Raw genomic sequence first — 144,179 nt, 5'->3', positions numbered from 1 at the left:
CATTACATGTTAACAAGTATGATAATTGAGTTAACAAGTTAAATTAGCATGTATAAAAGTAAATATTTTAACAACTAAATACAGAGAAGTGACATGAAAAATTAAGAAGGTTATTTCAGTCATTTTGTCTTAAATTTTAATTTCAGTCCAAACCCAAGTTCTTACAATGAATTTTCAAATTTTTGGGTGACATTTATGATAATGTCACATCCGTAATCTTTTAATGAAATTCTTCCTACAAAATAAAGCTGCTTGTGTTGAACAGTTTTTGTACTTTTCCCCCCCTTATGCTTCGACTTCGATTCTTCGCTAAATTATTCTCAATATTATGGCCATTGTGTAATTATTATTGTTGTGATCCTTCTTCAGGTAAGGAGGGGAAAAAAAAAAAATCAAGGGAGCTCCTGGCCGGTGTGAAAATCTTTGGAAAAGATCAGGTTAGTATCTGAAATTTTGCAGCATGAGTGCGTCACAATTTTTTTTAATAATCCATCTACGAAGTTTCTGTGTCGACATCGGATTTTTTTTTTTGGAATATTAACTGAAAATTGCAATAAATAATTAAAACACACCACAAATAGGGTTACAAAATTCGTAAGCACAAATTGCAAACCTTCTTTTACCATCCACCCACTTCAAACGATTAGGCGGGCATCAATCGATTAAGCCAATCCGTGAGCACATACATTTGTTTGCTTTCCTTTACACACAATAAAATGAGATATCTTCCAATCCCTTAGAAAAAATAGACGGGCAATTTCAACAGGGACAGAACCAGAAATTTTTTTAAAGGAGACCCAGATAATAAAACATATATAATAATTAAAAAAAATAAATTTATATATATCACTGAATAACACAAATATTTTAACATATATTTTTATATTCAATTTTATAAATATATAAAATATATATATATATATATTAAGCTTTACTTATCGATATAAAAATTATTAATTATCATATATATGATTAACTTTTTAGCAAAATTTCCCTCTCAATAAAATTATCATTAAATTGATAAAAAAATACATCTTTTCTATGAGCATTGAGTGGTTTAAATGTATAATTGGGATTTAAAGTTCTTTTCAATCTAAAAGCTCTATTATTTACTTGTTAAATTACTATTTAATTATGTCAATTGATAATTGTTGTAAACAAATATGTCAACACAATAATGATGTTTAATTGCCACAAAATATTTATGTCAGTTATATCTCTTTGTTGTAATGCTTGATAAAGTTTGTTAGTAATAATTATTATAGTTTCTTTCATCAATAAAAAATAAAAGTAATCAAACGACATCAATCTTTTAAGAGCATGTATGTAACAGTCTAAAATTTCATACTGATTTTTCACAGAGTGTATGATTTATTTAATCTAACTAAAGTTATTAAATACTTACAATGGTAGAAAAAGGACTATCATGATAACAAAGAGTGAAACTTACATTTCTAAAATACTACCATGGTAAATAAAGGATTACCATAGTAGAAAAGACTTAAGATATTATTTTAAAACCATATATTAAATTATTATAATAGACAAGGGTTAAATTTTAAAAGTAATAAATTTTCAGTTCCTGAGACAACTCTTTTTAAAAAGTATTTGAGCTCAAATGATAGTTAAAAAGATAATTAAAGGAGGTATGGAAGCATGGCAAAATAAAAAAATCACCATCATATATCAAATGAGAGCAATTCTGCCATGGCGTATATGTCATCAATTGTAGTTATAACTTGCACTGCAATATGCCAACTATCACAACACTGAGACAACTTCCAAACCAACTCCAAATCATTATAAAATCATTAAACCTAAGTTTAGAAGCTTAAATTAGCTCCCTATAGACCTAAAGAACATAATTGGTTAAAACCTAAGGAGAGATGAAAACAATGCCTAACTCAACCCAAACTCACTATAAATTGACATTGAGGGGAGGCATAATGGAAAGGAAGCTTACCCAATGTGTACTCTTAGCATAGAATGCCTCCAAATAGGTCTAAAAGTAAAGCCCTAGCAGAGACTAAATGAGCTAGCTCTGATTTTCCTTCTTTCCTCTCCATCTATTTTGTCTCTTACATGCTCGATATAACAAAATTTAAGCCCATTAGGTTTAAGGGAATTTTGGGCCTTACGCTTGAGCTTAGTTGACCTAAACTCCATTCTAGTCCATTTTTGAGGTTGTTCAAAGGTCCAATAAGCTCATTGGTGGTCTGGAAACACTATTAATATAATAATTACCTAAATTTTACCATTTTGTCCTTGTTAACATTTCAAATTTGAATTTTAAAATTTGATGATTTACAATTTTTCCTTTCTTTTAGGAATTTTATCCTCAAAATTTGAAATCAAGTACGAACGCATACTTATGAGAACAAGTGCGAATACAATTGTTACATCTTGTTCTTAATCTGCCACGTGACATCACCAAGAGTCATGCACTTTCAAAAGACTTTTACTAAACAAATGCTTTTATTTCTCAATTGTCAATCTTTCATATCTATAGTTAGTTCTAGTTCAGCTCTATAAGTCAAATTTTCTTGAAGTTCCACATCTTCTGGCTCAATGATATGAGAGGGATCTAGATAATACTTTTTGAGGTGACGCACATGAAAGACATAGTGAATTTTGGATAAATGAGGTAGTAATGCAACCCGATAGGCAACGGGTCCTAACTTTTCTAAAATCTCAAACGGACCAATAAATTTAGGAGTCAATTTCTTAGCCTTAATTAATATCTCTATTTCAGTCAGATAACTTTCAAAAACCCATGGTCACCCACCAAGAATTCCAATAGCCTCCTATACCTATCTGTGCAGCTGTTCTGTCGACTTTGAGCTATCAATAACTTTTTCCTAATCATTTCAATTTTTTGAGTGGTTTGATCTACTAAGTATGGCCCCAACAAGCTTCTTTTGCTCAGTTTTGTCCAACACAGAGGTGATTGACATTTCCTCTTGTACAAGTCCTCATAAGGAGCCATTTCAATGTTAGAGTGGTAGCTATTATTGTAAGCAAATTTAGCCAATGATAGATAAGTGTCCCAACCACTTCTTAACTCTAAAGCACAGGCTCTCAACATATTGTCCTCTGATATTTGGATAGTTTTCTCAGTCTACTTATTTGTTTATGGGTGATAGGTAGTGCAAAATCTCAGCTTAGTTCCCATTGCTTTCTACTCTAAAAGTTTGATGTGAACCTTGAATCATGATCCTAGACAATATCTTTTAACACCCCTATGAAGTCTCATAATTTCATTCACATAAGCCTTAGCATACTATTTGAGAGAGTAAGTCGCTTTCATTGCTAAAAAGTGTGTGAACTTTGTTAGTCGATCCATATATTACCATATAGCATCATAACTTGACTAAGTTATAGGTAGACTAGTGATGAAATCTATCAAGATGTTGTTCTACTTCCACTTAAGTATCTCTAACAGATGTAACATACCTCCTGGCTTCTAGTACTCAATCTTGATCTTTTGGTAGGTCAGGCATTGAGCTATATACTTTGTCACATCCTTTTTCAGTCTAGCCATCACCTCATCTATTTCATATCTTGATACATCTTGGTGGCTTTAGGGTGGATTGTATACTAGCTACAATGCGCCTAATCTATAATTGTCTTCCTCATCTCTTCCTACTTTAGTATATAGATTTGATCTTGATATATCATCATAACCATCATCTTTAAACTTGAATTCTATTGTTCGTCTCTCTTCTATGTCCTCTTAACTCTTAAGGAGAAAATCATCCTCCAATTGAGCTGTTTGTAGTTCTCTCTAAAACTTATTTATCACCACCATAAAATGCACATTACACAACATCAGTAGTGCTTTTCTCTAGGTATTTAAGAATGTTTTAAGTAAACAATGCTCTTGAATCATCATATGTGCAACATGAATTGTATTCTGGCTTAAAGCATCAGCCACCATGTTTGCTTTGCCTAGATGATGTTTTATCTTAATGTTGTAGTACTTGAGAAACTCCATTGATCTATGTTGCCTCATATTTAGCTCATTGCAATCCACCAAGTATTTTAAACTCTTGTAGTTGCTAAATACTTCAAACACAACATCATACAAGTAATGTCATATCTTCTAGGCAAAAACTGCCGTTACCAACTCTAAGTCATGAGTAAGATATTTCTCCACGTGCGGTTGCAACTATCTTAAAGCATAAGTTACAATCTATTCATCTTGCATTGAAACACATCCTAAGCCCTTCAATGAGGCATCCATGTAGACAACATATGGTGGACACAGATTAGGAATAACCACCACTGGTGCTATAGTCAACCTCTTCTTCAACTCCTAAAATACTGCTACACACTTGTTGGTCCACACATGCATTTGATCCTTCTAAGTCAATTTAGTTAGTGGGGATGCAATTTAAGAAAATCCTTATATGAAGCATCAATAATATCCAGTTAATTCTAAAAAACTCTTGATTTTCATTACTGAGATAGGCGATTCTTACTTTAAAATGACATCTACTTTGTGTGGATCTACTGCTGTTCCATCAACTGACATAACGTGTCTAAGTAATCTTACTTCCCTCAACCTGAACTTATATTTGTTGAGTTTGGCATACAACTTGTTTGATACACCCTAAATTTTTGAAGTGTGATTGATTAGAATATAAGAAAAATCATATTTCATAAACCTAAACCCTTAACATGTCTAACATATTAATTCCAATTTTTGTCATACAATTATCATTTATATTAAGCAATTATTAATAGGAACAAAATACTTAAACTAGCTGTAGAAATTTCGGCAAAGTCTTTGTTGTAAGTTAGACTTCGCAAAATCTCTACAACTTGCCAAAAGGCACATCCAAGATGCATTCAGAGTTCTACTCCAATACAATATATACGAACCAAAATAATTTAACTAAGGATCCTAACTATATAATTCGTGGAGTGATTCTAGAAAAAAAACAGAATGTTTAAATATTTACATTAATCCATAATATAATTGAAACAACACAATACTTCTTATCTCAAGGGGTCCCACAAGATCTACTGAAGAGCAAGTGCACTTTTATTATCTAAATATCAAAATTCTTTCAGTAAATAACATCCCTAAATAATAAATAAATAAATAACGATAATCATAAACACAAAACAGGAAATAAATGACTAATCTAATAATTGATGGTATTATAAACTAACAGTAGAATTTATCTTTGATAATCAAGTAATAAAATATAAAAGAGAAAATTGATAATCATAACCAACAAATTAAAAATATATCTTTTGTATAAAACAAATCATAAAAATACAGTTCTTGAGAGCGAAAAACAACTTAGAAAAACTTGTTTTCTGTTAGGACCTAAACAGAATGAATAACAAGTATAGACAAACAGTCCACAAGAGTAAATAACATCTGGCGTGGCTAAAGGCAATGAAAACTAGTGCAAGCATAAAGTTCATGAATAACAAGCGTGGATTATATCCAGGAAATTACGTCCTCCATTCCACATGTGTTGACCAACACACGGGACCATCACCTCCAAGACACCTTGCTAGCTAGGTGTACCGTGGCGTGTTAAGGGCTAATGAAATTGTCGTTAACAATCAATGTTTTGTATTTAGTCCTATAAAACATTTTCGGCATGCGTGGAACCAAAAAAATCCTTATAGTTCAAATTATCCTTTAATTTATAAAGTACAAATAATCTTTTCATCAGTAATTTATCCGATCCATGCATGTATAATACTTTTAAGAAAAATAAAATACATTGAAAATAACTGCATAAATAAATTCAAAGAATAAATAAGATATCTACATCCATTGTATCAACTTAATCAATAAGGTACAGTAGGAAAAATTGTTTAGAATAAATGATAAATAAAATAAAATAAATAAAAATACCATTACTTCTATTTATTAGGGAACGTTATTTACTTACCTGGCTTATCTCTCAGTTCTAAAATTCTCTTCTTATAGCTTCAATTAAGTTTTCTCTTCTTTTAATGATCCAATCAAATATAATAAAATTTCAATGAATTTCAATAAACTCTTTCCCAAAATCATCACCATTTCTATATCTCAAAGTATCTCTATTTACTTTCAGCCACAAATAATTACCCAATAATTTCAAACACCAATATTTGAATAACTATATTTCATTTATAACTTACTCGTAAAAACTTTAGTTATTCAAATCTTTTCTCACATATTTCATTCATAGTCAAGTATTCAATGAACTCTTAAAAATCAAGTTCAATTTCTTTTAACAAACATTTTGTCAAACACCTTACATGTATTAATTCTTAAGCTTAAATCAAACATCTTTTCTTCAAATTTCATTTTCCCAAGCCTTTCTAAAGTCTATATTTGAAATAATCCAACCTTCTAATTACAAGCATTCAGCATAAGAAATTTTAAACCCAAAGAATATTAAATTTATTCACCTTCAACAAACACATAATACTAAAATATCAATTTAAACCAAATTTCTCTTCACTACTCATACAAATACAACAACATAAGGGAGATTAAATTGCCAATAATTAAACATTCACATCATAAATGCTGAATGAGAGGGAAGAGGCTTGAAGCTTCCTCACCTTAAAGCACAAATGATGAAGATGAGAGAAGGAGGAGTCGAAGTTTATCACTGAACAAGGGAAGAGTTTCTAACACGACATAATGACAGCAGAAGAACAAAACAACACCAAGAAGCAGAAGGAACTACTGTAGCAGCTCAACTTAAATGATTTAGGTCATGCACATCAACTTACACACCAGCATCAACTTAGAACAAAGAGGAAGCATAGGATACTTCCAATGATAGAAAAAAACTAGTGATAGAAATGAACTGGTGAAGGTGAGAAACAAACCTACAGTGTAAAGAAGGACAAGTAGATGGTGAGAAGAAAAGAGACTTGATCGAAGAAGGAGAAGGATTGAAGGAACGAAAATGAAATTCATATCCTTTACTTTGTAGAATATATGACCAAAGAAGGAAAGAGAATTCTAGACAAAGAACAATGGGAAAAATCACAAAACAACTCCTAATGTAATAATAAAAGATATAAGAAAACTTTAATAATTCCAATATAAAAATATAATAAAATAAAATTGACATTTAGCTTGAGTAAGATTCAAATTGTAGACCTCCATATAAGTAACTAATATAAATTTTGCTAGACCTCTACTCTTCACGTGTTATAAGTAAAATAATTAAATAAAATATCAATAAGGAAGGAAAAACATTCAATTTAAATTTTTAGGTCATTACATTGCCATCCTAAGATCTATAGGACTGTACAAAGATGTTTTACGTGTTCTTCCTCATCTCTGGCGTATATTAGGATGTCATTTATGAACACTACCAAGAACTTATCTAGGTAAGGAAAGAAGATCCGATTCATATAGTCCATAAATATTGCCAAAACATTTGTCAAACCAAACGACATCAAGATAAACTCATAATGACCATATCTGGTGCAAAAAGCAGTTTTTGGTACATCCTCAACTCTAACTTGCAACTAATGATAGCCCGATGTAAATCAGTTTTAGAGAATGCCGAAGTCCTAACTAATTAATCCAGTAAATCATCAATCTTAGTTAATGGGTATTTGTACATCACAGTTACCCTATTCAACTTCCTATAATCAGTTTAAAGCCTAATATTGTCATCCTTCTTTTTAATAAAAAATATGCACAATCCTCATAGAGATACACTCGGACAGATGAAGCCCTTATCCAATAGTTCCTTTACTTGCTTTTTGAGTTCTGTCAATTTAAATGGCAACATTTAGTAAGGAGCCTTAAAGATTGGTTCAATTTTAGGTGCCAGATCAATTGTAAATTTCACCTCTCTTTTAGGTCGTAATCTAGACACTTCCTCTGAGAATACCTTAAGGAATTCATTATTTACCCCAATCCTATCAATACCTCCATCATAAGCAGCATGAACAGAGAAGAATACCATTTAGGCTAACAACCGTACTAAATGTATTTCTTTGCTTGCATTACAGATAAGAATCTTGATTGATTAGGATTCACTATAAGTGTCGTGTACAAAGACAATTCAAGTCACAGGAAAGCAAATCAAATCTATCGTAGTTAATCAATTTTCCAAATTCAAGTCAATGCCTAAACATGCACGATCGGTCTTAATAGAAACTCCTGTTGGCATAGACATATTTATCATATGAGGTAATTTATAAGCAAACAATTTCAGTTTCAAGGTACAATCATTTGATATGCAAAAATGGGTAGCACTTGAGTTAAACAAGGCATCGATATCACATCCACAAAGAGAAATTTTACGTTAAATTAGATTTGGAGACGCATCAGCCTCCTTTTGTCAAAACAAATACCCTCCTAAAAATAGTATATATTTGCTCTGATGTACTCATTCTGCCTTACTCACAATGTCTAGCAATTTATCCTGTTTTGCCACATTTGACATATAACCAACACTTACCCATGTGATATCTGTTATATTTCATACATTGAGGAGTTCTGGTAGTATTAAGAGTAGGAACAGGCACTGTAGAAGCTTGATTAGATGGCTGTGAACCCCCAGTATTATTCTTCGGTCCATTACTCTTCTGGAAAGATCCTCAGGATTGCAATCCCTTTTAAAATATTCTCTACTTCCTAAAATTCCCAAAGCCACCAAAGCTAAAGTTAGATCTCTTACTAATTTTACTAAGAGGGCTAAATGACTGAAAAAACCTTCCTTGACTATCTCTTCTTTTCTTTGTCTTTGCTTCTCTTCTTTTTCTCGTTGTAATCCTCAACTTGTTGCACATCTCATTAAAAGACATGATCTCAAATGAAGTCAATTGTTGCTGATATTTTGGCCTCATTTTTTTCTAACAGTCTTTCTACCGTGCACTTAGAATTGTCCTTCTCCAAGAGGTAATTTGAGTCTTCATCTAACTTCCCTTGTGTAAACTCGTGAAACTTTGCTTTTGTAACCTTTCCTAATATCCACTCAATATTAGGAAGGATTAACTTAATCACCACACTAAAATCATTAAATGATAATCAATTTCTTTGTTTGAAAAGCTTGGGCCAAGAATGCGTAAAAAAAAAAAAATCAAATGCATTTATATCATTCATTGCATGCATTTAAAATAAGGAGATAAGGTCATATTAGGGGCAATGCGCTACGACATATAATACACGTGCCGCTACATGTGATACAGAGCCATACACTCAAACCTTCTCTAAGTCATACACCATAGCACACATGCTTGATTTTGTAGCTGTCATTTGACATCTCAAATGAAGAATTTTCAGCGTGCATCATTTTCACATATGATGTTCGATTGGAGTATTAAAGCACCCACATGAAACTCATCTCATAAGCTAGCTAATGAGATAGGTTTAGATATGATCTAATAGTCCAATTAAAATTTAGACACTCGGGTGCAAAAAGTCACTTTTTCTGAAAATTTTGCACACCTAATGCTCAAATCGATCTTTTAATCTCATTATATCATTCTAGATCTAAAAGGACTTAATATATCTAATTGACCATATTTCTTCACATACATATACATATATCAAAATTTGGCCACTCAACAGCCTATTCCACAAAACACAACTTTTCATAACTTAGCACAAATTGACTCGCTTGGCTATTTTCACTACAAAATCACCATAAAATCTCCACTATATGCATTCACAACATGTATACAATTAAATCTTAGCCTTTTTTAATCATTTTACTAAAAAACTCCACATATGGGCTAAGATTCACGAATTCACTATAATATTTTGACAATTCACAATTTCAAACATGCTTGCAAATCTTATGATAACTTATATATATACAATATTCATATCAAGCTAGTTCATTACACAAAACTTAGAGGTTCTCATAGCCACAACATTACTATGCTGATCCAGACTCTTTTCCCTTACCCTGATCACTGCCTTGTCTTGTAAAATATAACCATGGGGTGAGATAAAAATTTCAATAATAAAATAACTCGCTATTGTCAACTATCACATGCAACTATATGAAAGCATAGCATAATATATAATTAAACATAACATATATCATATGTTTCACTTCAAATCACTTAAATATAACATTTCACCACTTTCACCACTTTTCATTGCTTTTAAACTATGATCACCACATTTCACCGCTTGACTAACCTATAGCATGATCACTACAAATCGAACCTCTAAATTACCCTGATTTGAAACTATAAACTTGTCTTAGACCAATATACAATCTCATTGGCCCTAATCTCACCTTCAGTGGTAGAATCACCAACAAAAGGTGCTCTATCTCACTTTCGGACTATGTTTTTCCCTAATACATATAATGGGGTGTTGTTGACTCCAACACTGCATCACATTCATATTAAGGAGTCCGAATTTCTAACATCACACCTTAATAGGAACTAAGGAGATAATCTCCAATACCACACCTCGAAAAAACACTAAGGAGATACAATTCTCCAACATAGGCCATATGGGCTTTCACTACACTTCATACAGGTGAACTCTCACCCCTATGATCATGCTTTCCGAACCAATCATAGGTTCCACATTCATACATGTATCCACAACATATATACATATATATAGTATGAAATGACATGTTTTAACCCATCTATTTAATCAAAAGCCATTTTCATGCAACATTCACAAAATACCAGAAACCATGCTTAGCTTAAAAACAATTTCATGTACTAGATAGTATATTCACACAGAGTTATAATAAATAGTCAAACAACCGAAGTTATTCAGTTACCCCGACCCTTCTGTCACTAGAAAGATTACCTGTTATACTTTCTCAATTACTACTCGTCTCTACACACCTCGCTTTTCTACTTACACATGCGATATGCCAATCTACACAAAATTGACATTATCAATCAATTGGTTCAAATTGACTAAAAGTACATAATTACTAACTATGGCTATAATTAACCATCTATTCCTTTTCATTTATCCATTTTAAGCTAGTTACCACCTGATTACCACTTTATATCACTTTAAATGATCTTATTTCGGCAAAACAAGATTTTCACCCTAATTTTCCTTTAAATTAAGGCCAAATTGAGGCTACGATTCAAAACTTTATTGTTCATCTCTAAACTAGTAGCAAAGTTCTAATTTAACTCCCAAGAATCTTTTATTACTATCAAGTAAAAAGCAAACCCTTAAAATTTCCCTTATTCCATTTCTTTATAACTCATACCAAGAGAAATTATGGTAGAATGGAAAGTGGGGGTTATATATAGCTTACCTGATAAGTTATTGATCAGAAGCACCTTCCAATGCTTTGAAAATGCTTTCCTTAGCTAACCCTTTCCTCCTTTCTTCTCCCTTTCATGTCTTTTTTGATTTTTCCCTTCTGAAACTCATGAAATTTCATGAATTAAGATATCTTTTTTTAGTCTATGTGCCGTGGCGCATGGCACAGTGAGAAGAATTCACACCATGTGCACTTGCTTCAGTTTGAAATGTAATCCTTTCACCCGTATCTATTCATTTAAAAGATACAAATCAAAAACTAATCATCTAAATCTCTAATCCTTTATCAATTACCATTTTACCCTTGATTAACAACTAATCACAAGATTAGAAAATCAAGATGTTACAGCTTCTTCTTCCACTCTGAAAGCCACCAAGAAATAGAAGTTAAAGAATCTTAACTTGAACTCATCCCAAGTCCAATGGGCTCCACCTGTTAGCCTTACTGATTTCCACCAGTGCTTGGCTTCCTTCACAAGTAACATTAAAGCCAATGTAACTTTCTGTTCTACTGAGCAAGGAATTACTTTAAAGATAGTTTCAATGTGTTCAATCCATTCTTTTACTTCGCCTTCTTTCATGCTCCCATTGAAGGTGGGTGGCTAGGAGAAACTCTTCCATACCCAGTCAATAGAAGTTTAAGGGCTAATACCACCCAAAGCCCAAATTGATTGGGTATACTTTCTTCATAGGCTTCATCTTCCTCAAGCATTTCTTCTTCATTCTCAACAGTCCTACTATCACCTTTTACTCTCTTCCCTTACTGTATAATGAATTTCTCTCATCAATTCTCTCATCTCAATCAACAAAGCCTCGTTACCTTATAGCTCATTCCTAGGATGCTCTAAGTTCTGTCCAACAAGAATGTGGTTCTCTGGTGGTATCTCATTATTCTAGGTATCACATCCGTGTTTGATGGATTACTAATAGTAGCAGTCCTAACAGATTGTCTTCTTGTCATATTCCCTCCTCCTAAGGATAAAAGCAACCACAAAGCAGATAAGGGTAGAAATTAGACAACTATGCAAAGGGAAGATAAATTGCAACAACTATATATTGCCAGCTTCTATACATGAATGCAACAAATATAATACAAGTACAAAACTCAATGTATGCTAGTCTCTAAACTTGTGAAATTGATATCAAATTGTAATGCCCTCTTCAACATTTCCAAAACACAGCACATGACACTATTATGATGATTAAGAGATTAAGCAAATCCTATATTAGATTACCATAACAAATAAGGGTTAAATTTCAAAAGTAATAAATTTTGGGATCCCAAGAAAATTCTTTTTAGAAAATGTTTAAGCTCAAATAATAGTTAAAAATATAATTAAAGGAGGTACAAAAGTATGGCAAAGGAAAACCACCATCATACATCAAACAAGAGAAAATTGGATAAGGTCCAACATGCGCTATAACCGCAACGCACGTGTCATTCGTTGAGGCAGATGGCACAAAGTGGGGATTCCTCTTGCTGTGACTTATGCGTGGCTCGCCTCTACTATCATAACAGCACTCCGAGACCAACTTCTAGAGCACACTAATTTGCCATCCAACATCCAATTCGGGCAATTCAAGTGTCTACACATAGCTAATTACACTTCCTAATAATTGGCACTAGTTTTACAATGAAATACCATCACTTTAAAAATAGAATACATGAGTGCAAAAAGACACTTTTTCCTTTCAAAACATGCCTAAAGGTGTCCATAACTTTAAATCAAATGCCAATAGATTAGGAACCACTTGAACCCCCTTATTCAGACCATAATGCACCTAATAAAGTAGACATATTCACATACACACAATTTAAACACGAATTGGCCATCAAAACCATGAATTAACATTCATCCAAGGGGTAAATGCATATTCACAATAACTTATCTATGGCCAACCATAATCATGCAATCAACAAAATAATGACACCTGCAATTAGTATTTTAGCCTCTTACAACAATCTCTATTACATTACAATATCTTGTTGAAATATACTAAAACATCATAATTTCATGCAAGTGACCACAAAAAATGATACATGTCCTAAGTTAGAATAAATATATATTCAGTTACACAAACCCAAAAGAATAGAGAGCTATACAATCTAGCACTCCAAGTTCTTGATGGTTTCCTCCTTCTCTTTGCCCCTATCAAAGTCTTCACTTATAAAATATAACCATAAGGGTGAGAACAATATCTCAATAAATGAAAAGTATCATATAATAACCACATCTTACATTTCCTAGTTGTTAAGCACACTATTAGCAAAATAAAATAATAAAATTTATAAAGTCAATAATATAATATTTATTCTAATTAGAGAATAAATTTGAATACTTACTAGCATATACACCCACTTAACTACTATTCTTTTTTGCTAACTTCCAATACATCTTTAAGGATATATTAATCAAGTATATACACGTAAGAAAATATTAATTATATTTTAATAATTTCACAAAATAATAATTCAAAAAACTTACAATTCAATCAATACCTTCATATTTTTGCTTACTTTCCATTGTAAAGAACAAAACCAGTATATTTTCTCATGCAAGCAAATAATTCATGCTCTTATTTCAGACATACTATATGTCTGAAATAAGACCAAATAACGATCATCATGATTGCCATATTTTTTTAAACTTAAAATTATAATTTATATTTTAAATTTACGTAAATAACTTATTTAGTTATATATTTATATAATATAATATTAAACATATATTCTATAAATTTTTAATAAATAAAAATTTTCAATTTATCTAAAATTAATATACAATATTGAGATTACTATAAAATTTCCTAATTTTATTTTAAAAAGAAATTGGAATTTGTTACATACATATTTTTGTTTTATCAATCATTTTGGAGACAATTATTTTTTTAACTATCACCATTAATTACTCTCCTTTTCCACTTATTTACATATCCATCATCCAATCTAGAGTAAAATACACTAACCACCATTCGATAATATCTTAATTACACAAACCTCTCATTTATTTTAAAAACTCATATAAATCTTCCCTAAAATTAACATATATGTTACATGAACCTTCCTTGTATATTTGAAATTTTATTTTCATTCATCCAACCATTAGTTGATCGTTAAGTCTTCTTTTTAAACTTTTAATTTGATACAAATGCCCCTCTTTAACATAAGAATTATCTAAAAATATATATTTGAAAAAATAATATATTTTTATGCAACTAAAAAAAATAAAATAAATACATTTTGAAATTTTTATTGCATTATAAAATTTATTAATTTTATCTTATTATAAAATTTTAATTTTTATCAAATTTATTGAAACTTATTTATTTATATTTTTTAAAATTGTTAAAAACATATTTCAAATATATATTTTTGTTTCTCACATAATATAAAATGATATAAGTTGAGAGACTACATAAATAATTTAAATTTAAAATTTAAAATTTGTAAACATGTATTTCACAATGAAATTATTTATTTGTCAAAAATAATATAATTTATGATTTATTAGGGTGAGGGGTAAATTAGTAAATAAAATTTGTTTTTAATATATTTAAAAATATGTTTTAAGAATCTTTTTAAAATATTCTTAATAGAGTTAATAGATTAGACTAAATTATATATTTTTAAAATAGAGAATATGTTTATGTATTTAGGCAAAATAGAATGGTGGTGAAAGTATTTTACTCTTCAATATATTATTACCACAGTTCCTTGCATAACTGCTTCCAAAATTGTGTCACTAAAATTATATTTTGCACTAGTGCTAATCTCTCTACATGAATTGAAAGATTTGACAGTTCCTTGTTTTAGAGTACTTGCATTGAGGAGATTTTGATACACTCCACAATGAGTTGACAAAGCTTCTCATCCAAACTAACCCTCCTTAAAGTCTTGAGGATGAATTGTCATTCAGTTCCATCATAAGCTTTCTCATAATCCACCTTAACAACATTCCCTATTTATTCTTCTTGGTCTTCGTCGAGTGAATGATTTCTTAGACAATAATAAAATTATCACTGCTATGTCACCCCATGATGAAAAAATTGATGATCACCTACAAGTTTGTCCATGATTCTTTTTAACCTTGAAGTCAAAATTTTCAAGAGTTAAAGTGGAATGTTGAGGTTTTTTTTTTAGGAGTTTAAGATTGACCATAAAGCACCAAATTAATTCACAATTCATCAACAAGTGGCCTTTTTAATTCATACTTTTGAAGTTTCCATTAATGAGTGGCCTTTTAAAAAACGTACTTCCCATGTTTTGGGCCCGATCATTAATTAAAATGAAATTTAAATGGTCGACCCTTTAGAATACTCTAATAACTAAATATTTGTTTTATAAAAAAAACTTATATACTAAACCTTATATTATTTTCAATTAAATCAAGACATATATATTTTTAGAGATAATTTATTCTATAATAAATTTTTATTATTAATATGATTAACATATTAAATTCTACATATCTTGATTTGATTGCATAAAAATATATCAAGTACATTAGGCTAAGCACAAAAGTCTTTACATTTTAAGATTTGGCAATCCAAAATCTTTGTAACAAAATCCTAAATTTCATTCTGATTTCCTGAAAAGTGACATTAATATGTGAAAAATTTCGCAACTGATGTTCTAACTCTTAAAATAAAATAAAAAATTGGAAAAAAAATACTTAACTAATACATATGTAGGTGGAATAATTTCACATTGAGTTTCAAAAATTTGATACTAATAAGTGAAAAATTTCAATGCTATGACTTTTCGTATAGAATGTTGGAAAGACTTTAGCTTGTTGCACAGATTTTACATTCACCTTTTGTAGTCTACTGGTGATGATTATAATAAGTTGCAACTAATCTCCCAAAATTTAATATAAAACATATTATGTGGGTTTTAAAGTTTCAAAATAAAGTATTTTATAAATTAAAAAATACAAATATGACAATGTAAAGATTTTTAAGAAAATACACATAAAAATGTACTCAAATTTATGGTCTCTCATTATAAAATGAACTAAAACTTAAAATTACTTAATATCTAATATATTTTTTTAAAAGTAACTTTTTTGGGGTATTTAGGCCAAGTTTAAACTTGATTGGGTACAGCTAGAATTTTTGTGGACCGTATTTGATTTGACTCAAATAAGCTTGAACATTAAAAAATATTATTTAGGATTAGCTTTTTTGAGTTGGCTTAAATTATCAGTTCTAGTTAGAAGTGACTTATATATAGGACTAGAATCAGTACACAATTGGAAATTAAAAAGAAGAATAATAGAAGATGATACACAAATTTTAACATGGAAAAAACCTTCAATGTGAGGGATAAAATAGCCATAGATAATGAGAGTGAAAAATTCCTCAATTATAAAATACAGCTTATAATAATAATTTCATTTGTACAAGAATCACTAGATATGTATAGAGCTTCAAAAAAACTAAAAATAATAACTTGGATAATAATGAATAATGTCCCCTAAAATTTTAATTATAAATATGAAATAAATATGATAATTTTAAGCTAACATAATCATTAAAAATAATTAGACTGGACTATTAAAATTTAAGTTATAATCTCAACATTATTTGATTGAATTATAAAATGTGAATTGTTAGTTGCCATATATAATCCCACTTGCATGCAGTAAAAATCTTGCATTGGATTAGTCGGGTAATAGATACGTATACCTTGGTCTAGTTATTTTTGTAATGGTAGTCTCATATGTATGTTAGATGGGGGAGACCGCTGCCAATGTTGCGACAACATGTACGGAAATAGTGGTCAATTTAGGAATGAAGGAACTTCCGTATTTGTGTTGCTACAATAGTTATGCTGAAGACTTTGAAAGTACGAGAGGAAAGTTGTTAGCTGAAATGAAGAGTGTGCACAAAGAAATAGAAGAAGCCAAAACAAGAAATGAAACTGAAGTTGAGCCTGTAGTTCAGCACTGGCTTATAGAAGGGGAAAAGATTATTCAAAAAGACACCAAACCAAATAAATGGTTTGGTTTGTGTATCAATTGCTTTTCCCAATATCCGCGAGCCAAGGAGTTGGAGAGTGCGACAATGAAAGATATTCCGAGACTACTTGAAGAGCGTAAGACCTTTCCTCGAATTGCACGTTCAGCTGCAGCTCCAGGCATGGCTTACTATTCACAAGATTTTATGGAATTTGAGAGCAGAAGGTTGAAATTTAATCGACTTATAGCGGTGCTTAAAGATGAAAACAATCATATAATTGGATTGCAAGGGATAGGAGGATCGGGGAAAACCACAATGGCAATTCAAGCTGGGACACTAGTTGAATCAAAACCCTTTGATCAAGTCATCTTCATTAGTGTGTCTACTCCAATGGATGAAAAAAGGATTCGAGATGACATTGCAAAGAAATTGGGATTGCCATTAAAGGAAGAGAAGCAATTAGAACACGCACAACAAATATGGACCAGGATTACAAATGCTGGAAAGATACTCATAATACTTGATGATGTTTGGGAAAAGCTCGATCTTAAGAAACTAGGGATTCAGCCAAGCTTCCATCACACGGGTACCTGCAATGTTCTACTAACCACACGTTATAAGAACGTTTGTACAAAGATGGGATGCCAAAAGAGTATTCAGCTAGCTGCCTTACCTAAGAATGATGCATTGGATCTTTTCCTTTTTCATGCTATTAAAAATGGTAAGGATTGTCCTGAAGATTCAAAGAAAGTGGCACTAGATATTGTGAATGAGTGTGGAAGATTACCAGTTATAGTTGTAGCAGTGGCAAAAACCTTAAGAGACTTGCATACAAATGAATGGGGTCATGCTTTGACAGCATTGAAAAGTAATGAACCATCAAGCCATGAGATTGATGATGAAGATGCAATGAGGTTTTATAATTCTTTGAAGTTAAGCTATGCTTATTTAAAAGATGAAAAAGCTCAAGTTCTCTTCCTGTTGAGTGCTATATTTCCAAAAGCTTATCAAATACCTATTGAGCTTTTAAGCAAAATTGCTATAGGTTTAAGGCTATTTGGAGAAGTTGACAACTATTGTACAGCAAGAAGTCAAGTGCACATGGCTAAAAACAAACTCATTAATTCTTCTTTACTATTGAAGGCTGGTGAAGAACGTGTAAAGATGCATGATGTAATTCGAAAAGTAGCCATGGAGATTGCAAACAAAGAGATTCAAGTAATCGAGGATTCTAAGAAAAAATTGAAGGAGAATATGAAATATTCATCTTGGATCATAGATGACTTTTCGAATTGTTTTGATGGAAGCAAACTTGAGGTTCTCTTAATATGGATCAATGAAATTGGTTCTTTGAAAGTTCCAAGTGGATTCTTTAGAAGTATGAAGAGTCTTAGGGTGTTGTTTTTATTTTCTAAGATTGAGTTTGGGAGAACTTCAGCTCTGTCATTGCTAAAATCAATTCAATTACTAGAAAATATCATAACCCTATCTCTTACCAATTGGGAATTAGGTGATATATCTCTGCTGAAAAATTTACAAATGCTGGAAATTCTTGAATTGATTAATTGCTCAATAATTGAACTGCCAAATGGAGTTAGTGAGTTGAAAAAATTAAGATTTCTAGGCTTGATACATTGCTCGATCGAAGGGAATAATCCATTTGAAGTGATTGCAAGATGCTCACAACTAGAAGAATTGTATTATGTTTTGAATGAGGATCATATGCTCAAGGATGAAGAGGTTTCTCAAATTACATTTCTTCCAGAATATCAAAGATATCATATAGATGGTGGTGACTTCTCTGATTTCTATTCTCTTCAATTGGATGCTTCAATAAAAAAAAGTTTCAAGCCAGCAAAGTTACAAAGAATATTCTCTAAAGAAATGATTAAATCATTGGCAGCAAGAGTAGAGATTCTAGAGTTAAAAGGAGATATTGAAATGGGTCAGAATAGTCTTATTCCTGGCATTGTTTCAATGGAACATGGAGCTATGAATGACGTAATCAAGCTTTCATTGACATCTTGGTCTGAAATAAAGTGTTTGGGCCATGCTGAGAATCCTCAACTTAAATCTAGTGTGAATGTCTTCTCCAAGTTAGTTGAATTGCAACTTGTTAAGGTGGATATAAGCGAAATATGTTGTGGCCGTTATCCTGCCGGCTTTCTCAAGCAACTAGAGAAGCTGGAGTTAAAGGATTGTCAAATGTTAGAAAGCACATTATTTAAGGGCGAGCTAGAGTTGGGTAACCTAAAGTCGATAGAAATAAACAATTGTTCCATGGCATGCATTTTTCATCTGTCTATTGCTCAGACTCTAAAGCAACTAGCAACATTGAAGATAAAAAGATGTTCTGAGCTGAAATGCATATTAAGGGACGAGGGATCATCAATAGAGGAGAAAGTGGATGATAAGGAATCTAATCCAAAGAGTAGTCATGAATCAATGTTTCCCAAATTGAAACTCCTCCATGTCACAAGGTGCAAAGAATTGGAATTCATATTTCCAGTTTGTTTGTGCGAAGATCTTCCATTACTAGAAAGTGTGAAGATTTCAGAATGTGACAACATAAAATACATATTTGGGCAATATCCAAGAGAGGGAGAGTTGTATCAAATGCAAAAAGAAATCATACTACGTTCATTGAAAGCAATGTCTATTGAGGATGTTCCAGAATTTGTGGATATATATCCAGAATGTCGTCTCCCAAAAAAATCAATAGCAAATACAAGTGAGGTGTCAAAAGTAAAAGACAAGAGTCCGAGTCGCAATGTAGCTTGGGGTCCTTTATGTTGTTTTCTGCCAAAATCCAGCACTTCAAATAAAGATGATATATCTATGTCCAAGGCAACTCAGTCTGATTCCACTACTTCCCAGGTACACATACATGTTCCTCCCTCTCACTTTTATTAATGTTTCTTTTTTTTTGAATGAAGAATTAATTAATAGATTTTCTGCATTGCAAAGAAAATGTTCTAGTTACTTTGTCCATTATATGCTGCTTGGGGCAGGACATTTACAAGTTATTTTTTCATATCAAACTTACAAGTTCCAATTTGTGTATAATTTTTAATATAGATCTGAAATGTCTCATCCTCGTGTTTTCACGTCCTCCTATGGTGCTACGAGCTCTCCTGGGGGACAAAAGAAAAAAAATTAAATATGATATATACACATTTTAAATGTATTAAAGATGAATTTATATATTTGTCTGAAGTGTAGGAATTGTATTAATAATACGTACATTTGTTTACATTAAAATTAATAGAGTGGAGTTCATTACATAAGAGCGAAAGGTTGGGCCATAATATTGCTTACTTCCGGGTATTTTACTTCTTAAGGAAAGAATATTTTTGTGGTTTCATTTCATTTATTAACAAATTTCAACAAGCAATGATATATATATATATATATATATATTGCATTTTTTTCCCTTGAAGTATTCTTCAAGAAGTGCCCAACATTTTTAACAATTTATTGGAGTAATTTTACTTTTAAAGTAATTAAAGCAGAGTATTTTTGCCTTTGCTATCAAATTTCTAGTGTTGACTATTAGAAATATTAACTGAAACTTTAATGTTGACCGTTAATTTAATAAAAATGGAAAAAAATGTTCCATTCTAATTATTTTAAAGGTAAAATTGCTACAACTAATAGTTTAGAGTGTTAAGAGCCTTCAGAGAATACTTTAAGGGGAAAAAAATGCTATTTTATCCTTTTTTTTTCTTTTATTGTTAAAGATTGAGCCACTAAAAGACATTGTAACTAAGATTTGGGATCAACTAATGCTTGTGTGAAAACTGCATGAACCAACATTTACTTTATGACTCTTCAACTATACCACTTTATAAAGTGGGGAAATCAAATTTTATCATTAAAAGTGCACCTTTAAATCATCAATTCTCAGATAAATTGGCCCACTAACTAAAAAAAATATTGTGCCTAGAAAATATGGATCAAATTTTTAAAAATTTGGGGTGTGACTAATTTATATTTATATACAAAGAGTTTGTCATTGATATGCAATGAGTTTATTATTTAAAATTTAAAAATTTGTGAAGGATTTATTATTGATATACAATGATATATCATTAACAAATATAATAAACCAGCAATAATACAAAATATAATAAATGTTGAGCTGTTTGCTTAATTTGATCTTATAACATAGGTTATATTTGCAAAGCCTCCTTAATCCTCTAACTAATTTATATAAGTTTTATTCTTTAATTTTATAAAATATCTCTTCAACTCTCCAATTCTAATATTGTGAGTCTCAATTTTTATTTTTTGTGCCAATATTTTGGACTTGCATCACTTACAAGAAAACCAAAAAAATAAAATATTTACAAGTTAACACATACAATTTTAATTTATTGAAGATGATTGTATGAAATATTACAGGAATTAAAGGAGGAGAAATATGTTGGAAATGCAGCTTACGGAATTTTTACTCCACCATTATACCCATTCACTTTAAGGGAGATGAAGATAGGAGGTATTACCAAGTTAACATCATTGTTTACTGTATCCATTGCCTCATCGTTGAAATCATTGGAAAAATTAGAAGTCAGGCGGTGTGATACACTAGAGCATATTGTAACTGACGAGAGGCATTATGGTCATGATGATGATATGAATGCCAACTCCATCTTTCCTAACTTACACTCTATTGAAATCTATAGATGTGACAAGTTGAAATCTATATTTCCAGCTTCTTGTTCTACAAGCCTTGTGCACTTGCAATCTGTGCTTATCGAGGAGGCTCGTGAGTTGAAATATATGTTTGGAAAATCTTATGGTGATGATAATTCACTTGATTACCACAATCATGATGTTGAGATTCATCTCCTAGCTCTGACCAAACTATGCCTGAAAGGAGTACCAAATATGGTCCGTGTGTGCCCTGAACACTATTATGTGACAGCGTTCTCCCTGAATGATATCTCTTTTGGATTAGGATGCCCACAACTTGCTATAACATCTCTTACAGATTTGTCTGTCGGTGGGCATAAAGGACAAGAACAACTCTCAAGAAAAGAGGTAATTAATTAACCCTCTTAGTTTCCAATTGATCGTTTTTCTACTAGTTAGTTTATGATTGATTGATACTAATATGTATTATGATATAGGTAATTGGGATGCGCATGTGCAGTTTGAAACATCTTGCTTTAGCTTCCTTGGACTTGGAAGTAATTTTTTATCAAAGACTTGAAATTGCAAGTCTTGTGAATTCATGTTTGGAAACCCTGAGTTTGGATGACTTGGATAACTTAAAGAACATATGTGTTGGACCAAAGAACTATCTGAGGTTTCAAAATCTTTTCAAGCTAACAATTAATGATTGCAACCAATTGAAATTTATCTTGCCTTCATCTATCTCGAGAAGCCTCCCATATTTGAGACACTTAGAGGTATCAGATTGTGAAGAGTTAGAGCGCATCATTGAGGATGATGATGATGATGATGATGATCCGCATCATCAAGAATGTTTTTTCCCAAATCTACATAGGATTATTGTGACAGATTGTGAGATGTTAAAATGTTTATTCTCTCTCGCCACAAGTGGTAGGCTTCCACAGCTCTCCATGTTGATGATAAATGATGCTATAAAGCTTGAGCAAGTATTTGGATGGAAGCAGGGGACAACAGAAAAGCTGGTCATCAAGGACTATTTCCCAAAACTCTTTGTGATAGTCCTTAATAATCTTCCAAACCTTCATTATATCTGCCCTGGAATTGATTTCCAGACAGTGATATACCGTCATGTGGAGAATTGTCCCAAGATCTCTTTAACCTCAATTAATTTTGATTTCGCTGAAGGTACGCATCCAAAAGATTGATTAATTATATTTACAGTTGCTACACACACACTTTTGCAATGATATTTAATTATATCTGCCCTGGAATTGTTTTGTTTGGTAGGATATGAGGACTGGTTTCGAAATTCTGAGAGTGAAAAGGGCAATATGGATGTAGATAATCTTTTCGAACAATTTCTTGAGGTAAGTACCAAAATAAAATGGATATAGGAAGAAAGATTCACACACAAAACCAGTCTAAATGTTTTAAGTTCTTGAATGTAAAGAAGAATACAATTGCCTTCCTTACTAATTTAACTTGCTACAAATTAATTCACAACGTTTTCCACTTTGCCTTCTATGATTTACCTTTTGTTACTGAAAGACTTTCAGGCCATTTCATCTTTTTTAATATATTTGGTTATTGTTCAGAGGTTAAGAGAAGTGTCAGAGAAGGCTATAAAGAGGGATTGGCTAAGAGTAGACCAAGATAATGGTTCCCCAAATGTATGTATATTATCCTTCCCTATAATCTAACATATGAAGCCTGCAAATATATTTCCCTCAAAGTTTGTTCCAAATTTTGATACGATATCAATAAACTAAATCCAGAACTTTTCTTTGTGGTTTCCAATATGTTGCAGATTAAGAAAATAGCAGAGGCAAGTGTTCAAGAAAGTCCAAAGTCAGAGGAAGCTGTAAAAGCTGATGAAATCAATGATTCAGAAGAATGCAACAAACTAGCACCGTTTGCTATTCCTACACAAATTGAATCTCTACAAGTAACATTATCATCTTTTACAATGCTAGATGAATCAGTTAAATTTATGCGGGTATGTGAATATTCAAACATGTTCATGTAGAGTGAAAGAGGACTTGATTTGCATCCTAAAGAGCAACAATCAAAGCCATCAAATTCTTCCTCCCATAAAGCATCTGCTCAAGTAAGTTTATGAAGTACCAAAGCATAAGGAAATGGAATTGTTTTATAAGTTCTTTTTTTTTGATATACCATCCATGATAACTCCATCATCTAATTCAGATATTTTAGAACATATCCCTAGCAAACACCTTCACCTGATTATGTTCTGCAAAATCTAGCCAGTAAAGTTTTTTTTTTTTTTTGAAGTAGCTACAAGCTAAAATTAATATACTACTTTGTGCTATGCAACAAATTGTCAAGGAAACAATGAAGCCAAGTGTTCAAGAATGTTTGAAATTAAATAAAGCTCTCAGACCAAATCAAATTATGGATCTAGAATTAAGCAAGCCATCGCCCACAGCATTTGTTGTTCCTTTAGAAAATGAATCTTCACGTGTAAGAACATAGTCCTTCCTCATGCAAGTTGAATTTATGCTAACTGATGCAACTTTATCATGCTTTTTGCATATCTATGTTCATTTAGGATAATTTGGTTCGTAAAGAGGGTAAGGGAAAGAGAATCACACCAGATCAAGAAGCACTACCAAAAGCAGAACCGGATATGCATCCTGATGATTCACAAAAGTTAATTGATGACAATAATGTATAGAAGACTATATTTCAATGCTTTAGTGTCATATAAATGTCAAACTGATTATATGATTTGGTTTTATGCAGAATCCCGAAGCAAGTGTTGGTGAAGGTCTTCAACCTGAGAAATATGACAAAGCAAGTTCAACAACTCCTTCTGATCCAGAAGTCTCAAACGCATACCCATTAACTTCCACCAAGATAGATTTAGTTTGTTGCGCCCATGTTAGCTTTAAATAGGTCTCATATTGCTTATTCATTCATTTGCTTAGGTGGCATGTAGAAAGGAATCAATGCATGATCAAGAAGCACTTGAAGAAAGTATGATGGCCAATGAAGCTCCAAATCAAAGAGTAAATGGACCTCCCAATTATTACATTTTCCATTTCCAGCCCATTGACTTAATTTTGCAATATTACTGATACTTCACTTATTTTTATGGTCTCAAATCCCTTCTATCTCTACTCCAAAGAAGCCTCAAATGGCAACTTCAGCTTCTCACAGAGAGCCAGCTGGTAGCTTACAATCAGACATGGATATTTCAAACGTTATTGAATTGGCACAAGTAAGTTTATAGTTTAATGCATTGTTTGTTTGGTATTAATTTTATACCAATTTCATAAATTTTTAATATATATATACACACACACACAACAACAAGCCTTATCCCACTATGTGGTGTCAGTTATATGAATTGTATGACACTATTATGCTCTATCATTTATTAAGTTTTTAGAAATATTGTTAATTAAAAGGTCTTGCTTAACAACATCCAAAAGTGTTCTCTTCAGTCTTCCTCTACCCTTCTTGACAAGGCTTAAAGTCATTTGTTTCACTTTCCTCACAAGTGCCTCCTAAGATCTTCTTTGTACATGTTCGAACCACCTCAAATGTTTTTCTACCATTTTTTCTTCAATAGGTACCACACTCATTTTTTCCTGTATTCGCTCATTTTGAATTGTATCTTTACATATATATATCCATACATCAATCTCAATATTCTCATCTCAGCTACTTCAACTTTATACTCTTGCTATCTCATCAAAGCCCAACTTTATTTTAATAGATCTATATATATATGTGTGGTAAAAATTATAATTTATCCTCTTACAGTATACATCATGCGTCTATATTGAGTTGCTTCTAATGCTAATTTCTCTATATAGTTTGGAAAAGCCAAAGACAGCCAAAGACACCAAAATAAAATAAAAACAAAGAGAGAAAATCATACTATATTTTAGAGATAAAACTAAGGCATCTTTCCATTTATCCTAGAATCAAATCATGGTCAAGCAAACAAAGATTGTAATCTTTTACAATTCTACTAGATAAATGAATTAAATTTACGGTGCCCCTTTAAATATTCACGTTCATGCAGAGTGAGAAAAGATTGTATTTTCATTTTAAAGATTCACGATCAAAACCATCAGATTTTTCATCCAATATACCGTCTTCACATGTAAACTAAGTATATACTTTATTGCGTCATTTTGAGCTACTAATAGTAGACTATAATAGTTTGAAATCACTTGCATTATAAATTTATCATACCTTTTCCTGACATGAAACAGACTTGCGAAAACAACAAACAGTTTCTCTCTCCATTAACATGTTGTAAGCTTTTGGAATACCAAAGCAGCTACAAATGAAATTGTTGAACAAGTTCTTGTTTCTGATATACCTGCAGCAAAGATAACTCCATCAGCTAACGCAGATAGTTTAAGAGAAAATTCCCAACAAACGGCCCTCCCTTAGTTATATTCAATTAGCTAATAAAGCAAATTGCTTTTGAAGAGATGGCACTAGAAATAACCGCAAGCTAATTAATTTACTGCTTTATGATGTGCAACAAATTATCAAGGAAACAATGATTCCAAGTGTTCAAGAAGGTTCTAAATTAGATGAAGCTATTGAAGCAAATCAAATCATGAATCCAGAATCAAGCAAGCCATCGCCAACAGAATATGCTACTCCTTCACATGTAAGAATAAAAATGTCCTTCCTCATATAGGTTGAATTTATGCTACATGATACAACATGATAGAGCTTTTTGCACATTTATGCTCATCTAGGATTATTTGATTCCCAAGGAGGGAAAGGTTGAGAGAATCACACTGGATCACCAAGCACTACCTCAAATAGAACCTGATATGCATGCTGATGACTCAGAAAAGGTTAACAATCTACACAAGACTATATCTTTAATGTCATAGAAACATGATACTAATGTCATTCTAGGAGTTGATTTTAATAACTTTGCTACTACTGCTTAGCTAACTTTATATTTCGATTAATTATATTCATTATGGTTGATTTTTTAGGTCTCTTCAATATCTAATGATTTGAAACCTCAAAATATTACTTCAACTCTTCAAGCAGATCCAAGCGGTTCAAAATTAAAACCATCAGACATTTCCTCTAAAACAACATCTGCACAGGTAAGTTTTATGCTTTGTTGAATTAATTACTTCCAGACATAATTTTGTCCTTAAATTTTGAATTACTAATGCTTAAATAAAGTATTTAAAGATTGTTGCATCATAAATTAATCATATTATTGCCTTCCAATCCGACATGTAATAAACTGACTTGCACGACAATTTCTCACGCAGCATGAGACTAATTAAGGCAGCAAATTAAACTTCTAGAGTATTTAGTAAATTTATAATTTATTCACTTATAGCATATAATTCATCATACGTGTACATGTATTGAGGTGTTTCTATTGTTACGTTCTAATACACACAGTAGAAAAGATTTAAAAAAAAATCTCTACTTCTCACTATATTAAAGATTGAAAACTGATGTTTCTTTGCATTCACTTTAGGGTCCAATCTTGTTGAATCAAGCAGAGACTTGCACTGAAGAAGATGATCTTATTAGATTGCTTCGCATGATGAAGGAAGGAGCTCATGACAACGAAGTTGAAATGCCTTGTGTTCCTGAAATTGCTGCTTTTGATGATAACAAATTGAGTGAGGCCGTTGCAAACTTAGAGTCCTCATTGAAGATGGATCTGAATCAGATAGCCATCTCAGAAGAACACATTCATCGTCTTGAGAATGCCCTCACCTTCCTCTCCACCTACTGTTCTGATAACGGACCTCTCTTTCACGGCCTTAGACTCAAAATAGACTCTCTCCACCAAGAAATCAAAACTACCTTGTCTTCCTTCAAGCAAGCTTCTGCTACAATTTACACACTCAACAAGCTTGAAGAAAAAGAGAAGCTAATAGATGAAAAATATTCCCAACAAATGGAGGCAGCCACTACTCTTGTCTCTGAAATTTCCAACACCAAGAAGAGTATGGCTGAGTTGAAGGAGGAGATCTCTAAGTTGCAAGTTGAACTGAATAGCAAAGACAAGGAATTCAAAGACAGTGAGGTCAAACTCTCATCTCTTGAACAGCAAAAGGAGGAGCAAATTTCAGACACCATGCGATTGATGGAGGAGTACGAGGTTGTGAAGAAAGACAAGTCACGTGTGGTGGAAGGCCAAACAAAAGCAAGGAAAGAAGTAGAGAAAGTGAAGAATGATTGGCCTTCTTGTGTGGCCAATTTGAGGAAAACTACACATCTGTTGGCAATCCTTCTTAAACGGAAGCTTTAAAGTTCTGGAGATCACCGCTACTCAAAAGTATTGTTATTATGCTGATTTTCACTTTAATTTGTTCACTATGTACAGGTTGAGTTGGATAAACGTTTGTTGAGGAATCGATGCCAGTACCTCTTTTTAGCTCTTAAATCAGCTTTATGGACTCTGTCATGAGTAGCCAGCCACAAAAATGCTTTGATTTTCTATGGTCTTGATCATGTCCAAATTTTGCTTTATATATATATATATATATGAAAATCATTTAAGGGTCCAAACTTGATCAAAAAGCATTTTAATTTTCCTCAATGCTATTATGCATGAGGAGAGACCACATTAAAGAAAAAAAAACCAACTTTTTGTTTGATATGATATAGTGGCTTGTAAAAATGTAATCACATAGTTGCGGGGATAACCCATTTGATTCATGAATTATATGATCTAGGCTTTAAAAGATTCATTTTCATATGGATTTATATTTTTCCAACTCAACTTGATCTTTATAACAAGTTATTTGGGTTAGCTCATAACCCAATTCATATTCCCAACTTTACATAGGCTCATGATATCCATAAATAATCACCGTGTGCAAGCATTTGGATATGGAACAAAGGAGGTCATGATTCATGAAGGAACTGATTTTAAGGAATTGAAAGCTTGGTTTTCTATTATATGATCATTCTGATGTCATGATTAATCTGTTGAGAAATCTAACAATTTTTCCCATAAACCTTATGAATAAAAAGATTACAAGGGAAGAGTTATCTCTAATTCCAATTATTTATGCTTGATAATCCTCAAAATTGATATGATAATATATGATACCGAATAATTATGTATAAAAAATTAATTTAATAATTCCCTTGATATTAATCCATATAAATATATATAATGTGTTATTAAGTAGATAGAACACACGCACAAATATATATATATATATATAATCAAATATATTATTTTTTTATTATAGTTTAACAATAATTATGCAAGCAATTATTCTACATTGTTAAGATATTAAACTGATTTAGTTACTGAATAGTAAATGCTAAATAGTTACATAATTTGTTATTTTCTTTTTTGGTAAAACATAAATTGTTATTTAGGGTTAGTTTGGATAACTTTTAAAAGTATATTCAAATCACATTTAAAATATATTTTTACCAAATCTAACAAATTCAACCTCTCAAATGAACTTTTACTAAATGTAAACTAAAAATCAAATGTAACCTTAATCATATAGGTAGTTAGTGTCGTGCAAGAATATGTGCACCATGACCTCAACCATAAATGTATTAGTCAAAACTTCAACAAAGTATGTATTCAGATTGTTTGATATCATTTTTTATTTTAAAAATATAAAAATATCTTTGAATTGTTTTCCTTTTTGCATGATTTTTTTTAACACACAATATTTGATTATGGGTAATTATTGTCAACCATAACCAATTACTACCATAAACTGTCACTATTAATTACTCACAATCATCCCTATCAGTCAATTTCTTAATTCTAAAATTATTTTTAAATTAATATAATAAAACAGACTTTCTTATTCTAGGCCGCGATAATCCCCACGACAACTTCTGGGTTGTTCTTCACAATATCATCAACATCAAAGAGTGATGGGCAAGTGAAGTGCATTGTCCTCGGATTTAGTGATGTTAGTGGACTGAACTTCTTCTGGATGATCATTGAATATATCTCCACCACTTTCTCCCACTTTCGCATACTTCATGCTTCGCTGCCATGGTTGCTCTGAAACTGATTGCTCTGTTGTTGGCCTATGGGCCAAAGCCACTCTGCTTTTCAGGACCCTAATGTCACAAGCTGAGAGTCTGGCGCAGCACACGGCGCCCGTGCGGCGTCCCAAAGACCCCATAATCCCCGAGACAAGCCTTATCACATACGAATCCTACAGGTTTCGTCCTGCCATGGGCTCATCAGGGACGCGGCACTAGCCCCCGACCAGTTGTGCACTCAGCCTGAAGACTGAGGCAGAACACATCCAAATGCCAATGTCGCCCCCTTTACCCATATTGTGCGAGGCTAACCAGCGGATCGTTCATTATCTTGGTCTTTACACGGTCACGAAGATATCATTCGTGACATTCTCCCACACCCAATCTAGCATGCCCTCGTGCTAGGGGAGAAAGACTCTACCCAAAGATCGCACATATAGTACTGCCACAAACACATTAGCTTACTGCTGAATAGCCACCCGAGTCTTGCACTCTTCGGACCCACTCACACCCGCGAGCCAACAGGAGTGGAGTCGACCACAGCCAACCTTCCTGCCCGAGTCCCCACTTTTGGACCTACCTGCACTTCGCAAGCCTACTGGAGCGGTGCCGAGATCAACTAGTCCCAACGTGGGACTCCACAGGCACACGGCAGTAAAGTACGTCCTGCTCTGATACCACTCTGTCACGGGCTAAGAGTCTGGCACAGCACACGGCGCCAGTGCGGCGTCCCGAGGACCCCATAATCCCCGAGACAAGCCTTACCACATACGAATCCTACTGGTTTCACCCTGCCATGGGCTCATCAGGGAGGCGGCACTAGCCCCCGACCAGTTGTGCACTCAGCCCGAAGACTGAAGCAGAACACACCCAAATGTCAATGTCGCTCCCTTTACCCATATTGTGCGAGGCTAACCAGCGGATCGTTCATTATCTTGGTCTTTACACGGCCACGAAGATATCATTTGTGACACTAAGCTCACATACGCGACCATTTTTATTGTTTGATATGATTCTTGTCCAGTATCATTGTGTTCACATTTTGCCGCCATTTTTATATAGGAAGCATGAGATTGTAATGCTAAAACTTGTGTGAATCTCTGTCTCATAACTCTCAACTAAAAATTAAAATAAAATGGAGAAAGAGAAGAACGAAGGACAAAATCACTACAGGGATTGCTTCGTTTTTTCCCCCCCTTTATCAGCCAACAATTTTTAAATTGTTTTCAACTAACAAGGAAGAATTAATCTGAATAAACTTAACAAATTCTTAATAAATCTACACGAGGCCTTATACTACGCAACAAAAAGGTTCAATCTAGCAAAGCAAAGTTAAAGGCATCAAGTAATTCTCAACAAAAGTAAACTTGTTTCTTGGAGGATAATGCCTTACTTCAATGTTTCAAAAGCCAAGCATCCATTAAACCATATATGAAGTAACATATATTATAACAAATGTCAATTGGTGTCTTGAAAGTACATAATATGTACCTTCCTTTCATTTCAACTCTCATTAAAATTAAACCATACATCAAGTTATCAACAGATTCCAATCAACACGCACATACACTAGAAAGTTGCAGAGTGCTAGTTCTATGCCTCAATTCGAAATTCTGAGATAACTCACATCCATTTATTACAATTTCAGCTGCTTCTGCAAACCAATTTGTACGCTTTATTTCCATCTTGTATTTAAAGTCTTTTTTTGATTTTTCTCGCTGCTCATTGTCCTTTCCAATCACAGGGATTTTTTCTTTCATTCTTCTTTCTGTTAATTGACAGTCCTTCGTTGTTGTTCTTGTTTAAAAAAGGCAAGTATTTGTATTTCATGACACTTTTGATTACATATTCGCACAAGATGAGCTTCTTTGTTATTGATGTAGCTAGGTTCAATTCATTAAAGCATTTTTCAATGTGCTTAGTATATTTTAATCTCCTTACTTTCATCTTCAGTTTTACATATTCATGTAGCTAATATCTTAAACTTTCACTTTTTTTATTTCTCAGATCTTGGCTGCTCCAATCACGCGAAGCTTGAATACTGAAGATTCTAATTAATGTTGCTTGAATCCAAGTTAGTATACATATTTTTAATCATGGTGTTCATTTATTCATTGAAATCTTTCATAGCCTACTTTTACCCTAAATAATAAGAGTGGATGTGTATTAAATTTATGTGTTTTTTATCTTCTAGCTTTTTAATTATGAAAAAAATATAATATTTATTCCTAAGTTTCCTCTCAATTATAGATTCAGTTTCTGAACTTTTAGGCTTTAGCTTATGTCACGTCCCAAAAATAGAGAGTGACCGGCACGAGGTGTGAACCATGTCACACGTTCCCGTAAGCCTCAATTCATAAGTTAATTCCATTTCTAAAATAATCAGATCTATTTTAATATTAATCATTATAACATAGCATTCGACGTTTGGTAGAAATTTTGACAAAACCTCACCTGTAAATAGGATCTTACGAAGATTCTACAATACAAAAGTTTCCATAAAAATCTTATATCAATTGGGAGCTCAACTCCTCCCAACTAGCAATCAGCATATATATATATATATATTAAATAAAAACCCTAGCTATAGTCTATGTGGAGCATCTAGTTATATTATTTTTTTTTTGAAGTGAAACATACATAAATTGACATTACATCAAAAGGAGGGACTTTCATGAACTCTCCACTCAGCATGTGTAACAGCTCTCAAGATCAGCATGAGGATCAACGTCAACTAAGGTATCTGAGACCAAAAAAAATTTTCCAGTGAATAACGTCCCAACAATAAATAATTTAACATGAGTAAAAAGAAAAGTTTGAAATAACCATGTAAATTAAAGGGACAACAATTTCCATTAAAAAATGTATAAACTTTAAAATAAAATGATTCTATAAAATTTTGAATAAAATCTTGAACCATTGAACTATCATAGCAAATGGTAATATCACTTGATTTTTAAGAAGTCACATAAATGAAATAAATATTTGTAAATAAATTACTAAATAAAAATCAACGGAATATAAAATCACCAAATGATCAAATTTATAATTATAGGGACTTATCAGAACAATTAACAAACGTGGACACATAGTCCACGAGGGTAAATAATCCAAACGCGGCTTGTGCCACGAAGACAAACGTGGACACACAGTCCACGAGGATAAGTAACCAAACGCAGCCCAAGCTACGAAACAAACGTGGACACACAATCCACGAGGGTAATGATAACCAAACGCGGCTCAAAGCCACGAAATCAAACGTGAGTACGATGCTCACGAATAACCATCCCTCCATTCCACGTGCGTTGGCCATCGCACGGGGCTAGCACCTCCTATAAACACCCTGCTAGCTAGGTGTACCATGGCGCGCCAAGGGCTAACGGACCTGCCGTTAGCAACCAGTGTTCTATATAAAGTCCCTTTTTAAAATCATTTCAAACATGCGAGAAAATCATCACTTTCAAGATACAGTTCTCATTCTCAAAATCAAACTCGCATGAATACTTTTAAGCATTGAAACTTTCCAGAATAAAATTTCATATCCAACGCTCATGCTTGCCTTTATCAAATAATCAAAAAATTTTAAAGTTGAACTCGCAAGAATCATTCTCTGTATCAATCCAATATTTGATAAAATAAAATTATCAAATCTGGTAAAGATAACTTCACAAAAATAAAATACTTTAATCAACAAAATATCCAATAATCACATTGTTGCTATAAAAAGGATTTGTATAAAAATGTAATATTTGAATAAAGGAGATTTTAATGAAACATCAGTTGGGACGCTATCCACTTACCTGTAGTGCTTTCAATGTTTGAAATTCACTTCTTACAACTCCAATCGAGTTACCCTTCTTATAATCACCCTATAAAATATAATAAGATCTTAATGGCCTTTACTTTTGAACCAACTAGTCCCTCTTTTGAAGAGAATCCACTCAATAAAAATTAATAATAAAAACTTTGAAGTTTTAGCAACATATATATATATATATATATATTTTTACCAAACATATAATGTGCAACATTCCAATCCAATTCAATAAAACATATAACCTTTAATTCTCTTGCCCAACCATTTTCAATCATCCAAGTATGACTTCTAAAACAATAATATACTTTACAAAGTTTCAACGTTGCAATTCCCAATAATCTAGAGTTCAGATAAGATCTCAATAACTTTTTAAATAAAATCCTTTGCAAAAAGGAAAAGAAACAATCTAGATTTACAAATAACAATGTCGAAATATTATCATTCATGTCACTAATTTCCTCCATAATACTTTAGCCATACCAACTTATTTACTTCTCTTAAACTTTGTATCAAACATTTTTTTTTTTGTGCATTATTTTCGACCATACACTTAGAATTCTTTAACTTTTCACCTTTTATCCAACAATTTATCAATAACCATACTATCCCTAAAAATTTAAACATTTACATACAAGTTCATAATCAAATTCCTTTAATTTGCAACCTACAAGTTAAATTCATGGATCAATGACACCCAACTAAATATACTTCTCACAATAATTAATGAAATTTCAAAAAAAAAAACATATAAAATCAAGTAAAATTCTCCTAAGGGACATTTTATCAAACATCTTGTGAGCATGAATCCTCTAACAATTACCAAACTTCCTTTCCCTCAAATTTCATTTCTCAAATTTTCTAATATCAGTAATTAAAATAATCCAACTCTCCTAATTAAATCCTTCAGCACATATAATAATTTTTTTTTTATACTCAAGAGAAATCAAATTTCCACTTTGCACTACTCACGGTTCTGCGGAAAATGGAGGAAAAACTCACAATCTCAACCCATAAACATATCACGCAGCAACAAAGAAGTGAGAGATCAAAGCTTCTTACCCCCACAAACCACCAACAGCACAAAAGAGGAAGAAGAAGAACACAGTGAAGAACAGGGGAGGGAAAAATTCTGTTTCCTGGATATAGTTATGATGGAGGAAGGGAAAAGAGGAGACTGATAGCAACCTCCGACAGCAGCTACAAGATGCTCGTCCATGCACCCCGTCTCCAGCGACCTCCTCTTCTCACAAATGACGCCGGCGATGACAGGAGGAAGGAAGCTTCGATCTGTTACAGTGGCTAGAAAAGAAAGAAACGAGGAACCACAGCGAACACTCTTAAGCATGCCGGCGAGCTGATCGAAAACAGGAAGAGGGCGAGGAGATCTCAAGAGAAGGGCCGACACTCTCACCTCACTGGAATGATCGAGAGAATGAGGAAGCAGAGGATGAAAATGAATAATGCCCCTGCGTGTCTGCCTTCTTTTATTTATTTATTTTTTTAATAGGGGCAAAATGATAATTTGGCAAAAGGATAAAATTTCTCACCGTTGGCCCTGGAAGATTTGAACTGTGGACCGATTAAATAATTGATTGCATAATTTCCACTAAAACAGCTCTTCTTCTTGCTAAATTTGCTCTCAAAACTAACAAAAATACTCTTAAAATATATCATTACTTCTTTTAAATTTTTCTTAAAAATTATGGGTTATCACAGCTTATTCCACCTCCACTTTTATAAATATTAGTCCCTTCATTTAAAAATGTAAGGTATTTTTTGAGAAGTTAGATGTTAAAAAATATAAGACATTTTTAGTCTTTTGAGGTGAAATCATTGCTTTTTTCCAAAAGTACCTCTATTGATAGTGATTTTATATTTATTATAAAATATTTAATAGAAAAAAATATGAAAAGATAAGGTTAATTTGAAAGTAGGTAACTACTTTATTGAGGAGTGAGATTCAATTAAAAATACCTTAGATTTTTGAACGGAGGAAGTATGAGATAAGTAGAATTCATAACAATAGAGTTGTTTTAAGTCTAAATTCAAGGATCAAAAATTACATTTTTCCTTTAATTATTTTATTTTGCTTTTCCAGTCTCCCAATTTCCTTTACATTTCATCTAATTTTTTTTATCTTATAATTTTCCTTTTTTAATTGCCAATTAGAATCTGATTATATATATATATATATTATATAATTTTCTCTTCCCCTCTTTCCCCTTCTTCAAACATTTTGTCTCTCAAATTATGTTCTTTACATCATTTGTCTTTTCATGATCTTTGAAAATAGTTGTGTTTTTTAAAAAAAAAATTGATAAAACTTTTTACATATATATTGTTAGACAAAATATAATATTTCTAACTCTAGATCTATTAATATTCTTTTAATTAGTAGTAGTCATAATTTTTTATGTTTCATCATTAAAAAATATTTTCCTTCAAATATTTTGGGTTCATCCAATGATTGGAAACACAGTCTAATGAAGACCATATTAGAGTCAAAAATTAGGTGGAAATTAAAATATCAAATTTGAATGATTTGAAACATAGCCAAAATTACTAGTACATTATCATTAGAGCAAGTTTTGTCCTATATATATATATATATATAAGTTGTAGGGTTAGTATATAGTTTTCTAAAGAACCTTATAAAGATATCCACCAAACAAAATATACCATCTCATGGTAACAAAATATAAAATTTGTCACGGAATATTTTTTTTATTTCTGTCACAAATTTCATTTCTTATTATATTAGTGGACAGACCTTTGATGACCCCTTCATTATGAATATCCATAGACTAACAAAGGCACTAGCCATGGAATGAGCACGCACAAAGACTTCACATCTCACAGGCTTTATAAAAATATCTCACTTCTGAAGCAAAAGCTTCCTAATGCCCAAAATTAAATGAGATCCCCACAAGATAGCTACATATTTCCCTAAAGTTACAAAACTTTCATATATCGAGTTAGGGATGAAGAACATGCCAGGTCAGGTTTTGACCAAATAAGTGTGAGCCTGTAATATATAGAGGCTTCAAGTATGAGCCTATAATCAAGCCTTTTTTTTTTTTTAGTCAAGCTGAAGCTAGAGCCTCTAATAAGCCTAGCTAATCCATGCAAAGCATCTTCAATTAGTTGATCAAACTGCAAATTATCAAGTGGATGTGTGAGAATTATGGATCCATTTGGCCAGTGGTATATACCTTAGGCCAAGGAAATGGGAATGAATAAGGATGTTTTGATGGTCCATTAAACCTTGGCATTCCGATTCCTAAGGAGATTCAAGTTATAAATCGTAGGATTATAAAATGTGAGATAACTCTATACATGATCTGTCTTGCCTGTCATGGAAATCTTACTTTACAGCAAGAGTGTTTATATATCTAGCTAGGCATCTTGGTCTTAGATAGTATGCCTAATTCATTCAGAGCATGTTCTTCAAGATAGTTGATCCGCAACATTATAGACGATCTCTCTTGCATGTTTAAGAAATCTTAGCTTAGATTAGCTATGTAATCTAGGTATCTTGGTCTAGTTATATATTTTTGTAACTGTAATCTCTTATGTATGTTAGATGCCGAAGTGTGGGGCTAACATTGCAACATGTGCCAAAAGATTGGTAGATTTAGGAATGAAGGAACTTGAGTATTTGTGTTGTCAAAAGAGTCATGCTGATGAAGACGTTGAAGAGAGAAAAGAAAGGCTGTCAGATGAAATAGAAGCCAAAATAAGAACTACAGGCGTGGCATATTTTTCACGAGATCATCAGTTTCTGCATTTTAAGAGTAGAAGGGAGAAATTTGAACAGCTTTTGGAGGAACTTAAAGGCAAAGATAATCATACGATTGGATTGCATGGGGTACAAGGAATAGGGAAAACCACAATGGTGATCGAAGCTGGGCAACAAGTTGAATCAAAACCCTTTGGTAAAGTCATCTTCGTTACCACATCTGCCCCTGTTGATGAAAAACATATACGAGATGATATTGCAAAGCAATTGGACTTGAAGTTAAAGGAAGAGGAGAGATTAACACATGCACAACAAATATGGACTGAGATTGCAAATGCTGGAAAGGTACTCATAATTCTTGATAATGTTTGGGAAGAACTAATCAATCTTAAGAACATAGGGATTTGGCCTGGCTTCCATCGCACAGGTTCCTGTACTATTTTACTAACTACACGTTCACAAAACATTTGTTTCAAAATGAGTTGCCAAAAGAGTATTGAACTAGATGCCTTATCACCTGAGAATGATGCGTTGTATCTTTTCCTTTTTCATGCTATTAAAATTGGTCAAAGTTATCCTTACGATTTGAAGAAAGTGGCACTGGATATTCTAAATGAGTGTGGAACATTACCAATTATAGTTGTAGCAGTGGCAAGAATCTTTAGAGATTGTCCAGCAAAAGAATGGCACGATGCTTTGACATCACTAAGAAGTACCAAACCATCAAGGCATGAGATTGTTGATGAAGATGAGATGAGGTTTTATAATTCTTTCAAGTTTAGCTATACTTATCTAAAAGATAAAGAAGCCCAAGTTATCTTCCTGTTGTGTTCTGTATTCCCAAAATCTTATAAAATACCTGTAGAACTGTTAAGCAAAATTACTATAGGCTTAGGGCTCTTCGGAGAAGTTGACAAATATAATAGAGCAAGAAGTCAAGTGCCTGTGATTAAAGACAAACTCTTAAATTCTTCTTTATTGTTCAAGGCTGGTGAAGAATGTGTAAAGATGCATGATGTAGTTCGTGAAGTAACCTTAGAGATGGCAAATGAAGAGGTTCAAGTAATCATGGATCCTAAGCAAAAATTGAAGGAGAATATGAAATATTCAACTTGGATCATAAATGACTTCTCCAATTGTTTTGATGGGAGTAAACTTGAGGTTCTCTTAATATGGATCAATGAAATTGGTTCTTTGGAAGTTCCAAGCAAATTCTTCACAGGTATGAAGAGTCTTAAGGTGTTGCTTTTGTTTTCTAAGATTGAATTTGGGAGAACTTTAGCTTTGTCATTGCCAAAATCAATTCAGTCACTAGAAAATATCAAAACCCTGTCCCTTACCAATTGGGAATTAGGTGATATATCTGTGCTCAAAAACTTACAAATGCTTGAGACTCTGGAATTGGTTAATTGTTTAATAATTGAACTACCTAATGGAGTTAGTGAGCTTAAAACATTGAGACATTTAGGCTTGGTACATTGCTCGATTGAAAGGAATAATCCATTTAAAGTGATTGCTAGATGCTCACAATTAGAAGAATTGCATTATGTTTTGAATGAGGATCATATGCTCAAGAATGAAGAGGTTTCTCAAATTACATTCCTTCCAGGATATCAAAGATATAATATAAATGGTGGTGACTTCTCTGATTTTTGTTCTCCTCAATTGGATATTTCAATCAAAAAAAGCTTTAAGCCAGCCAAGCTACAAAAGATATTCTCCAAAGAAATGATTAAGTCATTAGCAACAAGAGCAGAGATTCTAGAATTGAAAGGAGATATTGAGTTTGGTCGGAATAATCTTATTCCTGGCATTGTTTCAATTGAAGATGGAGCTATGAAAGACCTAGTGAAGCTTTCTTTGAATTCTTGGCATGAGATTAAGTGTTTGATCCATGCTGAGAATCTTCAACTTATATTTGGTGCGATTATCTTCTCCAAGTTAGTTGAATTGCAACTTGTTGATGTGGATGTAACAGAAATATGTCGTGGTTGCTATCCTACTCGCTTTCTCAAGCAACTAGAGAAGTTGAAGTTAAAGTATTGTCTACAGTTGGAAGGCACATTATTTAAGGGCGGGCTAGAACTGGGTAACCTTAAGTCTATAAAAATAATGAGATGTTCAATAACATGTCTTTTTCATCCTTCCACTGCTCAAACTCTAAAGCAACTAGAAACATTAAAGATCAGTGAATGTTTTCAGCTGGAGTACATAATAAGGGGCGAGGGATCATCGATAAAGGAAAAAGTGGATGATAAAGATCCTAATCCAAAGAGTAGTCATGAATCATTGTTTCCCAAATTGAAACACCTCTATGTTACAGGGTGTAAAAAATTGGAATTCATATTGCCAATTTGTTTGTGTGAAGATCTTCCTTCACTAGAAAGTGTGGAGATTTGGGGGTGTCGCCAGATAAAATGCATATTTGGGCAATATCCAGGAGAGAAAGGGTTACATCAAATGCAAAATGAAACCATACTTTGTTCATTGAAAGTAATGTCTATTAAGGATGTTCCAGCATTTGCGGGCATATATCCAGAATGTTGTCTACCAAAAAACTCAACAGCAAATACAAGTGATGTGTCAAAAGTAAAAGATAAGAGTCCGTGTCACAATGTCTCTTGGGGTCCTTTTTGTTGTTTTCTGCCAAAATCAAGCACTACAGATGCAAATGATCCATCTATGTCATCCCAAGCAATTAAGTCAGGTACCACTACTTCCCAGGTACAAATACCTATTCCTCCCTCTCACTTTTTATTAATGTTGCTTTTCTTTGCATTAAGAATTAATTAATTGATTTTCTACATCACAAATAAGATGTTCTAGTTACTTTGTCTATTATGTGTAGCTTGGGGCAGGACATTTGCAAGTTATTTTTTTCATATCAAACTTACAAGTTTCAATCTGTTAATAATTTTTAATATAGTATTTGAAATATAGTAAAATTTAAGTTAGATGAGAAATGAGAAAAAAAATTCTTTGGCTATAATTTTTTAAAAATTAAAATAAATTAAAATGTCTCATCCCTCATATTATCACATCCTCTTATGGTGTTGCGCTCCTTTCAAGGGGACAAACGAACAAAATAAAATAAAATATGATACATGCATATTTTAAATTTATTAAAGATGAATTCAGTAAGTAGTATTGTAATAAAGATTTGGGACATCGGTTGATGAATGTTTACATTTGTGAGAACGGTGTGAACAAACATTACTTTTTGACCCTTCATCTAAGTCACTCTATTAAAAAAGCTTCATGATCTTGAATAAATCGTCTGAATATGTTTTGTTGAATAATTTATATCAAACATATTAATATGGTATTTAATTTTTTGTTTGTTCATGTTTCAATCTATACAATTTCATTCAATAATCTCATGGTTGATGTCTATGAAATAAATCATTTATTTTGTGCAAAAAGGAAGCATTTTATTTATATATATATATATATATAACAATCAAATAACAAAAATTTGTCCATAAACGTGCCACAGGGTGCAGGACATTTACGAATCACTTTTCCTCATGTAACTGACACGAGCCTTTTCGAACATATTTTTTGAAAAAAATTAAATTTTTCTTCATTGTTTCTTTTAATTGATTGAGAAGAATTTAGGATATTAGAAATTCAAATTCTTAATAATTTGCAAGCAATATAGTAGCTAAGACATAGCAAAGATTAAATTAGATGTGAAGGGAGGACAAAAGTTCTTTAATCAGTTTTTTTTTTTTTAAATTGAAATGATAATGCTTTCTCCCTCACACTTTCTCGTCTATTTTCTTTTGGACCTGCAACTCTTATAAGAAGACCAAAAAAATAAAATATTTACAACTTAACTTATACAATTTTATTAATTTATTGAAGGTGATAAAATGACATATTTATGTGGAATGCAGGTGTTAAAGAAGGAGAAATATGTTGGGAATACAGCTCTTGGAATTTTTACTCTACCCTTATACCCATTCAATGTAAGAGAGATGAACATCATAGAAATTACCGAGTTAACGTCATTGTTTACTATATCCATTGCCTCATCATTGAAATCTTTGGAAATATTGAATGTTCTATGGTGTGATGCACTGAAGCAAATAGTAATTGATGAGGGGAATTGTGGTCATGATCATTTGAATGCCAAGTCTATCTTCCCCAACTTACACTCTGTTTTCATAAATTGTGACAAGTTGGAATCTATATTTCCAGCTTCTTGTTCTATTGACCTTATGCATTTGCAATCTGTGAGTATCATTGGGGCTCGTAAGTTGAAATATGTGTTTGGAAAATCTTATGGTGATCATGATCATTCACTTGATTACCACGATCACGATGTTGAGATTCATCTCCCAGCTCTGACCAAACTATGTCTTCAAGGAGTACTAAATATGGTCAGTATGTGCCCTGAAAACTATTATGTGACAGCACCCTCCCTAAATGATATCTCTTTTGAATCAACATGTCCACAACTCCATATAAATTCTTTTATAGATTTATCAGTTGATGGGCATAAAGGACAAGAAAAACTCTCAAGAAAAAAGGTAATTACTTAATCCTCTTACCAATCAACTGTTTTTCTACTAGTTAGTGTATGATCGATTGATGCTAATCGAATATATTACGACACAGATGATAATCGGGATGCACTTGTACGATTTGAAACATCTCGCTTTCTCAGAGATGGACATGGAAACAATTTATGATCTTGAGAGACTCGAAATTGCAAGTCCTGTAAATTCAAGTTTGGAAACCCTGAGTTTGAAGCACCTGCATAACTTAAGGAACATATGTGTGGGGCCAAAGAACTATCTGAGCTGTCAAAATCTTTTCCAGCTAACAATCAATGGATGCAAACAATTGAAATTTATCTTTCCTGCATCTATCTCGAGAAGCCTACCATATTTGAGACACCTAGATGTATTTGAATGTGAAGAGCTAGAGCGCATCATTGAGGATGATGATGGTAAAGAGAATACCGATCCGCATGAGCAAGAATGTTATTTCCCAAATCTACGTAGGATTATTGTGGAAAAGTGCAAGAGTTTGAAATGGCTATTCTCTGTCTCCACAAGTGGTATGTTTCCACAGCTCTTGATATTGGTGATAAATTATGCACCACAGCTTAAACAAGTATTTGGATGGAAGCAGGGCTCAACAAGGGAGTTGGTCATCCAGGAAGTGTTTCCAAAATTATTTATAATAATGTTTATAAATCTACCAAACCTTCATAAAATCTGCCCTGGAATTGATTTTCAGACAGTGGCGTCGCGTCAAGTAAAAGCCTGCCCCAATATCTCTTTAACTTCAACTGATAATATGCTGGTTGATAGTAAGCATCTAAAAGATTAATTAATTATTTACACTTGCTATGATTTTTCTCATGATAACATTTTGAATTGTTTTGCTTGGTTAGGATATTATGATTGGTTAGAAAATTCCGAGATTAACGAGGGCAAGTTTGGTGAATATGATTTTATTGACCATGCTGTGGAGGTAAGTACCAAAATAAAATGAGTCCATCAAATGAAGAGAGAGAGCACAGGGAGACAACAATCGATCATTCTTACACCAAATTTAGCTAAAATATAACAAAGAAAAGCTCGCCAATTAAAGCATGAGATCAATGAGAGTTAAAAGTTAATAATTCAGTAAATTCACAACTTTTTCCTTTTTCTCTTCTAACATTTACCATATTTATTAATGACCTCAATTCTTTTCATTTCTTTATATCTCTGGTGTTATTGTTTAGAGGGAAATGGAAGCATCAAAAAGAGTTCAAGGGAGAGACCGATCAAGAGCGGAACAGAGCAACATCTCACCAGATCTGTTAAACGTACGTACGTGTGTTTTGCTTCTCTATAATCTATATCCCTCTTATTTCCTTCCAAATTTTTTATTTCTTTGTGGTCTATTATGTTGCAGATTAAGGAAACAGCAGAGGCAAGTAATGAAATCAATGATTCAGAACAAACTAACAAACCAGCACCATTTGCTGGTCCTTCACAAATTGAATCTCCACAAGTAATATTATCATCTTTTACACTACAACATTAATGAATTAAATTTATTCAGCCTCTTTTGAATATTCATACATGTTCATGTAGAGTGAAAGAGAACGTCATTTGCTTTCTCAAGATTCACAATCAAAGTCATCAGATTCTTCCTCCAATACAGCATCTTCTCAAGTAAGTTTATACTTTATTGCATTATTTTGAGTGACTGATTTTAGACTATAACACAGCTTGAAAACACTTGCATTCTAAAGTTATCTTACTTTACACTCTCCTAATATGAAATAGACTTGCAAGAACAACAAAAACTTTCTCTCTGCATTGACATATTGTAAACAAGTTCATATTTCTGGTATACCAGTGATGATAACTCCATCATCTGATTCAAATATTTTAAGAGCAAATCCCCAGCAAACACCTTCACTTGGTTATATCTTGTGAAATTTAATTAGCTAGTAAGGAAAATTGTTGCTGAAGAAATGGCACTAGAATTGACTGCAAGCTAATTTACTCTTTTGTGCTATGAACCAAAATACAAAGGAAACAGCGAAGCCAGCAAATGCTCATGAAGGTTCTAAATCAGATGAAGCTATCAAACCAAATCAAATCATGATTCCAGAATCAAGCAAGTCATCGCCAACAGCATTTGTTGTTCCTCCAGACAAAGAATATCCACATGTAAGAATATAGTCCTTCATTATACAGGTTGAATTTTTGCTCAATGATACAACTTTATGGTGCTTTTTGCAAATCTATGTACAACAACAACAACAAGCCTTTATCCCACTAGGTGGGGTCGGCTATATGGATTATAAGATACCATTGTGCTCTATCATTTATCAAGCTTTTAGGAATATTATTAATTAAGAGATCGCGTTCAATAACTTCCAAGAGTGTTCTCTTAGACCTTCCTCTACCTCGCTTAATCGGACTCAAAGTTATATATTCCACTCTTCTCACTGGTGCCTCCCTTGGTCTTCTTTGTACATGCCCAAACCATCTCAACCGATTTTCTACCATTTTTTCCTCAATAGGTGCCACCCTCACTTTTTCGCGTACGTGCTCATTTCGAATTTTATCTTTACGTGTATGTCCGCACATTCATTGTAACATTCTCATCTCTGCTACTCCAATTTTATGCTCTTGCTGTCCCGTTAGAGCACAACATTCACTACTATATAACATTGCCAGTCTGATAGGAGTGCGATAAAACTTTCCTTTAAGTTTATTAGGCACCTTACGGTCACAAATAACTCCTTTAGCTTTTCTCCAATTAAACCATCCAACTTGAATTCTATGTGAAATATCTCCACTGATTTCGCCATCATTTTGAATAATGGCTCCCAAATATCTAAACTTTTCCACTTGAGGTATAATTTGATCTCCCAATTTCACTTCCAAATTATTGTCAAATAATCCTTTACCAAATTTACAATATAAATATTCCGTCTTACTTCTACTCAGACAATAACCTTTCGACTCCAATGTCCTCCTCCATAACTCAAGTTTGCAATTAACCTCTTCTCTTGTCTCTGCTATAAGAACTATATCATCCGCGAAGAGCATACATTTCGGAATTTTCCCTTGAATATGTTCCGTCAAAACATTTAAGATCAACTTGATTTTGCAAATCTATGTACATCTAGGATAATTTGGTTTGCCAAGAGGGCAAGGGCAAGAAAATCACATTGGATCAACAAGCACTTACGAAAACAGAATCTGATATGCATCCTGATGATTCACAAAAGGTTAATTAACAATCTACAAAAGAATATATTCTAATGCTTTACTGTCATAGAAACATGAATCTAATGTCATTCAGTGCTTTGCAGATTATTGAAGCAAGTGTTACAGAAACATCAAATAAAATTGCAATGGCAATTTCATCAACTGCTACTGGAACAAGTTCATCATTAGTATAAATAATTACTCTTTCAATTTTCCCTCCATTCATGTTTTTCCACTACTTTACTGACATTCGCTGACATTAATTTTCTATTTTCTGGTCTTATTAGATCCCTTGAATTTCTACTCCCGAGAAGCTTCACATAGAGCCAGAGAGCTCACAGTCAGACCTATTTGATACTTACATTACTGAAACTGCACAAGTATGTTTATAGTTTATGCATTGTTTATGTTGATTAACCATTTACATGAAACGCTGCTCCTATTGCTTAGAGTCCTATATGAAACATGGAAACAAAGATCATATTTTCTTACTGGATCGTATTAGTAAAAAATAATGCTTGTTTCTTCTTATTCACTCCAGGATGAAGTTCAGGTCACTGAAGCAGAGACTTGCAAGCCTTATGTGTCTAAACAACTTGAAGATGATGATCTAATGAAATTATTCAAGATAATGGAGGAAGGTGCTGACATGGAAGTTCACTTGCCTTCTGCATCTAAAATTGCTGCTCATGAAGATGATGATGCTCTTGCTAACTTAGAAGCCGTTAAAGATGAGTTTGAATGAAATAGCTAACTCCGAAGAAAGCAGACTTTGCCTTGAGAATTCTCTCAACATCTTGTCCTCTCATTATTCTGATGATGGCCTTAAAGCTACAATACACTCTTTGCAACAAGAAATCCAAGCTATTCTGTCTTCCTTCAAGCAAGCCAATGATACCATTGACACAGTGACCAAGCTTGAACAAAAAGAAAGCTTATGAATGAACAAGGTTCGCAACGAAAAGAAGCAGCCATGACTCTTTTATCTGAAATTCACGAGACCGAGAATTCTATGGTTGAGGCTCAAAAAAGGCTCAAAGAGTGTGAGATCAAACTGTTATCTCTTCAAGGGCAAAAGAAGAAGAGTGTTGCAGACACCATTGAATTTATGAAGGAGTTGGAAGCAGTGAAGAAAGAAAGGTCTCACATGATGAAAGACCAAATAAAAGCAAGGAATGAACTAGAGATTGTGGACACAAAATGGTCTTCTTGTCTAGCCAATTTGAAGAAAACCTCATTGCCGCTAGGAGTTCAGCTTAAGCATGAGCAAAAGCTTTGACTGTTGAAGACTTTTTTTAAGTGTCCTGAAAACACATAAAAAAAAAAAAATAAAACTCCAAGACCGTGTCAAATTTGCTAGTTGGGTTGTTATGTATGTATTTTATGTTTTGTGTATCATCATTGTGGTGATTTTGACTGTGTGGATTGGATTGTGATTAGCGGTTGAATTGTTATCCATAAAAAAAACTTGAGCAGGCTTGGGTTGATTGTAGAAAATGTTGTGAACACCACTTATAATAATTCTTTTTCTGGACTAAGTCTCGAGGTTTTTATCTTTTACATTCAGGGAGATTTTTATGTTAAAAAATTGTGTGCTCTAGTCTCCCCCCCCCCCCACAATGCTTTTGTTTTTTATATCTTTAATGAAATATCTCAACTCATCTTTTAAATTAATTTTAAGGTTATCTATTGTATTATATTTGTGCAGATACTTTTCACAATGGCTGAACAATAATTATACTTCTTAAATTACATTTCTGGAGTGGTATGTTATTTTACCCTTACAATTATTTCAATTATAACGCACATGGTTGATGAGGCAGCAAAGAAGAATACAATAATAATCCTCATAAGGGAATCCCACGATATGCAATAGCAACAATATTAAGATGTATGGAATTTAATGTCACTAAAATCTGTTAATTGCAGATGTGCATGAACTGTATCCTAATAATTCACTAGGCTCTTTTGGAACTTTTAAGGTGATTAATTAATGCTTTTACAAGTGTATAGACATTAATGGATATAGACATTCAGGTTGCATTAGATGATTTTGTCTAGCTTATAAATCAATTTAACCTAAAGAATTATTTTTTTTTGAAAATAAAAATTATATTTATATATGCTAATTAAATATCTCATAATTGATGTGGAATGCATTGCAGACCAGAGGCAACAATTACAGTCCTTCAATTTTCAGAAAGTGAAACACCACTCTCTCACACCAATTTTGGAATTCAGAGTACTTTTTCATGTTTATCTCTGTAATTTTATATTCTGTGACTTTTTTTAAAAAAATATATTGGTTCTGTCTTCACCCACAGGCCAAGTATAAATATGGAAACATTGCTGAGGCACACTGACAGACATACTTGACCCAGAAATTAGGGTTTCATAATTGGGGGAAGCCATTATTGTTGATGTTATACAGAGTTAATACGCATGGAACAAACATGGAAAAAGAAAAGACATGATAGTGATGTTTGAGAGAGACAGAGAGCGAGAGATAAGAATTGGAACAGTTGTAGAGCCCAAAGCTGATAAACCTAATATTTTTAATTTGTGCAATGTAGTTTAAGAAAATAAACTAATGTATATCATTAATTGAGATTTATTCTGTGTTGATTTGCACGTATCCATGTATTCATTAGAGAATATTTTTGTATTTATTAGGTATTATTATATTAGACTATTACTCCTGTATATATATTTTAGATTAAAATATATTTTTTATCTTCTAATTTTACACAAGATTTTAATTTGGTCAAGCATCTTCTTTAACCCTAACATTGTTAGTTTCAAATTATTATTACTAATCATTGTTATTTTTTAAAAAAATTAAACATAATATATCAATACCTGAAAATGTTTTGATAATATTTAAAAGTTAAAAGTGCAAATTTTTGTGGATGAAACTAATAATGTTATAATTAAAAGATTAAAAAAATATTTTATAAAATTAAGTAACTAAAATTAAATCTTGTGTAAAGTTAAAATACTAAGGATGCATTTTAGCCTATATTTTATAGGTTGGTACTTTTTTTAGGGATTTAAGTGAGATTATTCAAATTAAATTTGTCAACGTCCACATGTAACGTGCCTCTGCAGCCACAAGACTCGCCTTTCTGGATATATACCCTCCCTTCATAATCTTTGGTATTTCCCAAGAGTTAGACAAGAATGGTTTTAGTTAGTTAAACAGTCCAAAATTAATATTAATCTTTTTTCTCTTTCCTTAAAGTCATATTGGGTAATATGAAATATTAAATCTTCTACCAAACATCCTATTTCTCCATACTAACAAACAATTCCATTTAATTTTCATACCATGTACAATTCTATGACATTTCTGAGCACTATATTTCTGGTAGTTCCTGTTGAAAAATCAAAGCATTCATTCCTAGTCTACCAAATAGCAAAGATCACATCATAGAACATAGCCACCAGTTTATATACCAACCTATTATGTTTTTCCTTAATTAGTTTGCACAAAAATATGTTGCCACTATCAAAATCAACATAACCAATCAACTTTTTAAAAATATCAGCAGGTAATATAGTACATTCAAAGAATAAGCGTTAAGGTGTTTTCTAGGTGATCTTCACAAAATTTCAAATTAAATATCATCTTGCAAAAGATTCAATCGCTTTAAAATCATTTCTTCATTGCCAATCTGCCATGCAAGAAAATATATCCAAACAATAAATGAATGTTTAAGCAATGTGCGTATAACGGCCACTATAATAGCATTCATTAAGTACAGACTTGGCAATTTTTACAGCAGGTCATAATCATCTAGAGTACACTTATCAATAAATTCATTTTGAATTTTAAGCAAGTTCTGCCACCATCAAGATTCTGGATGTTTAGGACCTACATCTATATAGAAGTGCCTATTAATGATAAAAAAAATCCTAAAAGAATCAATTAATTTAATTTAAATTTAAGTGTTAAATTTTAGAAATTTACAAGTCCATCTATCAATTTTGTAATTGCATTATAATAAATTTGTAATTTATATTTTAAATTTTAACACAAAAATTTTCATTCTTCAACCATATTAAAATTTGAAAAATAAATTGTAAATTCATCATAATATAATTACAAAATTGAGAGATGAATTTATAAGTTTCTGAGGTTTGGCACTTAAGACTTAATTAATTAATCTTTTTAAAACCTCTTTGTCATTCTTTCTAATTTATATTCCTTTACCCATCTCCCCCAATTGACTTCATGTCATCATTTGTAAAAATTATGTACTTTCCAAACATGTTTCTACACCGGTTCTAAAACAACTATGTAAAAAGTTAATTTTAATTGGATTTACATTTTGTAGTTCTTAAATCCCAATCCACCATTTTCTTTGAGTTGACGAACGGTTTCCCATGATATAAGATTTTTCCTGCCATGATTTCCTGCTTGACCGCAAAAATTGTCGTTAGATAACTTGAATTTTATAAAGAACATTCAAAGGGATTGGAAAGATTTGGCTCCAAACCTCTGATTCTGAGCAAAATTGAAGCTATCAATTGTATACGACTTGTATAACTCAAATATCTAACTATCCAGTATCATAATTTCCGTAACATCTTAGAAAATAAGGGGCTCAAAGTCAATTGCATTTAATTTTTAGAATTTAAACGCAAGCCTAAATATTTGATTGGTAATTTACCTTTAAATCAAACAAAGTTTAGGATTGATTTCTCATCCTTAATGGTATCTAAAACTCCAGCTAAATATATAGCGCTTTTGTTAACATTTTTTATTCAACCCAAAGACAGCAGATAGAGTCACAAATTATTATTTATAATTAATAGTTAATATAAAAATAACTTAAAGGGGAAGCCATGGAGTAGGGTTTATTTTAAAACCTTAAACATAAATTTTAAGACGGACCCGTGCCCTTGTGGCCTAGTCCCCTTAATTAGCTAGGCTAAATGGGATAGGCCAAAATAGTTTAATTTTTAATAAATGTGCTTATCTTTTTTAAGCCTAGCCTTTTTACATATTTAATTATTACGTGAGCTAGCTGAACGGAGAGAGAAGGGATAGATTTGCTATATATGGAGGAAAAAAAAACAATAGCTAATATTGAGCATGTTTGATTATTTGTTTTTGGAACAGATTTTTATTGAGAGAAATAAAAAAATAAAAAAAGCCTGCTTCAAAATGTGTTTTTATTATTATTATGATAATTTTGCCAAAGTTTTTTACTATTTATTTGAAAAACAAAAAAAAAAGTTAAACGCTATTATGAAGGTTTGAAAAACCAGAACATTTTTTTTTTAATGTTATGTTGCGCAATGAAAAAGTGGAGAAAAGACAGAAAAATCATCATGCTTTTGTTAATGACAGTTTTACTAATAAATAAATAATTTTTAACCTTCTATTTCACTTTAGATATGTCTTTCAAAATAATGATTTAAATATATTTTTTTTCATTTTTCGTTCCTAAATTAAACTTGTCTGAAGAAATTACTCTGCAAAATTATTTTAAAAACAAAAACAAAAAACAACTTAAGATTACACAATGTCTATGAACTATATGGATATGATCCTTTGATTCAGGATTGAGGAGAATGAACAACCAATGCATTAACTAAAACAACATAACTACTAACATATATTAATACTTAGCACATGCCCAAATGCCCACATGCCATCTTTTAGCTAGTTAATTAGTCAACCCAAAAGGCTATTCTAGATCTTGATATTATTCAAATTATATTATTGCATAAAGAGCTATTGGTTAAGACTTATAACATTGTCTCTTCTTATGAAATGGAAGACTCCTTATTATTACTTGTAGGATCACAAGATGCATTCGTAATCTGTATCTGCTGTGTACTGCCATACCCTCTATCACTCTGCTGTTTTAATTCTGAGCTATGTAACATACGGATCTAAGAAACGCTGAAAAGCTACGAAAAACATGGAAAAGCAAAAACGACTTAACATCGAGTTATGTTGTATATACATGTTACATGGTGACGGTCTATATATGAGTTTAATTTGTTGTGATTATTAATGTGATAAGAATTCAAGCAAAATTAAATGCTAAGGAAAAAAGAGAAACCAAAGCAGATATAAAAAAAATTAAGTTGACTATTATCATGTGTTTGGTTTAACTGATAAAAAAGTTGTTAGTGATTTCAAATATGAATCTTGAGAATACAACAAAATTGATAATATTAAAACTTTCACTCTGAGGGAAGAATTTGTTTTCAATCAATTCAAATTAGGTGGAGCTTAGAAGGGGGGTAGAACAAAAGCTAAATGGTTCTCCTATGAAAAAAAAAAGATGAGTTGGTTGGATATATCTAAATTGCTCCATCAACATTCATGGTGCAATTTCTTGTCATAGTCTCATTCAAGATAATCAAAAAATTAGATTAAAAGCTACTCCAAATACTAAGGATACCACCAAAATGCAGCAACTGAACTTATAGGTATCTTGGAAAGACTAAACATTTTTAATATCTACTTTAACTTTAAAACTCTTTTATTAATTCATAATGAGTTTTTTACTAATGATCCATTTTTTACAATCATTAACATAATCAGAGATTTTAGTATCGAGACTAATCAATCACTTTTAATCACATATTTAAAAAAATAAATAAATACACAAATTGATTGACTCACTAAATCTTTATCAATAATTAAATATTTATATTTTTGGTATCTCATTATTTAGTTGTAAAATCTTTTACATGCTCAACTTGTTGTTATCACGTCACATTTTGATTAAAAAAAAAAAGTTGGAGCTCCGTCAAATCCTCCGGACTATAAGTTTTCTTCTTCTTGTTTTTAGGGGTTTGTTTTTTTCCTGTGGCGAAGAAGACAGCTTAGAAATGGCGAGATACATGCGTGCATGCATGGTTCAAACGGTCGTCATCGTCAAACCTTACTTACTGTCTTCTTGCATGTAAAGTACTGTACGTCTTCACTACCACTGTCCTCCTTTTTCCCTATGTACAGATATTATTGCAGACCTATGTCGTTTGGGCCCAACCAGGTCCATCTGTGTCTTTTATTTATTTTTATATAATTATTATGGGGACTGTGCGTTTTAAACTGCTGAATCCAAGGGACATCGCACATAGGGTCACTCAAGGAAGGTATTTATTGTGCGCGCCCGATAGATTCTGATAATCCTATGCTTGAAGGCCACATGTACAATTATATTTTGAAGCTAAAACGATCGAATCTAAAAATATCGATTACAATATCTAACTCTTGTATGAATAAAGTATTATGGAGAGGGATTTTACATTTAATGAATATATATTATTTCTTTTAAAAAAATTCTTATATTTTTCCTTCGACCAGTGCAGGTTAGGAGAGCAAAAAAATAGTGAAAATATGGAGTTAGGAGTGAAAGCTACCACTCCTTCATTTATTATGGAATCAAGCTCTGACGGAGGAAATCGTGATTAAATATATAATGATATTACTAATACTGCTCTCGATATCTATTAAGAGCCAAATGCCTCTACTACTCAAGATCATTCGAGGAGAGCTATTAAAAAGCCTATTCGATACACAACTAATGATGAGTTAGTTGTTTGTGTATTTTTTTTTGATTGCACAGTATTGAGTCTTCTAGTTATTTTGAAATTATTTTTTGTGTCAATTCATCTAAGTGGTTAATAATAATGAATGAAAAAATTGAAAATCCCTACAAAAATGATACTTGAAATTTATGTAAGTTTCAAAAAAGCAAGCAACTTTTAAGCTAGAAGACACGGTTTGTCATGTTATATACAAAACATTATGTTGTAACATTTTAAGGAGGAGCAAATTAATCTGTTTACCAAAAATTTATGTTTATATCCAAATACTTTGGGCTCGTAAAATGAATTCAAAACATATTGAGCCTTCCATGCAAACTTTTTTTGATTTGGGGGTCTTAATTGCCATTTTTCCTTCTTTTATCTCTTTCTAAAAAAAGAGGGGGGAAACTCTTTCTAAAAAGGACAAGGTGGCGGTAAAAAATTGCAAAGTACTATGTGATGTGATTATATAAAATCTCATTTCCTAATTAATGTCAGAGAATCCTAAGTCCTCATGTTGGTCTTCTCTCGTATGGTCATATATCCATCCCAGCTTTGCCTGTCATAACGTGGATGCTTTGTACTATTCTCTATCCTTATCTCTTTTGTTGCTGTTCTTATTATAAATATAATAATAATAATATAATTAATTCTTCCCCTAATGTTTTCTGCTCTGTATTTTGGCTTTATTATTCTTCACAATGTTTTTCTTCTGTTGTTTTGCTGGTCGTCATCTACGAATGGTAAACATTGGTCAATACATTAATCCCCCCACCCCCCAAATAATCTTTTCCATTATCCTTTTTTAAAGGAATCTTGGACTCACTTAAACCTTGCCTATCTATACATCCAATCATATATGTGTATGTTTGTCTCCCTATAATATCATGTAAAGTTTTAGTTAAAACATAAATATAGTTCCTTCCTTTTGTTTTCTCTATAATTCAAATGACCTGATTCAGTAAATTTGCTTCTTTTTCACATTCCATATGTTAATTAGATATCAAACCAGGTCGTTTATGGGCTTCACAGGCTTCATTCAAAGTTTCAAATAAGTTATATGATTATATTGTTATTTATATTTATCTCGCGGCCCTTGTATATAGAGTAAATTTAGATGAGGATTTTTTTAAAAAAAAAAACTAGTTGTGAGGAGCATGCTCTTAATCTTTTGTACATAGGAAAATTAGTCTAATTTTTATTATACATTTTACATTATATATTTATTTAACAAAAGTTTTACTTAGAATGCCGTCTATGGACAGGTGCAGCTCAACAATGAAGGTAAATATATGATTTTTCGATGAAACAATGAAGTTAAATATTATATATTAACCTCTTATTGAGAAACAATTAGGTTTTATTTTGACTTATGTTTTTATCAACAAATTAATTTTTAACTCACATACATTTTGAAAAATAAAAATATTAATTACTTCTACATCATTGTAAATGTAAAATTAAAACTTGACATTAATTCAGTTAAATTTACTATAAATATATATAATTTAATAAAAATACAATAATTAATTAATTAATAATATTAAAATGTATACTTTTAGAAAAAAAATTTAGTTTAGAAAAAAAAATTTTTAAATATTAATGTAACACATATTTATATATTAAAATATTATAAAAATTGGCCATAATAATTTCAATCAATATAATATTATTTTAATTTAATAAATTTTTAATGAATTAGATAAAATAATAATAGATAAAATAAAAATTTTTTTGAAATTAAAGAATAAAACTTACTCCCCCATTTTATTTTTTTTTTTTTTAAAGCATAATTATAATTATTATTTTTTTAAGTGCTTCTATTAAAATAATTTTATATTTATTGTAGAGTTTTAATAAAAATAAATATAAAAAATAGATTAATTTAAAAATAAGTAAAATTTTATTAAAAAATAAAATTTAATTTAAAAATAATTTATATTTTTAAAGAAAAAGGGTAGGTAAATTCTCATTGCAGGTTGTTTCCAGAAAAAAAAAACAAAACGAAGGGAAAGTGATGAAATTGGTTTGCCGACTTGCCGTACGTGGCAGATAGCAGAGGGAAAGACCGAAAGAGTATTATTTGGGGTACGCTCGTTCATTTCTTTCCTGAGCAGCAGAGAAACAAGGGTGACGAGTGACGACACCTGTGCTTCAAAAGACTGCTCCTTCAGCTAAACCCTCTCTCTGCCTTCTCTCTTTCTCTATGATTCAATCCTCTCACATTCCTTATGTATTGCCATAGCCAACATCCCTCCCTCAGGAACCAGCAATCCCTCAAAAAGTTTGCATCTTTTTTTCACCCCTTTGGGCTAAATCCTCATTTCAGTCATGGGAGATGGCTTCGCGCTTCAGGGTCTCAATGATTCCAAGAACGACTACACGAAAAAGAATAAGAAGAAGAAGAAGAAGAAGCGTGGTGGGGCTAGTAAGAAGAAGATGACCACTGAGCAGACTCTCGCTTTCAAGTCTGTGAGTGAATGGGTTTTCTTGGATCACCCTTCTCCTTCTTCTGATTCGTCGTGTTCGGGGGATGATGGTTACGGGGTGCAGAATAATGTAATGGGAACAGGTCGCGACGAGAAGAAGGTTGTGTTTGAATTGCATTCGCATTCCAAATTCAGCGATGGTTTCTTGTCTCCTTCCAAGCTGGTCGAGAGGGCTCACGGAAATGGGGTAACTTTCTTTGCTTTTCTTCTCGTTTTGTTTGCTTTGTTGTCATTTTTTGTGGAAGATTATCTACAATGTGTGGTTCTATATATGAGTTCAATTACCTGAGGTGCAAGTGTTCTGTAGTTTCTGTATGAGTAATTAAGTTGCTGCTGAAGTTCTACTGTTGTATTTTATGATTTGGTGAAGTGAATTTTACAAGCTTTCTTCAATAAGAAGGCTCTATATAGATGTTCTGATATGATTCTCTTATAGTTTACTTATCTAAGTAGTGTCATGAATGAACTCTAATCTGGATAGCATTGTTATGTTCATAATATGTCAGACTGAGAATGTAGCCGAAAGGGTTCGTCCTTCTCTATGTTAGTTTGGGTTTTTCTTCTAAGAACTCCTAATCCTTACCTAGAAAGATCAATTTGGAAAGCATGAATCTTTCTCGGTTATTCCTTCAACTGTTGGCATTGGTAATGGTAAGGTTGCATATTTGGGACTAACTAGAATTCTCTGGGACGAGGAGTCATTGTATATGACATAATATGTGTTGTCCTCTTCTCAAATTCAAATAGCTCTTTTATGATAAAGTGAACTTATTAAACTATGAATAATGTGATGTAAAATGGAAGAAGTAGCTCCCCCCTTCTGTTCCTAAAATGTTCAAGGCATATGTGTCATGGGAAGGTTCTTCATTGTAAAGGTTGTTTTGGCACATGTTTTCATGTGGGCAGGTTCTTGGAGCATATAGGATTTCCAGGATTGCATCCTTTTTCTGTTTTTTTAAGCTTAGTCTGTGGCAAATAGGTTTGAAATTGAGATCCATATATAATTAAAACATTGGCTTGTCATGAAGTTGAACCTAATATTTTGTTTTTTTTAGTGCATAGCTGAGTGCAAGTGTTTTATTATGATGACTGAAGAATTAACTTCATCAGAATGAATAAATGCATATGTCTCCTTTTTAATGTTTTCAAAATATCCTGGCATTTAACTACTCTGGCCGTCTTAATAATTAAGGAATCTTTGGCATGCTTTGTTCATTTTGTTACTGGTTTAAAGGTTGTGCATATGCAAGATACCGTCCAAGTTAACTTGAAAGACTTGTTGCCTATGATAACGAAATGTGATTGGTTTAAACTTGTCGTATTCATAGAGTATACTTTCTTTTTCAATATATTGTGCTCATTTTTAATCAATGTTGTTTGTAACAGGTGCAAGTTCTAGCTCTGACCGACCATGACACAATGTCTGGCATCCCTGAGGCTCTAGAAGCAGCTCATACATATGGCATCAAGATTATTCCAGGTGTTGAGATTAGCACAATATTTTCTCCAAGGTAACTTTCCAACATATTTGTTATTCACAATTATTGCTCTTTAGAAATTCTCAAATTTATCATTTTCGTAATCAGATAATAGAAAAACAAAATAATCCTTCATATGTTATTGCTAATTGGCTATCTACTCACAGAGGAGACTCTGAAGCAGAGGAACCGGTACACATCTTAGCATATTACAGTAGCTGTGGACCAACTAGATTTGAGGAGCTGGACAAGTTCTTATCTAATATAAGGGATGGTCGTTTTCTTCGTGCAAAGAACATGGTCTTAAAATTGAACAAGCTCAAGTTGCCTCTTAAGTGGGAGCATGTTTGCAGGATTGCAGGCAATGGGATTGCCCCTGGAAGGCTTCATGTGGCTCGAGCTATGCTTGAAGCAGGTTATGTGGAAAACCTCAGACAGGCCTTTGCTCGATATCTTTTTGATGGTGGACCTGCTTACTCCACGTAATGTCACAGAATTTAATCTCAACATGATATTGTTTGCTAGTGCTTTAGGAAAAGAATAAAAATTTTGGTAGTTATGTTTCAGGGGAAGTGAACCTTTGGCAGAGGAAGCAATAAAGCTGATCTGTCAGACAGGCGGTGTAGCTGTACTGGCTCATCCATGGGCTCTGAAAAATCCTGTTCCTGTTATCAAAAGGCTAAAAGAAGCTGGCCTACATGGAATGGAGGTCTACAGAAGTGATGGAAAATTGGCAGGTACACTATTGCTTCTCAATCTTTAAGTAAATTTTACTCTATTTTTTGTCATTGAAGGTCCATTTGGTTGTTGGAAACTAGAAAGGTAGGAATGAAATGAAATAGGGTGATAGAGAATAAAATGGACTAAAATGATAATAATCATTGATAGAATATTGTACGAGGAGGGCATTGAAGTAATAGAGAGGTGGGAATAAGGATTGACATGTATAAGGCCATGAATCTAGATTCTTTTTTTCCCCTTTCATGGTTACCCAAGGTATCCTCATAGCCGACAACTGTGAGACTAATCTCTTGAAAAAGCTAAGCACCATTTAAGGAGTTGTCCTCTCCTAACATGAATCTAGATTCTTATTTTTTAAGGAATGATGATTATCATGGAAGAGACTGTTCCCACAGTTATGGTCAGTGAAACGTTGCATCGGAATAAAATCCTAAAAATATGCAATATGATGATTATTATGAGAGAGGATATTCCTAGGAATCCTATGGAGTTGAAGCAAATGGGGCTGAAAGGCTGAAATCATAATATAACTGCATAGTTCATGATTATCAGCTTCGCTATAAAACAAAAATTAGATTGGTTCCAGATTATCAATAAGTTGAATCTTAAATACCAAGAATGGGTGGCTTGATAGAGAATTGAACTTAGTAAGCCGGTTCAACTTTTGCTGGTGATTCTCTGTTGTTAGGCATCTATCATAATTGCAGTTTGCTGAGCTGTTGGAATTGAACCACCTGTGTAACACCAAAGAACAAAGTTGAATCATACATTATTTGAAACACTCAATTCCTTTCCTTCTTCCACTGGAGTCCTCTGTGGAAGAGGAAAAACAACTAGTGTAATCTGTCAAACTTCTTTTGATATTTTAGTTTATTCAAATCTCATTACCTATGCCTTATGAAATCACTTCCAACTTTTGATGGGAACGCTGACCAGATAATTCTGATTACTTTGCATGAAGATAAGTAATACAGTCATTGTGATTGGACACAACTAAGAATTTCTAACCACGTCTTCTCCTAAGCTATTTATATTAGGGGATGACTCATGATGTTAATTGCATAAATAGAATTGAAACTTTCTTATCAATTTTTTTCATAGCATTATGATATATTTGAATGCTGGCCTGCAGCATATGATGACTTAGCAGATGCCTATGGGCTTTTCAAGGTTGGGGGCTCAGACTATCATGGGACGGGAGGGCGCAATGAATCTGAACTGGGAAGCGTGAACCTTCCGGTGCTAGTTTTAAACGACTTCCTTAAGGTAGCTCGGCCAATCTGGTGCGAAGCCATTCAGGAAATATTTGAGAGTTATGCTGAAGAGCCTTCTGATTCTAATCTAGCAAGCATTATGAGGTTTGGGAGAACCCAGATTTTTAATGGAGGTTCACCCTTGAATTGTGGAAAAGACTTGATTGATCACTATTTACCTCTTTGGTTAAGTAGTGAAGAGATAGAAAATTCAAAGTTTGAGGCTATAAAATTGAAGCTTTCCAATATACCAGTAAGCCAGGAAGGATAGAGACCAAATAGTTGTATGCTTGTTGATATGTATTGACCACTCACCATTTCAAGCAAGGCAATCATAATATTTATTTTGTTGAGTATCTTTGCCTATTGGTTAGAATTTTATTTTATAATCAACAAGCAACAAGTTATCTTATCATTGTTGTGTTCTCAAGTATCATTACTGAGTTATTTTTCTTCTTCACTTGATAAATGTTCTCAATTTTATGTTTACCTAAAGTTATGTTTGATCCAACCACCGATGGTTTAGCAAGGAGTAGTACCAGTTTAAATAGGTATCGAACTTGGACCTTGGGAATGAAACTATAGTGACAAGTTTTCGCTTGAAAGGGTCCTAACCTGACTCGATTCATGTTAGTTTGTGCTTCCATTAAATCTTCTCAATTAGATGTGGGACAAGTCTAGGATACTGGGTAAAAACACAAAGTTTGATACACGAGAGGTTTATTAGTTCTGCTTGTCTGGAAATTTTTTAACAAGATGTTTGCATGTACCAAATTTAAAAGATTTAAAAATAATTATATGCTTGTGGTGCAAAAATACAGTAATGAGAATATTTTACTTTGAGTTAAATGCTTTGAGTGAGTTTTCATAGACTTGAAATTTAATTCTATGCACTAACTGTCACTGACTTTGGGTATCCTAAAACTGTCAATTGCTCAATGTTAGTGTTTGGACTTGCATCTTTTTATTTATAAAGTAATCAATGCAAGCAGGGTTTGAACTGTTTGAACCTCACGTGCAGGGAGGAGGTGTTGGATAGCTAGCTGTTAGCAATTTGTATCTTTCTTGATATTCTAACATGTTTTCTTGTGAGTTAATGGTTTTATTTTGGACGCATTATTTTATGAACTTTATTTTTTCCCCCCTTAACTTGGACGACTTTTACTATATCAACCTTGCAAATAATTCGTAATATGAACAAACGACTTATTTGTCTAGAGGACATGGAATTTAAAACCCACTCATGAAAGTGCCAAATTTTAGCTTACATTTGCCAAAAGTTTATTTAAGAGATTCAATTATTTTTTGAATTTGGTAAAAAAAATCTCAAATATGGTTTGAATATATTTTTAAAAGTTACCTAAACAGGCACAATTATAGAATATCACTCGAGTTTTACTGTAATGAATAAATCAATATGTTATATTTTATGTAAAATATAAAATTGATAGTAAAGTATATTATTAGGTGAAAGAACATTTCTACCCTTGAATTATTTTCTCAAGGGCATTAGGTAATCGGTCACTTGGTAACTAGTTAAAAGTTAAATAGTGTTTTATTTTACTTATTTTATATGGATAAAAGACTAACAGTAATTCCTACTCCATTTTCTTTCTAAATATATTCCTCATTTCCATTTAAACTTTTTCCCCCGTATACCTACCATTCACTAAGATTATTCCCCCCACCAGTCCTCTTTATAAGGAACGTGGAAAAGGAATTCTATGGTCCTTTTAATAAGGTACACATTGATTATTTATTACAATTTTTCCCTTTCATCGCTATTCAATCTTGATGTAGGAAAGTTCGTGTGTTTAATATGAGCAGAGTTAAAAAAAAATTCCAATTTTTAAGCGATCAATAAATTTTAAAATTTTTCTTGACAAATGTAGGGTTTGACATATAAGCGTGATAAGGAGTAGCTTTTCTTGCAATGAATCGGGTCTTCGCTTTTCCAGAAAAAAGTCATAAATGAAGTGGCAGATATGACTGACGGGAACATGCTGCAACACTAAAACTCTCGTATTTGCGTCATAACAATTATCCAAGATTCTAACAACAAACTCACAAACTTCAATATACAAACAAGTTTGGTATAATCAGTGAGCGGAAGCAAGCTTAGCAGCTACCTTATATTGTGATGATCAGCGCAATATACATTTATGCCAGTGTATGGAACTGGAAAAAAATTGATAATTAGGCGTCTGATAGGCCCCAAATATTAGTACATTATCACATATACTTGAAACTACACGTTTTACACAAAAATAATGCCACAGCTGGAATCACTTTGCACTAGGAGGCATCACTGTTGAATCTGTAGGTCTGTGAAACAGAAAGTGTGCTATTGACCGATCAATGGGATTGGTATCAGTTTCCATGTCCATGAATCCAGAACACCTGAAAAAGAATGGTATTATGCTTGGTTAAAAGATTCATTGAGGACACTATTTTCCATAGTTATGCAAAGTGCGGAAGATGGTTTTTTTTTTTTTTTGGGACAAATGGACGATGGTTTAAAATCAATACTGGAATTAAAATACACAAGATTCTCTGCATTCATCCAGATACCTCTCTTCAAACTAGTAGAATATTGAAAATTGGACCCATCATTAAACCAGTCAACACATCAGTGCAAGAATTCATAATCAAAATCATAGTTGAATTATGGTCAAATCGACCATAAACAAAATATTTTATTTGAATCGGTCAAAGCACTGGTTTAATATTTGCTAGTTTAACTAGCCAAGTTAACCTGATTTTCAATACAAACTAGAGTCATTTGTAAAATACTTTCCTCAACCTTGTAATGAGAAAAATAGCCTCAAAATTATCAAAACTGAAGCTTTAATTCCCCCCCCCTCCTCTTTTTCCCCGTTAAACAGCATTCCAACGGCAATGGTTACTGCCTTGTAGTCAACAAATATATAAATTTAATTAAAAAGGGAAAGGAGAATGTGAGCAATTACCCGCTCACATCTTGAGTCATCATCGCTTTGCAGGCTTGAATATTGTCTCCAACGCTACCATTTGCTTTGGCATAGTTATGTCTTTGTTCAGCACTCTTAGCCAAACGGTATAGACTGTCCCTTATGCACAGTTTGGTCCTTACATCTAACTGCAATCCAGTAATTGTTGTGAACAACAAAGTAAAATATGTTCAACATATTGGCAGGCATTAATTAATGAATCTCGTGCATATTTTCAACTCTTCTATATTGTTTAGCAAATGAACAAGGAAGCTTTCTGATGTTGTGTAAAATGAAGTTAGACTGTAAAATACAAATCAGACTGACTTGGAATAAATTACTATTATGCAATGCATGGCATATGTCAGAAACTCAGAACAAGGCAAATTTTGTGCTGAGACAGATGTGATGATGTGAATGAAAAAGGCATTAAAATATATTGCTAGACAAATTTATCACAACTTGTAGACCTGGCTAGAAACCATGTTCACCAAATTGACAAGATGATGTCAAATTAAGAATTTAACAGACTAAGGAGAAATCCATAAGTATAGAAAACTCACGTAAACAAAATGAAGACATGATTAGAAAAACAAACTTATCAACTTTGTAATCACATACTTATCAAGTGACATTTCACCAAGGGCAAATTAAGGTTTTAACTAGGGTAAGGCTGCTAATAAAACTACCATGTGCACTAACAGTTTGGGAAATAAGTCATTCTTTTTCACATTCACCATTGCGTGCACGAACTCAAACTGTTAGTCAATTATTCTTGCCTTGGCCATGTCGGTTAGTTTAATTTAGAGAGGGGTGACAAAGATTGAACTCAAACAGTTGGCATATCATGGCTCTTTAAACTGTGTCAAAAATTATTTCTTTCCAAAAGCTTATGCTCTCAGGAGAATGCTTATCCTTGATTTAAAATAAATCTCCAACAGCTTTAATACCAAGAAGTAAATGACCAGTGATAACCACCAATGGTAAAGAAGATCATGCATTGAAACAAGATGGCAATTTTATTAGCCTTGTTCAGAAGATCTCTAGTCCAAATGTCTAACAGATGTTATGTAAAGTTGGATATTATAATCCTGCCAAAAATAGAGCTGTCTATAGGAACTAACTATTAACCAACGTGACCAATAGAAACAAGACAAGAATAATTGTCATTGGTCACCAAACTTTTTCAGCAAATAAGTTAACTAGGCGTGCATTCTGAAAAAGACAGCCAAGATGCCACTCCTGATTTTTTTATCATGTGCCAACATCGATTGTCTTGCCTAAGCTAGACATGAAATATTTCAAGGTGGTATCAATCTTCGGTGTATGGTCACACCAGCTCTATTCTAGGGCATGTCCACTGCAACTGTGCAGTAATAAAACCTCACCTTCAATTACTTCACCTAGTAGAGCTACTGTTCCAATTTATCTGAGCAAATAGCATTCAAGAAATCAAAGAAGTCCCTTGCTGAATTGAAAATAATAAATGCTCGATTAAAAATAGTCCAAAATCCAGAAAGCCATTCTGCGGACTGAGTTTTGTATCACATGAAAGGCTTATAAAAAGAACGCCCCTTAAGCCCAAAATTTGCATAAATCTGGTCAAGCTACCATTACTTGTATCATCATACTTATCTTACAATTACCGTTGTCCCTCCAAACATCAAGAAAGATCAATCAACTAACACAAGCTTCATATTTAGTTTTAGATAAACATGAAAATGAATATTTTTTTTCACATGCCTGAAACTTATATGGCGTCCCACATTCAATTGTATCAAGAACTTTAACAGAGACTACTAATAAACACTGATTGGTATATGAAAGCATTGGGAGCAAGACAACTAATGTGCTAGAAATTTTAGGCTGTTAAATGTAAGTGTTTAATGTTAAACTCTAAGTAACTCAACGGACATTAGGGCCAAGCAGTACAAGAAGTGTGGTATTAACACAAATCATATAAAAAATCACCAAGACATGTTAATTTCAACTTCATAGTCTGAGAGACACAAACAGAACATATAGAAACAAACATGAATGTCACGGAAGTCTCCAATACCTGATCCATGACCAGTTGCAGCTGGTGAAAGCTTGCTTCAAGTGAGATTTCATCCACAGAGCTCATTGATGAGATTTCTTGTACATTAGAGGACTCTGTTTCTTGTGAAAATCCTATACTAACTCCATCAACTTCACTGTGGCCTTCATTGTCATTTTCAAACTGATGCACAAGCTGAGCTGAACCTGGACTTTGACATGGCAATGGACTTGCCATACTTTCAATTTTAGTAGTCTTCGTTAATGGTTGTGCTACATTGGGATGGTATAATCTCTCTCTCTTTTCATTTGCTATCAAAGCAGCAGCCTCTAAAGAATGAGCTTGTGAGCTCTCCACGTTTGAAGCATAAGATGATTCTATAAGAGAAGATGGATGGCTATTGTGTTCAGATCTGGATCCAGACAAAGTTGGAAGAAGGGAAGTGTTACTTGGACAATTATACCCCGGGTGTGGCAAGTTAGCATGCTGTAAGCATCCTAATGAATCAGAATCAATGATTGGTTTATGTTTCTGGATGCTAACATGCGAACTAACTTTGCCAGAAGATGCTCCAAAAGGTTTCTTTACATCTCCATATTGCTTTAATGGAGCACAGGGATAAACAGGATTGCCATTTTCTAGGTGTTCCTTTTTCCTTCTTCCTTCTGATGGTCTTGAAGGTTTCCTCTGCATCAGCAAAACAAGAATACTATTGTGATATACAAGAAACAATTTGTTTCAGTTTAAGAATAGATACAAATTTTACTTTGCAAACTAGATGAATGCAATGCATGATAAAACATCTGAGAAAAATACAGCACAAATAACAAATATGAAAAACTAGGAGGAAGACTATTTGCTTGATTGCTTTAATACACACTCATTATGAGTTATAATTCTGATAATAGGGATAATGATTAGTAGTACATGGACAGATCACCACATCATAATAAATGAAATAATATATACCACCAATTGATTTAGGATTTCTAAATCCTCAAATCAAGTTTCAAGAATCACTGTTGTCTTGATATGATCACATCTATACAACAACTTGCAACAGTCTAATTCACAAATTACATCAGGCCAGAAGCATAAATCAAAATTATTATGTCACGTGCCTTCAAAAGCACTACTATTTGAGTCTCTGTTTTGATAAATGAATCCACACAAAATTGTTGCTCCAGAAGTTCAAAATCAAGAAATCAGAATCCAGGTCGTAAAATGGAAAAACATAATGACCAACCTTTTCTTTTGGCATTGAGTCATCAATAATACCAGATTTCATGTCTGATTCATTGAGCACTGATGATGAAGCAGGGAATACATCCTCATCCACATCCATTTGGGTCCTCAATTTTTTATTGAATGAAGATGCTTTTTTGTTGGAATCATTGATTGGAAGACCACCGGTACCTGCCTTATCATTATCTAATATATTTTTCAATAGACTTGGTTCAGCTCCTGGTAACTTAAAGGTAGATTTTGATGCATCATCATATCTATTGGTGCCATTCGAGGAGATCCAGCAGAACTCCTCTTCATTATTTAGACTTCCCATTCCAAAAGTAGAATCACAACTTCTGCAATTTTAAGTCACATATCATTATGATAAATAGATTAGTATTTCAGAAATTGGGAAAAATGAGCAAATTCCTTTCAAATGCAACAATTTCTCCTTACCTAAACATCCTATCAACATCTTCAAAGTTTCCTATATCCAGCCACCCATCATTATCAAGAAAGCTAAGTTCATTGTCAGCTTGGGATATGTGGTTGATTGGATATTCACACACACTATCATCTTCCACCACACACTTGTCTCCAAGAACAGTATCATCCACGCAAAGCTCACTGTCAATAGAATCTGTATTGGTACTCTTGGAATGATGACCAGACATCCTTGTATCATCTGATGTTAGTCTTTTCACCTCTTTACATGCCTCACTATCACATGAAGGAAAGACACCTTCACGTTGATGAGACCATGAACCCTCTTCCAGCATTATTTCTTCCTGAGTAATAGTTGATGGGTAAAATTCTTTCTGACCCTGAGTGCCATATGTGCTTAAATTATTACTTCTAGTACCATGCAATTCCAGACGTTTTTTCTTGCTACTATCACCCTCTATTGCAAACTGATTTGTGTGCTCATCACCAGAAAGGGCCACTATATGATCATTTTCAACAAATTCATCCCACACATTATCTTCAATCTGTGACAAGAGAAGTAGTTAGAAAGTAGCAAATTAGCAAGTTTTTAATAGTAACCTGGCAATACAGAACAAAAAACATCCTCAATAACATTGCATTGAACCTAATATAGAGAGAAATGAGAGATTTCAAAAATTTCAACATCCGTTTAGAAATTCCAATATAGCTAAACGTTTGCAGGCAAAAGAAAGGTGATTAAAATAAGATTATATCAGTTCCAACTTCTTTCACATCATAGAATTTTCAAATGATAGATCAAGGAAATCATTGACAGCAACTAGATTCTCACGTCAATAGTACAACAGTTAAACACAACAAATTAAGCACATTCAGGTGGAATATCAGGCTCAAGAAACTTCACAACAAATTGCTACTGTGTCAACTTCAGGTAACAGCTACTATTTGTTTACGTAATAGTTTGAATCAACAAGGACCAAAAAAACAGGTTGTTGAATCAAGAAGTTCAACAGTTTGAACCTAGTATCAACAAATATTATATGCATTCATTTGGTTGGACAAGAAGAATTCAGAAAATTTGCTATAAGACTATGGTCATGTAAGGAGAGAAAAATTGCTCAAGTGACTGTTAATCCCACTATTCCTTCCAGACTTGACTGAAATTTTCTGCTAATATAAAGGCCCAATGATATGTCCATATTTTTTGATCCCATGGTGTTGCTAAAGATAGAAATGTTGCCCCGAAAATTACAGCAAAAAATGTTTCAGCATCCTAAAATGCTACACATTTTCATACAGATTTAGAGACAATGCATGATAGAGTAGACATTGTCTTTATCATTCTTTTTTTAAGCTAGGTCATGAAATTATTCATTGCAATAATAGATAAACCCATGTTACCACCGTGCCAGGAATAGACATCCCAACTCTAAGAGATGTATTATTTAAGCCATAAGCTTAAAATGCTCTCAAACCAAAAAAATGGAAATCTCAATTCAGTAAGGCGACAACATGATTACATGTTACATAATGAAACATTGTGAGATCAGTAGCCACAAAAGTTAGAATTAGAATTTTGTTCATGCTCACAAATACACAAGCCATCATTTTGCCAGCATCAACATAGTGAATAAGCAAGGCATAGCCATAAAACCCATAAATTCACTTTGTTATAAAAGTGGAATCCACTTAATCCTCATCAAAGGGTCAAAGAAGAATCTTATAGACACAACCCCACCTGAAGAAACCTCAACCATGTAAATACTATGTCCAAATAGATCTTCTTTCAAAAAAATAAAATAAAATACCCAAATAGGAAAACTCAAGGGAACATAATTTTAAGCATGACCAGTTGAAAGATTCTTACAAGGATAAATCTTTCGATGCAAATAAGAATAAAAGGGGAGTCATAACGAGAGAAAAAAGTTAGAAGTAAAGGTAAGAAATATTAAATTTTATGTTTACCATTTAACAAGTAGTGTAGCTTCACATTGACAGTAACATCAGCTACACTCACCACCAATCAACAACAAGCTATTCAAAGTGTAGTGATTCTGGAGTCTTATTAATAATTACCAAGGCATTTCTTCATCCCTAGCTCTTTTCAACTCGGATTGCATAACAGCCTGCTTACAAGATTATGCTACAAAGACACACCAAAAGTATATTTGTGTACGAAAGTGAAACTCAACCAGAAATAACATTTAATATGGCAATGAAAACATCAAAGTCCAGACAGTGATATCATCAATACAGTATAGAGTATTTCACATTATATGAAGGCACATTCCCCAGTTATCACCAAGATCTGCCACCAACTATGGTACTGGATACTTGCCACATTTCCTCCAGCTCACATTAACTGCTCAACGTTAACTTCACAAGTTCAGGATGCGGACATTTATATAGTAATGGAATTTTTCTAAAATATATATGGTTCTACGAGTAAAAACAACAAGAATATTTAGTCAATCCAGAAATGGCACTCATGCTGAGCAAAGACATGTGCATTCACATTGAAGCACCTCACAGCAGAAATATTACAATCAAATTCTGTAACAAAATTGCGATGTAATATTTAGTACCTCAAGCATGCAGAATTTTGACATTCTGAGATATCTTATCCACCATTGAAGTCACATGCAACTGCTTGATCTAATGTCATTTATCCTTCACAATCTATCTCCTCAAGATGCTTCTCTGTCAGACAGCATAACAAAAAAGACATACCTCAGGTTATATGACTGCTTTTATTTCCACTGATTGATATAGACATCATGAATAGATACTTGCAAATCATACGTGGTTCTAGCATTAAAGCTTTAAAAAAAATGAAATTTAAAATCTAATAACCAAAGCATTCCTTTTTCTATGTCAATCAGCACTTACAGGTCTTGGGAAATAATAGCCGTGATCTACCATAAGAATAGCAGCTATTGGTCATTTCCTTTTGAATAGAGACTCAGAAATCATCAGGTGTTAACCGTTATTATAAAGTGAGTCTTGTGACCACATAAAATGCCTCAAATAGCACAACGGTCAGATTACTAAATATAAACTTCACATAACTTTTTAAGTTTGTTACTATTATTCCCGCCATCCTTGTTCACCACTAGCATCCTCTTTTAAAAAGTTGAAAGTTTTAATTTTAATATAGAAGTAACTTATCAAATAGAAGATTACAATACCTTTCTTCAGTTTCGCTGAAATTACTTGAACCTCTCCTCTATTTTCAGAACACATACTTTATTCCTTAAAATGTGAGATTGTGCAACGCTTCAATTCAATTTGAATTTTCTTTAACTGAAACACCTCCATCAATCTCACTACATTTTTTAACTAAAGTGCATATCCTGAAAATAAAAGGGGGCTTTGTGTAATTATAGCAAAACTCAAAGGAGATCAATTTAATTTACTCTGTATTGAAGAGTTGAGTCAAGTTCCCTGCTACCCTTTCAGTTCAAGAAATACGATACTTACAATTGAACATTTCAAATTTTAGCACTCACTGTTAAAGTTAGTAAAAAGGACTTAAATGTTTCTCTCTCAACAACCCTGCTAAAAAAATAAAGAAGACTTCTTCTTTTTGTTTTTTTTTTTAACGACTATAGTTCAATTATCAAAATTATTGAAGTAATCATAACTTATGACTACCTGGTGCTGGAAAAGAAATAAAGGTGACCAAATCAATCACCTATCACTTTTAAGAAAGAACAGAACGATAAGAAGAGTGATTCTCTATTTCTGAACTTGAAGCATAAACAAGGCCCCTTGGATTATTACAAAGTTCAATTTCTTCTTAGAAACGTTGTTGTTGTTGTTGTTGTTGTTATTTTGAGAGAATTCCTAGAAATCACCTCCTAAGTAATAGAGAAATAAATAATAAAAAAGTCAATGAGCCAAAAATAAGAAATTTATGAGCCAAATGCAAAGGTTTTCCGAAAGAACTGAACATCAACATATATTGCCAATTTGATATTCAAGTTATCAAAAGATCGAACATTTAAGCTTCAGCAATTCAATTTAAAGTTCTCCTCTTTTTTTCCCCATTTCTCTGTTATCTAAATATTGCTGAAATAGTTTTGTTATGAGCAGACTGAAGTATAGTTTCATAAAGATAAGGGAAAATAACTAAAAACAGATTATATACTACTGTAGAATCTGTAAAAGTAATAGAACTATTCAACCCTAGCTCGCTAGGAGCAACTAAAACAAGCGATGTAGTGTAAATCTCTCAGAAATAGCTATTGAACTTCTATATTAGCTGATGTTCATATATTTAAAAAAAAAGGACAGAAAAAGAAAACAAGAAGGAGGTGAATTAAATTAATCCCAATTGGAACACTATAAAGCTCAACTGGAGCTGACGATCCCTCCATCGTTTCAACTTAATTTTTACCCTCTTCGAGTATTCTCGTACCCGAAAAACAAACCAGATCAAGTTTGCTCCGCCAAAAAAAGAAAGAAATTGAAAAGACTAAACTAGACATCGGCAACATCCACTTAACTCCGGCAAACATACCTGGAGAACAAATTTTCCGAGCAAATCCGAAGTTTCCGAGCCAAAAGCCAGCCGAGAAACCTCAGCAACAGCACTGAAATTCACAACAACAGAAAGCAGTTCAGGCTCTTGATCGCATCTCAAAGTAGAAATCCTAGGAGCTTCCAGAGCTTTCTTTTGGCGGAGAAGAAAACCAGCGGAATTTGGGTTTGTTTATTTTTGTTTTTCTTGGTGGAGAATATTTTGTTGTTTTGCATAATAATAATCTAAGCGAAAGGAATCACGAAGGACGTGCCACGTGGCGAGGAATCAAGGCGTAGGGTGGTGGATATCAGAATTCGTGGACGGGAGGGAGGCGCTAAGATCCGATCACTTACTGTGACGCTATTGGTCCACGTATGCCGTTAGTTGCGGAGAGACCAACACGTTGGTGTGGGACTGCTCAGCAACGACGCTGTTATTCACGAGGTAGGCGTAGTACGTGTCATGGTTGCTGCGCCTCGTTGCCTTTTAGAATTTATTATTCCTGAGATTCCCTCCGTTTAATTTACAGACAAATTTTAAAAGTGATTTGATATTTTAAAATTAAAATATAAAATAATAGTTAAAATATATTTTAAATTTTTTAACTTTATAAAAAATTTTATTTTAATATTTTAATTTTATAAAGTATCTTTATAATCCTTTAATCTTAATATTGTTAGTTTCATCAAAAAAAAAAAATTATACACTAAACTTTAAAATATTGGTCTCAAATGTTAATGTATTAAATTTAATTTTTTAAAGTAATAATGGTTAATATAAAAAATAATTATTTAAAATTAACAGTTTTAAAATTAAATATTTCCTTCATTTAAAAATGTAAAATATTTTTAACCGAATCTCACCTCCAAATAAAGTACTTACCTACTTTTTAATTAATCCTATCTTTTCATATTTATCTTTATTAAACACCTTATAATAAATATAAAGTCATTATCAATAGGGACACTTTTAAAAAAATAATTATCCTCAAAATATTAAAAATGTCTTATACTTTTTAATATGTAACTCCTCAAAAAATGCTTTACATTTTTAAATGGAGGAAGTAATTGAAAATATGCTTTTTAAAATTAAATGACTAAATTAAAGTTTTATATAAAGTTATAGAATCTAAAGGATATTTTAGTCAAAATAATTTGATAAAACTAAAAGTAAGATTTAGCTAAATATACTATTTTTATTCAATATTAGTATAAAGCTTTTTTAATGGAATTAGTTAATTATTTTTGAAATTATACACTTTTATGTTTACCTTTTATTTAATAAGATATATCAAATAAAATTCATCAATTACACTTCGGATACTTAAAAAAAAAAGAAAGACTCATTAATTTCATCTTAAAAAACCCAAAATACTTTAATATTGGAGTAATTTGGGTTAATGATTGTGAAAAATATATTAATCAAAATTTATGGAAGAAGTTTTTAAAAATTTTAAAATATGGCCCATTTATCATCACATGGAATGCGATTTCTTGTTTTTATCCGCCAAACAAATAAAAAAAATTGTGTAATAGAATAGCAAAACTCTCATAATTAAGTGATTATAATTGTGGCCCATTTACAACTGCTTCAATATTTAAACACTTTTGAATACTTTACAATTAATTTAATGGGCATATTATATTTTAAATTTGAGAATGAAAATAAGATTTTAAGTTTGAGAAGGAGCATTTTTATCATTTCAATTGAACCTAAATATTACTCTGGCCACATTGCAAAATATTTGATCCTATTAAATAGGTTTTATGTACAAAAGTCTCTTTATATTTTTTAACATTTTATTTCAAATAAATGTCTTATATTTTTTTAATATAGATAGCAGTACTCTCTCCGTTTAAAAATTTAAGTCATTTTTAATCAAATCTCACTCCTCAATAAAGTAGTTGCATACTTTTAAACTAATCCTATCTTTTTATATTTATCTCTATTAAATATCCTACAATAAATATAAAATTATTTATCAGCAGGGGTACTTTTGAAAAAAAAAAAGACAATGATTATACTTTAAAAAATTAAAAATACTTTATATTTTTTAACATCTAACTCTTTAAAAAAATTTATATTTTTAAACGGAGGGTGTATTTTTTTTAACATGTATAGGCTTCCTTGCTATTGTTATATTTTCCCTCACTTTATCTAATATTTCACAGAAAAGGTTATATCAAATTAATAGCATTTTTGAAAATTTCTATTTTTAATTTTTAAAACATAAAATTATAAAGTATATTTAATAATTTTTATTAATATGTTTAATTTTATCTAAAACTATCTTATAAAGTGGGATGAATTAATAATGTAAATATTGAGGTTGGCATGCTGGTCAACTTTTTGTCGAAGAAGAACCGTAGGTGCTTTGGATGGATGGGGAAATCCAGAAATACTGGTGGCCCAAAATCTTCAAGATCTGTCATCCACATGACTATGCAAAAGAGTCTGCATAAGAGTTCCATTTTCCTGGAGAGATTGGATAAGTATTTTGTGATTCATTAGATTAAAATCACGGAATAAAGAGATTAACTTAAAATTTTACCCAAAAAAAAGAGATTATCTTAAAACTAATTTGCTTTTAATTCCCGCTTTCCTATTTTTTATTTGATTTACTTAGCTTCAATGAAGATAAACCATCTTGGTCTTTTGTTAGCTTCGTTGAAGATGATTTTCCTATCCGAGTAAAAGCCTGTTCATTTTTAACATTTTTATAAAATTAACTTTTATTGATTAATCTCAGGCTCAGCCCTCATAATCCTTTTTTTTTGTTATTTTTAATTTCACGAATTTTTTAATTTTATGTTGTAATATTACATATTCTTTTTTAAAAATAAAAATTATAATATTCAAAAATTAAAAATAAGTAACATAAATTATAATTTTAAAATCTAAACATATATTGTAAAGTCTAAATATATTTAAAAATTAAAAATATTTTATTTTTTAGGGGTAAAATAAAAAAACAGGCTACCCAACCTCAATTCATTTTTACAAAGCTTAAAAGAGCCAAGTTTAAGGGACAATTATAGTCTTCATCCTTTTAAGGACATCATTAAGGTGATGAGGAGACTCTTGTGTAGGAAGTGAAATATTAATTTACATTTTGTGTACAGAGAAAAGAATTGCATGGCAAATTATCTTGCCAAATTTGCTCATAGGCTTCCTTTAGATTCTAATCTTTTTGACCAATCACCTATTAGGTAGTTTTGTGTGGTTTCTAATCTTTATCTTTTGTTTGGATTTTTGTTCTCATTAGGACTTTTTGTTCTTGTTTCTTTCAGTTGAATGAAGTTTCTCCAATATTTATTCAAAAAAAAAGGAGCCACATTTAGAAGCTCAATTATACTAAAATTTCTTGATTTTTCAAACTCGAGCATAAAATAGGTTTGAACAGGCCGTTTGACAAGCCTAGCCAATGTAAGAAAGAAGTAATCACTGATTTGATAAGTGTCATTCTAGCCGCCTTTCCAGATGCTGAGTTTCTTTTAAACCACATACATCAAATGACGAATAACAGCAGCCTTATTTGGCTGAGAATCAATACTTACTCCAGATACTTCCCAATCTCCTAAGCACATTTTACTCTTAAAATATATCCGACCAATCTGATTTCCAGTTTTCTGGGGAAATTGGAGTAAAGCTTGAAAGTGATTTTGCATAGTTAATTTCCTAACCTGAGAAGTAGCAGTAGGAGTTAAGGACCTATTTAACAGGATGATATTTATCCAAGGTTCCTTTAAAGAAGGTGATTGTGTCATCTGTAAAGGCTAACTGAAAGACATGATCGGTATGATCTGCAAATTTTAATTCCTTTCCAGTTTCCTTTTTCTTCATGCTGTAGAATCAGATAGGATAGGACAGGACATTTGCATAGATAATGATCAAATATATACATGATGGAATTTGGATCAAGTGAGTGCAATTATATTTAATTGAACAGAAATCAAATGATTGTGAGAAGTTTTATCAAACGATACTCGAAAAACATTAAATCTCAATTTTTTGAAAGAGACGACATATGTGAGGTCTATTATGATCATAAAAGTTATTTTGAATTTTTCTAAAAAAATATATTTTGATAATTGTTTAGTATTGATAAAATATAATGACTATGATTAAAATACTAATTGAGAGAGCGGATTCAACCAAACCAAATTCAACATGATGAGAGGTGGTAACCTTGCCTGACTCCTTGCTTGGTATGAAATGAGCTGAAAATTTCACATTGATCAAAAATTGATAGAAAATCTTCAGGAATAAATATTTGCTAAAAGTGATATTTGTGAATAATTTTATTATTCAATCGCGAGTGTTGTCATTCAATGACACCCCACTCTCTTGAAGAAGTTATATGTTCTATAGGTTAAATGATGTATGTAAGTATAGCAAGTGTTTGTCACTCTTTCAATTGAAAAAAAGGTTACCCTTCCCAGTAAATAGAAATGTGAGTGTTTGTATTTGATCTCTTTAAAAAAAATTATTAGATTTCTCTATCTCTTTAAATTTTATGTTTTTTTTAAATTAAATATCTCTCATATAGTACAGAGAAGTTATTTTAGTCAATACCATATCATTCACGTATTCTAGCCAAAAGCATATATTTATATATCTCAGTTTCTTAGGCATTACAAACAATAAAATATCGATGGTGTGATTGATTTGTTCAAAATGTATCAATTTCTTTTGGGAATTAACGGTGATCATAACAAAATGCTTCTTGTTAATAAACAGATCGTTTTCAAACCTACAAAGGGGCTTTGATATTAGTCCTGCTTGTTGTGATATGAAACATCCAAGTACTTCTAGCTTAGCAGATATTTCACTATTATAATTGTCAAAGCTACACCTTTCATTAAAAAATGTAAAGTATTTTTTAAAGAATTAGATGTTTAAAAATATAAAATATTTTTATTTTTTTGAGATATAATTATTATTTTTTTTAAAAGTACTCATATTGATGAATGATTTTATATTTATTGTAAGGTATTTAATAGGGATAAATAAGAAAAGATATGGTTAATTTAAAAGTAGATAACTACTTTATCAGGGAATGAGATTAGGTTAAAGATAACTTACATTTTTTAATGGAGAAAGTAGCTGAAAATTCATTTTGATTATAGTCTAAATATAAGATCTCAATCTCCTTCATCTCTAATCATTGCCAACACACATTTTTTTTATTATAAATAACTAACTTATCTAAATTTATGTAAATTAAGTTAACTTGCTCCTACATTTAGAATGAAAATAAGTATATCAATGAAAACATTGCAACTCATGCTTCCTCATAAATCCCCCGATCCAAAAATAGAACACCCAATTATTTGACAATCATATTTGAATTGAACATTCTCTTAACATTTTTTTTTATTAAGTACATTCTCATAATAACATTTTAACAGCTTTATAAGTTCACTTTTTAATATTAAACCTAATGTATTTTTGTAGTTGGATATTTGAAATCTTAATTTTAATCGCTCATATAAATACTCTTAGTTTTTAATTATTTACAAATAAAATCATAATAATAATAACTTCCTTGAACTCAAGAAATATTAATCGACCTCGACGATGATATTACATTTTATACAATGGTAAAAACTTATAAAAAGTATGTTATATCTCATTATATTTCATAAACAATAAAAAATAATATTAGTAATGGAATTTTACTTGGAGAAACTAAATTGAGAAATATTCAGACTTTGTGAATGAATAAATTGAAAAATGGAACTTAAATTTTTTGAAGTTGAAATGTCATATGAATAGTGCAACTTACTATATGAATACATGTGCAATGCATTATCAAGTTAAAACATAACCAAGCTTCGTTTTCTAGTATAACTGTTCTATTATTAATTAGTCCAAATTTAAGTTTGGTTAAACCCAAATAGGGTAATTATCCCATTGTAGTCTCTCTCGTTTTTCATACTAGACAAGTAGACCTTGAAAATTTTTTTCTACTCAATACAAGCACTTAATAAACTATAATTAAGCTTTGTCCAAACTAAAATGCCCTTAATTTTATCTAACTTAACAAGCAAGTTACCTCAAAGCACCATATGAACCCCACAGATGAGTTGTGAGATCAGTATCATCACTAACTGATTAATAGGTTTAGTGGTTTGCACATTGCTGGGATGAGAGGCGAAGTGTCTGTCGTATCACAGGCCGCCAAATTATTAGGTTCCTTGTAATTCTTGCATTATTTTTCCTCTTCTCAAGTTTTATAGAGACTTCATCTAGTACATAAAATAATCATATATATAATATTTTTATTAAATAATGACAATATAAATATTAAAGACATAGCATATATTTCTTTTATGGCCAAAAAAGAAAATTCAGTTGAACAACCAAAGAAGGTCGTGGAAAACTAGAAATGTCAATCCTTCGAATTTTAACAATTTATATGAAAAGTCAATAATCAATAATATGTTTCTTCACAATGTGCCTTCAGTTTTCAATTTGGTAAAAATTTTGTTAGTGAAAAGTATATTTGTCGAAAGTAAGTTTGGGAAAAATCAACTATTACAATCAGATTTATGTTTTGATACATCATTTTTGAAAAATCATTTTAATAAACTGAAAGTTGTTTGAATTATATATAACAAAAATTACTTTCAAATATATAATTTCTTAAAAAAGGCATAAGTTTTATAGTTTGTAATTTTGGTCATATTAGAAAAATATATAAATAATATAAAATTTTATCTGGAAAATAATTTATACAATAAAATAATGTATAAATAACATAAGATTTTATATTTTGAATAATGAAAAAAATATTAAAATAGGACTTTTTGAATGTTGAATCCAAACAAGCCCTTGAAGTGTCTAATTACTTATCAGACATGGCTAAATAATATAATGTCATATAAAGTAATTCTTTATTTCACAATCTTCAAAAAGGCAATTGCATTTTTTCCCACTAAGAAAAAATATGGAGGAAAGTGAGTATGTGTCAGAAGTTAAAACCCTCCTAATATTTAAGCAAAAAGTTATAGATCCATCCAACGCCTCCGGAGGAGGGTTGAAAATACAAGAAAATAACTTCGAGAAACTGATCCTACAATTCTGAACAAATGTGGAACTACATGAGATTTTGAAAAATAGGTGAAGAACTAAGCTCCATGATCCATCCATCCCCTTGCCCACAAAATAAAGTGAGTTATTATGAGAGAGTCTCCTCATAGTACTTTATACAGTAACAGCTAAAACGTCCTAACGTTCTATACACTGTACAGTCTCAGTACAGTGATAATATCATAATTAACAGGATGATCATATTCAAAATGTTAAAATACAAGACAATACAAAAGCATGTCGAGAAACTTAACTATAGGAGTAAAATCGTCTTAGCCTCTTTTTTTTTTTTTTTTTATCCCAGACACAGCTGACCAGAAGGGTAAGCACTTCTTTAAAAGAGCTAGTCCTTTGTATGGTTATGATCAGTATCAACTTAAAGTTAAATAAACATAGAATGCATATATTATAATTGTAGTGGCATGATGCAGCTTTGGTAATGTTGAACTACAACAACACTTCTTCTAGCATTAGGGGAGAATGTACATCACTTCTTCAAGAGCTTCTGCGAGAAAATCTTCTTGGAGTACGGACTATTTCGCGAAACGGCTTTGTGGGACTCTATCGCTTCAACCAGTGCATTATGCACATGACCCTAGTTTAGAAGGAAAATTCAAACAAGAGAAAAGGAAAATGAAAAGCGGGGTTAAAGGAGGATTAAATTCCATTAATGAATCTAAATGCTCATATGAGTTAGAAAATAGCATTAATATGGACATGCAGTGCAGAGATAGATAAAGGATGAAAACAGCCATTTTTTTATTAAAAAGGAACAAGGCACGCCAATATTTTGAGCTGATTAATCTTTCCTGGGTTTGTCAAACTTATTGCCATGATCCTCACGATATTGGCATTAGGGAAGCAAGAGGAGGAAAAAATAAGAAGTGCTTGTGCTACAAACCTCAGAATTTCGAAGAGCTGACTGAACAACATAGTTTGCATGTGGGTCTTGAAGCAGCTGTTCAAAGTGTGGAGCAGAGAGCAGTTCACTGATGACTCTTGACCGGTTCTCATCATTGAATACAGCAAGACATTTTTCAACCACGTGACTACTGAATTTCTCCATTGACATGTGCACATAATGACCTTCAAATTGAGAAATTATAGTAGCAGTGGCATATGGATTCCGTAAGTCTAAGATATATTGGACAACATAATTTCTGCAGGGAAAACAAAAGTAATAGATGAAATCTGAAAGAGGAAATCCAAAAGCGCAAAGTACAGTATGTCTCATGCTCTCTAAATTTCTAAATGCAATAGATAAGTCCATAAAGAATTAGCGGCAAAGATTTATTGCAAATGGCGAGGCTGGATCCATTTGATAACTATATATCACATGCAGAGAGCATACATTTTCTGAAAAAGAAAAGGGCTTGGAATGAAATAGACATTAGAGTTCATGGATGTTTCATCATCGTTCCCGAGATTCTACAGCTTCCGATAAAACGGGTAATCATTGTATATGTTCTTTTATTCAAAGTTTTAATCTGATGATCATTCTATCATTACAAAATGGTCATATATAAGCAGAAAGTTCCAGTGCAGAAACTAAAACCTTTCGTTTGAAAATAAAATGTCTTGATGATTACCACATTTGTATGCAGGTACATTGAAAAGTTCCATACAAATCACCTAAGAAGATGATTCAATATAGTAAAGATTGTTGCCTCAACAGCAAAAATTAAAAAAGAAAAAAATTTGTACGTTGAAAACGATATATTATAGATTAAGGTTCATCTTAAAAGTATTAGAGCATAAAAAGAAAAGAATACCCATATTGATCTTGAGCTAGCCGAAGAGCATTAGCAGATATTTCTGCAATCAGTCTTTCACGATGCTGCCCGCTTGAATGATTAATGCATCTTTGCAGAACACAACATCCGTGTTGATGAGTTGCAATCTCGATGCAATACTTTGCGGCAGCAACAAATATAAACTGTTCAATGTTTAACAGGAAAAATGTAATACTTTCACAAGGGGGAAAAAAATTAATTTTGCATTTTATGCTTTCCAGTTTTTCACACCTCAATCTTGAGTACAGCAGAAATTGCATTGATTACCAATGCCCAGCCCAGCTCAATAGGGATGCATTCTCATTAATGTATTTAACTCAAAGAATAAAAATATTTGTGCATCAACCATGCACAGTTCACTAAAAGGATGTTAATCATGTGATGATATGAAGCAGCAACAATTCTTACATTGCAAGAGATCTATCCCTTTTTGTTATAATTTGCACCATATCCACCTGGCCATACACCAAGGAATATGCACCAAATCCCAAGCAAATTACGAAGCCCTTTACCCAATATAACGAGATAATCACTAAAGTTTTCATTGGCATCTAGATCTGCATTGTTATTAAAATGTACCGATCTGAAAGGGACTGCTTTTACCCAAAAAAAAAAAAGGAGGCAAAGGCCATACAAATCCAGTTTACCAATTTTCTTTAAAAAAATTAACCTATAGTCTAATGTTCTTGGACTCTAACAATTAGTTCATGATCCTTCACAAACTACGACTGTGGTGGTGAAGACATTAAGTGTTGTGGACTACTTTTAAGAAATCATGATCTTATCGGCTTATGGATATGCCCTTCCAGTTGAAGAAATTTATCTTCCTATAAATATATTCAAAATTCAAATTGTTGAACAAGAAAACTGCGATAAGGGCCATCTAATCCTTCCCATTGCTACTGCTTATTCAAATGGGCTTAAGTAATATCTACATCTCAAATTTTCCTATCAGGGATACTAGATCATAGTCTCCACCAATCAAAGCCAGAGAAGGTGATAATCAGCTTATTAGGCTAAATAACAAGGTGAACTACCGGGATCCTTATTCCCTACATCATTAGCAAATATAAAGGAGAACTTCAAAAGAGAATGGAGATTTTAATGGAACCCATGACATCTACATTATTAGTATCCGTTATTCAGTCCCGGCAAGGGAGAACTTTCAACACCTCTCATTACAGAAAACGGAAACCCAGCTGCTGACAAATGCCCAAGTGTCTTTCCCATTTCATGTTACAAAGACACTGAACACAGAACCTGCACATTCTGGTAAATCAAAATTTGCCAGAAAATATAGATTCTATTCAATATACAATGGAAAATACCCAGGTATAAAAAAGTGTTGCATCTTAAAAAATGCATTATAAAACCATTGAGAATAGAATGAAACTACTAGAAAACAACAAACTTCTACTATTTTACTTGAGATCATCAGTGAAAACTGAACATGATTGCTATATATGATGGATATTGGTACATCAACGATGTCATAAAATGTTAGCATCCAAAGGAATAATTGTAAAAGCTGAGAATAGAATGATACTTGAAGAAAATAACAAACAAGTAATATTTCGCTGGAGATGATCAATGAACAAAATTGATACGTAAAATGCTTTTAAGTGTATCAACAAGAGTGAGTTAGGCATACAGATTTTTGTTTGTCATCGCAAAATCATGTATAAAGTACCATCCAGTTAATAAACTCTAATTACTTGCAGAAGGCAGAAATTATACTTTGTTATCTTCATTGCTTAGGAACTGCAAACATCGCTGAATCACATGATTTCCATTTAGATCTTTGATAAGCGCCAAGAATCCTGGTTCAAGGGCTGACACAACTAATGAAATTTGCTGTCTTGTTTTGAGAGTCTCGATTAGCTTCTGTATCACACGGGTGCTGACAAAAGCAAAGTAGATAATGTTAAGTTAAAACTTAGAACACCAAGAAAATTTTGAATTACTAGCATAAGTTGCATAGCATCACTACCCATGAGTGTTTAAAGAGATTCTGACAAGCTGTCTTGGTTCTAGAGTAACCATGAGTATGATCTGCATCCTCTGTTCTTCAGTACACACATCCAACAACTTCTGCATAAGGTAATTTCCAAAAGGATTTACCATAAGTTCATCAACATGATTGATGATCTCATTGAATATTACTTGAAAATCTTCTGGGGTACCCTCAACAAACATTCTTTGCAGAAATCTACAGCCTTGCTGATCTTTGGCAATTAAATAAATGTACCCTCTAGCTTCTGCTAGGGAATTACACTTGGGTAGTAAAGGGGATGAGCAATCAGTCCTAGCACTCGGAGGGATGTCACGATGTCCCAAAACCAGGCGGTGGATATCTGGCTCTGACTTGCGAAGATGCTTTTTATAGCCAGTGTCACGCAAAGCACCCTTACTCTGACCCCTAGGATGATCAAACCCCTTGCTAGTGACATAATTTAAACCCTCACCTTGGATGATGAAGCTCCCCTCACTTGTAATATCATCTAGACCTGCTTGTGAAATTCTTGTGTTTGAAAGGGGAAAAGCTCTTCTACTAGACATAGGAAGGTTATACTGCTGTAAATTTTGAGCACTCAAGTATGGCCTTAAATTAGAACGAACGGGAGAATTTGGAAATCTTGACGTGCTCCTTTCTTGCATCAAACTCATTCCATTTTGATTTAGATAAGGTGAAGTATCAACCATAGGGTGGCCATTCAAAGAAGCAGTAAGATCTAGTACCAGATTGTCTCCATAACAGCAGTTATTTATCAGCTGTCCTCTGTGCCTAGAAGAATCCATTGAACTTCTAAAGTCATTTGATTGCAATATCATAGTCTCAGGCCTTCTGGAACAGTGTCGTGCTCCAAATAAACCGGTCATCTTATGGTCCCGGGGAAATCCTGGAAATGCTACGTCTGCTTCAGAATCAGGACTCATAGGACCAACAGGACTACTAGGAAAAGGGGATTCAACTCCCTTACGGTTAAGAAATGCTCTCCCGACATTGTTATATTCCTCTTGTTTATAAACATTGATGGGATTATTTCCATCCAAACAGTCACGAAAAGGAAGCCCATTTGTGCCTACTGATGTATCTTCCAAATTACAAGACTTCTCATGTTGGCTGTTAAAATGCATTCTTCTCAAATTGGTACAGAGGTCTAGTTCATCAACCAGGTGTTCATTATCCTTCTTCCTAACAGTTAAATCAGACATTTTGGAATCCAAGCAGGATCTTTTGGGATAATTAAAACTCCAACAAGATATAGGGGATTTGAAATCCTCCAACGGGAGTGGCGTTGGTGATCCATTTTCAGAAGAGGGATACCTACCAGAGAACGGGCTTGAGGAGGACCCATCTGATAGCAGAGACAAACCACTGATAGGGGATGAAACACATGGATACTTAGTCATATGAGTAAACGGATCATCATCATACATATCATACATTCCATGAATAGCCTGTCTGTGATCCTCACCATAACCATGTGGTTGCTGATGAAGATGATTAAAGGAAGTAATCTGGGGGATCTCATCTAACAGCTTCTCAAGTTCTTCGTCATGCTTCACGTTCTCTCTCATCTTGTCCCCTGTCTCAACGCCTTCACACGCCGAAAATAAAAACAAACCAACCGATACCACCGGAAAAAATCAAAAAGCTGACACCAAGCAATCAAAGCAGTCCCAGAAACAGAAAACCCATTAAAGATATCGATTAAAGCAGTTCAATAACACATCCCATTACGAGATTACCATCATCAGCCATTCGGGTCTCGCTCAGAAGTTTAACTAAAGATGGTTTTTGGTGATGGAAATTTCAATTTCATCAATAAACATCACATTTGGATTTTATCCGCGAACAGTTGGTAAGGCATGCAAAGATTGAAGAATTTCATACGATTACTGGGTAGCGTCGAGTGCAGTTCGTGTAATTTCCAACGCCATTAAAGCTGAAGAGGAAGGGTCGCTCTGCGAGATATGAACACCCCCACGAAAGCAGAAAGAAATAGAACTCGCACTATATTGCGAGTCTTAACACTGGGTTTAAAGCTTTTACAGTTTTTTTTTTAATTTAATTTTGTGATAAAATTTTAATAATTAGAATTCCTTGATTTTTTTTATTAGCTTGAATCATTTTTAATGTAGTTTTATTATTCATTTTCACTAACTTTTCGTCAATTATCTAAGTAATCAATATTTCATCATTGTATTGTATATATTCATATAAATTATATATAGGTAAAGATATACACAGATATTAATTTTGTTTTTCTTTTCTTTTCCCGTTACAGATAGCACTCCATTGATTTTCACGTATATTGATGATTATGATTATTATATCTATTGTGTATATATTAATTATTTTTTCATATTAATTAGTCAAGCTGAAACTCCTTCTTCACGCGTGTCATACACGCTCAGCGATGATAATGGGACTAATCACGTAATCGGCACTTTGTCATCGGGTCCGGATCCGGCAAGGCGCGTGAAGCCAGTTAGGGGGGAAAAAACTTTAGTACATTAAAAACAATATTATTATTATTATTATTATTATTATTATTATTGTTTTATTATAATTTTCTAAACAAAGTTTGGAGGGAATTTTCCATTAAAAATAATCTTATCATAATATAATTTATAATTTTTTAAAAAAGTTTGAAGGGAATTTTCCATGATTTTTCTGTTACTGATGTCTTCAGAGACTACAACAACCCTCCAATTCCTTTGTAAAGTTCAGGCCAAAAAAAAAATCCTTTGTAAAGTTGAAAAGAATTTAATTTTTAAATATGTATAAAAGTTCCATATCACCCTCACACTGATTTCATTTTCCTTTCCCAACCTCCTGAAAAACCCCATAACCATCTTAGGGGCAAATTTGGTATTTAATTATATCATACAATTAATATCTAGATTTAATTGTAGCGATAACATTGTGGACCTGATTAATAGCGGTGCATTGCACCTTAATGACCTTATTTTGGCGTTATTTTATGGTAAGCCATCAGTTATAGCGTGAGTTAGTTCTAATTAGGTGGAAAATATTGAATGAAATAGTATTATTTTAAGAAAAATATATGATCAAGTTCTGATTTAAAAGTAATTTTAAATTTTTAATGTTAGTAGATAACTTTAAAATTGAAATGAAAATAATATTAAGGTCCCAATTTTGGTAACTGGTAATATGGAAAATTTTGCATTAGTTATTATTTGCTTTATTTTAATGTGATTAAATTTGAAACTCTTACCTTTTAATTTAACTGGTAAATTTGGATTCTACAATTTTGAATTTGTTAATAGTTGAGATTTTTGTTTCAAAAATTACTTTGATAGAACTTTCAATATGAACAAGTCTTAAATAAATTAATATAATCCCTTCATCTCAAATTGAAATATATTTTTAAAAAAATTATATATATATTAATAAAACTCATTAAATATACTTTATAATCCTACTTTATTAAAATAAAAATATAAAATTTTAAAAATCTTACTTATTTAATACTTCATTTGTTAGAATATTAAAAAAATATGAGAATGATAATATTAAAAAATATCATTAATAAAATTTTATTTTTTAAAATTGTTTTATATTTTAAGATGTCTAATTACTTCAAAAAATATTTTATAATTTAAAATAGAGATAGTACAATAAATAACATACATGCATATAAATATGAATTGATGAGAACATCAGATATAAAATTTCCTAGTTTTGGGTTGGATATAATTACCTGTTCCAATCATTATAATTATTTGATTACATTGATACGTGCATATAAAACATACTTATCGACTTATCAAATATATCTAGAATATTGAGAATTGAAATCAAGGTCCACAATCCACATGTAATATGGGTACCTTGCGATATTAGTATTAGTATTATCTAAGAATCTATATCAATTCCAACCTATATTAGTATTAAGTTAATTTTTTAAGAATCTTATAATGATAAAAAATAAAATCCAGTTCAGATAAAAAGCCTAACTCTATTAAAAATAATTTTTTTAAAAAATCCTATTGGTAAATTTTTAATCAAAATACTTGGTATTTTAAATGTAGATATATCAAATTCTACCGAATCTGATTTGAATAGAGTAAAACTACAAGTACAACAAAATTTCTCTGATAAAGGTTGATTCAAATAATAAAAATTTAGTTTGTAACCCACAAAGTCATAAATTCATATTTTGTTATTAATATGAGAATCTTGTTTATGAGCAATTAATAAATATATTTATAAATATTCTTTGAACTCAAAAACATATCTTGATTTCGAAACGTTTCAAAAACCAATTCAACTAAGCTTCGACTCAAAAAACTCTTTTTTTCTCTTCTTGTTGCATTAAAAGTATTTGATTAAATGGAATCAAGTGCATACAAAAATAATACTAGTATTTATGTTTTATTTCTTTTAGTTAATGTTTTAAAAAACTCATATTTTTTCGTACCTTTTTAGTTTTTAGAAAATAAGGAAAGAAAAGGTGATGAAGGGATAAGTAACCTAAAAAAGAAGAGAGATTAAGCAACAAATTAAACAGAAATGATAAGCACAACATGAGGAGAACGTCCAACTTCATTTGGCTTGTCTTTCCCACTCCCAAGTCCTACGGGGTTTGGCCGGCTCGCTTGGTCTCCAAGAAAAGGACACATCCGTCATTTCGTTGTTTGCAAAGGCCAAATATTTGCCCAAGGGGACCACATTTTAATATTCCCTGTCCGTTTTATTCGTTTCCTTCTTCAGAAAGCGAGAAACCATAGGGCCCCACATGTAACCTCTAAACACGTGGATAACTAATTACCCGCTCAAACAGCATTTTCTTGCTTGAGTGCAAATTGATAGATTCATAATCCCTGACTTTTTGAGGACCAACAAAAAACCCAATTGTTTTCATGTTTTTCAGAAATTGCATAAGTTAATTCTAAAAATTTATAGTAAAAGTACATATTCACTCCTAAAATATTCTATAAAAAAATACACAATATCTTAAACTATTGGTAAGAAAAATTTTGCACTTAAATTAATTAAAATGAAACATTTTTATCATTGCTATTAAATTACCTAACAGTTGAGATTCTAGTTAGCATTTTAATGGTCAATATTAAGAATTTGATGATAAAAGTTAAAATGCTTCATTTTCATTACTTTGAAAGCAAAATTACTCTAACTAATAGATTAGTTTATTAAGTGTTTTTTGAATAATACATCTAAGGTAAAAATGCACCTTTCAATTAAAAATTTAACTAACAGTTGTTGGATCTAACAAAAAAATAGTCTCTCATAAAATGGTGAACCAAGGTTCATATTTTTATATTTAGTGCTTGATGATGCCTTAAACACAATTGTGGATAACCAAAAATATTCTAAAAGATTTATGTTAGTTCTTGATTTTGTTTGATTCCCGTAATTCACTATAATTTTTAAATTTAATGTTCTCACATTGGACTTTTAAAGACAAACATTATATCAACATATTAAATGTATTTTTTTAAAAATAATAATAATTAGTATAAAAAATAATCATTTAAAATTAAGGTGTAAGGATTAGAGGACTGAAAAGATATTTTATAAAATTAAAACACTAAAATGAAATTGTTTGTAAAGTTGGTGGAGCAAAACTATTATTTAGCCGTCAAAGTTTGGATTTGCAAATGGGGGAAAAAAATTCTTTGAAAATTTGAGTTTTGCAAACGGAAATTCAACCTTAAAAACTGATAGCCAAATAGACACTATTTATTAAATTAAAATAGATATAAGTCGCATGATGGATGTTATAACAACTCACAACATACTGGTGACATTGTTTACAAAAGTGTACTATCGTATGTTTAAAGTAAAAATATATTGATAGTATTGATATTAATAATTATTTGATCCTTATAAAATTAGGGAGAATCATATTCAAATACCATTCAATTAAATTTATTACAAATAGAAACTAATAACAAGTTTTATTAAAAAAAAGTCTATATTCTCATTTTAATGACAATATATTTTATATCAGTCCTTATCTGTAAATAATTTATTTGAATGGTTTTTGAATATAATTATCCCATAAAATAACATGAAATAGTAAGATTGAAAGAATATACTGTACCAATGTTAACTCTACAAAGTGCGTAAAAGAGATTCACTCTCTTAAATTTGAGTGCCTTACTAAAAATTTATCATCAAATTAATCTTAAAATAATTTGGCTGAAAAAATTAATATTAAAATATATCAATACTAATACACACGCGCACAATATAAATTAGGCAAAATTTGACGATCTTTTTTACCGTCAATATGAGAAAATTTGCTCCCTATTATTATAATATTTTTCATTTTTAAATAAATTTAATGAATATTATTAAATATTTTTTCCCTCGTGACCCAGTACCATTTTTATTTATCCCCAAGACTTTATATCCAGGTCCTTACGCATATCAAGTTCCACTTATTTGATCCAATGGTCTTTGATTGATAATTATTTATAATCAATAACACTAGAATTAGTTGACAGGAGTTAAGGGGGAAGAGAGTGAGTTTGAATTTCCTAATTAATTTTTTCATGTGTTCCCATATCATATGTGTTAATGTTCATATAATTTCACATTAAAAACAATGTACTATATGAGAATTATTTGTTTCTTTCCAATTTTTCACTCCATTTAGTGTCACACTATTTTAAGTTTTAATTATCTCTATTTAATGTCAATATGAATATTATTGAAAATAAAATTTGAAACAAGACATATGTTTAGGGACAAATTAAAAAAATCAAATCAAGAAAAGTAAATAAAGATAGAGGTAGTAATTTTTACTTTTTAGTGTAAAACCAATTACATTATGAATCTTTCCCACAGAAAGCGAATTGAAAAAATAATAATAATAATAATAAACGCCGTACGAGATTAACTTGTGTGATACGAATGAGGTGAGTTAGGTTGGATCCCGTCAAATTAGTTAAATAAGCTTGAGCCTATATAATATAGGTTAAATATTTGAATTTGGCCTGAAACTTATATAAATTTTTTTTTAATGACTTAGGCTTGAGCTTATATAAAGCCTAACCTAACTTAAAAGTCTATTTAAAAGTAAGCATTTTAAATAGACTTACAAATTAATTAGTTTTAAACATTTTAACTATTTTTTTAGGACTATGAAAGTCTATATTTATATAACCTGATTTATCAATTTTAATATATAATAATTAATATGACTTACTAACTACAATACAACAATAAAGTAACAATATTAAAATTAATATATAAGTTCAATATGATTGAAAACATAATTAAAAATAAAATAGAATAAATTAATCAAAAAAGAAATGATAAAATTAATATGCATGTAATATATTACATAATATATATGGAAATAAGCCGGCCTATTAACATTTTAAGTTAGACCTTGTAAAAATAAGCTCGACCAACTAAATAGGCCTAATTAAAGGCCTAAATTTGATTAGATTGAACTTGATTTGAATCTATTTAGTAAGAGAAAAATGACATTTAAGGCCTTCTTAAGGTAATTTATCGCAATAAGGGCTCATAAGTTTTGTATCGAATATTATTTTATAAAAACATGTATATGTTGTTGTGAAAGACTAAACCTTAATTTGTGAAATGTCTAAGAAAACTTTTATAAAAAAAATACAAGTTAAGATTCAACTTTTCACATCAACATATACATGTTTTCACAAGATAATATTCGGTGCAAAATTTATGGGCTCTTATCATGATAATCCTATTGAAAATATCTTAAATATTATTCTCCCTTTAGTAAATAGTTAGGATAAGTCTAGAGTAGGCTACTGGGCTAGGTTGTAAGTGTCTAGCAGGAGCTTGATATATTTTCACCCTTAGAGTCAAGGCATATTTTTGAGCTCTGAAAATACTTATTAAAATTCTTACAGATTGTCATCAATAATGTACTCGTATCAATAGTGGGGTTTGACCTCACTATTTTTTGAGTCATAAATTAAATCATTGCAAAATGAAGTAATCTTTGTTGATTTGAGGAATCTAATCTTTACTAATGTGTAAAAATTAAAAATTAAGAAATAAGAATTGAGAATAGAATGAGCATTGACTGTTGGGATGTCATGTAAGTCTGTCAAAGCGAAAAGGGAATAAAAAATAGACCAAAAGCTGTGAAATTAAATGGTGTGATGGTCCAATGCAAGTAAGTCTGAGGTTGCTTGCCATAATAAGAAAAGGAACACTTGATTCCTTCTTAAACAACGATGCAACAACAGACTCAGATACATCACCAAACCACTTCAAGTTTGGAGTACAATGAAAGTGTCGAGTATCATATGTTTGCAACATTTGACTCTTGTCATGTGATATGATCAATGCTATATATTACTAGAAAAAGCCATCTTGTTCGCCATTCACTCACTGGCACAGCTGGTCCCAGCAGAGAAGAAAACCGAAAGTTGATATTATCAATTTGTCATGCCATCAAGCAGATTCAGACTAGCCAGTTCCATGAACTTGGGAAAAAACAAGAGAAAAGAAAAGAAATTTCTTAGGACTTGTTTGTTTGTGTTTTATTGTTTTGCAATTCGGTATTGAAATATGTTTGGTTGTGTTAATTTAAAAATAATTTTAAAATTTTAAAATTGACAGACAGTGATGATCATTGGTGATTAATAGTGATGGTTTATGATAATCATTAATCAAAATAACTATAGTTTTCAATAATCAAATATAATGAAAATATTTTAAGATGTTCGTACTTTTGTTTTTAAAATGCTAAAATTTAAAAATTTCCCTCTGCACAAAACTGCTCTCATATTTAAAAGTGTAAAATTAACATCCCTAATCTTTTTTTTTTTAATCATGGACTCTTCTACTATTATTTTTCAAGTTTTCTTACTAATAGAAGTCACGTTGCCATGTCATATTAAAAATATATATAGTAACTTATGGTGCATTCTATATGGCTAATAACAATAGAAAAATAGCTTATACTAGATGCCACATAAATTGCTATGTATCATTTTTTTTAAATATGACATGCAGCTTTTATTAATAAGATAATTAAAAAATAACAGTAAGAAGGTATGTAGTAAAATAATAAAAAGGTTAGGAAAGTTAATTTTAAAAGGTAAGGGGTTATGTACAATTGCCTCAAAATTTATAAAAATTTTATATATTTTTAGCATTTTTAAAAATGAAAATAAAAATAGTTTTAAAAATAATTAGACTTAAAATACTTATCCAAACAAATTTTTTTATTTTTTACTTTTAAAATATAAAGTTTTTCTTAAAAACAGAGACCAAATATATTAACAGATAATGGAGTGTTGCTATTTTGATTAGCTTTTATTTTTCTTATCTCATTTTTTAATGACAAGAATCTCACGTCAACGTCAAGTTACGTGCCCTATCTCCTACATATCCTACTAGCAGTCCATGGCAATTGCAAGGAAGGATCTTGGAAGGCACATGATGATATCAAAGAAGGTAAACTTTTGAAATTGACATACATAATGTTGGCCCCAAAAAAGAAAAGAAATTGACATACATATCAAGATATTTAATATGTCTAGTATACTTCTCTTTTGTTTAATGTGTTTTTACCTTGATTTAGTTTGTTTAATCAAAAATATTTTAAAGTTTCCAACCATAACAAAAGTTAGATTTAACAAATTGAGCTGGTTTTTAATTATGTGATAAATTAATATTTAAATTTTTATTAGAAGAAGTGTTTACATTTAATGCCCGATAATATATAAAATAAGTCATATAAGAATACTTGTATATAATAAAAACCACTATTTTTCATTAGATAAGGACCTTGGTCTTTAATGCTGAGCTTGGCAAGAGGAAAAAAATAGGGGAAAGGAAAAAGTGAGAGAGAAGAATGGGAAGAAAATAATATTTTCTCTTACTTGGCTAATAAGAGAAAAATAAGAGGGAGAGGAAATTGAGAGAAAAATAATGTGTGAGATTCATATGTTTTTACCTTTAACTTTTCTTTTCAAATATGTAAAGATTTTGGAGAAAAAATTAATTTTAAATTTACCTATGAATCTTTTTGTTTCTTGCTTGTTGCCTCCCTCCATTTTTATTCTAATTTTCCCTTCAATTTGAAATTTAAATAATTACATATTTAATAATTTAAGAAATAGAACTTAAAATTAGACAAAATAAATTTTTTCTAGTATCAAATAAAATAATTTACAATTAAATATTTAATCAATAATATATAACAAAAGTAATATAAATAATAAATTAAAATATTAAATTTATTATATATAAATATTTTTAGGAAAATTACAATCAAGTTTCACACGGGAAAATTAATTACTGTAAGGTTCATTAACAACTGAACTAATCTGTATTGACAACTGTTTGTGTTGTCAATATAGTTTAGTTCAGTTGTCATTGGACATTATAATAATTAATTTTCTTATACAGGATTTCAATATAATTCTCCTAATAGTTTTCTATAAATAGTAAAATTATTATTATCCATATGAAATTAATAATTTTTTCTTCCTCTCATTTTCTCTCACTCAGCTAAGTATATGGAGAGAAAATTACATCCTTCCACTTTTTTCTTCTCTTCAATCTCTCTTCTCACATTTTCTCTCATTTTATTAGTGTTATTTTCAAAATTTTAAAAGTCCATAATGGTTTTATTTGTTTTTAAAATATTTAAAAAAAATACTAAAACGTTCTTGCTAATTATTTTGGATTTGTGCGGAACTAACTACTTATGTCAAGAACCATAATCATGTCAACTCTAGTAACCTTAAAAAAAAATCAATATATTTTGAGATAAAAAAAAAATACAAGTGCTCTATATATAACTAATTTTTTTAGTTATGAAATAACCAAATTCATTAGCTGCTTAATTGTTTGTTATGCAAGGTTTCTTCTTTTTCAACCCCATATTCCCATTATTAGTTGAATCTTTTTCATGTAAAAGAAGTGGTGGGTGTGCTTGCAAGAACAAGATTATTATCATAATTTTTAATCATGCTACTTTGCTTCCAATCAACATCATGCAGCCACCCTTCCTTATATATATATATATATATATATATTGTGATCTTATAACTTCATTTCCTTTTTGATACCCCCTCCGTTTAAAAATATAAGGCATTTTTAAGTCTTTCGAGATGTAATTATTTTTTTTCAAAAGTGCCCCTATTGATGGTGGCTTTATATTTATTATAGGGTAGTTAATAGGGGTAAATATGAAAATATATAGTTAATTTAAAAGTAGGTAAGAACTTTATTAGTAGTAAGATTCGGTTAAAAATGCTTTATATTTTTTAATGAAGAGAGTACATTATAACTTTTGTTTTTTAATTCTTAACTTCACACTTAACAGATTTTTTTTTTTAAAAAAAACACTCTGGTAGCTCATCTTAAATTTCAACTGAATTAAGCACGTTTAATAATTTGACATTGGTGCTACCATTTCCTTTCGTTTGATCCATCTACAACGTTAGTTCTTGTAACTTAAAAAATACATATAAATATAATCAATTGACACATACAAAATTAGTTTTACTAATGCATACTTAGTTTTGTAACTTTTGTTAACTTTTTTGTTGACATATCCTTAATCTTACCTTTGTCTCCCACATTCTATTTAAGCTAAATATCAAAGAAAGCTTTTTTTTTCCTCTTTACCTTTTATTTTTAATCATACACGATCAATTTATTTTCATGTTAGTATAGTGGTGGTTATCAGAGTTATGGCGAAATCAACTTTGTCAATATCAACTCAAAGTTTTTGTGAATTTTTAAAATAATCAAGACTAATAATATTTCATATTGATCAAACTTAAAGAATTGAAAACAACAACATAAAACTATAGGAAATAACATAATCAAAGTACAAGACCTAATGTCATATTTTTTCCCCAAAATTTATAAAAAGTAAGGTGAACAATAGGAATGGAGGAAGTTAAATGAGCTTCTACATGCTGTTGCTCATGATTCTTCCTTTTTGTTTTATGGGGCATTATTGTCCCTCAATGTCAGGAAAGTTGTTACTGATAAAAGCAATGGGCCTAACAATATAAAAGGCTTCATAGTTTTTTTTTTTTTTTTAACGTGAATCCTTGTTGCTAGATGCACCTTATTTTGATGATTGCACTCTAAAAGATTATATCTAAGCAATGTGATTGAATTAAACTGATGTAAATTCTCTGTGTCAAACTTTTCTCAAACTTCACTTATTTAGGGCTTGTTGTTTTTGTTTTTAATTTTTTTTTGTTTTTAAAAGAATTTTTTTTTAAAAAGCACTTGTTTGAAAGAGTGTTTTGAATTTATTTCTTCAAAAAGTATTCCCATTTTTTTTTGTTTTTAAAGACAAAAAATAGAAACATCTTAAAAATGTTTTCATTTTTTCTCATTTTCAAAATATATTATATTTGATTATTGAAAACTACAATTACCTTGATAAATAATTATCATAAGCTATCACTATTAATTTTCAATGACCATCACTATCTACCAATTTTTTAATTTTAAAATTGTGTTTAAATTAATACAATCAAACAAATTTTCCTTTTGTCTTGTTTTTGAAAATAATTTTAAAAACCGTATTGCAAAACAGTTCTTAAAAATAAAAAAATAATAAAAATCGATCAAGCCTTAAAACTCTTCATCTACCTTGTTTTGTTCTGCTAAAAACGGAGTTACTGCTTTATTGGGAAAAATGTTTTGAAAATTCACTCCCACCCATTTCATTTTCCTCATGATTGCCAACTAATCTAACACTTAGTCTGCCAAAACACCTCATGGATGAAGTCTCTTAACCTTCACACCACTTTACTACCATCTTCAACTATGTTCTACATATACCCTCCTTCCATCATCAATTAGACATGACCACACTTGAATTTAATTCAATAATGCTGAATCAACATAATAGTATCACTTTGGCAGTAAGATTTAAAATCACATTTCTATAAACTATGAGCTGCATCTTCACCTTTTCTGTCAATAGATTTAATTTTTATATCACATTAACGTTATATCTTACATTATCAATCATAGAATATCATAACATTATTATTATCTTACACAAAATAGTACTTTATTATCCAATATAGTTTAAAACTTGATGCTGTAAGGTACCCCTTATCAGACTGGCGAGAGCTACAATGAATAGCTTTTGATAACAGTCCTTGTGACTTTGCAAGGGATGGTATTGGTATTGGTATTGGCTAAAGTCACCGTTCAATTTACATGTTTTTGGTACATTTTTTTTTTGGACAAACATATTTTTGGTACATTAAATTAACGCACTGGTGAGAAGAGTGAAACATATAAATTTGAGTTCGATTAAGAGAGATAGAAGAAAGCCTAAAAGAACACTCTTGGAAGTTGTTGAACGCGATCTCTTAATTAATAATATCCCTAAAAGCTTGATAAATGATAGAGCACAATGACGTCTTGCAATCCATGTAACCGACCCTACCTAGTGGAATAAAGGCTTGTTGTTGTTGTTGTTGTTGTTATAAATTAACGCACTAATTATATCAGAAATCAATGCCGTAGTTAACAAGCGAATTGAATGTTAATGACTTAATCACCAATGTTCCCAGAAACACTACAAGTCTACTACACCCAAAAAGGGAAAAAAAACATAAATCCAACTCTATGGATGAAAATCTTTTTTTTCTTTTTTCAAAGAATACAAGTTAAAACATCTTAAAAATCGCAATTATTTAAAAAAAATCAAAATCTCTACTAAATTTTACAAGTCATTATCAAATTTTAAGGGTTTTAATAACAAATTTGAAATTTTAATATAACTATTGTTAAGTTCAAACAAAGCTACAATTTTTAACATAATTTTATGCTGGTTTTCTTAAGATTTAGTAATAAAGTTGCTCAGAAGTTGATAGTAAAACTGTAATAATTTTCTAAAACTCTTAAGTTGAAATTTTTTTTTTGGGGGTCTGGAGCGTAACATTTTCACGGTTTCATCAAGTATCAATATCTAGATGCATTTTTCACTTTTTCGTTCCCCTTCCCCATGCCCCTTTTCTCCTCTTTTCCCTGCTCCACATATAAAACGAATAGGATAAAAGGATCTCCTATGTGGCAAGCCTATGAGCATTCAGGATAAACTTTTCTTCAATCAGGCATATACAGAAAGAAATGGATCATGAATGGCAGACCATAGATAGCTCAAAAGAAGAATAATTTTCAACGCCAACATAATATACCATGAATGCAGAAAACTCATCAAGGGAAGAAATTGACGTTGGAAGCTGTAACTAATCTACCAGGTTAGAAATGTTTACCCAACTCAATTGAATAGACTACAAAATGGATAAGGGAAGACAATAAGGGCCCATTTATTCACTAAAAAAGAATGAATTAAAAAAATAAAAATAAAAATAGACTAATCAAGATGTGGAGAAGTGATAAGTCGACAATGTTCCTAGAGGGGAAGGCTAATTTAATTCATGATATTATGAATCATAATTCATAAGGTTTATAGTGTGGTGATTCCCATATTTGTAGTATCTTGTATTAAGTTTTATTATATTTACTATGAGTGGAAAAGTAATTTAGTTCATTTTTTTTTCTTTTTCTATATTACATTCTATTCTCATCTTTTTTGGTAACCAAACGAGTCATAAGAAAATGATTTTGCATTCAATCCTTAGATACTCATTTGTGTACAAAATAGAAACTTCCTAACATTCAGCGATGGCGTAATTATCCATGCTATTAAACTTTTTGGTATTAGGAATATATTAGGTTTATCTTTCTATCAAAATAGCTTAAGCCAATTTGATAGGAATTACTTTAACAGTGTATACCTTCAATTCATTCTTTAGTTAATCAATTTGGGACCTTTCAATACATTCTAATACATGCCTGTTACAAGCTAGAAAGAATGAATACAAACTGTGAATGACAAAACTTCAAGTCTTTACGTATAGTTCAGAGTGTCAAGAAAATTTACCACCAAACTATGGCAAGTTTCACATGTTTGTCATAAGCTTGGAAGCACACACTCATATGGACATGGACTTTGCTTTTGTGACACCACAAGATTTGATGTTTTCATGCATAATAACCAGCATGCCCTGAAATAAATACAGCTGAAGTGAGAAGAACAAAATAGAAGAGATGGATTCTTTTTAGTAGAATTCACAGTGCAAAAGTTGGCCAACCTCTTGCCCTTTCTATCTCCTTAGCTCGATTGAATCACTGCACTTCAAAGGATCTGCATTTCATTTCAAATTAATGAAACACATACATTACTTTCTTTTCTAGTGAATGTGTTTCTTAGGCGTGTAAGAACACAATGGAAAGGAGGATCTTACCAGATGCCGCGACGAGAAACTTCCAGCTGCTCTATTCTCCGAGCCAAATCATGTTTCCCAATATTCTTCAGTCCATCAGTAACCATGTCAAAACACCGAGATATCGGCGTCATTCCCAGCTCTGTCATTTCCACCAAATAGTTTGCGGCATCAACAACCCGGCCTCCACGACCACACATGGTTATCATCATTGTATACACAGGACGGTTAGGGGGATGTCCCTTCACCTTCATATCACCGAAGAAACAAAATGCATCATCAAACTGACCCCTTCTACAGAGTGACTTAATTATTGGTGCATATAAACTAGGGAATGGCTTATGCCCTTCCTCAACTGAATTATGCAAGAGTTTGAATGCCTCATCAATCAAACCCAATTTTGACACCGGAGGAATGAGGATCTTGTAAGTGTTAATATCTGGTGCAAGACCAAGTTTACACACTTCATGATAAAGACCTACACAAAACTCAACCTCCCCAGATTTAGACAATGCTTCTATCAAAGTGTTGAAGGTTTCTACATCAGGTACAGACCCTTCCTTAATCAATTTTCTCATCATTTCTTTGGCTGATTCAAAATAGCCAGCGTTTAACAATCCTTCAATCAAAAGATCACGACCTCTCACTGGGGGATTAAACCCCTTCTTGCTCATTTCCTCCAAAAATTCTTGAGCCTCTCTCATTTTCCCAGATGAACACCAAGCATTCACTAGAATAGCATAAGTTCTTTTATCAGGATTCACCCCTTTCCTTATCATCCTACGTATCAATGCGTATGCCCCATGAAACATTTTCACCTCACACAGTGCAAAAAGCAGAGAATTGTGTACCTGCACACTTTGTGGGCAATTGAATTTCCTAGACTTGTTGAAGATCTCGACAGCTTGGTCCACGAGGCCATGCTTGCCATACTCTTCAATGATGAAGGAGACGGTCTCAGGAGACAAACTCAAATTCTGGGTTTTCATTTGTTGAACAATCTTCCACATGGTCTCATATTTCTTGGCGCGAGCAAGGATCTTGACCATCTCTTCAAATTCCACTGATGTAGGTTGGTACGAAGGATTGTAGGATCGAGCCCAATTGAAGAAGCGAAACGACTCAGTGCCGGAGTTAGAGCAAGCACGAAGAACACGAAAGACGAGCTCAGAGTTGACGGAGATTTGGAGCTTGTTGAGGGTTCGCTCCATGTAGAAATCTCGCCGAACGATGTTTGAGATGTGGTGTATGGCGGCAAAGTAATCATCTTTGGAAGGGGCATTAGCGGTGGTAGTTGTGGCGGCAGTGGTTAGGTTTTTGAGGCGGTGACGCCAAAAGGGGTGTGAGGTGGAGTTCGTGCGGAGGTAGTGGATGAGCTTTGTAGAAAATAGCATTTACTTTGAGAAATCAAAATTGAGCATCCGTTGTTCGTCCAAATACCCCAAAAGAGATTTTTGAGTATCCTTTGAAATTCTTATAGGTTGGATTGGAAGTGCAAGATTTACAGAGAAACCTCAATCCTCAGGGAGGTAGTTGAGTGCCGCCACCCCCCCCAAAAAATACCAAGCATCACTGCATGAAATACAAGGTTAACCTTGCTTCATATGCCTAATCAATATATATGTTCCTAATTATAATTGGGAAAAATTATACACTTCAATGGTATAAAATCAAATGATATAATAATACTCATCACTTTACGTAAAGATTTTGAGTAAATGTTAAAAAAAAATTTTAAAATAATTAAACAAGCAATTCGACGAGAATTACATCCTCAATCAATAAGTAATAAAAATAAAGAGGCAGATATCTTGCCTGTTGGTTGGAACAACTATCAAATGCCACAAAACAATAATTCAAATTTAACATAAACTCAACTTTACAATTATTCAACAAGGAAACCTGTTTTATAATGCAAATGAAGGCAGTGGAAGTTTTTATTATCTAAAATACAAACAATTTAATAAGTACATGATACCAAGGTTAATTGTTATTTTAAACCATCAATAATAAATAAAGAGCAAATCCAGTTTAATTTTCTTAAGGTGAGAACCATAACTTGATAATTTAAATTATCTAAAAACACTTCAAATATATAAACAAGGACAAGGATAAATATTTACTAACACAATACTCACAATCTAAAATGAGGATAAGTGTATGAAACATACTTTCAAACTCATTATAGTGACAAAATAGACTTTGTAACAGTGATCTGGGATCAACTTAACCAAAAATTTTACAATAAGAATTTTTTTTAAAAAAAAATAAAAATTTAGAGAAGAAAAATATTTTTCTCGAAAACAGATTCCCTTAGAAGAATCCACACAGCACAGAATTTTTAGTCATGGGTACACTATCCATGGGAGTAAATCACCAACAGATGTGGCTCGAAGGCTACAGATAACAGACGCAGCTCAAAGGCCACAGATAACAGACACAGCTCGAAGGTCACGAATAATAGACGTAGCTCAAAAGCTATGGATAACAAACGCAACTCGAAGGCTACGGATAACAGACGTAATGTGTTTGATCCCTCCAAAAGGATTCCTAAGTATATCACAAACCAATCTAAACAATATCCATAAGCCATTTATCCCAAACTTTCTTCCATAGACTCTTATATACTTGTAAAACTCTCTTTCAAAAATAAAAAGGACTTTTATCATTATAAAAATACTTGAAAAATCTCAATTTCAGAACTTAATTTGTCACGTTCAACCCAAGATAAATGTCACAACAAGCATTGCAGTTCAAAAACATTTGTATAATAAACTTCCCAAATATTTCTCACAATACCACAATATGAATTAACATTTAAATATGCTAGAAGCCAAGAGATTACTATCTTTCTGCTAAAGAGCAAATCAACAACTTGGAAACAACATGGTTATTTTATAACATCTTTTGATATTCTCAAAGTCTATTCAGCACATGGTTGAACCAAAGAAATTCAAAAGAATAAATACCTAAACAAATCTAAATAACATAACTCTTCACCGAGAGTTTAATGAAGTATTAGTGACATATCCAGCACTTAAATATCAATAAAGAAACTGAATAATACTTAATTATATATAATTCTTTTCTTAAGCATTTCATTAGGATTCCCTATAAAACACAAGAGAATGAAAATATGAATGCCTGGCAACTAAAAAAACAGTACAACATTTCATTCCAAATTGCATTCTTCCCAAAAAAAAAAATCAGTTTTAAACTCAAGGAAAAATCAATCCACATTCATCTTCATCAGCAGTAATCCATTGATTATACTGAAATTACTTATATAAAAAAAATGTGCTCCAACGCAATCAACACACACACACACAGCGATTGATACCAAGGCATAAGCGAAGGGGGAAAAATCATAACTTCAGCCATAAAAACACACAAGCGGCATCACCAAAGAGGTGGAGAATGAGAAGCCACTCACCTCAGTTCAAAGACAACGAAACAGAGAAGAGGAAGAAGTCTGCGGCGTTCAACAGGGAGGTCGAAGAAGGAGAGCGTCCGACGCCCCACACCACGGCAAGAACGGAGACGGAAGAGGAAGAAAAGACGAGCTCCACCCAACTCACAGTCGACGGCGGCGGAGTAGAGGGAAGAATCTTCAGCACCGCTGCTACAATCCGAGGAGAAACGGATGACAGAGGAGGAAGAAGGGCTTCGGTACTGTGAAACAGAGGAGGACGAAGGAGCCGCGATTCGACAGATCGGCGACGGATCTCAGCCACACGCACACCGGCAACGACTGGACAGCAGGGGACCGCGGGGTAAGTGAACGAAGAGAGGGAAGGATGGAAGGATATAGAAGTGAAGTGTCTAAAGTTTTCCCCCTTGGTTACAGAGTACGGTCCAAGAAAAGGGCAATTTGATAATTTCACAAAAGACTAAAGTGATTCAAGCTCAAGGCCTGCTGAATGATTGCTGGCACAATCTCCACCGTGCCACCATTCTCACGTGTAGTGTCAAGCCCAAATTAATAAAAATATTACCTCATTAATTTTTAGTTCACTTAAACTTCTGGGTTATTGCACTGAGGGAGGGGCGATGCAATTGTTTTTTCTTTTTTTGTTTTTTAATTGTGGCCAAATCAATTTTTTGTTTTTGCCCAGTATTGTGGCCAACTCAATCGCTGTTCCTAGATCCACCCAAAAAAACAACAATTGCTAAATAAACATAATATATCTCATTCTCCTGATGGGGTTTTGCGGAGCTTTTTCTCATGTACCTTATATTTTTTTAATATAAGTTTCAAATTTTATGAAAACAGATCATATCTCTATAAATAAAAAAATATAATAAACAACTCTTTTTTTTGGTGTGATAAACAACTCATATTACTAAAATTTATTAGACTATACTATTAGAAAAAAAAAATCAAGTCTCAGATTGACTAATTGAAAAATAAAGAATCTTGATCTGTAGTTTTGTGTTGTAAAGAGAGAGATGGTCATAAAAATTAAATGAGCTACATCTCATTTATGTCTCTCTCTCCCTATAGTGCCATATCCTTGCAATAGAGAACCACGTCTCGATGTTGAATCGTACATTAATTTTGGTAAATTTATGTTCCTTGTCAAGGGTCTGTTAGAAGGTAACCATGAACTATGAAGAGTTTAGCAAGCTTTCTCCTTGAAAATGAGCAATAATGGTTGTGATCTTCGCTCTCCGTGTCCGAGAAGAGTGGTGCCAACTTGAATCTGTGAACATTGTTTGCTGGTGGTTCTACATTGGTTGAGTAGGATTTGCCTCTTGTGGATCAATCATATCAGATTTAATCATCTTGTTGTTATGCACTTTTTCATGCATCACTGGAATTAGAAATGATTGGGTAACCAGTGCATGCATGGAGAATACAATTCTAACCTTAATGACATCTTGTATGGTGTCTAGATGGCATGTTATGTTATGAAAATATCCAACATCAAATTACTCAGTAGAGGAAAGCTTAAGAAAAGAAATACATATCTAAGAGCTTGTAATGTGTATTTGGAGCTTAAATCACCGTGTTGGAAGATGAACACAAACACGTACATTTGGAGGAGGCAAATTTAGTTATATTCTTGTGTATTTGAGTCCAAATGAATGTTGCAATGGACCATGGGAGCTTAAAAACGTGAATAGTAATCAAAGCTTGCGTTTGGACAGTGCTAAAGAGTCTTACAAGGCTCAAGTCAGGAATATAAGTGTGTTATCAAGAACGAAGTTTAAATGAAAATAAGTGCACGATATGAAGATTTCAAGATTAATTATTACTTATTTATTTATTACAATTATGTTTTAAAGTTAATTTTTTATCAATTATTATTTTTCTATTTTTCTTGTATTTTCGTAGGTACTCTTTATTATAATTTTGAAGTTACTCTTTTAATATGAAAATGACCTAATTACTTATCAATGGACTTCTAGGTTTAAGTGAATCAGTTAGGATTTCTTATAAATAGGGTTTTTTAGAGTCTAAGTTTTCTTTGCCAATTTAAGGGCCACCTTATACACAGACAAAGAGAGATTAGAGAATTGAATAGTATTGATTTCTTTTAAGTTGGTGTAGCTTGTTTCCTCATATTCTCTAATTTGATTGTTTGTTTGGAATATTTGGAATTTTTCAAAAAAGTTTTCATTAGATGTCAAGTTTCATATACTTGGTGTTTTTTGGGACGAGTTTGCTTTGGGTTTTAAGTTTAGATTATCTTATCCTATTTTGTTTAAAGGATTCTTATTTTTAATTATCTGTCTTTACCAACCAATTCATAATTTTTCAAATTTCTATGACAAGTTCCTATTGAATACACATCAAACCTTTAACAAATTTAGGAAAGGAAACAAATGTACAATAAAGCTTTGTTAAGGTGGATGATAAATTCATAACTTTAGAGTTTATTGAAAATTATGCTTTCTCTTTCATGTTTAGATCTTATTAAAAATATTTGAAAAAACATTTAAAGAATATAAAGAATATTTGAAAAAGCACACTGAAATAAATAAAAAATAAATATTAAAATTCAACCATAAAAAGAGGTAAAAAAAATTACTCATTTTAAATCTCAATATATTCATATAGAATATCCGTAAATATTTCACAGTTGTAAAAATATTTAAGCGAAGACTTAATTTAAAAAAATTATATTATTTAATTATACTTTTATTAAATATTTTATATCAATGTCTTGACAATTGAAATCTCTAAATGTAATATAAGGATATAGTTAAAAAATAATTATAAAAAGTAAAGCTACCTAAGTTTTGAATTAAGTAAAATGTTTAAAAAAATGCTCTATAGTGCAGCGGGAAAGGAGACCATTTATGATTTAAATTTTTTTATTCATACTTAAATATATATATATATTTTTTCTGCTAAAACTTAACTGTCGGCCAAAAATTAATATTGGAGACGGCCTGCTTCAAGCTTGCACTAAGCCGATGACTACTCTTTCCTGCCAGGACGTCTGTTTCCTTAACTAGCCGAATAATATGAAGAAGGCTCTTGAAGCGCCGTGTGGATCATGGAAGAGAGAGGCAGAGGAAGCGAGAGATGGAGCGGAGCCATAACGAATCTGACGGAGATGGCTTCCAATTTGGAGTCTCTACAGAAACTTCTCATCAAGAAAGCTGTTTTCGTAGACGATGACACTTTCGCCAAAGCCTCCCTCTCTGCTGAACAAGCCCGCACCATCAAGGTTTGTGCCTTCAATGGGACTTTTATTCTATTCTTTCGTCTTGCTCCAGGTTTTTGAGGTCAATCGGTCGTAAGAGTAATTCACGAAAGAAGGTATTGATTATGTTGTGTAATTAAGGAGGATTGTTTCTTGCTAAAGTTGGATTTGATCGACGATTTCAGTCATCATACGATCTGAACTTTTTCTTAAGTTAGTTTTTGTTCAGTCTTGGAGGCTATTTTATAAAAGAAGGGGGATGATTGCTGAAATTTCTAAACTTGGTGATAGGCTTTGCAGATTTGAAGATGCCTGAAATCTTCTACAGGATTTGTAATTGAGTTTAACTGATTGGCGCAAAATTAATTGTTCTTCAAACGAAGTGATACTACGGATTGAATCCTTGCTTGTGCAACGTTTATTAATAAATCTCGACTTTGAATGTCAACGAGAGAGATTGAATATGTGCAAGTTTTGAGAGATTTATTGATATCTGTTCCAATCAGCTTAAGGGAATTATATTGGAAAAATATTAAATTGTCTACATTTAGGCACTACACTGAATTCACTGCTCGTTTGACTCTTATATGTGTGGAGGCATAAGGTCATCAGATATCTTACGCCCCACAAATATATTGGTGGGTGTTTGCATAAATTGGAATGTGGGGTACTAATGGCCTTCATTTCAAATGGTTTATAGGAGTGCTGAACATTTCACATAAAAAATGATATATCGCCTGAGATTCCATGAGGGATATGTCATTGAAACTACTCTCTAATAGTGTTTTGAAGAAAGTGTTTCTAAAACTTGAACTAACTAGGACTTCAGCTTTTATATATTCTAGAAATTTGCAATTATTTGATTCTGATAATTTAGATTCCATTTTTAGGAATAACATGATGACTCGCTTTTTTTTTTCCCCTTCTTTTGAGCGAATTTGTGATTTTGTTTTTGAAAGATCAATCTTCTTTTGATTTGGTTCTTCAAAGACAAAACCTCTCAATTTAGTTCTCCAAAGATTTCATCAATGAAAATGATCCCTCTTCTGGTCACTGAATAGACTTGCTAATGTGACATAAAACTGGAACCCATATCGTTCTAGAACCAAATTTGGGCAAAATTCAGTAATTCACCAAGCCAAGCAATTAGCGAAACCGCACCATTTCAGCATATTAATACCAGTTGCTCATGAGTTAAGGGTCATGTGGACTCCTGTTTATGTGCCGTCTGTAGGGCTATTGGATTACCGTGAGAACCGAGTGACTATTTTGATTGTGAAAAATATTTAGGGAGACTAAATTGCAAGGCTTTCGTTTTTGAGGACCACATTCAGAGGTGAATGTTATTTCAGGACTAAATCATCATTTGCTAATTTTTTCTCTCATGAATTAAGATTTTAATTAAACCTCAGTAACCTGTGCTAGTGTACTTCCAATTGTTTAGGAAGGGGGTAGAAATATGTCATTCCCATGCGCTACTTTCACTTCTATTTCCTTCACAACAGAATATAAATGCTATACCCTTCACTCAAACTTATCATTGAAATAAAAATTAGCAAGTGGATTTGACATGCTGTAATTCTGAAGGTCTTTATTAACTGATATTCTGCTGTATGAAATCAACTAATTATTAATTCCAGTGTGAAACTAATGTATTTCAGTCAACCTTTTTCTAGGTTCTTGAACAAAGAGTGGAAACATTGGAAAGAGAACTAGACGCTGCCATCACTGCTGCTGCTCATGCTCGTTCTGAAAAACGGCAGGCTGAAGCAGCACAGAAAGCAGCTGAGTTACGTGCGCAAGAGGTTACAAAGGAGCTTGAGAACACCACAAGTATGTTGAATAATTAAATTATATCATTCTTTTCAATCAGGTTCCTCATATTTTGAACTCATGCCTTCTTGGTTTCTTCAGTAGACATTGTAATGCAAGCTACTTTTTTGCAGCTATCAGTGCTGCAATCACCATTATTATACTGATACCTAGTTAGCTTTGCGTCCCTTGAAGTGAAAGTTCTGCTGTGATAAATTAAATGCAGCTTTTTACTTGAACACGATGTTAAATTGCTTAATTTAACTTTATGATATTTTGATATTCCTGGGATTAAATGTTTTGAAGGAACTTATTAATGAAATTGCTATGTTATTTAGTTTCTCACTTATCTCCAATTAAAAGGATTAACTCATTCTTTACTCTCTGTTTCAAGCCAATGTTTAATAAATTTTGCTGATCTTCTACATCAAACCACTTCCCTAGTTCGAAGATATATAATCATCATCTTCAGTTTCGAAGTTCTTCATTTCATTGTGCCCGGGAAGTCCAACTTGTGCTTCTGTCTGGAGATGGAAGATGCAGTCAGTTTCCGTGCTTCTGTCTCAGCAGTAGTGTGGAACAGTTCTAATCTGTTATAGGCAAAGCTAATAATGGTTCTGACTTTGATCACAGAGGTGTTTGGGCTTCACATGGAAGAGCTGCGTGCAAAGCAAGAAGAAATCTCAAAGCGCGATAAGGATATCAAACTTTTAGAAGGTATAATTCAGACACTTGGAGGAAGGGAATCCCATTCTACATCTGAGTAAAATCTGTCTTTATTCTGGGTGCGATCCATGTACGCTTTATTTAACACCTTGTATATTGAATGAAGATTGGTACCCTTAAATGTAATAATTTTGGATTTCTTCATAGAAATCTATAATTATGTCCACATGAGTGCCAATGGAAGTTAAGACGATATTTACAATTAGTGATTCTTTTTCTGCAATGGGGAAAAAATAAGGAACTACATAAAATATCTAATCCAATTAGATTACCGAGTTTCCAGCTATTTTAAGTTTTCAAATCATTATTTAATCTTATATATTCCTTCTCTTTCTTCTCCTGGGTTTACATTTTTTTTAATTTTTTTTCTTGAAAAGAAATTATTTTTAGATTTTGTAAAGGTATATGTGAATCGGTGTTTATATTTTTAAAAGGTTGAGTGATTATAGAAAAAAAAGTAATGCAACTTTTAATCATTCAGTTTAATTTTTATCAATTTTTTTCTGTTTATTTATTCGTACATATCAAGTTATTAGATTACTTTATACATTATTAATTTTATAGTTAATTTGTGTTTTAAAATTTATGGGACTCACATGATAATTTAAAAAAATGTAAACATCTAGATTAATAAAAATTAAATTTAAAGGATCAAATTAATAATTGAAGTAAATTTGAGGGATTAAAAATTTTATTATCTCTTATAAAAAATGTGAAGAATTAGTTGTTTTTTAATCAAGATAAATTTGAGGGATTAAAAATTTTATTATCTCTTATAAAAAAATGTGAAGAATCAGTTATTTTTTTAATAAATAATTACATGAAGTAACTTGAATTTTGGATCTTTACTTATCCTATTCACCTGGCTTGGCTTGAATTTATTCAAATGGCGGGCTATTTTTGTATGCGCATGTTGAATGTTGTTTATTTGCCCCTGGCTCTTCAAAAGGAGGTGAAATAATTCTCTCATCATTTCAATGTAGGATTTTAGCAATTTACTCAATTAACTTGGGAAGTTAACCACAGATTTTTTGCACGAACATTTATTTCTTGTCAAGATTTTTATGCGAAGATAGCAAAAGAAAACATGCTTAAAAATTGCAATATACCTTTTTGGAGTGAGTCATTGCCAGTTGCCATTGGAAAACGAAATTCATGCTTAACGATGGCACCAGATGGGCCCGTGCCTCACACGCTGTGCCCGCCTTGTTCGGGTAGTGTCCCAACCCAAGTTCCCATCTTTGTTCGATAAGCAGTTACCAAGGGAAGTTTATTACTTTCTTCACTTCCTCGCAGGCGCACGCTTCCGTTCACAAACACTGGCCCTCGTGCTGTTTTCTATTTTCTTCTGATCCGCAGCTTCAACTGAATGCTGCCATACTACTATGGCAATCCCGGTCTCAGAAATTCAATCGGTTTTATCTCCCAGTGCCTTTTCCTATGACGAACCCTAAGGTTTGCCGTTTGATTTTTGCGTACCCCCATACCTACAGTTGCTAGTTTCGCAATTGCATCGGTTGTATACGATTCTAAATCTTGAATTTGAGCTCTGTCCTGGTTATCTGGGCGATGGCTGAGGAGGGGGATCCTGAGAGAGGTGAAATCAATGGTGGATTTTCGATGGACTCCACCGAATCCAGGTGGGTTTTCCAGGAGGACGAGGATGATTCAGAGATAGAGGAAGATGAGTCAGATTCGCGCCATCAGTACATGTTGGACTCGGAGGATGATGAAAATGGCGAGCAAAAGCTAATCCGTACGGGCCCGCGAATCGACTCGTTTGATGTTGAAGCTCTTGAGGTTCCTGGTGCACTGAGAAATGACTATGAGATGGTATGGAGATTTCATGAATTGCATTGGTTTCTTTCCTTTTGATGGACTTGGCCTAGTTTTGTCAATTTCTCGTGAAACGGAACGCTCGTTATTCCTTTCAGCCAAAAGCTGCGATATTTTTAATTTTTATTTATAGTATTACCGTCTGGGCATCCCGGGTAATGGGAGGTGGTTAAGCTGCGAACCCTGTTTTTACTTGTGCTTTTCAGGGTACGAAGTATTATTGTCCAGTGTTAAGAGAATTCAAATACTTGTGACTTGAGTTCTGTCAGGCGGGGGAAAAAAAAACTGTTGATATGGCAAAGATCTATGAATTTAAATATACTTGTGTAAATTCGAGGAAGTCGTCTTTTATTAAAAGTATTGATAATTTGTCAAAATAAAGAAAGTTACTTTAGAGGGGGACAGGATATATGACATTGAAGGCATGTAATGCTAGTATTCTGCCTCTTTCTGGAGAATTATTATGGAGATTTGATGTAGATAGGTATATCTTTGTGAAAGAAGGCAAGTGAAGGCAAGCATTGACTTTGTGGAATTGGCCAATTAATTTTGGATTTGAGGTGAGGCAATCTAATGGGCATGTGCTTCAATTTTAAGGAGTCATGGTCCTAAAAATTTTGTGCTTACCGTCTCTCTGATCTTCTGATTGCTAAAGAGTTCTGGAGGTGCATTTTTTTGGTCTATATCTAAAAAGCTTTCACTTTTCTGGCGTTTGGGCCTGTTAATATTTTTCCATTGCTTCTTAGGTTCTATGATTATTAGGCTGGAATTCATTTATTAATGTAAACGAATTTGTTCTCTGTTTATGGTTTGTGTTTGTTTTCCACCCTTTAAAAATCTTTATTATCTCTTCAAAAGATGATAGAAGTTGTAAACACAATCAAAACAATCTAAACATTACCTCTTAGTACTTGTTATTTTCATTATGTTTTTTGCAGGATATCAGTGTGGGAAGGAGAATAGGATTAGCTTTTCAGACCCTTGGTGTTGTCTTTGGTGATGTTGGGACAAGTCCATTGTATACTTTCAGTGTTATGTTTAGAAAAGCTCCTATTAATGAAAATGAAGACGTTATTGGAGCATTATCACTTGTTCTGTACACCTTGTTCTTGATTCCTCTTGTGAAGTATGTCCTGGTTGTTTTGTGGGCCAATGATGATGGTGAAGGTTTGTTTAATATTGTAAATTAATACATCAATGTTCCATCCCTCTCTCTTCCTCTTGGCGTTCTGTACTCAAAATCATACTTGTTTCCAAACCACTGCAGGTGGTACTTTTGCCTTGTACTCCTTAATTTGTCGTCATGCTAAGGTGAGTCTTTTGCCAAATCAGTTGCCTTCTGATGCCCGCATATCAAGCTTTAGGCTGAAGGTTCCATCCCCTGAGCTTGAGAGGTCTTTAAAAATAAAGGAAAGACTGGAGACTTCACTGACTCTAAAGAAGATTCTACTTATATTAGTGCTGGCTGGTACTTCTATGGTGATAGCTAATGGGGTTGTCACACCGGCTATGTCAGGTTATCAAATCATTTCAAGCATTTTAAATATACTTCATACTTTCTTTAATCATAATTTGTTTGGACTGATACCGATAACAAACTGTAATGTTATCCAATGAAATTAAAAGTGCCAAAAGGTCTGTATGAGGCCCTGGGCCAAGGCTTTTGAAGGGGTCTTCACCACTTAATGATTCAGGTGAGGCCCTTTCAGCCAAGGCCCTTTGAAGGGGCCTTTGGTACCTTTCTGATGGAGGCAAGGCATTTGTCTCTATTGCGTTAGTGAAAATTTGGAGCCTTCCATTCTTCTTGAAATCCTTTTTATTTATGTGATAACACTCTGAAAATTCTTATAATGAAGTTATGGATTTATTTATTAGTTTTCACCACCTCTGTTTCAGTAAGTGATCCTAGAAGTTTCACTTCTGTTTATCCAAACTTTATGAGGCGCATTAACTTCAGAGTCCTTGATAATGCTCAGTCAGAAGGAAACTTGGTCAGCTGGGAGTGGGGGTGGAGGGAATTTACAATAAATGTCAATGGTGCTCACCTCAGCGCCTGAGGATTGAGGGAATTAAAACAAGTTGGGGACCAGGGGAGACTAATGGAGGTCTGGGCTATGGCAATGCAAGATTATCTTGCATATTCCAACTTTTAATCTAATACATTCTAATTATGCTTGCCATGAAATGATTTAGTTATCATCAACCCCCTTGTGTATGAAGGTGGTTGATGATGATGATAGGATGGGCATTGCTTACCTGTATATTAATTAATTAATGGGTTTCCTCTTGTTGATTAAAAATGATTTAGTTAACAATCAATTTCTAGCAATGGGCATGCTGTACAGCCTAGGAAGTAAGAACCTAAAAGTTACAGAGTACTTAAGTTGCTGATTGGAAGAATAAATTATACTTGAATAATTGCATGAAATGTTTCTCAGAATTTTAGGGCTGCTGGCAGCATCAGCTTTTTTGGTCATCAACTGGAAACCACAATGGCTTATGGTCAAAATTTATCTTCAAAATTGATTATTTTACACTCCCTCCAGTCCAAAATATATGAAATTTTCTACCAACTAATGTTGGTCCATAATACAGGACACGTTGCCAAAAGTCAATAGTATCAAATTTTTTTCATAAATGCCCTTTTTTATTTTGTTATAGGAAGAGATTATATAAGAAAGAAATCAAAGGTAATTAAGGTAGATTGTTTTTAATTGAAGGGCAATCTTGAAAGGTAATGATGATTTTTTATCATTTTAATGATGCAAACCACTTTTAACTATTTTTCTTAATCCTTGTGAAGTAATTAAAAGTGTCTTATATTTTGAACTGGACGGAGTATGAATTTATGGTTTACTTGAACATTTCATTTATCCGCAGAATGCATATTAAAACAGTTAAAATTTACTCTTTTTTCCTTATATATATATGATATAATATTATATGCTCTTTCACCCTTAATTTTAGTTCCTTAATTTACGTTAGCACATCTGTGGTACATCTTACTTCAGGGGACTACAGGGAGAAAAAGAAAAGAAAAATGAAAAAAGGGAGGGGGTTCTGGTGTCTTGTCACCTTGGACAATATTTCTTTTCCTGTTTTTACTGATGGAAAACTGTTGCATTTGATAATCATTCTCTGTTTTCTTGGCATAAATTTTTTCTTACAGTATATATGTAATTCTTTCTGCAGTACTTTCATCTGTTGGAGGTTTAAAAGTTGGGGTGGATGCGATTGAACATGGTATTGTGTTAACTTGTTTATCTACTCTTTTGTACCCATAGTATCTGTTAACATTTACTTTTAATTTTCTGCATGCAATGGAAATCTAATATTTTTTTGCAGTCGATTGATTTGGTCTGAAGAATAGATTTTCTTTTCCCCCCCTTTTTTTTTTGGGGGGGGGGGACAGGAGTTGTGATTGTGCATATTAATATGCTGATTTATGCCTGTCTTCCAGGGGTCAAATCTTATAGAATTAATATTTTTCTTCTTTTCCTTTGATTATGTGCAGATGAAGTGGTGATTATTTCTGTTGCCTGCCTCATCGTTTTGTTCAGTGTACAGAAGTATGGAACAAGTAAAGTGGGGCTTGCTGTGGGACCTGCTTTATTCATATGGTTTTGTTCTCTTGCGGGCATTGGGATATACAATCTCCTCAAATATGATACCATTGTCTTGAGGGCATTTAATCCAATTCATATTTATTACTTCTTCAAGAGAAATTCTACTAAAGCATGGTACTCTCTTGGGGGTTGTCTTCTTTGTGCTACTGGTAATGCTATCTTTTTTCTTTTGTCATGCAATGGTAGTTTACAGCTGACACTAATTCTAAGGCGACCGTTGGGAGTATGGTGACTTTTATATCTGATGCCTTATGACCTTAAGTGCTACAATTTTTTATTTTTTATTTTGGTAAGATAATTTTAAATGTGCTTCAATGGGCGAGAGGGCAGCATCCTTCCTGCTTCAAGAAGGTTGGGAAGCAATAAATAGAAAGTTAAGTGGGCTGTTATGTGGCTATGAACTTGTAAAATAAAAAGCTTCCTAAAAGTCAGTTTCAATGATATAGCGAAGGGCCTACTATACTTACGTTAATATATTGCCATATTTGAACTTTCTGAAATTGCAATTCTGTCCTGCACTTGAAAATTCCCACATACGTAAATCACAGAAATAGTTTGAGTAATCTGACATTTGAGGCTCTTCTTGGTTCCCACTGTATATTCTGTTGATGATTGAGTGTGGTTAGCTATCTGAGTTCTGTGTAATTCATGTTAGTAATAAAGCCAGGCTGCAGATATAACGAAAGTTGATTTCTACACTTTCTTGCTGTATCATTGTAAGGAGAATATTCATATAGTGAATTTACCCTGTTGTTGTTGTACGCTGTTTTTGAAGAAAATGGTTGTAGTACACAAGAAATGTATGTCAAAAACTGATGTCAAAAGATTAATTTTTGGATTGAATTGATAATTATTTTTATTAATAGCACTTGAAGTATAATATTGGTCCAATTCTTCACAATTCTTTCTGATCTTCATCATGTTCATTTTTTTAACTCTCCTGCCAGCCACCCAAACTTAATGCTTTCCTATTATACTGTGGTGAATGCATAACATCGATTTAGCTATTGCTGGAATGCATATAATCGCTTCAACATTTGCTTAATATTTTTACCGAATAATGCTGCAGGTTCTGAAGCCATGTTTGCAGATCTTTGCTATTTCTCTGTACGATCAGTTCAGGTATAGAAGCAGTGAAACTAATGGCTTATTAAGTATTTTTGAATTAGAATTGGATGTCAATGCTTTTATTTTCATTTCTTTCACTTTTTCTTGTCAGCCAACATATAAATTAAATTGATAGTGGTTGTTTGCAGCTTTCTTTTCTCTTTCTTGTTTTGCCATGCCTAGTATTGGGCTACTTGGGTCAAGCTGCATACCTGATGCAAAACCATGCTGATGCTGGTCAAGCCTTTTTTTCTTCTGTTCCAAGTAGGTGCTGATATCCATTCTCATCTGTAGTGGCACCTATTGTTCTCTATCCTTGGCCATGTTTTATGATATACATGATCTTCACTTGATACTGCTGCATGTCTGCACTGCAGGTGGTGTGTTCTGGCCAGTTTTCTTCATTGCTAACATTGCTGCACTAATCGCAAGTCGTGCTATGACAACAGCAACTTTTTCATGCATAAAGCAATCAACTGCACTTGGCTGTTTTCCTCGTCTTAAAATCATTCACACTTCACGGAAATTTATGGGCCAGATCTATATCCCTGTCATAAACTGGTTTCTTTTGGCTGTTTCACTAGTGTTTGTATACTCTATATCCAACATTGATGAGATTGGGAACGCATATGGTATTGTGTTTCAATTCTTTTATTTTTATCTTTATTTCTGGAGACAAATTGTTAGTTGTTAATTTTTACGCATAATCTGTAGAGTTGTAACTTGATAATAATGTGTAACCAGCATGATAAAAGAAGCTTGCTTTTATGCATTTATTAAGAATTGCGGGGGTAAGGAAAGGGCAGGGAAAGGAATTGAAGTTTTAATCATCATTTTCTTGGAGTTAGATTTGAATGATGAGAATAGGAGAAAAATGTTATCTTTACAATCTAAATCAAATCAAATCAAATATTAAAATTAAAATGTCAGTTCCCTCCTCCTCAATCCAAACACACCTCTGAAGTTCTCTTCTTGCACCTCTTGCATGTCTTCTGCTAGTTGACAAGTGATAGTACCTCTGGACCTTTCTAAGAGATCTCAACTGCTTTTCAACCGGCGCTGTATGCTCAGAACAACTACATCCTGTATATTTTGATAATATGAAAATTTAGCTTTTGTTTTTAATTCACACATGCAATTCTTGAGAAGTGTTTGTTATTATTTTTATCCCCTATAGATGTGGACAAAAATATACATTGAATTCTTGTAGAAGTTTTCTTTCCTTTTTACTACCTCTCTTAGGTTAAGAACCCGTACGTGAATCTCGTTCACACACAGGGTTTGGTTAGCCTTGTATTTTTTAGCCTGATTGACTCTTTTTTGTGCCCCCGTTTTCTTTTTTTTTTTTCCCCTGGGAGAATGTCTAGCTGTATCGCCTCTTCTTTCTCAGGTAAGTTCCCAACCTCCCGAAAAAAAAAAAAAACAAAGAATTAAAATAAGCACAATAATTTCTTTCTGCTAGCTGGATAGGAGGATGGAAATTTACTTTCTTTAGTTTCTTGCCTTTTTTTTGGCCAAAGTTTCTAGCCTTTGAAAATGCCTTCCTGGTGATATAATAGTAGTAGTAATAATGATATGTAGATATTCTTCTTATTGTGCATGTTGCTTCTTGTATTTAGCATGCTCAAATTTCTTTTTTCAGGCATTGCTGAGATCGGGGTGATGATGATGACAACTATTTTAGTAACCCTTGTTATGCTTCTTATATGGCAGATCCACATCACCATAGTGCTGACCTTTGTGGTAGTGTTCTTGGGATTGGAATTGACTTTCTTTTCATCAGTCTTGTGGAGTGTGGGAGATGGAAGTTGGATAATATTGGTTTTTGGCACAATAATGTTTCTTATCATGTATATATGGAATTACGGAAGCAAGCTCAAGTATGAAACTGAAGTCAAGCAAAAGCTTTCAATGGATTTGATGCAAGAATTGGGTTGCAATCTTGGGACAATTCGAGCTCCTGGAATAGGTTTACTGTATAATGAATTGGTTAAAGGAATACCCGCCATTTTTGGTCATTTTTTGACTACGCTTCCTGCAATACACTCCATGGTTATATTTGTGTGTATCAAGTACGTTCCAGTTCCTGTGGTGCCTCAAAGTGAAAGGTTCCTTTTCCGGCGGGTCTGCCCAAAAAGCTACCATATTTTTCGTTGTATCGCCAGGTAGTTATATTTTTGATTCCCTTTGGGTATCCAGGATATGTAAATCCGCATTAGATGGGATCACTGGGCATTTAAAATCCACATACAGAAAATTCATGCATCAGCAAAATGTTAGTTTAAGAGACAATGCGTGAAGTAGCTTTGCTTCAACTTATGCAAGGAGTGATTTGTGGATCATATTATCATTATCTTTCATTTTGCAACTGAACTTTTTACATGTCAACAGATATGGTTATAAAGATGTTCGCAAAGAAAATCACCTGGCTTTTGAGCAGTTGCTGATGGAGAGCCTGGAGAAGTTCATACGTCGAGAGGCTCAAGAACGATCGCTGGAAAGTGATGGGGATGGTGATTCAGATGCAGAGGAAGAGAATTCTTTTTCAAGGGTTCTCATAGCTCCCAACGGCAGTGTTTATTCACTTGCCGTTCCTCTTTTGTCTGATTTCCAGGATGCCACCAATCCCATTTTAGAAGCAAGCACATCGCAGGAGGCGAATGAGTTATCCTCTTGCCCCCCAGTGGTCGATGCAGAGCAAAGTCTCGAAAGGGAGCTTTCTTTCATACGGAAAGCGAAAGAATCCGGAGTTGTTTATCTTCTGGGGCATGGGGATATAAGGGCAAGGAAGGATTCTTGGTTTATAAAGAAGCTGGTTATTAACTATTTTTATGCTTTCTTGAGAAAGAACTGCAGGAGGGGTATCACAACCTTAAGCGTACCCCACTCACATCTGATGCAGGTTGGCATGACTTACATGGTTTGAGGCTTGGAATCATCTCTTTTTGGAATGCACGGTTATATTTGTTTATTTGATCATTCCTCATTGTTTGGATTCCCTAATGAGCTCATGTCTGTGGAGTTCATCTCAATTTTTCGTCTGTTACTTGCGGGGTTGCCCTATGGGTATAAAGTGAATGGACCGAGAACAAAGAGAAATAGTTATTAAAAAAAAGAAAAACACATTTTGGATGTGTAAAATTCCACACATGTTAAAGACTGGCAAAAGAACAATGATAGAATCTTGAGCTTTGTACAGTGGCAGCTATTTATGTCCTCAATGTCATTCTTCTGTATTTTTAGTGCAAGTCTGTTTCAAGTTTCAACTGCTTGTTATTCAAGCTTCGACTTTCTTCTAAGCGATACTGTACTGATTAGACCTCAAATGAAATCATAGTTTCTTAGTAACATGATGTTTTTATTTTTTAAATTATGGATATGGAAATTGAATGGCAAACATGTTAGAAAATATTAAAAGTTATCCTATGACTAAAGTATAATATTGATCGGAATGATTAAAATTTTGTGATGCTTTGATTTAAAATCCGAGGATTTCTTTTTTTCTTTTTGGTCAGGAAATCCGAGGATTTCAATTTAATAAAAAATTTACAAGTTAACTCCCTTATTATTGTCCTTATTATTTTTTGTCAACAAATTTAGGACCCAGCTTGTTTAAATTTTTTCTCAAAAAAGTGACTTGAGTTAAATATGAGAGAATTGCAGGGGCAATAGATTTATTGAAAAAGAATCTATTTTCAATTTATTTGGATAAGTTGATCGGATTATCTTATTAAAATAAGTTGAAAACAAACTTTTGAAGGCATGTCCCACGTGCAGTATAAAATTCTCCCAACTGCTATGTGTCTAAAATCATTTTTTCAATCAAACAACCAGATTATTATCCATAATGATGCAACTTTTAACGGGGCTTATTTTCATTCAACTGCTTTATTTATTTAACTTTCGTCACTCTTGATAAGATTCTTGATCAAACTAATCCCACAGAATCACCTTACAGCAAGTGCCTTCTCAGTTTTCTCTGTAAATCAAGACTACCAACACCTAACCTAAAAAAAAAAAATGCAAGGGAAATAAAAGCCAGCACGTGCAAACAGCAACGCCAGCGAAATTTGAAGTTCAAAATAGAAGATTATTCCTCCTCTTAAAATGATTTAATTACATCATTCCTTGTACTATAAAACATCTATTTTGATAATATATAGACATACATCACTGTAGATGAAATAAATCTTGGGAGAATGAAAACAAAGTCCCAAAAAAGAATTTACGACAATTAAATCCTAACAAAAATTTTTAAAAATGAGTTACAATATTAATCCAAACAGTCACAAAAATTTCAATTATAAATTAAAATTATATTTAAAATTTAAATATTTTATTTGTAATTAAAACTTTTGAATTTACAACTCTGAATCAATACTTATAACTGATTTTACACAATTTTGTCAAGAACCTAATTATGATAAATTCACACTTCAATGCTTTGTTTTTTTTTTTTTTGGGCCAATTGGGACTTTAATGTCATTCTCCCATAAATCTTCTAAAGAAAATACTTTCAAGCTGGGTTACAAAGAAGGCTCCTAAGCCTCAAAAGTAACGGAAAGGGATAGGGACCAGAATTTTAAAATCAAGCCCACTTCAACTGTAAAGATGGAGAACTACTTGGCCGGCATTAGTTCATTACCAAAAAGCGAATCTATGTAATATGTAATTGCGTAAAATATATCAAATACAGACAAAAGACCACTCAAGTAAACCACTAGATATTCCCATCTATCATTCAACCTATGTACAATCAACTTCACATTAACTATAGTCCTTTGAATTCTTGATGGACAGCTTATTTCAGATCGAACATCAACAAATTTTTCAAAATACTGAGCAGGCCAAGCACAGACCTCTGTCTATATCCAATACCAACCACAAGAAGCCTATGAGACTCGCCTGATGAAGGGAGAAATCATAATATCAATAACTAATAATCAAATATCCTTTTGAAACCTACACATGCATCTAAGAGGGAAGATATAATTTGAAAAATGTTAATCATGAAAAGTATGGAGATAAAATTGAAACATGTGAATTGATAAAATACCATTCCATTGACTCCAGATACCCAACCACTCTTTTATGGGAAAATAACTCCTTCAGTTTCCATCTTTCTGACCTGCCACTAAACCCAGCAAGCTTCGTTTAAAAAGTACATTAACTGTTTACACTACTATGATAAGATCTAAAATATTTACGAAGAATGACTACTTAGTTGACAACAAGAGTATGTCCGTTTAATATTTTAAAGGTGAATTTGTAATGCAAAGGCGCAATCATATTTCAAATAAGTAGGATTTTTCACAAACAAAAATCTAAATAATTTGAATTATGCCCCCTGAAAAGGAAGAGATCCAACTTCAAAAATGGATCCCGGGATGTTACAGTTATATGCAACTTTTCTCAAAACTTTCGAATTCTAGTTAGCTTGGTGATACAAGATAAGCTGAGAGTGAAGGGTCCTTAAAAATAACTCTTCAGGAATCTTTAACCATGTTTATGTTTCAAACAAGTCACCCCAGTATATACACTTGAGTAGAACATAAAGAGGCGAAGGATCTGAATGGATAAAGCAATACAAAAGATTGCAAAGAAGATGCAAACAAGCATCCAGTTTTCGTGAAATATGCAAGCATTGGTTTACTGGAAATGAAAGTAATACTGACAAGAAAGTGAACAAAGAGGGATGTTTGAAACTTTTAGAGACCATAGAGCACTAATTCAGTACAGATTGACCGTGGCATATTGAGCAGGTAGGCCTAAAAGAAATTGTTTTATACCTCAAAACAGGCTAATTAACTTGAATACAAAAGGCTCTATTTGAACACATTTTTCCTCTCTTGTTTGCTTCACATAGTCATTCATTCTACCCACAGGTCAGTGTTCACAACAGTCATGCAGCTCCCTGAAACTACTCTTTTGAGGGGCCAGGGAGGGAGATGGAATCAAAGCATCTTAACATGTATCCTAGGCTTGCCCAAGAATTTAAATTAATGGATGGAAAGGTATAGGAAAGAACTATCTTTCACAAATTTGCAGCATTCCTTAATACATTGAAATATTAAATTTATAAATCACAACCAGGCTGATAGTATTGGCATATGCTTCATGATCTTTACCCAAAGCAAAACCTTTTCTTTTTCACATTCATATAAGTTCTATAAACCAAACATATTAGCATTGCATTAACTGTGTCCATCTTGAAAAGGTGAAAAATGTATGGAAGTGAATGACATGATAAAAATGTTGATGATCTTGAATCTCTACCTTGATGGCTAGAGTTGAAACCGCAGTTAGTTAAATGCTCTGCAAGTCCACCTCCTAATTTATTATGCCAATTTGATTCCGTTTTTGCTCAGGTGCTGGCCAAACTGTTGCTATCTTTGCTGTTAGATTTACACTAGCCGATGATACTTGAGGCTGTACATTAATGTACAAAAGTATAGAACATAGCCTTAGATAGCTTAAGAAATAAGATTCACATGCTCGTGGATTTTAAGAAGATTAAGATGTATATCATTAGTTATCTATGCCACACATTTTGATCTTACCTCTTAGTCAAAGAAAGAGTGCTGAAAAGATACAAATATGAAAGCAAATTTTACCCTTTCACTCACCTTCTCTGCCTACACCCTAGGCTCATGGATTACGCAGATTTATAGTAAAGCTGAGAAACCTACACACGAATTTTGCCTTTTCTTTTTTCCCCTTGTGCTCATTGCTATAATTTATAACACAGTTAAATGTAACTAGAAAGTAGAAAGTCTCCCAAAGCCTAAGTTTCTCTGCCAAGTTGAATGGTTTATTTGTCTTGATTTTTTCCTGGGTGGAAGGTGAAACTAGCCTCCAAAACAAGAAGTAAAAAGCACTTGAAGAATTCAGCCTAGGGAGAGACCGAATGTCATTTAAACATTTCTCCAAGAAGGCCAAACCAACGCCATGGGAATTCCTAGTTTTCGATAGTTTGTAGAATTATCCGAGCATGAATTATTTACCCTGCTTGGTTTCACTTTTAGCCTTGTAAGCAAATTTTTATTAATTTCTGATGTTTTATTATTTTTTAAACCAATAAAAGATTTATTTTTCATTTCCAAAGTCACATTTTTAATTTCATTTTTACATCCATTGTGTGTACCAAACGTATTCTTAGATCACCATCAATATAACCTTACTGATTATACCTTGAATTAGCTCAACCAATGATTCCACCACAATTCAATTCCAAATTCATTTTTTTTATGAAAAATAAATAAATAAAAACATTGTAAGTAAAACCAGAAGAATTCTGGAAATTGAGAAAAATGTGTGCTGCTGCTTTGAAATCCGTAAGCATGACTTTTTTCACCTCTAGTCTAAATTACCTTTTAGAAATAAGTAAAGCAGAAGACTAGAATGGCAATTGCTCATGAAATTACATTGCCACTAGTGTAAACTTGAAAGAATACCTTCCTCAAGATTAAAGTTAATGTGCCACAACAAGGGCTCCAATCATCTCTCAAATTAAAGGCCAATGAACTTACCCGACTCTCGAGAAGTTTCTTCACACTATCGGCACATCCCTCGCACATCATGCCCTAGATCACACAGACACAGCAAAATGTAAGAAACAAAAAACAAAAAATAAAAATAAATCTTCCAAGAACAACATGCAGCTTATACCTCAACATTGAGAACAACAACTTCAGGTGAGAGAGCCGAAAGCTCACCAGGCGTATGGGAATTATCATCTACAGAAGCAGAGGAGGCGAAAACGCCTCGGAAACGACAGCGTTTTGGATGGGTCAGAGTAAACAAGCTCCTCGGCGAGGAGGCGGAGAGAAGCAACAAGAGAGGATGAGGTGATACGAATGGCGAAGTTAGGAGGAAAGCATCTGAGTTGTGTGGCTGCGAGATGGTTCAGAGTTGAAACTGAAAGCGCCATTCGTGTAATTGGAGGTAGTATAGCCCTCTTTTCTCGCTAGCTCTGAACAGCCAGTCAGCCATACCCAATATTCCGTCATTTTTTTAGGGTTTAAATGTTAAAAAATATAAAATATTTTTAATTTTTTAAAATATAATTATTATATATTTTTTAATATGGATAGTAATTTTATATTTATTATAGAGTATTTAATAAAAATAAATATGAAAAAATAAGATTAATTTAAAAGTAAGTAACTATTTTATTAAGAGGTAAGATTCAGTTAAAAATATTTTATATTTTTAAATAAAAAAATATAAATTATAAATATTAATATATTTATTTTTATAAAAATTTTATAAAATTAAAGTCAATAAAAGTTACAGCCCATACAAGAAAGGTAAGGTAAAGAAATGAGAAAAAAAGAAATCTAATATTGACTACTTAATTCGTTCACCAAAATATAATGAAGAATAACACTTTTTAGTTTTTTTCCCCGATGAAATTATGATTAACAAGAAATTCCATCTTTTCAACTTCAATCCTTCTATGACAGATTGGTTGCCGATATCTATCACCAATTGCAGATGCCGCCACATGCCGGTAATATTCACTTGAAAAAAGGCAGAGGATTTTGTAATATAAAATGGTTGCACCTCTTCTTCTCCAAAGTAAAGTGCTGTTGCATTGAAAGTAAAGTTCCTTTTCTAGAATTTTACAATTTTGAAAGTCTAATTAGATGAACCATTTCCAGAATCTGTTAAATGGATGCAATACAGTTTTTTTTTTTTTTTTTCAGATTGGTATTTGAATTATACACGGTTAGCTTTTATAGTTTATATAGGAAATAATTATAAAAGGTGTAATTATATATAGTTATAAATTTTTTAAAAACTTAACTGATAAAAATTAAATTGATAATTGAGAATGACCAAAATTTATCATCCCAAATCTAACTACATAAAAGTGTTCTGTCTTGCCTTCTAATTCACATATGATTTACTTCAAGGGTGCTTTTGTGAGGATTATTATTATTATTATTATTATTATTATTATTATATTCTATAAGTTGGTTCATGAAAATTTTAGGAAAAATCATGTATAGATCCCATAAAGCAAAGATAAGTCCTATAAAATTCAGAAATCACAACTAAATCTCTTGAGACTTAAGTATAATTTGAAATTAAAGTGCAAATATAATAATACCCCTATTAAAATTATATTACATCAATCAAATAATTTATAACTATTTCATCAATAATTTATAACTGTAACTTTACATATTTAATAGTTATACATTACAAGTTTGATACTAATTATATAAACTATCCCATTAATAATTTACAACTATTACTTCAATATTTTATAACAATAACTTCACATATTTAATAGTTAAACCAATCATGTATTACCAATAAAGTTTAACACTAATTGTTTATAATTATCATATCAATAATTTACAACTGTAACCTTAATATTTTTAATAGGGACAATATTGTCTTCATACCTCAAATTTAAATTATACTCTAATTTCAAGGGAATTGACCATGGTTTCTAAATTTCACAAGATTTATTTGTAAATAAATATGTCACATGAGACCTATACATAATTTTTCCAAAATTTTACTCTATAACTTTTGCATAGCAATTTTAAAACTTAAGCTTATCAAGGCTATTATCGCTGTACACTTCTTTACAAATAAATATATTGAAAAAATTTGCCTTACTGATTAATCAAGTGCCACATTTGCCGTCCATCTAGTAAAAAGATTAGCACAAACATAACATAATAGATGCAACTTTAATTTGAAAAATGAATTATGGTAATGCATATAAAATAATTTAAATCTTAAATAAAAAAGGCATCAAATAATGAAAGTAGGAGAAAACAATTTTTTAACGTGGAAAACTCCCTCCATGTGAGAGATAAAAACCACGGGACCCAGTCCAGATAAAATTCACTATCATGAAATCAATATTACAACAATGAGTCTTCAACCATTATTAACCACACACCCTGCTTACTTTTTTCCGACTCTTTTTTTCATCATAACACTCAAGCACTACCCACTAGCAACACAGTAAAAATCACTCACAAATGTAAGAACTAATAACAACCCAACCAATAAACATGACTACACTCTAGATTTTTTTCAAGGAATGTTGTTTTTAGGAAATTTAAACAGCAATCTCCAACAGTCAAACTTTTTGCTGAAGATGAACTCCTAGCAGGAGTGCGTTTTTCTTCAAGTTGGATAAGCAGGAAGACCACTTAACATGTATATTTTGAAGTTCCTGCTTTGCTTTCATATGGTCTTCTACCATGTGAGACCTCTCTTTCTTCACTTCCTCAAACTCCTTTATGAACCCTATTGTGTTAGAAACACTCTTTTTCTTTTGTTCTTTAAGAGATGATAGGTTGATCTCACACTCTTCTATTTCCTTTAATTTGCTATACAATTCATCTTGCAATTTAGAGATTTTCTCCTTTAGTTCTTCTTCCTTTAGATGAGCCTCGGCAAGAAAACTCTCAGTACTGTGAATTTCAGATAGAAGAGCAATGGCTACTTCCTTTCTTTGTGATCTTTCTTCATTGATAAGTTTCTCTTTTTGTTCAAGCTTGTTGAATGTGACAATGGTAGCATGGCCTTGGTTGAAGGAAGATAGAACAGTTTGGATTTCTTGTTGCAGAGAGTGAATTGTAGCTTGAAGGCCATGAGAGGGAGGTCCGTCTTCAGAACAATGGGAGGACAAGATGCTGAGAGCATTCTGAAGGCGAAGTCTGCTTTCTTCAGAGCTAGCAATTTCATTAAGACTCATCTTCAACGTGGCTTCCAAGTCAAAGAGAGCTTTAGTCGCCTCACCAGCCTCTTCAGGGACAGAAATTTTAGACACATGACGCATGTGACCTTCCTCCATTATTTGGAATAATCTCATCAGATCATCTTCTGCAAATTGCTGAGAGCTGCCTTGGTCCAACATGATTTCTTCCTCAGTGGAGGTCTCTGGTTGATTCATGATTTTCCCCTGTTGAAGTGTATCAAATGAAACAACCATTAAGGTAATCAAATTCCTTTTTCCTCACGTGTATGTCTAGGCAACAGAAGCAGAGTTATTCATTGTTGATTGTCATAACATTTATCATCATTTGTAATAAAAATTGTTTCCAAAAAATTGCTTCCTTAATTCAGATGCAAATTGAAAAGAATTGTTCATACAAGTTGGTTTATTTAGGTATTAAATTGAAAAAAAGTAAATATATGGTGAATTTAAAATATGCACCAGTTGCTTTATAAAAGAAAAGTACTAATGATTATCAAATTTTCTATTCTAGAATTAGTATGGACCAGTTTCAAAGAAAAAACTTACATCCCACAACTAATGCACTAAAGTAAAGGCTTACTTGTGCAGATTCAATAATAGCAGAAATGTGGAATAGATCTGATTTTGAGCCCACTAAGTCCACTTGAATAGCTGAAGTTGCTATTTGAGGTTTCATGGGAGAAGAAGTTGATGTTTCTTTGGAAGAACATTGATTGATAGGTTCTTCAACTCTTTGAGGAGCATCATTGGAGCTTCTACTTTCTCCAGGTTCTTGTTGACCAGCCTTTGATTCCTTTCCACATAACTCCTAAGCAAAGGTATGAATAAACAAAAAGACATCTATTTAAAACTAAAATGAATGCAGCAAGCTTACCTTAGTGGGAGTTAATGTGTAATCTACTAATCTTAACACACAAAATATAAAATTCTTGATTTACTTGGAGCAAATGGATATGTAGGACAATAAGGTAGGAGAGAAATCATTAGTTTCTTTTTTGGTTTTGCTTGGTTATAGATGACTATAATATGTGTACATTGTCCAAATCTGGTGAGGCATTGTTCTGTTTTTGGCATTGTCAAGTCTTTTTCAATAGTCTCTCATGATACTTCTTTTTCAAGGTTAACAATGATAAAATATATAAAGAAGAAAGAGTCATTCAACCAAAATGAATGAAAGATTTGAGGTTATTAATAAAGATATTAATCTTATAATGGATATAAAATCCTCTTTCAACTAGTTCTTGCTAATCAATGATGATTGTTTCATCCTGAGCCTTTTTCCTGGCAAGCATATCCTTAATGAACAGGAATATTCAACAAGCTATCTAAATCTTAGTTATTTAATTTATATAAAAAGGTGGTAATCTTACTTGTGGAGATTCACTTTGTAAAGGACTAGAAAAGGGTGAGGATATGCTGCTTAGTTTTGAATCCATCAGTTCATCTGCCAACACAGCCTCGTCTGATTTTTTACCTTTTAGAACACTTGCCTTCTTTAGTGTTTCCATAATCTGTGGAATTATAATAAACCACAAAATAAGAAATAACTAGTTGACAGTTATCATCAGCTCTAATTCCCAAGGGAGCATCATAAATTCTTATAAAAAGAATATAATCATTACTATTAAGCCATTTTCACTCCCGCGTTGCTACATAATTGAAAAATGCTCAATGAACATACAGCTAAAGTGTTTGTTGAGGAAGGATCCTCATATTATCTAAATCAAATGAAGGAATTATCTCTGCTGTATAAGAAATAAAAAATTGCCCTTCAACATTTCATTTGTCGCTGTATAAACTATGAATGTGTTGCTAAAGAATTTGAAAACCCTCCTTAGATGCCTCTTCACTCTAAACAATTGCGAAAGATATAACAAGAGAGATAAAATTTGAAGTCAATAATAAAATTTATAAATCTTGGTCCACAATTAACAAACTCAACCCCCATATGAGCATTTTTTTTCTTGGCCAAAAAGCATCCCTATATATGCATGAATATTCAAAAGATCACTGCATCAATTTGTATATGAAAAAGGTGATAACCTTACTTGTGCATATTCTTGTAAAGGACTAGCAAATGGTGCTGGCATGATTCTGAGTTCTGAATCCTTGACTTCATTTGATATTACAGCTTGCTTTGATTTTGGACTTCCATGAACACTTGCCTCTACTTTCTCCTTGTTCTATGACACAAGGAACCACCAAGAAATATAATAGTTTGACATTAGCTTCAACTTTGTAAAAGTTAATGTGCATGGATTTTAAGTTGTTAGTGCATAATGAGTTGATGAACTCACTTTGTCATGTGTCTCAGATGAAAGACCTTCTCCCACAGTTGCTTTAGCATTCTGCATAATACCAACTGACATGTAAGTATATTTCCAAGTCACCGAAGCATTCTTTTATCATTTCTTCAATCTTATGTAAGTATATATAAAATGGTCTCACTTTAGCCATCATTGTATGACTATTTTGTTCAATCGAAGCCTCCTCATTGATAGCTCCATCTAATTTTGAACCTTCTTGAGCAGTTAGCTCTATTGTTTCCTCAGAAATCTGTTGCATAGCACAAAGTAGTGAATCAGTTTAATATACAGCTAAAACTTGTAATGTATAACCAAGTGGCGCATTAGAAGCTCCTAGAAGCTCCTAGAATTAGATGTTATATCAAAAACAAGAACTTGTTCGACAAGTTCATTTTCTGTTGCTTAGGTACTTTTGACATGTTCTTGTACAGAATGCCATTCGTTGAGAAATGACTCTTACGACATCTAAATTAGATGATGGAGGTGCCCCCGTAAGTGAACTAGAAAGTTGTCCTTCATCAATTTCATTTGTTGATGCTTTTTCATCCTGCGCAGCCCATAAAATATGTTTAAGTTACTAAAGAACTTAAATTAATCATGAAGAAAACCATTTATTGATTAAGAGAGAAACTATTTATATTACAGAAAAGCATAATGTACATACCCCTGCCATGTTTGGCAAATTACTGCTCCTCTTGTGCGTGGTGGAGTCTTTTTCAGCAATCTCCTTTGAAGATTCTTCACTCTAAACAACAATAAAAGATGTAAAAAGAATATAAAATAAGCCTTGAAGTTATTAATAATCATAATAAATCTAAGCACACAAGTACAAGGCAGCATGAGAAAAATCATTTGTTAGTATCTTAAGTTTACTTGCTTATGGAAAAGTATAATATACATACATTTCCCAAATTTCTTGAGTCATTTTCAACAACTTCTTTTGATCCTCCTTCTTCAATCTGAACAATAATGGAAAGATATAACAGCAAGAGTTGAAGTCATCAATAAAGAAAGTGATCATAATGGAACGTGAATAGAATCCTCTTTCAACTAATGCTTCATCATCAATCTTGATTATTCCATTCCTAGCTTTTCTGCCAGCAAATGTATCCTTCGCCAACATGAATATTTAAAAGGCCACAAAATTTTAAGTAATTTTTTTTCAGATAAAAAGGAGGCAATCTTCTTTGAACGTGGACATTCAATTTGTAAAGGACTAGAAAATGGTGGTGGTTTGTTGCTTAGCTTTAAATTCTCAACTTCACTTTCCAATACAATTTCCTCTGATTTTGGACTTTTTAAAAGACTTACCTCCTCTATTTCCTCAAACACAGGGATAGTTTACTGTCAGCATCAAAATTCACCCCAAATGATGCATTAGAGGTTCCACTTCCACATTGCAACAGAATTTAAAAAAGCTTAATGAAAGTACGATTGAAAGTGTTTGTTGACGAATGACTCTCACAATAACTTAACTAGAAATAGAAAATTGCTGTCCCATTCCATATTTTCATTTTCTTCTATTTGTGGTTTATTAAGAGAGAAACAGTGTGTCGGGATATGAGATTGTTTTCTAATAGTGAAACATAATGTTTGTACCTCCGTCAACTTTGGCGAACTACTGTTTTTCTTGTATATTGCTGAGTCTTTCTCAAGAACAATCCCCCGGGATGCCTGTTTGCTCTGCACAATTACCAAACATATTCGAAGAGATAAAATGAGTTAAGGTCACTTATAAATTTCAATAATCTTAGCACAAAGAATGTAAAGGAAAAAATTACGCTCTGCATTTATTAAATTATATAGAGTGGTATAATTTATATACATTTGCTGGATTTGGAGAACTTTTATTCCGTATCGGTATTGTGCTGAAGGCATTCAAAACAGATTCCTGTGAACAAAGATATAGAGAAAATGATGAGTAGGAGTCAATAATGAAGATAATAATCTTGGCTCACTCAATGGGAAAAGTTGTGGATCTACTGATTTTATGCCTAAATTAGTAGCAGGAAAATTTTATGCATGTACATCGACCAATTTGATATGTTTTAGTGATGTTTGGGAGTGAAAATTGTCATTGGTTATTTTGATTTTTCTCTCCCATTTGATCTAACTATTTTATTTAGTTCGGTACTCACCTCGAAAGCCCAACGGTAAATAATACGACGTGCATAGTGGTAGTCATCCAAGTACAACCAATCACGACGTAATAATCTACGAAGACCAAATGCTGCAATACAAAAAACAAATGTCATTATTATGTGATCAAATCATAACAAATGGTAACTCTGTGTATGCTTGCGAATACTTACATTCATCGAAGCAGGCAAAAGATGGAATTGAAGAGACGATATTGGGACATTGCTTCACAATACGGACTTTCAGGGTTTGGAAATCAAAACCGTGATAGATAGTATGAAGTATTGGAAGATTTTTGAGTCTTATTACAATCAGTTTTGGAAGCACATTCTTCATGGTCGACTCTGATTGGGATGCATCAGCTTGTTGCTGGCATTCAAACAATTGCCCAATCTGAGGGCAATCTTGTACATCCAAAACCTGTAGTTTTGGAAGCTTATAAGATGTGGAGATAGAGAATAGGGATTTCAAGTGACCACATAGATGGACACGAACACGATGTAGGTTGGGAAACAGAGAGCTGATAGTCATAGTCGTATTATCATGACCACAATGCCCCTCTTCATTTACTATCTGCTCCAGTGCATCACACTCCCCGACTACCAACTCTTTCAACAATTTCATGGATGAGGCAGTGGATAGGGTAAACAATGATGTTAACTCAGAAAATCCAATTATCGTAACCTCTCTTAAATTGCATTCATATAGTGGCGGTGCAAAATATCCTTGAGCTACATTAAGACCAGACTTGGCCTTCAATGTCTGCAAGTACAAAAAGTGACGTGCAAGTCTCATAAATGTGATATTGAGAAACTAGAAAAATAAGTTGGAGAGAGGCTTACCTTTCTCCTTGAGAGATCTTCTTGTCGCGTTGGCACATCAACCGGGAAACCCATATCAGTTTGTATGGGTAGTTTCGGACTTGCGAAACTAATATCTTGGAGATGCAGTGCCTTCACTAATAGTTTTCAGTGCAAATACTAAACATATTGGTGTCAGGTACATAGGTATTTCAGAGCTGGGAGATTTCATCTTTTCACAATAAGAGATGTTTACATATTCCAAATGATGAAAGTCTTTTGAGTAAAAAGCTGAGAATATATATTCCAAATGGCTACAGCTATAGACAGTAACCCTCTTTAAGTTGGGAAATATGGAGTCGACATTCATATGATCATGACTATAATGCCCCTCATCTGCTACTACATGCTCCAGTGCATCGCACTTCTTGACATCCAGTTCTTCCAACAATTTTAGGGATGATGAGGCAATGGAGAGGGTAAAGAGTGACTTCAACTCAGAAAATCCCTCTATTCCCATCTTTCTCAAACTTTTGTATGGATATAAAGGTGCTGTAAAAATTCCATTAGCTCTCTCCACAACATATTTTAATAATTCCTGTATTACATTCAAACATATGTCAGCCCATAAATTTTTATTTTTTTATTTTTTTAACAATTTAATAATTTGCATTACAATTTTTTATCTTCTCATTTGATGTTTTTTCAATTATATTCTAAGTAACAAACTGCTAGTTTTAGAGGTAATTCTATTTTAGGCGCTTATATTAATTACATCTCTTCTTGTGAGAATTCATGCTTGATTTCATGTTGAAAGATACTAGTTTCTTTTACTAAGATATAAACGATATATAAATTTTGGTTTTAAATATAAAAGAAATTTAAGTTCAAGAATTCTTTTTTCCAAGATGCATGTTCTATTCTTTTCAATTTGAACAAAGATAGATGCCAAAATTACTTTAAAATATGCCACTATCTAATGCGCTAAATTGTAAATTATTAAGAACAAATTTCAGTAATCCAAAAAATTCTTTAAAAATTGTGAAATAATGAGCAACAATTCGCGAAGATGGGCTGGTTCCACAACTCCGCTGCTTGCATCATCATCATATAAGTTAAAAAAAAAAACGAACATCCAGCTCAGACAGATATATATATATATATATATATAGCATGTCACCAGATAAATAGTTTCTTTATATATATATATATATATATAAAACTCATAAATATATAAACATGTCCATAAAAAATCCACATCTATAAACAATTTTATAATATATTAAAATATTTTTATCTTAAAATGTAAAATATAGTTTATAAATTATGTTAACTGAAATTTATAAATTCCAAAATCAAAATTTATATGCATTAACAAATATAAATTACATTTATTTTATTATGGTACACAACATTCATCTCTCCTCTATTTATTTTAATTAAGATATCTCCCTGCTATCTTTAACCTATACAAACCTCTTTATAATCAAAAGTTACAAAGCACAGACCTCCTTTCTATTTTTAAATTTTTTTTTCATTCATTTAATTACTAACTGATTGTTAAATCAAATATGTTTGCTCAAATATCTCTCAAATATAAATATTATCTAAAATCATTCAAGTTACCAGAAAAAATTTATTATTTTTTTACCATTTATGCATATTTTAAATTTTTATTTATGCAAACTTATTAATTTATTTTAAAAAATTAAATAATAAATTTGCTAAAATATATTTCAAACACATATGTTAAAAAAATAATGACATAAAAATTTAATATAAACATAGATAAATTATTCAATATTATTTATGTTTATTTTTTTAAAATTTTTATCATATTAATACAGTATTTCAAAAACATTTCTTTAAATATCTCTATACTTAATTCTTTAAATTTTTTAAATTGGGGAGTAAGAATAGACAATTAGATTATAAGGAAAATGATAATTTTAATTTTTTTCACCATAGTTATAAATAAAATATTAAATATTTTATAATTTTTAATGAAATATTTTCAGTGATGCTAAAAATTGGACTAAATTTAGGTTTAGAAAATAGGGGAGAGTCTCTTTAATTTTTAAAAAGCATATTTGGGCAACTTTTTGCAATTTGCTACGTGTGTCAAGTGTCCTAAATGAAAGAAAATACGTAAATTAATACTTTTACACTTAAGACTGATTATTTCTGTTATTATCTGAGTATAAGATGTTCAACAAAGCAAATTATATAAATGAAGACTTGAAAAAAGAAATAAAGAATGAGATAGTTAATTTACAAGCATATAATTTTATATAGCGTGGCTTATAATAGTTTGAAAATTATTACTAATCTTCCATTCCATGTATTGTCATATAATTTGTCATTTTGGACTGTATCAATTCCTAATGCAAAGAATCGCACCAAGAAGAGAAAAAGTGATGGAGATTTTACTCCCAAAAAAAAAAAATTGATAAAGAAGAGTACCTGAGTGTGGTTGAGATAAGTGCCATTGGAAGCGGAAGGATGATGTACGGTTGAGGCATTTGATTTTGGCCAAAAACAACAAAGAGGACATCTTGACAAATTGTTGCTCTCGTCTTCCAATTTTTGCACTTCACTACAGGGCAATGGCAGATAACATTCTGCATATATGTTTATGAAATTTGGTACTTCATGAATTTCCAATTGTTCTCTAGCAACTGGAGCACAATTTCTTTTCCCATTTGATGCAATTCTCTCTTATTTGAATACGGCCCAAATATATATTTTAGCTTCTGACATCTAATAATTTTCACACTTTCAAGTAGTGCAAGGTCTTCACAAAAACAAATTGGCAATATAAATTCTAATTCTCCACAGCGACGAACTTGGGGTGATTTCAATTTTTGGAGCATTGCCCTATGGCTCTTTTGATTAGGATCATCATCATAATCCATCATCTCTGCTACAATGTAGTTCAACTGAGAACATTCAATTATCTCCAATGTCTCTAGTTGATTAAGACTCTGAGCTGTGGATGGATGAAAAAGACATGTCATTGAACACTCCTCTAATTTTACCGACTTAAGATTGCCCAGCTCTAGCTTGCCCTCAAATAATGTTCTTTTTAGTTTTTGACATCTCACTAACTTTAGATTCTCTAATTGCCTCAAAAAGTCAACAGGATAAGGGCCATAGCATAATTCTCTTACACCCATTTCATGAAGTTGCAACTCAACTAATTTGGAGAAGATAACACCACTAGATTGAAGATGATCTGTATAGACGACACAATTTATCTCAAAACAAGATTCCAAAGAAAGCTTAGTTAAGTGATCTTTCAAGCCTTTTTCTTCCATAGGAACAATGTCAGGAACAATACTTGTCCAACCTCTATTATAATCAACTTTATATAATTCCAAAATTTCTGCTCCTCCTATTAGGGAGGTAAATATTTCCTTGGAGAAGATTTTTTCTAAGTTCTTTGAATTGAAATATTTAGATGTTGAAAAATTCACTTTACAATGACCATCATGAGAACCCATTATATGATACCTTCGTAATTTAGGAAAAGTTGTGATTTGGGGAAATTTTTCATGGTCAAGTTGACCAATAGCATTGCCAACATAGTACAACTCCTCTAATTGCGAGCAACTTCCAATAACTTCAAAAGGATTATTCCTTTTAATTGAACATTTTCTCAACTCCAACAATCTCAATTTTTCCAACTCTCTAATTTTACTTGGCAATTCAATAATTGAACACTCAATCAACTCAAGACTAGTGAGGCTTTTCAAGCTTGCCAAAATAGATATATCTTCCAATTCAAATGATTTTATGGCTAGAGTTTGAACATTTTTTAATGCCTCAAGTGGTTGAAGCAAAGATGGAGTTGAAATTTGCAATTTTGACCCTGCCAAACATTCTAAAATCAAAATTTTAAGGTCTCCACTCCCTTCAAAGAAAGCATCTGGAACTTTCACTTCATTACTTTCATTTATCCAAACTAAAAGAGCCTCAAGTTTACTACTGCCTAAATGGTTGGGAAAGTCACTTGTTTTCCAAGAAGAATATTGGATATTCTCCTTCAAAGTTGTGATAGAATCCATGCCCACTTGAACTTTCTTGTTTTCGATCCATAGAGCCACTTCTCTGACCAAGTCATGCATCTTTACAGTTTCATTCCCAGCTTTTAACAATAAACAAGAATCTATGAGCTCATTTTTAATTGGAGTAAATTGACTTCTTGAAGCAGAGTATCTGTCAGCATCTCCACAAAGTCCCAAACCTATAGCAATTCTATTCAAAAGTTCTATAGGTATTTCAGAATCTTCAGGGAAGAGAGAGCACAACAAGAAGAGTTGTCTGGCATTTTCATTCTTTATATTATCATAACTTAATCTCAAAGAATTATAAGCCTCCTTTAAATCTTGATTAACATCTTGCAATGGCTCATAAGCTCTCATTCTCTCTAAAGCATCTTTCCAATCATTCAGAGGCCTAGAATTCAATGCTCTTGCCACTGTTATAATTGCAATCGGTAATCTTCCACACTCCTTCACAATACCTGAAGCCACATCCTTAAAATCATTGGAAGAACTACTAGTGTTAATGCCAACATAAGATAGGAAAAGATCAATTGCATCCTTCTCATTTAAGACCTCAAGTTTAATAGTTTCATGATAGCATCCCATATCTCTACAAACTGTCCAATCACGTGTAGTTAGCAAAACAACACAACAACCCTTGTCATGATGACCAGGAGGAATCCCTATGTCTCAAAGTGTAAGTTTTTCCCAAACATCATCCAATATTACAAGCAAGTTTTCTCCACCTTCAACTATCCTTTTCCATATATTTTGTGCTTTTTCAGCTTCACCCATCGTTTCATCTAATAACGACAAGCCTAATTGCTTTGCAATGTTGTCTCGAATCTTTTTCAAGTTTGGATCCTTTGAAACTACACTGAAGATGGCTTTATCAAACACTTTTGATTCTACAACTTCTTTACCAACTTCTATTGCCATTGTAGTTTTCCCCGTTCCTCCTAGCCCATGCAGTCCAATTATAAACTTCTTGTCATCTTTTAGTATGCATGCCTCCTTAAGTTGTTCAAATTTCAACTTTCTATCCTCCAAATGCATAAAGTTTTGAGAAGAATAAAACTCGATGCCTGGAAGCCCAATTGAACGAGCAACACGAGGGAAGTTACTCTTCTCGATCAATTCTTTAATCGTTTGGGTCTTCCCTTCCAACTCTTTGCCTCGCTTGTACTGCCAAAAGCAATTAGTAACCAAGCTAAACCATTTCTTCTTTTCTTTTGTGTTTTCTTGTATGAGACCATTGGCTTTAGTTAGCCACAGTGCAACATCATCCTCAGTTTGATTCTCATTTCTGCATCTAGCTTCATTAATATCTTTAACCACCATGTTTATTCTTGTGTTCAAACTTTCCTTTTTGTCTTCGAACTCATCAACATAGCTCTTGTAACAACACAAGTATTTAAGCTCATTTGCTGCTGTGTCCACAAATGATTGGGCGGCATGGGTTGCGATTTCCTCTATAATTGGCATCTAGCATGCACATATATATATATATATATATGCGATATAATTAGGGACTATATATATTGACTACATTACTATGTTTCAGTTACACCTACCATGCATGTTCTAGGATTTTTCAATGGCATGCATACAAGAAAATTTTTGTCATTGATTAGTAATGTGTCAAAACATGGATGCAGATGTTTGAAAATTCCCCCTCTAAATTGAGGGACAACTTTTTGTCCAAAACAATTGATTTTCTGTTAGGCTAACAAGGATAAAATAACCTGTTCTTTGAGTGATTTTGCTTTGCCTTTATTTTTCTCTAATAATTAAAGATAATTATGTGTTTTATATAATTCAATAAAATCACTTTCAAAAGCAGTGGGATGACTCATACAAAAAGAAAGGACCAATTATGTTATTATGAAAGTAAAAGTTTTGCATGCATCTATATATAAGCAACTTGTATATAATTAAAAAAAAAACATAACTTTTAGTCTTTACATTTTGCACGTGATTTGTTATTAGTCCTTACACTTTATTTTTGATGTTCTTAGTCCCTATAGGTTTCTCCATCTGTACTTTAGGTACCTACACTTTCAGAGGGGTGCTGACGTGGCATTAACGGCATTAATTATGTTGATATGGACAATAAGAGTGTTAATTATATGGTGATGTGTTAATTAATGGCTAGTGTGTATTTTTTTCTTGGGAAAAAAAAAAGCTATGTGTACTCCCTCTGGTCTTTATTATAAGACACTTTCAACCGTTTCACGCATTTTAAGAAAAGTTAGTTATAGTTATTTTCCTAATATCATAAAAAAATAATTTATACTTTTATTTTTACCCTTAGCTTTAAATAGTGATAGAATTATATTAAATACCTTCACATTAATCAAGAAAGGGTAAAATTAAAACAAGTAGTTTAATTATTATAATGTGTCTTATATTTTGGACTAAAAATTTCTTCAAAAATATATCCTATAAATAGGACCCAAGGGAGTATTTTTTTTTAATAATCAAAGAGTAAAAAATATGTCTTAACTTCAAACCTGAATAATATATTTTATATATATTAAAAAATAATAAACCATCTCGGACCTAACTTTAAACCTGGCTTTGAACTGGAGCCAGTAATTTGAGTCAAGCCGTATGGGCTAGTTTGAACCCGTCTAAACAAATTTAGGGCCGGGCTTAGAAATTTCTTTTTAATGTTCAAGCCTAACCCAAATACCTGAATATGAAAATTTTATTTTTTAAAAATATATATAATATAATAAATATTAATTGATTCTTTAAGTTTTAGATTATTTTATACTAAAACACCATATATTTGAGTCCTAGATATCGTTTAAGTATCAAAAAAATATATTTTATATTTTTTAATATAAAATAATTAATTTTAAAGTAAAAAATTAATTAAAATAATTTTAAAAATAAAATTCGGGTATTTAGGCCACTCGAAACCCGAAAAAATTCAAGCCGGACTTGATTATTCAGGCTTTTTAGAGAGTCAGGCCTGTTCGGGTCAGGCTTATTCGGGCTTAGCTCGAATAGGCCAGGCTCGCATGAATTCCCAACTCTATTTGAAACACATAATTACAGGAAAGGCACCATGAAATTATGAATTGTAACAAATTTAAAAATGGACACATAACATTTTCTCGTAGCTTTAAACCCTAATTTTATATATATATATATATAATTATTAAAAAAAATACACATAAGCTTTTCTTTCTTTTTTTCTCAAAAAAATGCTAATCAGCCGATAACGGACATGTCGCCATATAATTAATGGTGTTATTATTCACATCAACATAATTAACACCGTTAATGCTATGTCAGCACCCCTCTAAAAGTGTAGGGACCTAAAGTACAGACAGAAAAAATTGTAGGAATTTAAAACACTGAAAATAAAGTATAGGAGCTTGTATAAAGTGTAAGGACTAAAAATTATATTTTTCCTATAATTAATTATGATTCAAGATCAATTGTAGAAGCACCATAAGATAATAGCCCAGACTTTATTGCATCTTCACATCAAATAATATATCCAATTAATTAATTTAGAAGTTGAAGGATAATTTTATCCTCAAAATATAGGTCAAAAAAGTATGATGAAATCCTAAATTTATTTTTAGTGCAGTATTTTTTTTTTTTTAACTTTAAAAAATAATGCAATGTTATCCTTATTGTTAATAAAAATTAATTTTGATTGTTAGTACACAAAAAAATTATGAAAAAATCTCAAAAATTTAAAAAAAATAATTAAAAATTACAAAAAAATCCAAAAATTATTAAAAAAAGGACCAAGAAAAATTTTCTTAATCAAGTAACCATAAAAGTTAACATTTGTTAACTGTAAATGCAATATTGTATTGTTTTAAAAAGTTAAAAAGAAATATTATATCAAAAACAAATTTAGAATCACATATACTTGTAGATCTATAATTTAAGGCAAACTAAGCATTTAACTCTTAATTAAGCGTCAAGGAAGTGGAGACATATTTAGTTCCGAATAGAGTAATATATTATTATTCACAAAACCCAAAGCCACTAAAACAAATTAAAGTGAGGGTGCATTCTTAGCTTATTTACACTACTGAAGAATGCACGAATGCCATGCATACCTCTGATTCTGAGTTTAACGCCTTTCGAGAACTTGTTGGATAGGAATTGGTCGTCGTCTTCTTCTTCAACGCACGTAAAGAAGATGAAACAGCACGCGACGATTGATGGAGAAAAAGAAATCGATATGAAATATTCAAGGGAGAAACTATAAGAGAATTGAGATCCAAGGAACGAAACAACGAACTGTTAAACGGAGACTCAAAAGTAATGATTTGAGAGGTAAACCTGGACAAGGATTTTTTTTTTTTTTTTGGTTTCAAAGAGCGAGAAGAAGAGCAAAAAGTCAAACCAAGAACACAAAGTAGAGAACACAATTTTTTTTTGTTTTTTTTTTCGAAAGAAAAAGACCAATAGCAGCAATGACAGATACCAATATAAGATCAAACAAACAGTTTTTTTTTTTTTTTGGTTTTTTTTCCCCTTAAAAGAACAAGCTATGGCAAGAGAAAGATGAAGAGCAAAAACTGTAGTGACTGAAGAGAAAAGATTAAAGGACTGAAAAACGAAGAAACAGAGTGAACAAACTGTTAAACAGAAGCCAGAGAGCACAGAAAAAGATTTGTGTGATTGACGAGAAAAAATGAAAGCGAGAGAATTATTCAAGAAGTCAGAGAGCACAGAAGATTGCTGATCTGCAGAGAGAAAGCATAAACCAGTGTGGTGAACAGAGATGAGTTGGTATTATTGGCTTAAATAGTTAATAACAATTAAAAACAATTTTATTCCAAGTCTCTTGTTTTCTACTGCCAACCGTGGCTTTAATTTCAATTTTCAAGTCTTTGTTTATTTGCAGTCTTTGTTTATTCCCATGTGATGCTTTGCTCTCCCATAGTAATTTTGTATTCCAAAACTTATACTCCCTCATAGCCACAATATAAAACAACTTCTAAAAATCTTGTTTAATTAAAAATATATAATATTAAATAATTTTTATATTTACTTTTTAACTATATCTCTACTTCACTTATTGCTTTTCTTCTAAAAAATCATACATTAAAATTTTAATTATTATTATTATTAATATTAAGACATATAAGGTATTGAATGAGGGTATAAATAAAAAATACAAATATTTTTTAAAATTTAAGATTTCAACTAAATTATTTATAAACTACTAATTAGTTAACTATAACTTATAAGAAGAATTATATTAAAGTCCCATATAAAAAAATAATTATTATAAAATTTATTAATAATTGAACTAAATTATTTTGATAAAATAAATTTTATAATAATTATTTTTTTTATATGAGCTTGATTGTAATTCTCCCTGATTTATATTGTGCTCTCGACAGAGTATTTGAGAAAATACATTTTTATGAGTTCTGAATGAGATGATGAAGGATGATGAAGGATTGGTATTCGGGAAAATCTCAAATAAGGCCCCACAATGGTAAAAATCACTTGAGACTCAATGTATTTTGAATTATTTTTACATGCCCAAAAGCACTAAATGTAAATATGTTTTTTTTTAATAAAAAGATACATTTGCCTCAAATGCATAAGTTTTCAGGTATATGTATAATACAATATCTATAAAGAACATGATAAGGCTCATATGCAAACAATACAATATTTGTTTATTATACATACTTCATGTGGTTCTATTTATATGGTAGAGAGAAATTTTTTTAAAAATAAGACACCTCATTAAATTTTCATTATAAATTTTTTCATTCGACTTCCATTGAAAATACATTGTTAATATATAAACAAAGCTGAGAAATTATTAAATTTCTAAAAAAAATTAATAAATTTTAAATTTTTTTAGTTATGATAAAATATGTTGGGAGTGCCTTATAAATAAGATTAGAAAAATATTCTGTCTGTGTAAGTTGAACAATAATGTGTAAATTTTTCAAATGTATATACAATACAATGTCCGTAAAGAACATGATAAGATTTATATGTAAACAATACAATGCCGGTGTATTAATGTACAAATTTTTTAAGTATATATACAATACAATATTCATAAAGAACATAACAAAGTCCATATGTAAATAACATAATATTCATTTATTATTTGTAGTTTTGTGTGGATAATTAAGTTGAATAATAAGGTATAAATTTTTTAGATACTTATGTACGATACAATGTTCATGAAAAACATGACAGAATCCATATAAATACCATAATATCTATGTATTATATATAATTTGTATAGTCAAGGACAAATGCATCTTTTCATAAGCAAATATATTTGCCTTTGAATCAGTAGAAATAATTTAAAATATATTGCACATTGACGCTGTTTTCTTTTCGCTTCTTAGTTTTATGTTGTAAGTTACTGTTGATTCAGTAATGCTATCCAGTTTTAATTAAAAAAAAGTAATAATACAACACTTTCTTTGTCTTAAATTACAAGAAAAATTGAGATAAAATTAGTTATAACAATAAAATTTAACAATCACACTTTTAAAAATATAAAATTTTAAAAATATTATTAATTTAATATAACTTTAAATAAGATTTAACGTCTCAAAATATAAATATTTTAACAAAATAATATTTCATTAATAATATTTTTTTAATATTATCCTTCACATGTGCTCCCTCTACTTTTAAATATAGGAGAAACTATCATTTTTCTTTTTTTTTAATAAGTAAAACTATAAATTTCAAGAAACATTTATTATATTTTTTTAAAATTGTCCCCCACAAAGGTAATGCTTATTTTCACTGGATAAATTTATTTTATTAATTGCAGGGATAATTTAGTCTAATTTTTTTAATATCAAACATAATTATGATACTTAATTAATTTCTTAAATTATGAGAATTAGTTATTTTCTCTTATATTTATAAATAGAGGAAGTATTGTCTCTCTTTAATATTATTTTATAAATAAAGTATTAAATTAAGCATATTTTTAAAATTTTATATTTTTATTTTGAAATTAAAAAGTAAGATTGTAAAGTGTATTTAATAAACTTTATTGATATACTCCCTTTGGACTACAATACAAGGCATTTTTTAGAAACTTTACTTGATTCAAAATATAAGATATTATATAACTTTTATATTTATTTTTTCAACTATACCCTACTTTATTTATTACTTTTTTTAAAAAAAATCATGCAATGAAATTTTAATTATTATTATCGAAGCTCTTACATAGGATATTTAATGAGGATATAAATAAAAAAAATGTAAACACTTTTAAAAATTTAAAGTTTTAACTAACATTGTTTATAAATCATAAATTAATTAACTATAACTTATATTGTAGTCAGGAAGGAAGGAGTGTATAATTTTGTTTAAAAATATCTTATCAATTGAGAGGGGGTATTTTTTTTTATTAGTGATATTAAGTTTTCTCTCTAACCACCCCATGACAGGCTGTGTCTCGATTGGCTTATTTGGTTATTTAATTCCCACATGTGATTTCCTAGGCGAGATTATAGTTAATTAGTGCTAATAATACTCAGTAGGGTCATCGTTTTACATTTCATATTGAGAACCGATAAGCATTAAGCCTTTGTCATTACTTTTTTTTTTATAAAAAAAATGTAGTCATTAAATAAATGCAAGTGGCAGGAAAATGATTGAAAACTAGAGAATGTAATACTCCCTCCTGTATTTGTTATAAAGTAACTTATCCTTGACATAAGACACTTGACGTGCGGCACTTTATTAATTAATTGTATATATAAAAAATAAAATATAATATAAATTTAAAAATGTTTCATTTAAATAGAGCAAAATTAGAAGTTTATTATATTTATAGGTAAATAAGTTAATAATTTAAGTAACATTTATTAATTTTGATAAGGCGATTATAGATGCCTTACAATAAAAACTTGTGAGAGCAGTAAGTTGACAATTTCTAGAGGAGAGTGGAGGTGGATTAGCATTGTTCAAAAGATAAAAGCAATTGGAGTCTCTCTGGCGCATGAGTTATATTTCCAATAGGAACAAGTTAAAGCAAAAACAGATTAAATGATTATTTATTACCATATAATTATAGTCTGCATCAATATTTGGCAGAGTTCATATAATGTGATTATCACACAATTAAAATATGCATTAACAAAAACTTCACTCTTCCAGGCTTCTAAAAGGAACAACAAAAGCTTTATTAATTGGATCCATTTCGCGGGAAAGCGAAAACCAAGTGTAATGAATAGGGAGCGGGCGTCTCATAAGAAGGATTATTGATTGAAAGTCGATCCATCTTGTTTATATGGATTAATAAATAGTGACTTGAACCTTTACGTGCGTTTCCATCAATGGAGATTTGAATTTAAATTTAAATTTTTATTTAGACATACAAAAATTTATGACAAATTCATTTTTTATTATAATTTTTTTATAATTTTAAATTTTTAACATTTTAGTCATTTAAAATTTTAGTTACTTCAAACATTTTATTCTCCTTATATTTTTACTTTTGGCACCTCTATATCTGTCGGACATTTTCTTATCTCTTGTTTTTATCTTTAATTAATTAAAAAATAGAAATAAAATCATCACTCTTTATTTTCTATTTTCATTTTGAATTTCAACTTACGTCTCTTTTTCATTTGAATTTTTTATAATATCCAAACAATTTTTTTTAAATATATCAGTTTTAAATGTGAGATTTTAAATTTAAAATTCAAATCACCAATTCAAATACAACTTTTGAAAATGATACATTTGGCATCTTGTCATTAAAAAAGTTATTTTTTTACCATTTGTTGACTTAAAAATTGCAGAAAATAACTTCAAAAATTTAAAAAAAATCCAAAAATTACACACAAGTGCCTTGTAAGAAATTAATAGTAATTAAGTCTCTAAAGTTCTGAATAAATACTAGGATACTAATGTTATTTCTTACATAAGTAGAAGGTTAAAAATAGAATTTTGAGCAACCAATTTAACTAGTTATTGAATAACTAAGATCCCTTTTGATTTTTAAAAAGGAATGAAATGAAATGAGCTGAAAAAATAAAAGTAAAAATGAGATGATAAAAAAGAATAGTGAATTACATTCAAAAAGGAGAGGTGTAGTTTAGTTTATAGGGTTGGAAGTCATGATTCATAAAATTTTTGAAGGGTATGATGATTTTCACATTTGTAGTATATATTAATAAGTTTTATCATACTTATCATGAGGAGGAAGAGTGATTCAGTTTGTTTTTATGTTGATTTTTTTAATTCATTTCTTTCTATTTTTTTTAATAACCAAACGGACCTAACTAATCACAATTGTTAGCATTGGACAAAAATACCAATAAATAATTAAAAAATATTATATATATTTTTACAAATTTTCACACACGATATTAACTTTTGAGATTTACACATTCTCCATAAATTTACAATTAACTAATGCATACGATATTATGTTATTTATAAATGGGTTAATGAGTATTCTAGACTTTAAACTATTACAAGAATAACATCATAGATTCTGAGCTTTTAGAATGTGCAAATACTTTCATTAACTTCTAAAATTTAAGTTCCTGAAACCCTTCCATTAAGTCAGAAAAAAATGTTTGTTACTTTTTGTAGTTATGGGGCTCAATCACACATTTGATGTGACACTTCTCTTGACTCCTAAAAATAATAATCGTTTTCTTTAATTTAACGATGGGATTTTAGGCTCTCAAATTTTAGAAGTTGAGGGGAGTTTTTTGTAAATTTCAAGAGTTCAAAGTTTAGGATGTTATTCACACAATAGTTTAGAGTTTAAGATGCTCATTTACCCTTTAATATATTATAAATATAAATAACACATTTTTTTACATTATATGTAAATTTTTGGAGAAAAATTTACAAATTTTCACATTATTTTAGTGTCTTAGTTGATATTAATTTTCTTATATAGGATATTTATTTGAAATTTTAAGGGTTCTTTTATGTAATTTTCTAGGTCAAATAACAATCACAATTAACTTTTTTAACGACAAAGTAATCAATACGTCATTTTTAAATGTTGAAAGAAAAAAATGTACCACATGTAATTTTAAGATACTAGACGTTTATGGGCTAATAGTTGAAGGACAAAATGACCTTTAATCCAAAACTTAATTAATGTCACATCAAATAACTTATAATAAGAGCTATCCATCTCTCCTAGAAAGTGCCTTATAAATATTTTAAGCAATTTTTGGAGAACATATAGCCTTTCTTGTAATTGGTTGTGGTCCATATATAATAATACAATATCATATATTTTTAGGTAGATGAGCAAGTTATCTCTTGAACTTTGGGTCTACTAACACCATAAACTCAAAACTTATTTATTGTATAAATTGTTTCATCAACTTTTTAAAATGGTATAATATATCCTTTGTTGTTAAAAAAATTAACTTTAATCATTAGTTAATCAGAAAATAATCTAAAAATTACAAAAAAAAACTAAAAATTTTTGGATCCTTAATTTTCTATAATTTTTTAGGTTATTGTCTATAATTTTTGGGGTCCTTGTTTATAATTAAATCCTTTATTGTAATTTTTTTGATTATTTGCTGAAATTTATGAGGTCTTTTTCTTTTTTTTTTCCTTTTTAATCAATCAACAATCAAAGTTAATTTTTGTTAACAGCAGGTGTCAAATTGTATCGTCTTTAAAAGTTGAGAAAATAATTTATATAATAATTAAGTTTAGAGTTTATGAAGCTACTGGATCTAAAATTTAAGGATGATTTGTTCATTTATGATTTTATCCTATATTTTTTATTAGTAACATTGAGTGCTTTTTGTTGATTATTTTGTTTTGTTCGGATTTATTTTATGTTTTTTCTGTAACCAACTCATGACAGGCTGTGTCTCAGTTGGATTATTTTTTTAATTCCCGCAATGTGATTTTTATGGAAGATTATGGTTAATATATTAATGCTAACAGTTAATACTCAGTAGGGTCATCGCTTTACATTTTGTATTGAGAAATGAGAACCGATAAGCATTAGGTCCGTCATTACTTATAAAAAAATGTAGTCACGAAATAAATGTAAGATGGAGGAAAAGGATTGAAAGATAGAAAATGTAGTAGTGGGTTGACAATTTCAAGAGCGCAGCAAGAATCATCTTTCCAATAGGAACAATTTAAAGCAAAAAAAAAAAAAACAGATTAAATTATTTTACTATATATATCATATAATTATAGTCTGCATCAATATTTGGCAGGGTTTATATAATAATGTGATCATCACACAATTGAAATATGCATTAAACAAAATCTTCCCATCTCCTGGCTTCTAGATAATGCATCCTAAAGGTTGCATTACATATGTGAATTGGATTAATTAAACCACTAATTAACTTATAATGATAACAAAGAAGATCTGGACAGAAATTAAGGAGTGCTTGGTTTAACTAGTGATTGAAAAAATTGAATTAACTTTTCCTAATATCTCAAGTTCACAAGTCCTAAAATACATTATTGCATTAAATAAAATTGTCAAAAACATTCTTGACTTACTGTTATATTGCCATTGATAATAATGCTCCCACCTCCAACATTTTCAAGATATCTAGTGATGGAATAAGAAAAACTGGACACAAGAGGTTTTGTTTCGAATAATTATGAAGAATTATTGATTGAAAGTCTATATATCTTGTTTATATGGATTAGTAAATGGTGACTTTGGTACCAAATGGAGCATAAAGTCTTTATTTATTTTAAGGTCGACTTTGTGCAGTTGGGGACATTTTTTCCATGTCATGAGATATATCTAATCTCAAGTAACAGACTAAAATTATACAAAATTTTCTTAAATTTTGAAACAGTTGTTAAAAAATTTTTTACTTTTAAAAATTTAAAATTAACCTCCTTAATTTTTTATTTTATTTACGATAGATTTTTTTGCTGTTATTTTTTAGTTATCCTTATTAACGAAAGTTTCCATATCATATTAATAAAAGACATGTAAAGTTTATGTGACATCCAATATAAGCCGCTAATAACAGAGAAATATGGATAAAATATTTATAAAGCTATATTAGTTTATTTTGTATTTCACATGGGAGTAAATTGCTAAATATCTTTTTTTAATATGGCATAACAACATCTATTAATAAGATAATTAAAAAATAATAATAGGAGAGTTGTAAAAAATAAAGGTGATAGAGGTTAATTTTAAAATTTTAAAAATAAGAGGAGTTAATTTACAATTTCTGTAAAGTTAAAGGAAATTTGATACAATTTAACCAATAATATATATAGGATAGCTTGTATATTGTACGAAAACATTAAGCAAGGCTCACCATTTTACATTTTATATTGTGGGGAAACCAGAAAACCCTCTTGCTCTTACATAAATTTGTTGTTTGTA

The 144,179-nt window shown here is 31.7% G+C and overlaps 12 protein-coding genes and 1 pseudogene across 32 annotated transcripts in view; 6 read left to right on the top strand and 7 right to left on the bottom strand.

The window, feature by feature from the left end:
• LOC129285700 (uncharacterized) overlaps positions 1-28,330 on the top strand; it is a 30,245-nt gene extending 1,915 nt beyond the window's left edge. For 2 of the 11 annotated variants that reach the window (XM_054921488.1, XM_054921487.1), the window contains 16 exons: positions 370-437; positions 16,982-20,086; positions 21,614-22,252; positions 22,342-23,032; positions 23,135-23,214; positions 23,443-23,517; positions 23,649-23,792; positions 23,874-23,954; positions 24,417-24,536; positions 24,611-24,691; positions 24,796-24,876; positions 24,996-25,088; positions 26,385-26,504; positions 26,596-26,697; positions 26,845-26,961; positions 27,351-28,330. In XM_054921488.1, coding sequence (XP_054777463.1) covers positions 16,982-20,086; positions 21,614-22,252; positions 22,342-23,032; positions 23,135-23,214; positions 23,443-23,517; positions 23,649-23,792; positions 23,874-23,954; positions 24,417-24,536; positions 24,611-24,691; positions 24,796-24,876; positions 24,996-25,088; positions 26,385-26,504; positions 26,596-26,697; positions 26,845-26,961; positions 27,351-28,133 — 6,312 coding nt within the window. In that variant the 5' untranslated portion in view covers positions 370-437 and the 3' untranslated portion in view covers positions 28,134-28,330. The remainder of the gene's footprint in view (positions 1-369; positions 438-16,981; positions 20,087-21,613; positions 22,253-22,341; positions 23,033-23,134; positions 23,215-23,442; positions 23,518-23,648; positions 23,793-23,873; positions 23,955-24,416; positions 24,537-24,610; positions 24,692-24,795; positions 24,877-24,995; positions 25,089-26,384; positions 26,505-26,595; positions 26,698-26,844; positions 26,962-27,350) is intronic. The other 9 variants (XM_054921498.1, XM_054921491.1, XM_054921494.1 and 6 more) reach the window with 9 other exon arrangements.
• Positions 28,331-32,361: 4,031 nt separating this feature from the next.
• Positions 32,362-35,170, bottom strand: LOC129287185 (uncharacterized). The gene is made up of 2 exons (XM_054923376.1): positions 34,731-35,170; positions 32,362-32,597 (listed from the first exon to the last, which is right to left on the bottom strand). The coding sequence occupies exons 1-2, from the start codon at positions 35,014-35,016 to the stop codon at positions 32,542-32,544; spliced, it is 342 nt and encodes a 113-aa protein (XP_054779351.1). The 5' UTR covers positions 35,017-35,170; the 3' UTR covers positions 32,362-32,541.
• A 2,717-nt stretch (positions 35,171-37,887) lies between these two features.
• LOC129285604 (probable disease resistance protein At4g27220) lies at positions 37,888-42,530 on the top strand. The gene is made up of 4 exons (XM_054921352.1): positions 37,888-40,134; positions 41,310-41,945; positions 42,034-42,400; positions 42,493-42,530. The coding sequence occupies exons 1-4, from the start codon at positions 37,888-37,890 to the stop codon at positions 42,528-42,530; spliced, it is 3,288 nt and encodes a 1,095-aa protein (XP_054777327.1).
• On the top strand, positions 42,383-46,538 carry LOC129284760 (uncharacterized). 2 transcript variants are annotated; one of them, XM_054920221.1, is made up of 11 exons: positions 42,383-42,478; positions 42,553-42,733; positions 42,818-42,897; positions 43,154-43,237; positions 43,327-43,425; positions 43,509-43,589; positions 43,956-44,093; positions 45,062-45,163; positions 45,248-45,331; positions 45,431-45,523; positions 45,685-46,538. In XM_054920221.1, exons 2-10 carry the CDS (start codon positions 42,607-42,609, stop codon positions 45,437-45,439), a joined length of 804 nt encoding a protein of 267 aa, XP_054776196.1. In that variant the 5' UTR covers positions 42,383-42,478; positions 42,553-42,606; the 3' UTR covers positions 45,440-45,523; positions 45,685-46,538. The 2 variants fall into 2 exon arrangements, with proteins under 2 accessions (XP_054776196.1, XP_054776197.1); XM_054920222.1 differs by lacking the exon at positions 45,062-45,163.
• An 8,243-nt stretch (positions 46,539-54,781) lies between these two features.
• LOC129286010 (uncharacterized) lies at positions 54,782-59,094 on the top strand. Its single transcript, XM_054922048.1, has 5 exons — positions 54,782-55,376; positions 56,576-56,700; positions 56,835-57,149; positions 57,235-57,404; positions 58,541-59,094. Exons 1-5 carry the CDS (start codon positions 55,032-55,034, stop codon positions 58,930-58,932), a joined length of 1,347 nt encoding a protein of 448 aa, XP_054778023.1. The 5' UTR covers positions 54,782-55,031; the 3' UTR covers positions 58,933-59,094.
• Positions 59,095-60,764: 1,670 nt separating this feature from the next.
• On the bottom strand, positions 60,765-70,068 carry LOC129285424 (protein LNK1-like). Of its 6 annotated transcripts, none has more exons than XM_054921126.1 (9): positions 69,862-70,068; positions 67,925-68,039; positions 67,611-67,701; positions 67,305-67,482; positions 65,352-65,884; positions 64,915-65,251; positions 63,690-64,355; positions 61,631-61,779; positions 60,765-61,061 (listed from the first exon to the last, which is right to left on the bottom strand). In XM_054921126.1, exons 4-9 carry the CDS (start codon positions 67,305-67,307, stop codon positions 60,947-60,949), a joined length of 1,803 nt encoding a protein of 600 aa, XP_054777101.1. In that variant the 5' UTR covers positions 67,308-67,482; positions 67,611-67,701; positions 67,925-68,039; positions 69,862-70,068; the 3' UTR covers positions 60,765-60,946. The 6 variants fall into 6 exon arrangements, with proteins under 6 accessions (XP_054777101.1, XP_054777104.1, XP_054777103.1 ...); XM_054921129.1 differs by having other exon boundaries at positions 67,416-67,482; XM_054921128.1 differs by having other exon boundaries at positions 67,416-67,701.
• A 6,955-nt stretch (positions 70,069-77,023) lies between these two features.
• Positions 77,024-82,751, bottom strand: LOC129284876 (putative pumilio homolog 7, chloroplastic). 2 transcript variants are annotated; one of them, XM_054920369.1, is made up of 5 exons: positions 80,743-82,751; positions 80,490-80,652; positions 78,732-78,895; positions 77,861-78,119; positions 77,024-77,554 (listed from the first exon to the last, which is right to left on the bottom strand). In XM_054920369.1, exons 1-5 carry the CDS (start codon positions 82,332-82,334, stop codon positions 77,447-77,449), a joined length of 2,286 nt encoding a protein of 761 aa, XP_054776344.1. In that variant the 5' UTR covers positions 82,335-82,751; the 3' UTR covers positions 77,024-77,446. The 2 variants fall into 2 exon arrangements, with proteins under 2 accessions (XP_054776344.1, XP_054776345.1); XM_054920370.1 differs by lacking the exon at positions 77,024-77,554 and having other exon boundaries at positions 77,867-78,045.
• Positions 82,752-95,530: 12,779 nt separating this feature from the next.
• Positions 95,531-99,871, bottom strand: LOC129284880 (pentatricopeptide repeat-containing protein At5g18390, mitochondrial). Its single transcript, XM_054920375.1, has 4 exons — positions 99,472-99,871; positions 96,060-97,610; positions 95,907-95,959; positions 95,531-95,819 (listed from the first exon to the last, which is right to left on the bottom strand). Coding segments are annotated over exons 2-3 (1,374 nt in total). The 5' UTR covers positions 97,433-97,610; positions 99,472-99,871; the 3' UTR covers positions 95,531-95,819; positions 95,907-95,958.
• A 2,549-nt stretch (positions 99,872-102,420) lies between these two features.
• On the top strand, positions 102,421-105,437 carry LOC129286610 (uncharacterized). Of its 2 annotated transcripts, none has more exons than XM_054922562.1 (3): positions 102,421-102,718; positions 104,371-104,527; positions 105,140-105,437. In XM_054922562.1, exons 1-3 carry the CDS (start codon positions 102,545-102,547, stop codon positions 105,271-105,273), a joined length of 465 nt encoding a protein of 154 aa, XP_054778537.1. In that variant the 5' UTR covers positions 102,421-102,544; the 3' UTR covers positions 105,274-105,437. The 2 variants fall into 2 exon arrangements, with proteins under 2 accessions (XP_054778537.1, XP_054778536.1); XM_054922561.1 differs by having other exon boundaries at positions 104,951-105,437.
• Positions 105,438-106,410: 973 nt separating this feature from the next.
• On the top strand, positions 106,411-115,149 carry LOC129285506 (potassium transporter 7-like). Its single transcript, XM_054921244.1, has 10 exons — positions 106,411-107,065; positions 108,007-108,235; positions 108,336-108,584; positions 110,261-110,311; positions 110,583-110,843; positions 111,764-111,816; positions 111,951-112,065; positions 112,179-112,433; positions 113,444-113,966; positions 114,193-115,149. Exons 1-10 carry the CDS (start codon positions 106,802-106,804, stop codon positions 114,725-114,727), a joined length of 2,535 nt encoding a protein of 844 aa, XP_054777219.1. The 5' UTR covers positions 106,411-106,801; the 3' UTR covers positions 114,728-115,149.
• A 1,293-nt stretch (positions 115,150-116,442) lies between these two features.
• On the bottom strand, positions 116,443-119,794 carry LOC129284941 (copper-transporting ATPase PAA1, chloroplastic-like; annotated as a pseudogene).
• A 1,749-nt stretch (positions 119,795-121,543) lies between these two features.
• Positions 121,544-127,963, bottom strand: LOC129285366 (filament-like plant protein 1). 2 transcript variants are annotated; one of them, XM_054921019.1, is made up of 14 exons: positions 127,821-127,963; positions 127,152-127,740; positions 126,978-127,069; positions 126,665-126,730; positions 126,439-126,522; positions 125,742-125,798; positions 125,504-125,584; positions 125,300-125,386; positions 124,982-125,089; positions 124,831-124,881; positions 124,582-124,716; positions 123,904-124,044; positions 123,114-123,341; positions 121,544-122,737 (listed from the first exon to the last, which is right to left on the bottom strand). In XM_054921019.1, the coding sequence occupies exons 1-14, from the start codon at positions 127,872-127,874 to the stop codon at positions 121,910-121,912; spliced, it is 2,601 nt and encodes an 866-aa protein (XP_054776994.1). In that variant the 5' UTR covers positions 127,875-127,963; the 3' UTR covers positions 121,544-121,909. The 2 variants fall into 2 exon arrangements, with proteins under 2 accessions (XP_054776994.1, XP_054776995.1); XM_054921020.1 differs by lacking the exon at positions 123,904-124,044.
• A 46-nt stretch (positions 127,964-128,009) lies between these two features.
• LOC129285348 (probable disease resistance protein At1g52660) lies at positions 128,010-136,557 on the bottom strand. 2 transcript variants are annotated; one of them, XM_054920987.1, is made up of 3 exons: positions 135,916-136,557; positions 130,242-133,309; positions 128,010-128,376 (listed from the first exon to the last, which is right to left on the bottom strand). In XM_054920987.1, the coding sequence occupies exon 2, from the start codon at positions 132,428-132,430 to the stop codon at positions 130,412-130,414; it is 2,019 nt and encodes a 672-aa protein (XP_054776962.1). In that variant the 5' UTR covers positions 132,431-133,309; positions 135,916-136,557; the 3' UTR covers positions 128,010-128,376; positions 130,242-130,411. The 2 variants fall into 2 exon arrangements, with proteins under 2 accessions (XP_054776962.1, XP_054776963.1); XM_054920988.1 differs by lacking the exon at positions 128,010-128,376 and having other exon boundaries at positions 132,426-133,309.
• Positions 136,558-144,179: the final 7,622 nt, after the last annotated feature.

This window comes from Prosopis cineraria, unplaced genomic scaffold (genome assembly GCF_029017545.1).
Source record: "Prosopis cineraria cultivar Desert tree isolate PC_DT_omini unplaced genomic scaffold, ASM2901754v1 PC11, whole genome shotgun sequence".
NCBI lineage: Eukaryota > Viridiplantae > Streptophyta > Magnoliopsida > Fabales > Fabaceae > Prosopis > Prosopis cineraria.
The sequence above is the reverse complement of the archived record's forward strand: the minus strand, read 5'-3'. Positions and strand labels throughout refer to the sequence as shown.

Coding starts and splice junctions, on each gene's coding strand:
- LOC129285604 (XM_054921352.1), top strand. CDS start 37,888: ATGAGTTGCCAAAAGAGTATTGAACTAGATGCCTTATCACCTGAGAAT. Junction 40,135..41,309: donor CAGGTACCACTACTTCCCAG/GTACAAATACCT, acceptor TGTGGAATGCAG/GTGTTAAAGAAGGAGAAATA. Junction 42,401..42,492: donor CGATCCGCATGAGCAAGAAT/GTTATTTCCCAA, acceptor ATGTTTCCACAG/CTCTTGATATTGGTGATAAA.
- LOC129284876 (XM_054920369.1), bottom strand. CDS start 82,334: ATGAGAGAGAACGTGAAGCATGACGAAGAACTTGAGAAGCTGTTAGAT. Junction 78,896..80,489: donor TAAGCAATGAAGATAACAAA/GTATAATTTCTG, acceptor AACATTGAACAG/TTTATATTTGTTGCTGCCGC. Junction 77,555..77,860: donor CAGCTCTTCGAAATTCTGAG/GTTTGTAGCACA, acceptor CTTCTAAACTAG/GGTCATGTGCATAATGCACT.
- LOC129285348 (XM_054920987.1), bottom strand. CDS start 132,430: ATGGGATGCTATCATGAAACTATTAAACTTGAGGTCTTAAATGAGAAG.
- LOC129287185 (XM_054923376.1), bottom strand. CDS start 35,016: ATGCTTAAGAGTGTTCGCTGTGGTTCCTCGTTTCTTTCTTTTCTAGCC. Junction 32,598..34,730: donor GCTGTTGGTGGTTTGTGGGG/GTAAGAAGCTTT, acceptor TTTTGGTCTCAG/ATACCTTAGTTGACGTTGAT.
- LOC129286610 (XM_054922561.1), top strand. CDS start 102,545: ATGGAAGAGAGAGGCAGAGGAAGCGAGAGATGGAGCGGAGCCATAACG. Junction 102,719..104,370: donor AACAAGCCCGCACCATCAAG/GTTTGTGCCTTC, acceptor ACCTTTTTCTAG/GTTCTTGAACAAAGAGTGGA. Junction 104,528..104,950: donor GGAGCTTGAGAACACCACAA/GTATGTTGAATA, acceptor CCACTTCCCTAG/TTCGAAGATATATAATCATC.
- LOC129284880 (XM_054920375.1), bottom strand. CDS start 97,432: ATGCTATTTTCTACAAAGCTCATCCACTACCTCCGCACGAACTCCACC.
- LOC129285424 (XM_054921125.1), bottom strand. CDS start 67,948: ATGTCAAAATTCTGCATGCTTGAG. Junction 65,885..67,924: donor CAAAATTCTGCATGCTTGAG/GTACTAAATATT, acceptor CTCTTGTCACAG/ATTGAAGATAATGTGTGGGA. Junction 64,356..64,914: donor ACTCAATGCCAAAAGAAAAG/GTTGGTCATTAT, acceptor TTGCTGATGCAG/AGGAAACCTTCAAGACCATC.
- LOC129285366 (XM_054921019.1), bottom strand. CDS start 127,874: ATGGGTTTCCCGGTTGATGTGCCAACGCGACAAGAAGATCTCTCAAGG. Junction 124,882..124,981: donor GTCATACAATGATGGCTAAA/GTGAGACCATTT, acceptor GGTATTATGCAG/AATGCTAAAGCAACTGTGGG. Junction 122,738..123,113: donor CTATTATTGAATCTGCACAA/GTAAGCCTTTAC, acceptor ACACTTCAACAG/GGGAAAATCATGAATCAACC.
- LOC129284760 (XM_054920221.1), top strand. CDS start 42,607: ATGTTTATAAATCTACCAAACCTTCATAAAATCTGCCCTGGAATTGAT. Junction 42,898..43,153: donor TTATTGACCATGCTGTGGAG/GTAAGTACCAAA, acceptor GTTATTGTTTAG/AGGGAAATGGAAGCATCAAA. Junction 43,238..43,326: donor TCTCACCAGATCTGTTAAAC/GTACGTACGTGT, acceptor ATTATGTTGCAG/ATTAAGGAAACAGCAGAGGC.
- LOC129286010 (XM_054922048.1), top strand. CDS start 55,032: ATGGGAGATGGCTTCGCGCTTCAGGGTCTCAATGATTCCAAGAACGAC. Junction 55,377..56,575: donor AGAGGGCTCACGGAAATGGG/GTAACTTTCTTT, acceptor TGTTTGTAACAG/GTGCAAGTTCTAGCTCTGAC. Junction 56,701..56,834: donor AGCACAATATTTTCTCCAAG/GTAACTTTCCAA, acceptor ATCTACTCACAG/AGGAGACTCTGAAGCAGAGG.
- LOC129285506 (XM_054921244.1), top strand. CDS start 106,802: ATGGCTGAGGAGGGGGATCCTGAGAGAGGTGAAATCAATGGTGGATTT. Junction 108,236..108,335: donor GGCCAATGATGATGGTGAAG/GTTTGTTTAATA, acceptor AAACCACTGCAG/GTGGTACTTTTGCCTTGTAC. Junction 113,967..114,192: donor ATTTTTCGTTGTATCGCCAG/GTAGTTATATTT, acceptor ACATGTCAACAG/ATATGGTTATAAAGATGTTC.